Consider the following 118,828-nt stretch of genomic DNA (forward strand, 5'->3'; position numbering starts at 1 on the left):
GTTACCCTTGTAGGCATTACCGGCTTGATGCGAGGTGAGGTGCTGGTAAAATATGTGACAGGGCAAATGATCTGTTGCTATGGTACAATGTGCGAGAAAAAGATGATCAAGTGAATTTTCTGTGCGTTATGAGTGATGGCATGCTGAGCATTTCCATCAGAGGTGAAACACTTTTGATATTGAAGTAGGACGAGAAGATTAACTGAGCTCCTTCATTCTTCTTTTAATGGAACATTCAGAGTGCTTTGTGCACACTGTTGTAACTGTGGTATGCAAGGCTTGGGTGTGCATTGTTCTAATGATGCATTGCATTTTCTATCTCTCTTCATAGGAGGACACACCCGAAAAAGCTTACTTGAGAGCAAGGGCTGCATGGTTTTCTGCAATGCATGCTAAGTCAAGAAAAAGCATAAAAAGGCTGCAGCAAACAAGGCGGAGACTGCAAAAGAAAAATGCGGAACTAAAATCTGTTCTGTCAGCTTTAACTACGGAGAATATCCTCCTGACAGAGCAAGTGTCTGTTTTAGATGGCCTGGGTAAAGTAAATAAGCACCTACTTGAAAGACAAGTCGGAAAGCATGGTGGAATTGGCACTCCAAAGCAGTACTCCCCTGAACTGAGAACTTTTGCCTTAACTTTAAATTTCTATTCCCCACGAGCCTATCAGTATGTCAGGAAAGTTTTTGACACGTGCCTCCCACATCCCAGAACTCTGCGAAAATGGTATGAGGCTGTTGATGGCCAGGCAGGACTTTCAGCAGAAGCTTTCAATGCACTAAAAATGAAGTGTGCTGAAACAGCAAGCAAGGGGCACCGAACAGTTTGCAGCCTCATGGTTGATGAAATGGCTCTTCGGCAAAACATCCAGTGGAACAAACGCAACTTTGAAGGGTTTGTTGACTTTGGCAGTGGCATTGACAGCGACTCTTTGCCACAAGCAAAGGCTGCATTCGTTATAATGGCTGTGGCTATTAATGGGCGATGGAAGTTGCCCCTTGGGTACTTCCTAGTTGATGGCCTAATTGGAACACAGAGGGCTAACCTTGTCACCCAGTGCCTTCATAAGGCACATGATGCTGGAGCTATGGTTGCTTCACTCACTTGTGACGAGGCGCCCGCAAATCTGGCTATGTTGCAAGAGCTTGGGTGTGATTTCCAACATGTGGGAGACCTAAAAACAACCTTTCGACACCCAGCTACCCAGGAACCAGTGGCAGCTTTTTTGGATCCCTGCCATATGCTAAAACTTGTGAGAAATGCACTGGCACACAAGAGGTACTTTATTGACCACCAAGGAAGGACAGTGTCATGGGAGCATATTGAGCGGCTGCATACTGTGCAGCAGAAAGAAGGCCTACATTTGGCTAACAAGTTGCGCAGAGCTCATATTGAGTGGCAGCGGCAGCCCATGAAAGTTAGACTTGCTGCCCAAGTAATGAGCACTTCTATTGCGACAGCACTAGCCGAGTGCAGGGAACTTGACCTGGAAGGTTTTTCTGGCACACAGGCAACAGAGAATTTTTTGTTGAAAATTAATGAGACATTTGATGCCCTAAATTCTAGAAGCCCATATCAGAAAGGTTGGAAGAAACCTATAAATGAAAAGAACATTGAAGCTTTCGAAGGCATGTTCAAAACCACAACCCATTACCTCTCTTCCTTGAAGGAGTCTGCAAATGGAAGACGAATGATTGAAACAAACCGAAAGACAGGTTTCTTAGGTTTTATCATCTGCATGCAAAGCCTGATTAGTCTTTTTCATTTTCTTGTCACTGAAAAACGAGTGCTGAAGTACATTCCGGCCCACAAAATTTGCCAGGACCATTTGGAACTGTTTTTTGGCCTGATTCGAGCACATGGCGGGCATAATGACAACCCTACTACACAGCAGTTTCGTGCTGCCTTCAAAAATGTGATTGTTCAAAGTGAACTGGCTGATGTATCAACAGGCAACTGTCTGAGCCTGGACAGCATCTCCATATTGTCATGCAGCAGTGCAACAGTTATTTCTTCTCAGGTCTTGAATATATCTGCACCAAGGAGGCAACTTCTAGACAGTGATGCTCTTCAGCAGTCTCAGGTAACAGCTGCAGACCATGACTACATCATAGCTCCAGGCTACATCAGTGAATGTGGAGGCCGAATTGTGGCTTACATGGCAGGTTATGTAGCTCATAAATTGGCTGCAAAGCTGACTTGTGAGCACTGCACAAGTGCACTACTCACAACAGAACGAGGAAACATTTACTCACTAATTAAGAGGAAAAGCAGAGGAGGGCTGAAATACCCATCAGAAAGTGTACTGAAGATCTGTCAAAAATCGGAGGCGGTGATCAGGACGGCAGTGCGCCTGAACAAATTGGCATCAAGAACACTACTCACTGATCTTCTCCACGAGGTTCTTTACGCATTCCACGGTAGAGAGCTCTTCAATGAACTTCATGAGCACATGTTCGACAACTCTCCACTCGACAATCATTACATACACCTTGTCAGAAGTGTTGCAGAAAATTACATCAACATGCGCTTGTTTCATGTTGGCAAGCAGGCAACCGAGAGCCTGCACACTGCTCAGGTCCGGCAGATGTTTAAAAAAATAACTCAATTCAAGGGGCAGTGACTGATGCGACAGTGAGAATTCAAAAATCAGACTTGGTTTTCGTCAGCACATGTCTTAATTTACCGTAGAGTATGAATGCAACCAGCCCAAAGGGGTCCCATGCTTCATGTTGACACTGCAGCTTGCTGCCGCAATATGAGCTGAATAAGAATCTTACATGTAACAGACTTTCATGTCTGACTTTGTCAGAATAAAATTCTATTCAAACGGCCGCTAGGCTCATGCTTGATGGCAGTCACTGTCAGTTTTTTCAGGAGTAATCAGGGTTTTGATTTAGCTTGATTGCTACTGAATCAACCAGAAATTACCTGCTTCCTAAAATCAGATTTTCGTCTTTTGTGGTAAATGAACAATACGCACATTTTAAAAAAGAAGTCAGTTACGTAAAATCAGTACATGTCCAGAGCGCAAATGCTAGTTCTTGTTCATGAATCTATATGCTGTAGATTCACAGATGGACATGTACTATTGGTCACTGATGTTCAAGAATAGGGGCTGCAGTTAGCAGTCTCCCAGAGCTTTCCTTACAGCGTGCCTGCACTACTGTCCTTTAGGGTACAGGGTGACTGAAGTATCTCGTATTTTGTAAAAAGTATGGAGTGCATGTTTTTCATACTATACAAGCCAGAATAATCAAGAGAGTAATTAGTGTACCATACTTACAATTTTAGTTCTAGATATTCAACACAACTGAAGGTGATTTTGGCCTTTCAAAGTAATAGTGTCAAAAGGGGGTGATCATCCCACTGCACGCAGCAACAGAGTAAGCACTAGCATATAAGTTTTGCAACAAATTCATGTTCTTAAATGATGAAAACACTTTTCCACATGCACTTGGTACATTCATGCATACAGAGGACAACCTTATCATTCTACCAGCCGCAATTTGTACATTATATTAAACATTCTTTAGCTGTCATCATGCCTTAGTTGTGCACAGCTCAAATGCCCGACTTATGTGCAGACTATGTTGGTTGGCTCGTGGTTTTGACAAATATAAAACAGCATGTGCACACAAGTACCACATAGTACACAACAAACAGAACAGAAAATTGGACAGAAAACTATGCTATTTCTATACTGTTTCAGGCTAGGCAGATAAGAGTCAAATACAACAATGCAACAATAGAAACAGTGTCAGCAGGGTGCTCTCTTTCTTTACATATATTACAGAAAGGAATACATGAAGCAGAAGGGAGGAAAATGATTCACTTTTTCCACTAGCTGCAACAACTGTTACCAATTTTTCAAGTCACTTTCATGCAGTGCTCCAATTACTTTGCATTTGCATCGCTTAAATTTTATCAACTTTGTGATGCAGAAACAACTACCGAGAAATGAAAGCTTTCACACAATTTGGCAAGATTGGTCCACAAATATTTTTCTGTCTCAAAGCCCCCATTTACTGCCTTCCTATATGTTTTACTCTCTCTGTTCGAATGGTTCATGGTTGCAAAGTGATCTAATTCAGTTGTGCATTTCTTCTTCTGGTCTTTTTTGTTGAATCCTTTTTATGTGTGTTCTCCTTTATTTATTTATTTCAGAGGTACTGCAAGCCTTCGCAGAAGGCCTTTGGCAGGAGTGAGCATACATGGTGAAGAAAGTACAAAAAAGCGCTACAAGATATGATAATGATAACAGTGGTGTCATCCGCCTGCTTGAGCAGATTAACACCGAGAAGAAAAGAAAAAAGAAAAAATAAGAAAGAAAAATGCTTTGTACAAGCTCGCGCTGTTCAGGCATATAGAAACAACACTGGCACATAACACAAGAACACTGGCATCAATAGCACGCTTTAGTAAATAAACACTAACGGTAGACATACGCTGATCCATCAGCAATGACAATAATCACAACCACAAAGCAATATCAATAGCGGGAACCAAAAACGCTTAAGCTGAGTTAACTTATGCACTTCAATTTTGATAAGAAAGATTCGACAGTCGGGCATTCCACAGCGTCACAAGGCAAAGCGTTCCACTGACGGACGGTTCTTGGAAAAAAGGAATTTTGAAAGGTATCTGTTCGGCACATATATTCTTTTAATTTTTTGGAATGGTTTGATCGTGTACATCGCCGTATAACATGTTCGATATAAATGCTACTATCTATACCTAGCTTACTATTGTAGAGTAGATGCATGTATTTCATTCGTTCAAAATATCGTCGCAATTGTAATGGTTCTAAATTAGGTTTTTCCACAAGTGCAGTTGCTGAGGTACGCCAACTATACGAGTTATAGATGAATCGAGCTGCCTTTTTTTGGATGCTTTCGAGTTTGGCAATGTTTAATTGAGTGCACGGATCCCAGACTACAGAAGCGTATTCAGGAACGGGTCTGATAAAAGTTTTGAAGGCAAGGAGTTTTATCTCTTGTGTAGAATTGCGCCGGGTTCTTCTCATGTAACCTAGTTTCTGCATAGCCTTTTTTGTAATGTATGAAACATGTTCATTCCATCTGAGATCTGAGGTGAGGATTACACCTAAGTATTTACAGCTTTTAACGGAAGATAAAGGGTGTCCATTGACGGAATAGGGAAATAGGAGGGGTTTTCTTTTGCGTGTTACTGTCATTGTTACCGTTTTCTTCCTGTGTATTTTCATTTGCCACGTTGAGCACCAGTTTTCTATTTGAGCTAGCGAAAAATTTAGTTGAGATTGGTCATTCGAGTTTTTAATTTCTTGATAAATAATACAATCATCAGCAAAAAGTTTTATTTTCACGGGTACCACACTAACAATATCATTAATAAAAACTAGGAAGAAAAGGGGCCCAAGAACAGATCCCTGTGTTATCACTTTTGTTAAAAGATTTTGCTTGCTTCAGGTAGCAAGCTATGTTTTGTAATAAGTGTTATGCTGTATCAAACCTTTTTAAAGCTCATATTTTGATTGTCCAATAAAATACAAATTTTGGACTTCATTAATCCGTTTAATCAGCTGAATGCAAGAAAGTGCCACTCGGCGAGGTGGTCGCGAGGGTCGACTCGGCATCTCGGTAAACGGTAAGTTGCGAGGTACACTCAATCTTACAGAGGCATGGCCTTACACTTCACCACCCTTAAGCGCAAATGTTTTAAACCTAACACTGCGCCTCCTAAACCCGGCTATGTGTCCTTACGCTCGCACAACAGCACTCGATCGAGACAGCAGCGCGGGTCGGTCGATCCACTGGGTCCATATCGGAGAAAACTTGCACGCAGTTGACATATTGCTCGCACAGCATACAGTAAACATATGGTACGCTTCAGACTGCTTCGCGTATCGCTTTGCTGACGGATACCATCGCATGCGGCGCGGCTTCCTTGGCACTGCACGCATCGGTGAGCACACCGCGGCCCACGCATATCGGTCGCCACCAGTTGTGACCGTCATGCATAGGGGAATGTAGACGCAACGGGTATGCTTACAAGGACACGGTCTGGACGAGTTTGTATTTATTCGTGGTTAAAACAGCGCGGGAAAAATACACAAAAATGAAGGAACACGCAGAACACGTATTCACACACAAAACAATTAAGCGCCGGCTCGCACTTTTTCTTCCCGCGCTGCTGTAACCATAAACCAGCGTGTCACCGTCGTCTATCGCTTTATGAGCCGTCGGCACTGTCAATTTCTCCTTGGAACAAGGCTAGCAGCATTGAGGGACGCAACCGCACAAAGCCGAAAGAGAATAGCGCCAAGCCAAGCCTTTTCAGAGAAAGCTGTCGCGGGCTTCCAAAACAACCGCTTTCGTCAAGACGGCATCCTGAATGAACTAAGCGCACAGCAATGAAGACCAGCACTGACTACAGGCCTCTGGAACTTTGTGCCTCCCGCGGACCACAACGATTGAATAAAAATGCGAATTTCCAACTCTACTCGACCGGTCTGCCGACATGGGTGATGCGTGAAGCAGACGACGCCGCTGCGCCCAACGCTGCTATTGGCTGCGCCATCGGCCAACAAATCCCAGTAGGCCTTGCAAAACCACGTGACTTCCTGCACGTTTTTTGTCATGCGGCTTGGATAGCGAGGGTATGGTGACTAGAAGCTGGGAGGTGAGAGCTTTGCGGCCAGCGGCGCGCGCGGCGCAGGCAGCAGTAGTTCATGACGGCACCAGGTGGCGCGCAAGTTCTCTCTTAGATGCATGCTCTCCCGCGGCGTGGGCTGGCGAAGGCGTGGAGCCCGGTCGGTGGTCTTGTTTTGCTGCTTCTCATCTCGTTCGTCGGACTGCAAACTGTGTTTGTTTCACCCGCCTGTCTTGTGAATAGGTCGTGTGCTGTAATGACTGCAGATGGCTGCGAATTCAAAGCGCCAGACTCATTGTTTTGCCCCTGGGTGCACGACGGGATATGTTTCCGCAAGAAAGAAGGGAAACAAAGTCTCCGTTTTTTCAGTGCCAAATGACGAGGAGAAGTTTCGAGCGTGGCAGAAAGTGATTCCTCGCGCGAACAAGCCCGTGGAGAAATCGTCGGTGCTCTGCGAACTGCATTTCGATGAAAGATTCATCGTACGGGATTACACCCACATTGTGAATGGAGAGGTGGTGAAGATTCCTCGTGGCCGGCCTTGCCTCAGTGACGACGCTGTACCCACGTTGTTTCCCAACACACCATCTTATTTGTCCAAACGACTACCACCGAAAAGAAAGTCTAAGACATCCAGCGGAGAAATTCTGGGGAAGAAAAGGAAAGTAAGTGACGATTCGCCACAGGAGGCAACTTCGTTCGACGACGCGAGTACTGGCGAAACAGCGGTTCACGACACATGTAACCTACGAGAGCTGGAGCATCTTAGCGGAGACAACCTACCGACCGAGTACTGGTCGAAAAGCCTTATTGCCGGAATGCCGGAAACAGTCGCATTTAGCGTTTGCGCGCCAGACAACGATAGCTTGTGCTTCAGAAAACTCTTGTTGTGTTCCGCGCACGGAGATCGCTACCACTGTTCAGTGTTTGTTCAGGGTGTATCTGTAAAGAAAGTGGACGTTTTTGACGCTGTAAGTGTGGAAGGCCTCCTTCGCTCTGTAAACGAAATGAATTCCTGCGCGGGATTGGAGAAGGATTTGGCGGAAGAAAAATTTCCCAGGACTGGCCAGGTCAAGTATAGGAGGTATTCACTGAGGCCGCGCTACCAGACGGCGCGAGCGTCGCCGCGGCAAACGCGCCATGTTTGTAGTCGTTTCACGAAAGCTCGCGCAGTGTCACGGTACGCCGTGAGGTATCCGGCCTGTATTGTTAGTGATCCGTAACATCTTTGCACGTTGTTAAATGCGACAACGTCCACTTTTCTTTGTGGAACGCTTATTGTCCATCAAGTTTGCAGCAGAATTCTGTGCCGTAATTTAACCGAGCTGCGTTGCCGCAACTCGGCAGCAAAACTGGCCGGCTGCATTGCACGCAACAATGTACACGACTTGCAGCTTTTAATATCAGTTCATAACTGTCAGCTACTCATACAGGACACATCGTGGATAACACAGCACATGATTAATTACACATATTCCCAAACTGACGCTGCAGAAACTCATATTTCCAGCGGCTGTAGTCCGCGAACTGCCGAAGCCTCATTGTTTCAGCAAAAAGACTTATTGTGTCATAGCTGCTTTGTTTACGTGACAAAATGGTCGAACAAATACTGTCATGCACTCGCAGCACGAATGGCAGACAGCAAGAATGTTTTGCAGGTTTGATGGTAGAAACGTAGCGTTGCTTCCAGTGCACAAGACCTGGAATCTGTAGGCCGGTTCGCAGCAAAGCGATGTGCAGCAATTCCGCTACATTCAGTAGTAACACGTCACTTTCAGCAGACAGAGATGACAAGTTAAGCTAACTAAACGAACAGACACGTTTAACTACTCACCTAGATGAAAAACGGCACTTGGCCGTCGGCACCCTCAGCACGGATGTTCGGCCCGACCGCTTGTCAAGCAATTGCACCCTCTCATATATTTGCATGCTTTAATTCCTCGGCCTGTCGGCAAACTTACGCCGTGCACAAGTCGGACCTCAATATCGGTGAATTCAACGCACGGCAGCCGTCTTGTAGTACGTCGCACACCACGCCGGCGCCTGCACATTCCTACGGGTCGACGTTTTCACAAAATGTAACATTTTCAGCGTGCCCGCTCTTTCTGCATCGCGCAGTTCACGGCGTATCCACTCAGTCACACGGTGTTACGGGTCGGACAGAAATGATCTGCGGCGAGTCGCTAAATACACTCACATTTCACACATCACAAGCGAGGTAAATGCTGCGGCTGCCGCGCGCGCAACCACCAACATGGCGAATGCCGCGCCGGCCACTAGCGCCCCTTGCGGATGACGTCATGTGAATACCTCCTATAGATTTCATGGAGCCAGGCTGCACAGTGCGAAATGCTTCGGCGCATCACAGAATGAAGGACCGTGCCTTCAGTGCAGATACCTCCGTAAACTTCTCCTAAATCAAGCCTCCTATCGAAGGATGAGGGCAAAAAATAATCGTTTGACTGTGTTCAAAAAGCTGGTGACACGTAACATGCAGCTTCGTCATGAAAGGAAGAAGGTGCGAAAACTGGCATGCTCTTTGAAAACTATGAAGGAAGAGAATGCATCCATTTCACATTCGAACCTTCAGGAAAGCATTTCTGCTTTACCCTTAAAGCAACAGCAGCAGGTGAAGGTATGCTTCGATGCTTCCAGGAGGAAAGGCACTCAGGGGATGAAGTACAATGAAGAGTGGCTTCTTGAATGTATTGTAATGAGAATGAAGAGCCCCAAGTTGTATGAACACATTCGTAAACATAAAGTAATGGTTCTGCCAAGTAAAAGCTGCCTCCTAATATACACAAAGAATTACAAAAGCAGCTTTGGTTTCAATGAAAACATATTCAGTGCAATTGCGGAAAAGACTAAAGGCATGGATGAGTATCACCGGCATGGAGGCATCTTAATAGATGAAATGAAACTGTCTGAAAACTTAAAGGTAACCAGCACAGGAATTATTGAAGGGTTTGTTGACCTTGGTGCATACTCTTCACAAACCCAGAGCCAAGAGACCTGCGATCATGGTTTGGTAGTGCTTTTCCAGCCGTTTTCTGGAGATTTCCAGCAAATCCTTGGAGTATTTGGCTCACACAGTAACGTGAAGGCAGATCTGCTTTCAAGGATTGTTGTTGATGCCACGCCAGCTGCAGAGAGGTCCGGCCTTTTCGTGGACTTTGTCACCGCAGACGGTGCCTCGTGGAATAGAAGCATGTGGCATGCACTTGGGTGAAAGGGTCAGCAAAGCGGACTGTATGCAAGGTGCAGCACCCTGCAGATGCTGGGAGAAGTTTACACTTTCTCTCTGATTTCCCGCATCTACTGAAGTGCGTCCGCAACTCTGTTGTTTCAAAAGGCCTTGAAACACCAGAAGGGAGGGTGAGAATGGTTGTCATCAAGGAGGCATGGAAGTGTCACAACAGAGACGTTGTGAGGCTCAGAGCAATGCCACATGTTACACGGGCGGTGATTGAGCCAAATGGCTTTGAAAAAAGGTAAATTTTGCTTGTGCTCTTTTCAGCGACGAAGTTCTGAAGGGCCTTTATACATATAAAGAACAAGTGGAAAGCATGTGCGGCACTGGGTCAACTACTGCTACTGTAGCTTTTACAAGAAGAATGCACAAACTCGTTGCTGCGATGACATCCAGGTGCAGCAAGGATGCTATGCGTCCAAATTCTGGAAGCCTGTCGACTGTCAAAGACTTCCTGGTATACATAGATACTTGGGAAGCAAAAGTCGGCAAACTGGGCTTTCTTAGTGGTCCAACCGCAGAGGGTCTTCGAGTAACCCTTGCCAGTACTATATCCCTCCTTGACTATGCTACTGGCAAGCTTGGTTACAAATACCTGATGACTGCTCGTTTAAGTCAAGACCCTTTAGAAAATATGTTTGGAATCCTGCGACAAATGTCTGGATGCAATGATCACCCAACACCAACACAATTTTTGCTTTCCGTAAACTGCCTCGCATTTTGCAGCTTGGCGAAGGCACCTGCAGGCGGAAATGTCTCTCCAGGCATGATCAAGAGCTTGCTGTCTGCCGACGCCGGTGCGTCAAACAACATAAATAACAAGCTCGATGAGCTCATGGACATTGGGTGCCTTAACGAAGTGCACGATGTGCTTAAAAGCACCAACAATTTGCCCGACCACACTTGTCTTGTTTCAATCAAGAGTGATGCCCGCATCACATATTATGTGGCTGGATATGTTGCCCGCAAGATGTTAAAGAAGACAAAGTGTGAGGATTGTGCCAAATCATTGCTTTGCTCAGCCACTAGATCTGACCGTCCGAATGAAGCCTGCTTAACTATGGAGGTGGACAGAGGAGGGTTGCTGTATCCTTCCAAGGAGCTTGAAACCGTCATCTTGAAGATGGAGGATTCATTTACCCATTGTTTCACCTTTAACAAGCTCAAAGCAAACAGCATTATGGATCTTGTATCATGCTTGGCAAAAAATCAGCTGAACTTTGTTGGCTGTCCTGAACACAACAAAGAGGTGACGAATTCTGTAATCAAATTTTATGCCATTACAAGATTGCATTTCCTTGTTCAGGCTGAGAACAAAAACAGAAGGAAAAAGAGAGAAGGCGCGGCTGCTAAAACTACGACGTGTTACATAGTTTGCTTTGTTGCCTGTACATATATTGTTCAATTTCTGTGATCTACAAATGCCTCAATGTAAATAAAAGTTCTGTGATCTGCAAATGCCTCAATGTAAATAAAGGTTTCTTTTTCTGACCGTTGCTTGTACTACTGTAGTCTCCCGCGGCGCTATGCATTTATTTTCAGTAGGCTACAAGTGTCTTGATAAGTAGACTCCATAAACGGATGCACTGATCCATGACCAGTTAAAAAAAGTTATAGGCAACAAAAATAAAATACAAGCAATCTTTTAAGTCCACAAGTGACCTTCATATCCTTTAGCTGATCAGGTTCTGTCCGTTGCTTCAGCTCTGCGCTTCACGCGTCCAGGTTATGTCCGTAATTTTATTTCCCAGTATAGTTTGCACAGAGAACATAAATCTGCAAAAAAAAGCTTATACAGCATGCAAAAACAATAACTGAGGCGCAGTCTAAGCGCGTGCATAAAATGCCGCGATGAGGGCTGACCGATCGCGCCTCTGCATACCTCTGCGCATCTTGCCTGCGAGGCGTAGGGTGCCTGGATGCGCGCCTCGCCCCCGCTCCGTTCAGGGTGGGGACATTCTTTGAAGGACCTGTTGCTGCCTCGACCGGTTTTCGTAGCCGCTGTCCGCCATTGCCTAGCCCACTCTCTGCGGAGCCAGCACGTGTGAACATCGCGCGTCCGCCTGGCCGTGGTTTTCGGCACGGAATGCCTGGCTGCTGTGTGCCGTTGTGCACCAACCATTCTAGAAATGGCTGGAAGATGTATCACTTTCCGACAGAGCCGAAGAGAAGACTTCTGTGGATCGCAAAAGTCAAGCGTGACAAGTGGCAGCCGACGAAGGGATCATGCGTGTGCAATGTGAGTATTATGAGCTTCGCTTTTGTATTTAAAACTTACTGCCGTGCACGTAATAACCGTGCTCGGAGTCCATCATTTTGTAGTGTGCAAAAGTGTGCTCAGAAGCAGTAGAAATACTGCCATGTGACACGAGCCAGTGTTCCGTGCCTGCATCATCAAACTGTACGATGCCAGCATTTTTATATGGTTCTAAAACACATTAGACGTGAGCCCAGCGCTGAAAGAATTATGCGTTGATGCTCCCGGTTTCGCTACTTTATAAAGGTATTACAAGCTTCACACTTTTTTTTGTGGTTCTGACATTGCCTGCAGGCCCACTTTGAAGAGAACAACTTCGAGCAAAATCGTGCCGATGGCTGGAAAAAGCTGAAACCAAATGCTGTACCAACTGTGTTTCCCTTTCGCGGTAAGTACCGCCAATAATTCGTATCATCGTTGCATGCACCAAATACTCGCCTCTGCATTATTTTGAAGAACTTCACCGGCACTAATGCATTCGAGCTTGCAATCGCTTGCATAGATCTAATTACGACAACGGCCATTCTTGTTTGTACCACCAACTTATTTTGTTTTGTTATTGCAGCTTTGCCCCAGAAAAGGAAGCCACCAAAAGAAAGGATGGGACCTCCGGTGCCATCTGGGGCATGTGAAGGAGAAAGCGTGCCGCCGTGCGAAGATGATGCTTCTGTAACAGCTGGAGTCTCATGGGATAAAAGCAAGGATCCAGCCTCGGGGTTACTGACCAGCAACATCGATCTGCCTCTAGAACAGGACTGCTGCCCAGAAGCAGGCAGCCTCAGCCATTCGCCAAGTGATGGAAGCAATGCGCAACGAATGCAAGGTTGGTCCCCTGCTGCACTGTCTGGAGAAGATGATCTACAATCTGCTAATATCTCGCACGCAGAGCTAAATAAGCAACTCGCAGATATGAAGAGGAAGTACAATCAACTCCGTGACGCGCACAGCAAGGCAAATGCAACAATTCAATGCCTTAAAAAAAAGGTGCAAAAGCTAGAGCGTAATTTAGAAAATCTTGAAAAGCACGTGAAATTCTTGAACAAAGATCAAGTGGAAGCACTTTCTCGAAATAGCAACCAAGGCAACACATGGTCACCAAAAACAATCCAGCAAGCGCTGCAGATAAAATTCTCATGCAGAACCTCGGGTTACGAAACAATCAGGAAACTCGGATATCCACTTCCATTCAATAGGACTCTTGCGCGTCGCCTCCAAGGCCTGAGTTTTACGCCGGGGATCCTAACTGAGGTGGTTGAATTGCTAAAGATGAAAGCAGAAGGCATGCAGGATGTCGAGAAAGACTGTGCCTTATTCCTCGATGAAATGGAGATCGCTCAAGGATATGAGCTCGATCGGGCTGGAGACGCTGTGTATGGGGGGAAAACCTTGCCTCTAAAGCCAGATGAGCCTGCTCGCCATGCCCTGGTATTCATGGTGGGCGGCCTAACTCAGAGATGGAAGCAAGTAATTGCATACCATTTCACTGGTAGTCACGTAGATGGTCCGACCCTCAAGGAGTGCGTTCTGCAGATTGTTGAACTTTGTGCCGACATTTCTCTGAGAATCCGCATCGTGACTTCGGACATGGGAGCTTCAAACCGGGCGATGTGGCGAGATCTTGGATTTACGAGTCACAGAAATTCTCGAACACTTTGCTCAATACCACATCCTTTCCTTGAAGGTAAAGAGCTATTTTTTACTGCGGACGCAGCACACGTGCTGAAGAATATCAGGGGCCAGCTTCTGAATTCATCTGTTTTTACTCTTAGTGATGCAACTGTATGTCAACATGGCTTGTCATCTAACGAAGTAAGAATGGGTCATGTACGCGCTGTAGTAGAGTACGACAGTGACAAAGAGAAGAGCTAAAAGTCGCGCCAAAGCTCTCAGAGGCGCATGTTACTGGGGGTCACTTCACCAAAATGAAAGTGGGAGTAGCTGTGCAGTTCTTCAGGGAGGCTCCTGCCGCAATCCGACATTTGGTGAGGCATCAAATTCTGAGTCCAGAAGCGGAGACTACCGCATGCTTCCTCGAACTGGTATCTAAGTGGTACACAATTATGTCTTCACGACACCCATCAACCGCTCTAAGCCTTGAAAACATGGAGAAATACCATTCAGCCATCGGCACACTTATGTTGGCGCTTGAAACCTTTCAAGGTATGAAAGCAGGTAGCACGCCTCAGTGGAAACCGTCTCAAGCAGGCCTCGTAATATCAACAACAGTCGTTGTTCGACTTCACGATACTCTCCTAAAAAGCGAAGGCTATAAGTTTTTTTTAACTAGCAGGATTCTGCAGGACTGCCTCGAAAACCTATTTTCTGTCGTACGCATAAGGAAGCCGGTTCCGAATGCGTATGATATGAAGTGTGCGTTGAAGCTTATTTGCGTGAGTCAGTTTTTGCACTCACCAACGACAACAAACTATGAAGTCGACGATGGCCAATACCTTGTTGACATGCTGTCGAAAGGCCTGAAGGAGCACACCGAAGCCGAAGTGGAAGACATTGACGACGCGGAAATACCTTTCATTGAGGCGCTATCATCAGCTGATTGTGCCATCCTGTTTCACATTGGTGGCTTTCTGGTAAAAAGCATCATCAAAGCGGTTAACTCGTGTGGCCAGTGCAAGGCCGCAGTCTTGGGGTCCAGCAGCAGCGAGCATGCATATTTAACTGCGCTCAAGGAATATATTTGCGATGGCAACAACCTTCACTATCCGAGCAGTGCAGTCATGAGCACTCTACAGTCTTGTGAGGAGCTAAGAACGAAACCCACGCAAAGGACGATACACAGGGAAGAAGTAGACAGAACGAGCGTGGACTTGCAACTGTTTATTGAAACACATCTTCCTTCCATCACCAACCCTACGCATGCGCAACAAGCAAACTCTATCTTATCGAGTTCAAGAACTTCAGCTCCTTCTTGTACAGATAGACCGAAGCCTCGCTTACACACTTCTCGGGCCCATATCTATCAATCTGCCAGGCTTCAATGACCTCACGTGTTTTCTGGTCTTTGGCCCTTCCGATTATCTTTGTACGCTCAAAGAGTGGCGTGCATTTATTGTCACAAAAAAGACAGTGTTTGGGCAAATGCATGCCGCTGTGAGAGCCCAACGAATTTTTGTGTTCTTGTAGGCGCTTATTAATGCAGCGTCCCGTTTGTCCCACGTAAACTGAGCCGCAACTAAGCGGGATTTCATACACTACTCCCATTCGACAGACACAAACTTGATTTTGTGGTTTACACCACAGCCTGCTTTTGTTCTCGTTTCATTGTTAGTTAGCGCGCACAAACGGGACAGCTCACAAGGCGCCGAAAAGAAGATTTCCACACCGAATTTTCTTGCCACCCTCTTCAGGCCATGCGAGGTCTTATGTATATAGGGCAGTACTTCAAATTTCCGCCTCTCACGAATGCCAGATTCTCGAGCACTAGAAGTTGGGATGACGGTTCTCAACAGAGACCCGGCAGCGGCCTGCAGAAGCGACGAGGGAAACCCAGCACAACTTAGGCGTGCGACTTGAGCGGAAAAGCCGAGTGAAACCTTGTGAAAACAGGACTTCAGTAATGATGACCTCAAGCAGGATGAAGCAATTCCTCTCTTAATAAGCTTAGAATAACAGGAGTCATAGGGTAAAAGGGCCTTTTTTGTTCTAGGCATGTACATCCAACACAAGTGGTCCGGTTCACTGAAAAACAATCTCAAGTCCAAGAACTGTAAGCAAGAATTCTCAGGCAATTCTACGGTAAAATTCAAACTGGGAGCCTTAAATTTAAAAGACGTTAAAACTTCATTAGTGACCTCTTGTGGGTTGTCATTGGGATTCATTTTTAAGAGTATTAAAAAGTCGTCTACGTATCGGGAAAACTCGCGCGATGCGGTCGTCAGTTAGCGCCCGTGAGAGTGAACAGTCAACTTCCGCTAAATATATTTCAGTGAGAACAGGTGCAACACTCGACCCTATACAAATGCCTCGTTTTTGCACATAGAATTTATCCTGAAAACTCACTAGCGTTGAGGAGAGGTACACATTCAACAGTTCCATGAAACCTTCTATCGAAATGCCACAGGCATTTTGGAACCCCACAACCCCCAAACGCTCTATACAGTTGCTGACCGCCATGAGCAGTTCGTTGTGAGGAACCGAATAAAACAGCTCTTCAATGTCAACCGAGAAGCCATAATTAACACCTGGCATGCTCTCTTTGAAAATTTTCACAATGCCGTCCGAGCTGGTGGTCTTGTAGGGGTCTTCAGGCGACAGACTCTTCAGGTGTCTTTGAAGGTATCGGCTAACAACTGCCTGCCAGGTTCCTCTCTCCGTTACGATTGCTCTAAAGGGGCATTCCAACTTATGACTCTTTGCACTAAAAAACACAGCGAGCACATGTACCTTGTTACTCATCACTTCATTCTTCATCCGCTCAAGCTTCAAATCATCTAAATACGCAACCGCTTTGGCCTTCGCCTTCGTCGGCTTCACATCCGCAACTCGGAAGTTCTTGTTGATCGCTGTTAGTGCCTTCTCCCCGAATAGTTTCCGCGGTAGGACCACGAAGCCGCCTTTTTTGTCGGATAAAAGAACCCGTAGCCCAGAATCACAAATTGAGCCAGCCACTCTTCTCAGCAGGGAAGTGCAGTCCTTCTTTTTCTGATAGGTGTTGCTCACTGAATCAACTCCTTCTGAAAGGCAGCACCCTTTCTCTTCAGGGGAATCACCACTTGGACGGATAACGTGCTCACCATGAAATCGCCAGTGCAGGTCGTAACTGCATATCTGAACAAAATGTTGGGACCCAATCTCGAAACTTGCGAGCAGCACAAGGAAGCCGTCCAGATGCTGATCTCAAGCTACGCACGGCTGCGGCTGCGCATACACCTTCGTAAGGTTGGAGCAAGAACAGTCAGTGGAAACGCAAGTAAGACATGTGCAGGAGCAAGCCTGCCGTGAACTCTGAAAATGCCCTGCAGTGCCCTGTACATCGCCGCAACATATCCCCTTTCATATTACCTTAGTAACAGTGGTATTTTTTTTTGCTCCTTTCTTCAATACCATCTCGACCTGCATTTTTAATTGTTTTCTGTAGTGTATTACCTTGTATTTTTACGCTGCAGAGCTCATTTTCCCCTTCATACTAAAACAGCATCCGAATAAAATCCTTCAAAAGTTTGCTCGGTGTGTTCAATGTGTCTGTTTTAAACTGTGTATTCGAAGCTAGTGTGAAATTCGCTGCTTAAATTTATTCCCCAAGTCTTTCGCCAGAGTTTTCGTTCATTAGGTTACTTCCATTCATTCTTTCAGCAATTGAAGTTCATATCTTAATTAATGTCCCATAATGACAATTTAGCAAAAAATCAAACTTTGTCAGCCCGCCTTGCCTTGGGAAGGTGCAACACCTAGAGCTCACATAGGCTAAAGGGAAGCTCACACCACGCCAGTAAAAATCAGTGAACTACAGCATCTGCCATACCGCGAGAACAGAGCGATTCACGTCGCATACTTTCTAAGCGAACAACTACTGCACTGTGTTTCGAAGCAAAACACGCTGCATTCGTGAACGATATCATGTCGCAGCATGGGTTGAGCAAAACTGTACCATGAAAAAGTTAGCTTCCTTGGTCTATTGTTTTGTCCTGCCCCCTCTTCAAGTAATTTTATCAGCACGAAACGTGCACGCGGGCGAGAAACTAGGGGCATAGTCGTATGCTTGCAGCGCGCTCCCTGAGAGAGGGCTATGCAATGGCGGACGCCGTAGCAGACGACGCGGTTGTCCTCACCCTGAACTACAGTGTACTAGAAGGGGGCAGTGGGCTTACTCGCCGGCAGGTGCTATGCGAAGCGGTGGCTCCGCGAACGTCGACGATATGTGCTTCTCCGAGAGGCCGAGCGGCGGCGCTAGTGTCGGCTTCAATGTAGCAGCAGCGGCCCGCGCGCGCATTTGCCTCTCAGCGGAGCTGCGTTTGTTTGCTGTGGACGTCGTCGCGTGTGTTTTTTCGTGCAGTGTTTTTGTCACGCACAGCATGAAGACATAAGTGTGCTTTTACTGGGACTGAGATATGCCGCGACATCGGCAAAACCACTGTTACGCGCCCGGGTGCCAAACGGGCTACGTGTATGTGAAGGGTGGACAGAAGTTGTCTCTGTTTGGCGTCCCGAAGGACGAAAACAGGCGGAAAGAATGGGAAAAGAACCTCCACAGAGCTGACAAGCCCTTGGACGACACGAGCGCAGTGTGCGAGCTCCATTTCGAGCCGCGTTATGTGCTCAGGGATTATGTGCACGTAATCCAAGGCAAAGAGGTGAGGATAGCTCGTGGGAAGCCGATTCTCCGCGCCGATGCCGTGCCAACCATACTACCCAATTTGCCGACCTACCTAACTAAGAAGCCGACACAAGAGACGACCGCTCGAAAGAGGAAAAGGTCAGAAACGTCCGACGGACAACCAAAGCCCGCTTTCTGCCCGTTCGATAATGCTGTGGCCGTGCCGTGGTCCTGCCGGTACCTGAAGCGAGCTTTGCTCACACGGCGATCCCGAGTCCAGCGTAAGACCACTAAGGCACGCCACAGCGTTGCTCATAAACTGAAAACTGCAGTAAGAAAGAACAAGAGACTTTCCACTCGTCTTGCTGATACAAGAGAAAGCCTTGTGAAAATACAAGAGCAAGTTGCAGCAAAAAAAGAAGATGTTCTTCAAGAGCAAATTGAGAGCCTTACACCCCGGCAGCAAGAAGCTGTTAAACACTGCTTTGCAGCAGCTAAAGTCAAACCAAATGGCCTTCGGTACAGCAAAAGCTGGCTACTTGACTGCATCATAATGAAGATGAAGAGTCCCCGCTTATATGAGCACTTGAGAAAAAACAAAATCCTTGCCCTGCCAAGCAAATCAACACTGAAACGTTATGTATCCATTTACCGTACACTTTTTGGCTTCAATGAGAAAATCCTGAAGAAACTGGAATCTTTATGTATCCATTTACCGTACACTTTTTGGCTTCAATGAGAAAATCCTGAAGAAACTGGAATCTAAGACAGCGGAGCTCGACATCAGCAAGAGGCATGGAGGATTGCTCATTGATGAGCTCAAACTTTCTGAGAATTTGTCCGTGAGGAGCACTGGTGCAATTGAAGGCTTCGTAGACTTGGGGCCGTTTACCACACAAAAGGACAAGAGCACACCATCTGATCATGGCATGGTAGTCCTTTTTGTACCATTTCAAGGAAAATGGAGTCAAGTCATTGGCTGCTTCGCGACGAACGGCAACATGAAAGCAGACATCCTCGCCAAAGTCATAATAGAAGCCACAATACTGGCAGAAAAAAGTGGACTCTTTGTCGATTTTATTACAACTGACGGTGCAAGCTGGAACCGGAAAATGTGGAGGATGATGGGAATACGTGCAACGGCCACTTCAGTTAACTGCAAGGTCCAGCACCCCTCTGACCCAACGCGAAACTTGTTCTTCATTTCAGATTTCCCGCATCTTATTAAATGCCTTCGAAACTACCTGTTGAAGAATGGTTTCAACACCCCAGCTGGCCATGTAAGTTGCCCACTATGTGTACTATGTACTTTCTATTCTCAAATTGCAGCACATTACACCTAGTTTCTTAGTGTTGAACTCTTAATTTTACTGTGCAGCACAGTATGTTTTATTCAACTATTTCGAATATGTCATGCATGAGGGACTATAGGACTAAATTTGTCTAAAGGGCAGCTGCTTTTCTGCTGTTGGTCTATCGTCTTAGGGTTTACGTGGAACATAGGACTTGATTTAGTTGGAGAACATTTAACTGGACGGCATCTGACTTAGCTGAATGATTTCCATCCTTGCTACAACCAGCATGCACTGCTCTAAATGACCTGTTTTGTCTTGGAATTATTCTGCAGGTCACCATGCGGCCGGTAAGGGAAGCCCACAAAATTGATGCTAATAATGTGACACTCAAAGCCATGCCTGGAATCACAGAGTGTCATCTGAACCCAAATGGCTTTGAAAAAATGCGAGTGAGCTACGCTTTTCAACTGTTTGGCCCGAAAGTCCTCCGAGCTTTCCACCTCTACAGGAACGAGCTGGACACGATATTTGGAACCATAAGCGCCACTTGGGAATTCTTCAGGTAACCATACTACCACAAGTTTTTCAGTAGGCATTCCTTAAAGCGAGGATTTATTAATTTTACCATTTTGAAGTTTTTGCCTAGCTACATAGCCTTGGCTGCAATTTGAAAGGCCATGTCAACAATACTTAAAGCAATATTGTTTTATGCTCTTTTTTTTTCAGCAAGCTTTTTCAGCAAGATCAGCCAGCTGATATCAGTCATGACGTCACGGTATGCTGCTGAAGCTCTTGGGCCAGACTCCCTGAAGACAAGAACTCTCAAGGAATTCCTATCTTACCTTGACCAGTGGGAAAAACACGTCAAAGGAACAGGAGGGTTTTTAAGTGACTCCACAGCAGTTGGCCTGCGTGTGACTATTTCAAGTACTCTTGAATTGCTTGCGTATTTAACAACTAAAGTTGGGTACAGGTTTATGATGACGTCAAGGACCAGCCAGGACCCGCTCGAGAATTTCTTTGAAATTGTGAGGCAGGCTTCGGGCAACAATGACCACCCAACTCCAACACAGTTCCTGATCACTGTAAATTGCCTTTCTTTTTACGGTCTAGTTAGGTCAGTCAGTGAAGGAAACTGCGAGGAAGGTACACTGGCCTCCTTACTGGAAGCTGATTCTCTTGAAGCATCAGGCGACAGAAATGAGTGCAGCCAAAGTGTAGCTAGCACTACAGCCACAGAGGCCACAAACGCAGTGCCGCAGCATGGCACGGACCTGCAGCTTTCAAACGACCACAACCAGCACGTGGTTAGAAGCGACTCAAGGCTTACTTACCACATTGCGGGCTATGTTGCGCGGAAGTGTGCTGTCAATGCAAGTACAAAATGCCAAGAATGTATCAAGCTGCTCACTATGACTCCACCAGGCGAAAGTTTCCAACTTGCCCGACTGACGAACTACTGTGACCGAGGAGGTCTCCTCCATCCCTCCAGTCATTTGTACGGGTTTGTGAAGAAGCTGGAGGATCTCTTCACCGAATGTTTCAGTCAGAGCGAACTACATTCTGATAGCATAATGGATATGCTGGCAGTTGTTCAGAACAGACTTTCGCTCGAAGTCGGTTGCAGTGCACATGCTCCTTCCCTCACAGCAAAAATAATTAGTTTTTATGTTGTCACACGTCTGCATTTCTATGTGAAAGGCATTAACAGCGACAAGGCAGGAAAGCGGCAGAGGGCCAAACAGCTCAAGTTGAGCCGTTGCACATAAGATGCTGCGTGACTCATTGGCTGGGTGTTGAACTTTACTTATTTGAAATAAAAGCTTTGTGTAAGCAACAAACAGCCTTATCTTTATTTTATTTACTCTTATATTGCTGTAGACAAGCATGGCACGATTGTTACTGCATGGTGGGTAACATTCTACTGTCACACGTGAAACAACCAACCTAGGTGAAAAAAGAAAATATTTAAGCCATATATGCAATTTCATTTTGGCAAAGCAATTGCAGAAACCTCATAGCATGCCTGCTTTTTTTTTAGCTTGGCTAGGAGGTATGGGCGCACTGTTTTCTAATTCACGCGGGGATTACCAGACAATCTTCATAAAAATCATTTTGGGTTAGTGCAACACCATATGAAACGGTATATTTGGTCCCCGACACTGTAATTCAAGATTTTTTACTATATATATCTTTTAACGGTTGCTTGATAATTTGGAACATTTTAAGCCCTTTCTGCATAGGCAAAATCCGTTGTCAACGACTTATTTGGTTAAAATGCCTCGCGGTTAGGATAAGTAGCAAGTTGCTGGAGTTGCCCTCGCCTTTTACTCAATATACTATGGTGGGAAATATCATGTGACCTAAAAAAAAACACGCCGATTGCTAAAGAAATGTAAAGACTGTCAAGTGTTTTAAAATTAAAGCCAATAAGTCTGTCGACGGCGTCGAAATGAAATAAACAGAACCGCCAGGAAATGAAAGCTCCAGGCAAAGTTTACATGGATGGATGGATGGATACGGCTGAACCCTTTACATCGGGCGGTGGCTCAAGCCACCTAGCCATGCCTTGTGAAATTTTACTCCTGTCTTGCTTTTAGCCACCAATCAGATAACCTTCGCTTGGTTACTTCTAACCTCTTAAAATCCACTTTCCCTTCACTATCCCTAAACCCCAATGCCTTGGGTAAGTCAGCCCCGCTGCCTTCCACTGTAGGGTGAAGCCCTTTACAGAAAAGTATCAACGTGTTCAGCCGTTTCCTCCTCCTCTCCGCACGCAATGCACAAAGTGTCTATCTCCTGGTACCTGACTCTATACTTCTTAGTCCGCAAAACTCCAGTCCTGGCCTCAAACAACAAAGAACTTCCCCTACAATTATCATAGATATTTTCTTTGACAATTTCCTGTTTAAAGGTCCGGTATGTTTCTAGTGCCGATTTCGTCAGCATCCCTGTTTTCCACAAAGCTCTCTCTGTTCCTTTAACCTTTTTCTTAACCGATAATTGCTGATTTGCCCCCTTACTGCTGTCCAGATATTTGCTTGTCAATTTTCTAGTTCGCTTTCTCCATTTCGTGTCAACATTCTTTATATACAGGTATCTGAAAACTTTCCTAGCCCACCGCTTTTCCTCCATCCTTCTCAATCGTTCCTCAAATGCTATCTTACTGCTAGCCTCTCTGCTCTCGAAAGACGCCCATCCCATATCACCCTGTACCCCCTGATTTGGTGTATTGCCATGTGCTCCCAAAGCTAACCTCCCTACTCCCCGTTGCCTAATTTCCAGCCTTGCTTGAACATCTGGCCTCATACACAGGACCGCATTCCCGAAGGTCAGGCTAGGGACCATCACCCCTTTCCAGATCCCTCTTACCACCTCATACCTATTGTAATTCCACAGTGCCCTATTTTTCATGACAGCTGCATTCCTACTAGCTTTATTCATTACATATTTTTCATGCTCTGTCAGATACTCAGCACTGTTATTTATCCACACCCCAAGATACTTGTACTCATTCACTACCTTTAGCACGAACTCCTGTATTCTATGCTCGCCGCCCTCTTCATTAAATGTCATGACTGCAGATTTTTCCTTACTATACTTGAAGCCTAATCTATCTCCCTCTGTACTGCATATGTCTAACAACTTCTGCAGGTCTTCCTTGTTGTCAGCCATTATCACTATATCGTCCGCATATATTAGTCCCGGTAATGTCTGTTTAATCAATTCCCCTTGCTTGAAAAAAGATAGGTTGAAACCTAGTCCACTCCCCTCTAGCTTGGCCTCCAAACCTTGCAGGTACAACATGAACAACAAAGGGGACAGAGGACATCCTTGTCTAAGCCCCCGCTGTATCTCTACAGGCCCTGATACATTTTTTTCCCATTTTATGAGCACTCTGTTACCTCTATATATATCTTTTAAAAGATTAATTGAAGTTGCCTGTGGCGCCACCTCTCGGATGCGACGCGGACTGCGTCAGAGGAGCGGGGGAGTAAGCCCACTGCCCCCTTCTAGTACACTGTACCTGAACGGAGCGGGGGCGAGGGCGCGCATCCAGGCACCCTAGCGAGGCGATCTAACTGCCGACAGCAGCGCCGCCGCTGCGTCCTGAATGCCTGCTTCAACTCGCCCGCGCCGAAGCCAAGGCGGATTGCCGAAGCTGCCGCCTCCCCCTCCAGTCACCATAGCGAGGGCCTCTCCTATGGTTTCCTTCCTCCGTGGTGGCTCGCAAACTGGATAGCCATCGTCATCACCACCATCGCGTTCATGCAGGAAGGAGAGAACTTCCTCGCATTCTTTCTTCTTTTCAAAACAAAGAGACGCCGACCAGTAAAACGAAAAAATTGTATTGACGTTTCGGCGCCCAGAACGGGGGCCTTGGGCGCCGAAACGTCAATACAATTTTTTCGTTTTACTGGTCGGCGTCTCTTTGTTTTGAAATGTATCCCCCCGGCCAGACGGGATTCCGTCACACTCTCGACTTCATTCTTTCTTCTGTTCTCTGTTGTGTTTGCCCGTTTGAAATGGTGCGTTTGGTGTGGTCATAGCCGAGCTTCTTAGGCCTGTTGTTTTGCCGGCGGCGTTGTGATTTCCTCGGTGTGCAGCGTTGTTGCTGCGGGTGTCGTTGTAAGATGTCCGGCAAGAAGTACTTTCAAGTGTTATACCAAGTTATTCGACGGATTTTCCGTGCATTCAGAAATCTCGCAAGAGTGAAAATATGTTTTCTGCACTGTCTGCCGCTGTGATCTGAACATTGCGCACGCCGGTCGTCGGGGCATCCTCCTGCACCTCGGAACAAAGAAGCACAAGGACTCGGCGCAGATCGTTGACACCAACGAGAAGCTCGGTGGATATTTTAGCTCTTCGGTGGACCAAGGCACTATTCGAGCGGAATGCCTTTTCACAGCTTTCCTCATCGAACACAACGTGCCATTCACTGCTGCAGACCATGCGGGAGACCTCTTCAGGAAAATGTTTCCGAACTCCAAAGAGGCAGTGGCCTATGCTTGGGCTCGTACAAAAACGGCTGCAATCGCCAAGGAAATGGCCAATCAACAGGTCAGTAGTGTTGTAAGCTGTCTTCAATCCGGACCGTTTTCGGTCGCTACCGACGGGAGCAACGACGCTGGCAATGATGCAAAGCTCTACCCGATTGTTGTCACATTCGTCGACGGCATTGTTCGTACTGCTTTGCTAGCAGTGCCTACACTCGAGGGAGACTCAACTGGACGGAACATTGGTGCACTTGTTGTAGACACGCTGAAGGCCAACAACGTGCCTGTACGGAACTGCGTCGGCATGGCGTGCGATAACGCGCCAGTGATGATCGGATCCAAGAATGGGGTTGCTGCTGTTCTCAAAGAAAACCATGAAAACATTGCCATCCTTCGACGTTGTTGCCGTTTAATCAATTTGGCAGCTCAGAAGGGTTCGGCCTGCCTTCCTGTAAGTGTGGACGAGGTGCTGATTGATGTCTACTACTACCTGGAGAAGAGTTCAAAAAGGAAAGACAAGCTGAGAGCTTTTCAATGCTTGCATGATGTAGAGTCAAAAAAAATCCTGAAACATGTCAACACTCGTTGGTTATCTCTTGGTAGGAGCTTGAAACGGCTTGTTGAGCAGTGGCAGCCACTGCTCAGCTTCTTTCACAGTGAAGTGAAGCCATCGAAGAAACCCTTGGAATCACCAAGTGAACAACGAAATCCAGAGATGGACTCTCCGAAGTCGACGCGGACAGCAAAAATCGCACATCAGAACAAGCGACCAAGGCTGGACATCGACTCAGCTCCTTTGCAGCAAGCTCTGAATCAGCAAGTGGCCAAGGTCTTAAATAGGCAAGAAAGACTGTTCATGTTCCTTTCATCAGATGTCAACAAGGCATACTGCGCCTTCTTGCTGTCAGTCATACCAGAATTTGAAAAGACAAACACCTTTTTGCAGTCTGGAGCTCCCCCAAGTACATGTGCTTCTGGAAGTTTTGAACAGCCTGCTCAGGGAGATTTTACTGCGGTTTGTGAAGCCATCTGTTATTAAGAGTAGTTGCGAGCTGACAGATATTGATTACAAGTCTTCTGGCAACCAGAGGGATGATGATGACCTTGTAATCGGCAGCCAAACTCTACAAATCTTAGAAAGGCTGAAGATTGCTGACAAGCAACAGTTTCTTACACGAGTAAGAAGATTTTTTGTGGTGGTAAGCGATTACATCATCCTGAAATTCCCCTTGAAGTCAGAGATTCTGAAGAAAGCAGAAGTGGCAAGGCTTTCCAGCATTGTGACAGCAAAGTTTGCTGATGTCAGGTACTTCACCAATCGCTTTCCAGTTCTCTTGCCAGTTTCTGAGGGGCAGGATGATGACTCGGACCTGGATGACATCCAAGCCCAATTAAGCCGCCTTCAGCTCGAAGAACTTCCAGTACAAGTAACTACACAGGTGCGGATAGACGAGCAGTGGCATGCTATTGCCAGTATTCAGGACATTGACCGTACTTTTAAGTATGGTAAGATCTCAAAAGTTATGTTAGAAATTCTGACTCTCCCACACACAGTAACGCAGACTGTGAAAGAGTGTTCAGCAAAGTGAAGAAGACTTGCACTCAGTTTCGCTCATCCATGTCAGAAAAGAGCCTAGAACAGCTGTTAGTTGTGAAATGTAAGGAGTCTGTAGTCTGTCACAATCAGGTGTTCGACAAGGACTTTCTGAGGAAGGCAAAAGCAGCAACATCCTCAGTGTTGTCCCAACCTTCCACTTCGAAGACATCTTTCTGAAGTTGTTTGCGTGATGTATTGAAACACCAGTTGAAGTTGCTATGTTTTCATAGCCAAAAAAAAGTTTGATGTACTAAAACATAATTTTAGTATTTTTCACCGAATTTTAGTATTTCTTGGCATCCTCTATAGTAGATTTAGCATCGTCGGGTTGGCAGGTCTGCTTATATATCATACCATACCAGCGCAGGCGCATCAGGGTATCAGCAGCGTAACAAAAGAACAACCCAAAATCAGAAAAAAAACCAAGGGCGTGGCTCACCTAAACATACTATCAAGAAAACGTGCCTCCCTATTGTAAAGTATGACTGATGTGTCACTGATGCATGCTTGTCCCTTCTTTTTTATATAATATGACTCAAGAAGTTCACGTGCTTTTTCATTACTGCACTTGCGCAGGATCTTAACTTGGTGGAGCAGGGGCCTGCATTTATGTTCTAAGCAGTGCATGGGTAAATGACGTTGCTCCTGGTTTGTAATTGATCTTTCGTGTTCTCGGATTCGCACGTTCAAACATCGGCCCGTCTGGCCTATGTAGGTTTTGCCGCATGTCAGGGGAATCTGATAAACAACGCCAACTTGGCAATCTAAATAGCGGTTCTTGTGTTTCATGCCGCAGCCACCTTGCTTCATTCTGGCGTGAAGTCTCCCAATGCGGGCGCCTGCGCTGGTATGGTATGATATACAAGTGTTTTTTCTGAAATAAACCTCAGTTGTTAGTTTGCGCCTGTCCTGTCTTCTTACATGTGATTGTCTAGAAAGCGCAACCAATGTTTCCTATTGCCATCTGGAGCCTGCATCAAGCGAATCTGATCTCTGCATTGGACGCTGCTCAAAATTCACACTACATGTGGCAGCTCAGCTGAATACCATTGATGACCTCGTGCAGCAGCGGCGTAAAGCATGCAGCCTGAAAGTATGAGCAACCCCTGCAGCATCTGCCCTAGCAAATTACTTTTATCCTACTTATCTGCTTTTTCAAGCAACACCTTTGAAACCTCCTCCTTGGTAGCATCCCCAGGCCAGCGACAACTAACTCCTACCTACGTGTCGCGCACAATGCTCATCGTTCAGTGCTTCCAATATTCCAAAATTTGCTTTAATTCACGAAATATTGACCTTGCAAAGAAAAAATTTGTTTACAGTAGTCAGATGGCAAGGCATGCACTTTGTTCAAGTCACGGAAAAGAGTGTGTATGGTGTCTATTTGACAGCAAAAAAGCAAAGGTTCAAAAAGTTATTCTATGGAAGACAATTGATCAGAAATTTCTCAAAATCCTATTTTAAATGTTTCTTTTCCCTGACAAGTAACTTTTATAGAGTAGAACCCCGCTATTACATTCTCGGGTGCTGCGTTTTCATAAGCCAGTCCTGTCCAAGCTCCTATAGAAACCCATACAACACGAACTCGGCTGTTAAGTTGCAACTGTGTCAGCTTTCACGCATGTTAGGTAGCGAAAGTCACTTCGCAATAACGGTTCACCTCGTGTCGCCATATGACAGCATGGAATGGCGACGGGACCATAGCGGAACTCTTAGATCCCAGCGGCACTTGGCTGCCAGTGTCCAGCGGCTTTTGGTGTGTTGCATCCCCACACCAAGCACATTTATAGGCAGCATGAATCTTGCTGTGGCTGCCATTGCAGTTTCATCACCGTTGCAGTTGATTTAAAAACAGGCTTTTGTAGCACAACACCTCAACACACAAAAGGAGACGGGACAGTGCCTGTCACATCTTTTGTGTTCATGTTTGAAGTGTTGCACTACAAAATCCCGTTTTTAAATCATGAGCCGACAAGGCCCCAAACAGACGCTGAGATGCAATTGCTTGAGTTGGCTCTGAGGCATGTTCCTGTCATCCGCGTTTTACCTGTTGCCTGTTAAAAAAATGCAATTTCTAGGTTCCAATTGAAGAGGATTGCGCAAGATTAAAGCGGCAGGATTAAAGGGTGGGGGACCCTCCCCGACATCCTGCCCACGTTTGATGTATAAAAGTCCTCAGCGACAGTGCAATGGCCTATTACTTGCAGGCTGTCCTGGTCATCTCCAGATATCTGTTGCAGAAACATCGTTAAGAAAACTCGAGCAAGTGTGTGCTTGTCCGCCCTCTCAACAACAGAAAAAACTGGCAGTGATTCTCCATATGCACACAGACTCTTATAATCTGAAGCAAATTGCAAAATGGATAAAGGTAGCAGTTGTTTTTTTAGCCACTGGAAAGTTAAGACAGACTATGCAAGTTAAACAGACGTGACTGTACCGTGCCTAATGAACACAAAGAAGCATACAATTTTGTTTGTCAAATGCAAACGAGGTGTTGTGTACTGAATTCCACTCTTGTTTGGGCAACACTACGTTGGCCAAATCAGTAGTCTTCGAGAGCATAATCGCAATGTAAAAAACAAGAGCGAACAAGATGGAGAGCTTGCTAAACATTGCAACATGTGTAATGAGTGCAGGCCACTCCTAGACAAGGGTTTTTAAGTCCCGAAGAGTAAGGACAAGCACACACAAGAAATTATTGAGGCGGAAAAATACTCAGGTTAGGATGTACTTGATTACCTTCATTCCTGCTGATTGCGGCAATGCAGGCATAAATAGTTGCACATTTTTCCAATAAAATTGTTGGCAGTTAGTGCTGTCTGTGACTAGTTCAGTCACCATTCCTCATCTTCTGATGCATTACAACACGGAAATGTGAACCAACAAGCCTAAGTCGCGATGTTAGTAATTTCATCAGTGCTGTCACATATATTAAGGAGCCTAAATTAAATTTTAAAGGAAAAAGGTGTGAAGAAGACGACGCCGAATTAACCGAAGAATAAAGAAGAGGAAGAAGAAGCATTCGGTGAGGTGGAGGGAGATGATTGGTGGAGAAGCATTCGATGAGGTGGAGAGAGATGATTGGTGGAGAAGAGAAGACGACGACGACAAGGCATACGTGGACTAACACCGAGGCTATAAAAGGGCGAGTGAGAGCGAGGCACTGGGGGGAACAGCAGAGAAGCTGAGGCTCCGGCAGGTCAGGGACACATCGGCTGGAAGAGAGCGACGCCGGCTACTGCTCTGGTGAGCTCGCGTTCTACGACATCGCATCGTGGACTTCCTGCCGTGCCTGAGCCTGTTCCGGGGAGTCAACAGAGGACGCTACCACCTGCTACGGCTAGGGGTATCTCCAGCGCTGTTGCCACCCATCCGGGTGGTGCCCCCAAAGCCAACAACACCGGCATCACCTCCACGGGTGCTTGGACCTGGAGCTTGTACGACGCAGCCAGCGACGCCAGCCCTAGCGCGTCGAACGCCGCCAGCGACGCCAGTCCAAGCACGACGAACGCCGCCTCGTCGCCGCCTACTGGAACCATACAACGCCGCAGCCACACCGAACCAACCGTGAGCACGAACGCCGACCGCTAATAGTAGAACACCAGTAGTAGCAGAAAGAGTATAAACTGCGCGAACAAGACGGGACGAGAGGCACACAAATCGACAGACAAAGCGCAGTCTTCCAACTGATTTTATTTGTGAAAAACACATTGTTAATAAGGCCAGAGAACATAAGAAAAAATAAGAAAAACACTATCACCAAAGGGTTCAACGATAGAAACATCAGCAGAAATTTACAGGTTAATCAGATCCGATGTGAACACGAACGTGCCCTTCTAAAAACTCTAGCTCTGGTGTCGATAGCGACAGCGAGGGCGAGCTGACGCAGTCGTCACCCCTTTTGGCTATCAGGAAAGCTTCGATAACCTCCCTTTCAGTTTTGCTGCGTGCATAGGAGAGGAAAGCAGTTTTGTCTAGGAAGGGAACGCAGTTGTGGCTGTCACAGTTTTTGCAGTGTAATGGCAGATTGCTGCCTGTGCCGGTGTGCATCGATCGTCTATGTTCAAGGGCTCGCTAATTGAAGCACCGGCCAGTTTGGCCGATGTAAACCCGCCCGCAAGATAGAGGTATCTGGTAGATAACCTCGGAGGCACACCTGGTGAACTTGGTCTGATGATTCTTCTTGCATGACCTGCGTTCCGATCTTGTTTCTTTTTTCTCTTCCCAGAGCATGGGACATACTTTTTTCAACTTACAAGGCGCTGAAAACACTACTTTTATTCCATATTTGCCTGCCACCTTCTTGATGCTGTGGAAACGGCAGTGAAAATATGGCATGACGAAGGGAGGGGTCCTGTCTGCACTTGGATCTTTCCTTATTGCTTTTTTCATCCTCCGAAGGACCGAAAGCACGACAGAACTAAGGTTCATTTTCTTAGTTCTGTCGCGCTTTCAGTCTCAAAAGCTGAGTGGGTCTCTTTGGAGGTTTTTCACCGGCAAAACACACAAGATGGATTGCCCACTTCGCGCTATTATTTCGGAGAGAGGCAGCTGGCAACACATTGTGGGATCCTTTCTAAAACCACACCTGGACAAACTTGCAGGCGGTGATCCTTACCTCATCCGCAGCTCGAAGGACCTGGTAAAAGTCCTGGAAGACGGAATTCCGTTATCTTCTGCGGCCTTTTCCATCGACTTAGAAGATTTGTTTTACTCCGTGCCTCATGATGGTTTATTCAAAGCAATCAGAGACATACTGACGAACATGGTGAAATTGACTTCCAGAATACTGCTGGCATTAGCACAGAGCAGTTCCTAGAACTTTTGCAGTGTTATCTTAACTCTACCGCTAGCTTTCATGACGGGCAATTTTATGTTCAAAAGTCTGGCATTTGTATGGGTTCTTCTGTAGCTCCTGTTTTGTGCGACATATTTTTGGCTTCCTTTGACAGGCGCCTGAAACTAGAGCTTTCAAAGCATCCGGTGTTCCATGTGTTTCGTTATGTTGACGACTATCTTGTGATATTAGATTACAGTACTTATCTTGACCTTGACAATACGGTTGCTAGCATTCTCGCCACCTTCTCCTCTGAAAGGCAAGGGCTCCGTTTTACTCATGAAGTAACAAGGGACAACCGCATTCAGTATCTAGATTTAAAATTGCATTTTTCTGATGTTCATGTCTGCTGGGCTTGCAGTCCCAGGTCCAACAAAAGCCTCCTACCTTATAAAAGTGCTCATTCGAAGTTAGTGAATCGTAGCATTATCATGTCGTGTTGTTTGTCTGCCCTTCATAAGTCATGTGTTCACTCTCTTTCATCTAGTTTCCATGATCAAGTCAAGCGACTTGAATCCGCGGGCTACCCTCAGGAAGTAATTCGCAGCTTATGTGAGTGCCTTCTTCAGAGGATGAAAAAAGCAATAAGGAAAGATCCAAGTGCAGACAGGACCCCTCCCTTCGTCATGCCATATTTTCACTGCCTTTCCCACGGCATCAAGAAGGTGGCAGGCAAATATGGAATAAAAGTAGTGTTTTCAGCGCCTTGTAAGTTGAAAAAAGTTTGTCCCATGCTCTCGGAAGAGAAAAAAGAAACAAGATTGGAACGCAGGTCATGCAAGAAGAATCATCAGACCAAGTTCACCAGGTGTGCCTCCGAGGTTATCTACCAGATACCTCTATCTTGCGGACGGGTTTACATCGGCCAAACTGGCCGGTGCTTCAATGAGCGAGCCCTTGAACATAGACGATCGATGCACACCGGCACAGGCAGCAATCTGCCATTACACTGCAAAAACTGTGACAGCTGCAACTGCGTTCCCTTCCTGGACAAAACTGATTTCCTCTCCTATGCACGCAGCAAAACTGAAAGGGAGGTTATTGAAGCTTTCCTGATAGCCAAAAGGGGTGACGACTGCGTCAGCTCGCCCTCGCTGTCGCTATCGACACCAGAGCTAGAGTTTTTAGAAGGGCACGTTCGTGTTCACATCGGATCTGATTAACCTGTAAATTTCTGCTGATGTTTCTATCATTGAACCCTTTGGTGATAGTGTTTTTCTTATTTTTTCTTATGCTCTCTGGCCTTATTAACAATGTGTTTTTCACAAATAAAATCAGTTGGAAGACTGCGCTTTGTCTGTCGATTTGTGTGCCTCTCGTCCCGTCTTGTTTGCGCAGTTTATACCCTTTCTGTTCATCATGAACCAACTAGCCCGCCAGAACATCCTTCTTCACTAGTAGTAGACGCTAGTAGCAGTGTGCCCGGGTCGTGTGTATTTATAGTCTTTGTGTTAGTTTTGTTTGTTTTGTGTTCTAGCGTGTGTGCCACGTAGGGTGTATTAAATGTGCGTTTGTGTGGGTACACCCGTCGCCTAGTCTATTCTTTCGGTCCGAGTGTTCTCTGGAGAGATCCGTGACAAGCGCGCAGAGGAGAGCATCAAGGTGCACAACAACACAGTAGCCGACTCAGAATCCATGTTTTCAGCCCTAACACTAGCCAGGGACTCCCGCGCTGGATGAAGTGCCCTTTATGAAACTCGGGTAATACTGAGAAACTCTATGCGTCCTGCATCCCATGCAGGACCTCAATGGCAAAATGGACAAGAGTAGGTGCGCGTGCACAGTGTGTCTGCCAGTTGCCGTGTCGTCTGCTCGGCTGTTCTGCTCACGTGACACTAAATAATACTTGCTGGGGGGGGGCTGGTTGGTGCATATTTTCGTAAAAACAGATAGCGCCAAAACAGACAGGACTGCAGATGCGCTTGCTCCACCTCTCTTACTGTGTGCTGTCTGTTTTCGCATCGTCTTTTTACGAACTTATGTGACACAACCCCCACTGCTTGTCTGCTCACATACTCTCGTCCGTTTCGCCACTGCGGTCTCACATGGGCCACTGAACAACTATCTGGTTGATGCTCCCGTGACATTACTAAAAAATTGGAGAGCTGTAAGCTCCTCAAACCTCAGAGAAATACCTGACGTAACATGCGGCACACTTACACGACAGCTGCATAACAAAAAGAGTGCAAAGAGCAGGGCTGACAGGAACTGTGCTGTTCCTCTCCTGAGCACTGCTTTCCATCTCTGTTAAGATCCAAATGATGCTGCAGATTGTATTTCAATGCACCAACATCGTGGCCAACAAGGTTTCAGGCAGAGTTGCCACTTGGGAGGGCAGTGGCCTCTTCCAGAGCTCGAACACTCGCCAGGGTGGCCTCCAGCTGCTTCCGCACACATTCCTGTTGGGCAAGCTCGGCTTCCAACGCCCGCTGCCGTGCGCCTTCCTGAGCAGAGACACCACATCCCCACACTTGCTTGGGCCACTAGGGCAGAGTGGACACGACTATGTGTCACCTAGGAAGAAGACCCGAATGCTGACGCACATGATTCAATTCTCTCAAAGGTTACAGGGTCGATGGATGGATATAAATGCCATCGCATTTAGCTTGGCGCCTCGCAAAAAATTTCTGCCTTCTCTGTCATGAAATTTTGACTGGTCAGGTCGAGAGATGTTGCGTCACCTTGTGACGTCATTGCAACCTGCCCACCACCGTTGCAGGTGCCGACCTGGCCATTGCATTGTGGGCAACCTGTCTGAAGGTACTCAAACATTCTAAATAGGTGATGGCTTATGCATAGCATATAGGAGCAATGAAACTGGTTCCAGCTGGAGTTTTGGCAGGAAAATCGCAAGAACAACGCTAGAAACTCATCATAGACACCATAACCGGCAACCTAAACACTATCGGGTCATTTAGCGTGAAACATCCCACACTTCAAAAGTGACTATCACAAATCCTTGTGAAAAAATTGGGCTATAGTTGAAATCCAACTTAAGACTGCAGTGAAGCTCCGCCCACATTCAGGACCACCATAAAGAATTCCTCCACAAAAAAAAAGTAGCCCGTTGTTAAAACTTTTATAATTGCCTAAACTATCTGTGGACCATGGTCCAGTGTTAACAACTGCTGTTTATTTAAGTTTTATCCTACTATAGTTGTCGAATGTGTGAGTGAAGTTTCAATGAAGTATTCTTTGTAACAAAAAAAATTTTTCCTCATGTGAACGCTCTTTGAAGTTTCTGCGAAGAGGAAAAAGGTGATTAGAGTTAAACTTTTAAATCAAATGTGAAACAGTACAATGGTAAATTATATTTCAGAATATTTCACTTGCATTGTGCTTTCATCTGACTTCATTAATGAAGCCATGCAAGAATTTTGCATCTTTCCTTGGTTCAGTAAAAAGGCAAAAAAAATGTGCTGCTTTAATAACTTTTCACATCATCACCATAAGCCTGACTGTGCCCATTGCAGGGCAAAGGCCTCTCCATATCTCTCTAATTAACCCTGTCCTATGCCAGCCACTGCCACCCTATCTCCGCAAACTTCTTACTCTCACTAAGGGGCAGTCTGGGCATGTTAGTGATTCATGATGGAAATGTACAGCATACAGGAAATGCACAGAAATGTCTTCCTTGTGTTCTCATCTTTCTTTGTGCTGTACATTTCCTTCTTAATCTCACCCGCTCCAGCTACGCTTGCCTTCTCTTGGAATCCACTCCGTTCCCCTTAAGGACCAGCTGTTATCTTGCCTTCGCATCACATGCCCAGCCCAAGCCCATTTCTTCCTCTTGATTTCGACTAGGATGTCATTAATCCGCATTTGTTCCCTCACCCACTGTGCCCGCTTCCTGTCTCTCAACGTTGCACCTATCATTTACCTTTCCATAGCTCACTGCTTTGTCTTCATTTTAAGCTTAACCCTTTTCGTTAGCCTCCACATTTCTGCCCCACAGGTTAGTACCAGTAATACAGCTGTTGTACACTTTTCTCGTGAGGGATATCGGTAAACTGCCATTCATGATGTGGGAGAACCTACCATATGCGCTCCACCCCATTCTTATCCTTCTAGTCATTTCGCTCTTGTAATTCGGATCTGCGGTCACTGCCTGCCCTTACCACTTTGAGCAACTCACTACCAATTGTGAACTGTTGTTCCCTTCCTAGACTGTTGAACATTACCTTTGTTTCCTGTATGTTAATTTTTACACCCAGCGTTCTGCCCTGCCTGTGCAACTCAGTGATCATGATTTGCAGTTCACCTCCTGAGTGACTCAGCAAGACAATGTCATCAGCGAATTGCAGATTATTTAGGTATTCTCCATTAACTCTTATCCCCAACTGTTCACAATCCAGGCCTCTGAATACCTCCTGTAAACAGGCTGTGAATAGCATTGGCGCGATTGTGTCTGCCTGATCATTTGGTTGATAGAAGCCTAAGGTTGCCCTGACTCTATTAGCGATTAGCTTAGTAGATACCTTGTAGGCAACGGATAGTAAGCTGATCGGTCTGTAATTTTTGAATTCCTTGATGTCTCCTTTATTATGAATTAAGATAGTGCAAGTTCTTCCAAGCTTCTGGTACAGTTGGGGTCATAAGGCATTGTGTAACAGGGTGGCTAGTTTCTCTAGCACAATCTCCCCTCCGTCCTTCAATAGATTTGCTGTTACCTGAGCAGGTGCTTTCCACCTCGTTTTTTTACATAAAGGCCGATATTGCCCCAGCCCCAGTAATTTTTTTCTGCTTTCACCTGTTGCTATAATTCATGCTAGATGTAATTTAAAATTGTAAAACACAGTACTTTTTCAGAAAATTACTTCCAAGGTTTGCAAAAAGTAAATTTTTACCGAGATTCAGGCATAAATTAAGGATTAAGGCCCTCCAAATAAAATTCCTAGCATGACTCATAATACACACCAACTTCATTGCTTGTAACCTAGAAATTCTAATTTAAGTGAGAAAAAAATCTTGGTCCATAATCAGCTCCCTTGGTAATACTGCCAAACTGTGTCTTCACTGCAGAACATGCCTGCAGTGCTTACGATGTATTTATACTGACGTCAAGCGGCACAGCACATAATCACTTGGCAGGGAGCCACAGTCCATATATTTGTCAGAAATATAGGCGACACGTTCCGAAAAACGCAGTAACATCAACGTGTTCACTTTGAAGCGACAGGCTCCGCTTCAGAGAGCGCCGCCATGTTGGCTGTCCTTGAGCATCTGCTTCTAGAGGAGTGCACGCTATGTGTCTGATGTCACTGTCCGATTTCTTCTACCCTTTTCGCTGCACCCGAACCACCACATCCGCTTCCAGCGTTTCGACCAATCAGGTGTAGCCGCTGTGGCAGATTATGACGCTTTTTATTATGACACAAACTCGGAATACGGGCCCTGGTGCGTTACAATGCATTTGACAGGCGCGATTTCGGTACACAAATGCCCCAGCTTTGAGCATGGTTTTCACTTCTTACTGTCCAGAAATAGCCACATCTATATGCCACCTGTGCCGCGAGACTAAATGCTGCGCCAACCAGCGGGCGAAGAGCAGTCGGAACGTCGCCTGTGCGTGTCGTCTGCTAGCCATGAAATGCTCAAGTGGAATCGTACTTATCGTTCAGCGTATGCCAACCTGTTTCTTTTCTAAGGTAACGCTGCTTTTGCTTTGATGAAGCACCAGATGTACCATCAGTGTCAAAGAAAATGCGAAAAAGACAGTTGAAACACAAACTCCAAATGAAATGATCTTAGCCGTGAGCGCAGGTTAATTTCACTTAGAAGGCACAAAGACTGCCCTTCAGAACAGTTAGAAGAATGTCGCTTCTGGGTGTCACCTGTGTATACACGTGAACATGACTCAACAGGGGGCACACGGAAGACAAGTCAGCCCATGAGATGGCCAGTACGCAGATGGCATAGCCAACGTGAGAGGCACATATTATGCAGCGTTATTTAAATACTGGTGCTGCGTACCTGAATATGGCAAAGAAAAGTTGTTCGCCCAGCATAGCCAACGTGAGAGGCACATATTGTGCAATGTTATTTAAATACTGGTGCTGCGTACCTGAATATGGCAAAGGAAAGTTGTTCGCCCAGCAGCAAGGTGCTGTTCTGCCACCGATACAACATCTACCAAATTGTGTTATCAAACTTTCTTAAATACGCACAGTGTGTGGGTGTTGTGCGATGCCAGCGCACATTAAAGAACCCCAGGTAGCCAAAATTATTTTAGAGCCCGTCAGCAGATGCCGGTTAAAGCTGGCATACCTTACTAATACTGACTACCAAGCTGCCCACAGAACGCAAGAGAAAAGATTGAAGATGCGAAACATGTCTGCACGCGTATATAGGAGTCAGCGCGACGCAGCAGGCGAGCTGTATGAAGAAGGCAACCGTGACACATGCAACGATGCATATCATGATGCGCACGTGTGCTTGCAGAATGAGGGTGAAGAAGTGTTTGCACCATGGAATTGCCAGAGCGCCAGCGCAGAGGGGGTGCTGTGCCAATGCCATGGCCCACCAAGCTTTCTCCAATGTAGCAAAAGTGATACCCTCTTATCAGCGGAGTCAGTGCTCCTATCTTACTCCGTGGTTTTGACCAAACTGTGATGGCACGAATACTGGAAGAAAAAACACTGTGTTTGTGTTGATTGGCTAGACTGCTGACCGACTATAAGTGGCAGCTTGGATCCTCATTTGTCTGAAATGACCAAAACAGTAATGCTACTGTAAAATGTAATTTGGAGCAATTTTTGGAGCACTATGGAGTTGTGGCCGCAGTTGTGGCCGAGGGGCTTGGGCGTCCGCCTCAGCTGCAGAAGGTGGCTGGTTCGAAACACACCGCCGGCAACCTACCGGTAAAAATGGGTACAAGCATCCCTCGGCCCGGCGTCCGGCTTCCTCAGGGGTGTACGCTTGGAAGAAGCTCCACAAACCCCGCTGCACCCTCCGCGGCAAAACCAGTTTCGAACACAATCAGCCTGCAAAGGTGGTTCGTGAATAAGTTGAGAGGTCGCAACGAGTGTTGCGAGTTAGGTGAAGTCTAAATGTGTCCGCTCTGCGAGAGTTAAGCACATAAAAAAAAGGGCCACAAATGGGCTTCTACCGCACGAGGCAAATTTAACGTTGTTGACGGCGGAACTTATCGCTGATCCGTCAGTGCAACTGTGGTCAAGACCCCTTTCCCAAGCATCTCACCCAGAAGAGCCGAGCACCAGGCCGGGGGAAATCTTGTACCCATTAAAAACCGGTGGGTACACGGCGGCACTAGGGATCGAACCTAGCACCTCCCGAATGCAAGGCGGATGTTCTACCACAAGGCCACGCTTCGGTCTTCTAACCACGTTGGCCGAAGGGGTACCACGGTTCGCAGCTGGGCGAGCACTCGGCCCGCGAGGAGCGCAGCGGGGTTTACGGAGCTTCTCCCAAGCGAACACCCCCTAAAGGAAGCTGAGCGCCAGGCCGGGGGCCTATTGTACCCATTTTTACCGGTGGGTGTCTGGCGGTGGGTTTTCGAACCAACCACCTCCCGCAGCTGTGACGGGCGCCCAACCAAAAATGTCAATTCAGGAGCAGTCTGGAGCACTTTGGAGTAACACGACATTGATTTAGAAACACTCTGGACCATGTAGCTCTTAGTTTCCAACTCTCTTAGGTTATCAAACAAAGCTGGAAAATATCTGTGTGATGTAAAGATGTGCAGATGTGCTACACCATTAAGATTGTTATTATTTGCATAGAGTTACACCTGACAGGCATTCAATTCTGTTTTATACTGTAAATTGAAGAGGAGTCATTTTTGCGAAATACATCACATAACGTTTATACTAGAAGAGCACATATTTTGTATGTGCTCATGAGCATGGTAGCTCAAATGCGCTGATAAATGGCTCAATTTTTTTTATTACAAAACTTAAAATGGCTTTATTAAATTTCCTCTGAATTAAAACCACTGCGGTTTATTATTTTTGTCAGCCGGTTCAGTCTTGTTCTCTTGCACACTTGTGCTTGCCTTACTCGGAAGTAATTAATCAGACTCGGTCGCTTCCATGTCCTTGTGAGCCAGGCCAGTCGTGATCAGTCCATATGCTGGCGGAAGCATCAAATTCGATAAATCTGCTTGGAGGACGCATGTATAGCACTTCATTTTTTAAAACGAATGGCGGAGCACCAAGGCCACCATGTGGCACAGTTGAAATGAATGACGAAGTGTAAACATACCTACTCTGCGAGTTGCTCCGATTAATAATCAACACGGATCTAGTACGAATAAAGTCAATGCGGATGTTACAATATGCATTTTGGCTAAGGCCTTGAGTCTCGGACAGTAGCATGTCCCGAAAAGCGGTGCTCGGTTGCAACAAAGATGCAGGCACCAGATGCCCGCAAGCAGGAGTATGCCACATGAACGCGTTCTTCATTGTTAACGTAGGCAGGCGTCACAGAACGTCCACGCACAGTGCAAAAATAATTCACGCTGCACGCTTGCAACAGAAACCTGGGAAAAAATCTTCCACGCGAGCCCGGAATTGCCCTCTCTTGCACACTCGGAGCTCATTCCAAGGCTACCCAAGTTAGGTACAAATGGCGCAGGACGGATGCAGAGTGTGAGCAAGACCATAGAGTTTGTTACTGTACACTAAAGGGAGAGCTGGCGGCTTTTCACTTCATCCACCATGAACGCCCAAGGCATGCTGGGAAGACAGCAAACCGGATTGATACCAAGTGACTTGTTGACTGCGCTACGGATTGAATTTGTTCACTTTCGTTTTCACCACTAATTTTCACTGATGCTTTGTGGGCTTTGTGGTTGTGTACTGTAGCTACGCATGCAGTTCATTTGAGATCCGAAGCATCTGAAGGCACTTGACTCGAAGTGAGCTGAGCACAGTGTCTGGTGCCTGCTAGGCCTACATTCGGTTTGCCGTCTCACTGGAAGCCATTTATGCAGCAAGCTGGCTTTGTCCAGCAGAAGTCTATGCCGCCTGTGCATTGAAAAATGAAAGAAGGAATCAATATTTTTGTCAATTTAAAACTCCACAGTCTGCTAGTGTGACCACTCTCCACATTTCTCGTACAAGTCTCGGAGACAGTTATCTTTTGAAATAATATGTGAGGCCTCCCACATTAGCAGGGAAGGCTACAACTATGCCAGCATGCCTTCTCTTGCCTTGTCACAAAAAGAAAAGCTATGTCTGACAAACAGTTTGCCACGTGTGGAATAATGATTTTTGTTGCTTGCACACATGTGCCATGAAACTGTATTTGTGTACCTTCTGCCAAAGTAAAATTTCAGTTGATGTTTATTGCTTATCCAGTCGTTTTCTTCATCGCAGTCCTGTGCAGCAGTCTCTTTAATTAATCATGAACAACCAACTGGCCCAGCTTTCTGCCTTGACAGCCTTTTGAAAGCGCAAGTGCAACACATGTTAACCGTACTCGCCGAGGTTTGCATTTGCTTCATTTCAAAGCCTGGGGGTGCCAGTGCACTGCATGTGAGAACGACTTCCACTTGATGAATTAATTCATGCAAATACCCGCATGTTGCACTTGCCAGCATGAACACGGCCGTCACTTATGGGTAGGACAGGCTTTCACTTGGCAAAATTTGTGACCACAGCAGCTTTTGCCGAAAGCCGGCACTTAGCATGTGTTTCTTATAGAAAAGCGAGGGTTCAGGCAAGTTTCTCGGGGCATGAAACATAGCAGCCTATGCACGAAAATGAGGCACAGAAGCAGGCAATGAAACGTTGGTTTTTCACACTGCGAAAACGGAAGCTTCTATGGTGTACTATTTTAAGCGCTAACAATTTTTCTGAAAGAATATTCGCTCTGAAAAGTGTGTCTGTTAAACGCACAAAGTTATTTTCCACGGTTAGCTATATTTGGCGGCACAAAGAGAAAGCCCTCTCTCACCATGGGCAAATTTGATGCCTATCTGCTTTTCTGCCCATTTATTGCAATGCACGAATTTTATTACAGGACATATGACTGTAAAACAACGTTTCCTTGCAACATATGTTTGTGAAAACTTGGATTTCTGCAGTCGCAATTATGCTTTAGGGCTAACACTAGCCAAGCCAAGTACGATACGCTGTCTTCCCGGCATTCCCACGGTGGATTACACGCCCTGTAAGAAACTCGCATAGACGGTGGTACCAGCCTTCCCTCTAAGTAGTGTTCAGAGAGTTTATGAGCAAAACACTATACACAAATTAGCATTAGCACAGAGCGATTCGCTACCATGGTCCACTTTCTCTAGGATCCAGCTGCAGGTGGATCCCCTTGACCCCATCTGCACATGTCCAGGAACCTGCTCACAGCAGCAGATCGCGTTATGCCTTACTAGTACATAGTCAATGCTTCTTGTCCTTTCATAGTCCCCCCCCACCTCCCTCAAAGAAAGAAATGTGTGTTTTATTCAACAGCAGGCAATAACCATCAGTTCGCGCCTCAACTAAATCATGAGAAGCAACGTGATGCCATTCTGCATTGAAACACATTCATTGGCACCGCTAGTCTTTGCACAAGCTGGACGAACCAATCACGAATTTATTCCTATTCAAATGAAGCGTTACATATGAACAGGTACAGCGCAAAATAGACAGGACTAAAAGAGCGGACAGACACAAATGCTGACCTACGACTGATGATTTTATTGCCATGATGGCGCAATAAATAGAACCTAAGCACAATCAACACGTGGCATTGCATCGCTGGTTGAGTACGTCAACAAAAGGAAAGAAGAAAACAAGTAGAGCCACTACTCGTCACTTAGCCACTTAGAAATTTCTTTTTGAGTGAGTGCAAGAGATGGTTTGCTCATGCGCTTGTCTTGCTCTTGATGAATCGGGAACGCTTCACAAATATTTCTTGCGTGCATTGGTCTTTATGCTTGTATCAAATAGTTTTCCTGCTGAAAGCTGGGGTGCATTTGCACTCAAGCCAATGTAAAGCAAGATTAGTTTTGGGGGTGGTTCCAAGGAGAGTTCATGACCTCTTCAGCGGTCATTCATGCATCTCCCTGTTTCTCCGATGTAGCATAGTCCACAGGATAGCTCAATTTTGTACACTACACTTTTTTTCGGCATGGCACATAAGGGAATTCATGGCTCTTCTCCCATTAGGCAGGTGACAGTCTTTCACACTTGGCTCTCTTGCAAAGACTCAACGATTCATCACAAGCAATACGAGTGAGTGAGCGAACTATTTCTTGCGCTCACTCAAAAAGAAATTTATTGTCTCAGCAGCTGAGTGACAAGTGGTGGTTCTACCTCTATCCTTTTGCTGACGTACTCAATCAGCGATGCAATGCCACGTGTCGATTGTGCTTAGGTTCCCCTATTTATTGCGCCATCATGGCAATAAAATCATAAGTCGTAACTCAGAGCTTGTCTCTGTCCATTCCATTAGTCCTGTCCATTTTGTGCTGTACCATTTCATGTGAAATGTACCGACTAGCTCAGACCTTTTTGCGAAGCATTACACAGCTTGAAAAAGCTGCCGCCAAAGCTGGAGAACTGCATGGCTCTTAGCCTAAAAAGGATCGGAGTACGGGGGTGGATTACACCCATTTCCATCGCTGGCCATGCTGTCAGATTTTCACAAAGATTTTACATGAGCAAGTCGTTTGACTGCACAGAGTTGAACACTGTATCCACATCGCCGAAAGCGCTTCACGGTGTGGGCTTCTCCCACAAGCTGTCACTCATCAGCGCTCAGCACAGGCAATATTCTGGCAGATGTCATCAGCATCAGCCTTACTACACCCATGGCAGGGCAAAGGCCTCTACCATGTAATTAACCGTGCCCTTTGCCAGCTGCGGTTACCCTTTGCCTGCAAACTTCTTAATCTCATCCGCCCATCCAACCTTCTGTCGCACCCTGCTACGCTTAATTTCTCTTGGAATCCACACCGTTACCCTTAAGGACCAGCGGTTATCTTGCCTTCGCATTACATGCCCTGCCCCAGCCAATTTCTTCCTCTTGATTTCGACTAGGATGTCATTAACCCGTGTTTGTTCCCTCACCCACTCTGCCCGCTTCCAGTCTCTTAACGTTACACCTATCATTTTCCTTTCCATGGCTCGCTGTGTTGTCCTTAACTTAAGCTGAACTCTTTTCGTTAGCCTCCACGTTTCTGCCCCATAGGTGAGTACCGGTAAGAGAAAGCTGTTGTACACTTTTCTCTTGAGGGAAATTGGCAAACTGCCACTCATGATCTGCGAGAACTTGCCATATGCGCTCCATCCCATTCTTATCCTTCTAGTTATCTCCCTCTCATGATCTAGATCAGCTGTCGCTACCTGCCCTAAGTAGACGTATTCCGTCACAACTTCCAGGCTCTCGCTACCAATTGTGAACTGTTGTTCCTTTGCTAGGCTGTTGAACATTACCTTCGTTTTCTGCATGTTAATTTTTAGACCCATCGTTCTGCTCTGCCTGTCTAACTCATTGATCATGATTTGCAGTTCACCTCCCGAGTGACTTAGCAAGGCAATGTCATCAGCGAATCGCAGATTACAGTTAAAACTCGATTTAACGAAGTTGAGGGGAGCCGTGAATTATTTCGTTAAATCGAGAACTTCGTTAAATTGAATGAGGCATTTCTTGGGCACATAATTCAGTACATTCGATTACAGTAAAACCTCGTTAAAACGTACCCGCTTAAACAGTACTTTCGTTTTAAAAGTAGTAAAGTCAAGTCCCCGACTGAGCACCCATTGAACATAATGCATTTTGCATCCGCATAAACCGTACCAGCTTATCGCGGTCGTATCGGTTAGCACGTACCATTTTCACTTTTCGTCGCACTCGCGCGTGACGAATTCACGCCGGTAGCACCGACCCAAAGGACGGTTCGGCTAGCGGCGCAACAATCTTCCCTAAATACCGCCGACGGGACGGCAAGCCACACAGCTAATGACAAATTGGCGCCAAAGTTGGTAATCATACAACTAGCGCAATCTTTGGGGGTCCGTATGGTCATCGTCATGACCCCCCGTGCTACTTTCGAGTGGGTAGCGTCAACACCACGACCGGCGCCACTAGCGCGTATGAAAAAAAACAACAAAAATTCTTACTCGACAAGAAAGGCCCAAGGGGACTACAAATTTATTTTCCGCCAAAGAAGTCGGTGATCTTTGCCTGCGTGCGCTTTGTGAGCAACGGCCGCACCGATTTCTCGTAGGTCTGAAGTGCGTCCAGGAGTCTTCCGTCCCCTCGTGTGCGCCGGCAAAATGTCGCAGCAGATCGAGAGCATCCATCACCTGACCTGGTGTCGGCACGGGAGCTTCGGCACCTGCAGGGTCGTCGGCAGCGTCTTCAGCCGTCACTCCCTCCACGCTTCCTACAAGCCGCAACATATCGGCATCAGTCAAAACTTCCGTTGTGACTGCGTTTGCGTCGGCGTTCACGTAGTCTGAAAAACTTATGCCTGTGGGCACTTCATCCACTGAGCGAAGGTGTTCCCAGGCATCTTCATCCTCGTGCATGGCGCTCGCGCAGTCCGGACCAGCTTCGGCAGTTTCAGGGCCTAGTGTACCGAAACCGGCAGTCCTGAAGCAGTTGACAATTATCGACGGCTAGACTGATGGAGGCCTAACAAGCTGAGCTTGACAAAGACGTGCGTTCAAAGGCACGGGGAAATCCGCACAAGAGCGAACACAGAGCACAACACACGAACACACACAAAAAAAAACACGCGAACTGCAACAGCGCCATCTATGAAATGTGGCACAAAACTTTTTTACTGCTGGCGCCATCTCGTGAGCTCAACTCAAAATTAAAACTCGTTTTGCGCCGCGCATTTTGAAAAAAAGCGACGGGATGAAGATGCTCCGCGCTGTTACCGCTGACTCGCAATCAATAAATTTTGGGGTGCTGTCTACAAAATAGACCAAAAATTAACACTTTTTCACCTTTATTTCTCGAAAAAAGGTTCGTTAAATCGGGACAGATCACGGAATCGGTTTTGTTATTTCGGGTTAGTCAAAGCATTGAACCCTATGGGCGTCTGAGGGGGAATTAGGATACCTTCGTTAAATCGAGATTTTCGTTAAATCGGGTTTCGTTAAATCGAGTTTTGACTGTATTTAGTTATTCTGCATTTATTCTTATTCCCAACTGTTCCCAATTCAGGCCTCAGAATACCTCCTGTAAACGTGCTGTGAACAGCATTGGCGAGATCGTGTGTCTCCTTGCCTGACGCCCTTCCTTATTGGAATTTTATTGCTGGCTTTATGGAGGACTATACTAGCTATGCAGTTGCTATATATATCTTCCAGTATTTTGACATAAGGCTCTTCTACCCCCTGATTACGCAATGCCTGTATGACTGCTGCTGAGGTTTCCACTGAGTCGAATGCTTTCTCGTAATCAATGAAAGCTATATATAGAGGTTGGTTATATTCAGCGCATTTCTCCATCACCTGATTGATAGTGTGAATATGATCTATTGTGGAATATCCTTTACGAAAGCCTCCCTGATCATTTGGTTGATTAAACTCCGGACAGGCCGGCACTGGAATCTAAACCTGACAACGTTTAACGTTAGAACTTTATCTAGTGAGGTTAGCCTAGCAGTGCTGTTCGAGGAACTAGCAGGAATTAAATGGGATGTGACAGGGCTTAGCAAAGTTAGGAGGACAGGTGAGCCATATACAGTACTAAAGGACGGACACATACTTTGGTATCGCGGTTTAGAGGATAGACGAGAACTAGGTGTGGGATTCCTCATTAATAAGGATGTAGCTGGCAACGTAGAGGAGTTCTATAGTATTAACGAGAGGGTAGCAGCTATAGCAATTAGGCTGAATAGGAGGTACAAGCTGAAAGTGGTGCAGGCCTATGCACCCACATCCAGCCATGATGACCAGACCGTTGAATGTTTCTATGACGTAGATTCGGCAATGAATAAAGTAAAATCAAAGCACACTGTACTGATGGGCGACTTCAATGCGAAGGTGGGCAAGAAACAGGTTGACGACCACGCGGTAGGTGACTATGGGATAGGTTCTAGGAATAGCAGGGGAGAGTTATTAGTCAAATTCGCAGATAGAAATAATTTACGGATCATGAATACCTTCTTCCGCAAACGGAGAAAACAGGAAGTGGACCTGGAAGAGGCCCAATGGTGAAACTAAAAATGAAATCGACTTCATACTATGCGGTAAACCTGGCATTGTTCAGGATGTGGCCGTCCTCGGAAAGGTGCGTTGTCGCGACCACAGAATGGTAAGGTCTCGAATTAGCTTAAGACTTGAAGAGGGAACGGAAGAAGCTAGTGAAGAGAAAGACCATTAACGTGTTAGCCGCAAGAGGGAAAGCACAGGAGTTTATGATAGCGCTGCAAAACAGATATTCAGCTTTAACTGAGGAAGACGATCTTGATGTTCATACAATGCACGATAATCTGACATCAATAATTACGGAGTGCGCAGTAGAAGTAGGCAGTAGGACAGTTCGACAGGATACCGGAAAGCTATCTCAGGTGACGAAAGATATGATTTAGAAGCGCCAAAGCATGACGGCATCTAACCCTACCGACAGAATAGAACTAACAGAGCTATCAAAGCTAATAAATAAGCGCAAGGTAGCCGACATAAGGAAGTTTAATATGGAGAGAATCGAGCATGCTCTAAAGAACGGAGGTAGCCTAAAAGAAGTGAAGAGGAAACTAGGCATAGGTAAAAACCAGATGTATGCATTAAGAGACAAGCAGGGCAATGTCGTTAGGAATATGGATAAGATAGTTAACGTAGCCGAAAAGTTCTACAAAGACCTGTACAGTAGCCAATTTAATCAGAGCATTAATGAGAAAGACAGCGGTGCACAGCAATGCGTCATCCCGCCAGTAACAAAAGATGAAGTAAAGAAAGCCTTAGAAGCAATGAAAAGGGGAAAAGCAGCTGGGGAGGATCAGGTAACAGCAGATCTGTTGAAGGATGGAGGGGACATCGTGCTAGAAAAACTAGCCATCCTGTATACGCAATGCCTTATGACCTCGACTGTACCAGAAGCTTGGAAGAATGCAAACATTGTCTTAATTCATAGGAAGGGAGATGCCAAGGACTTGAAAAGTTACAGGCCGATCAGCTTACTATCTGTTGCCTACAAAGCATTAACTAAGGTAATCGCTAATAGAGTCAGGGCAACGTTAGACTTTAATCTGGCAGATGTGATGCACTGTATACGCAGAAATCGGGTATTTACATTTGTGAATTATCCCATCAAATGACATTTGCATCCTAATTAAACATAAATTTGAATCGTTCGACTCACAATAGGCATAATCAACTGGCCAGTCGGAATCATGTCGACAAAAGGCAGGGTCTAAAACACATGATCCTGGGGACTTTGATCGGCCTCCATCTCGATGTGTGTGCACGAGCAGCAGCTCGAAAACGCATGCAAAAACTTCACACAACTGCGGGTAGCTCGCACATATTGTTACGGGGTTAGTTCAGCAGCAGGAACGATGGGCCGTACACAAAAGAAACACCAGAAACCAGCACTAGCACTAGCTGCAGCATCCTTCTCGTCCTCTACAGTCCAGGACAAACCAACTTCCTCTTCGCTTCGCGCCTGTGTACCATAACACTACCCCCCCGCTCCGCCCCGCTGGAGAAGGCACAGCCCCGAGGCGCCCTAGGGGGTTGGGTGCGAGTGGAAGGGTTTAAGACGGGCGACGTGCACAAACTGTGTGGAGGGGCCCACGAAGGAGAGTGGGGGTGTAGCGGCGTGAGTTCGTAGGTCACATCGCTCAGCTGCCTCAAGACACGGTAAGGACCGATGTAATGAGGCAGGAGCTTCTCGCACAGTCCCACACGGCGTGCAGGGAGCCAGAGGAGTACCAGGGAGCCGGGAGGGTAATGGACGTTACGATGATGAAGGTCGTAACGACGTTTTTGAGCGGTCTGAGAAGCGTGGAGACGATCCCTAGCGATTTGGCGGGCGGCGTCAGCACGGGCAATGGCGTCACAAGCATAACTGCTAGTATAAGGGTCAGAAGGCAGTAAGCTCTCAAAGGGTAGCAACGGGTCGCAGCCAAAGAGCAGGTAGAAGGAGGAGTATCTCGTGGTATCATGGCGTGAGGAATTGTAGGCGAACATCACGAAGGGTAAACTGAGGTCCCGGTCACGATGGTGGACGGAGACATACATGGACAGCACGTCCGTCAGGGTGCGGTTAAGGCACTCAGTAAGGCCGTTTGTTTGGGGATGGTAGGCCGTCGTGAAGTTGTGACGGGTGGAGCAGGAGCGGAGAAGGTCGTGGACCACTCTAGAAAGAAAGCAGGGGCCTCGATCTGTAAGCAGATGACGAGGAGCGCCATGAAGCAGGACGTCATGAAGAAGAAAGTCGGCGACATCGGAGGCACAGCTGGTCGGGATAGTGCATGTGATAGCGTACCGGGTAGTGTAATCGGTGGCAACGGCAATCCACTTGTTCCCGGAAGTTGATAAGGGAAAAGGCCCGAGCAGGTCGAGACCAACACGGAAAAATGGGTCAGTCGGAACGTCGATGGGCTGAAGCGGGCCACTAGGCTGGAGCGGGGGCGTTTTCCGGCGCTGACATTGTAATGTACAAAATGCGCATTACAGAATGTAATGCACAAAATGTAATGTAAAGTAAGGAAGACAAAGGACAAGAGAGGAGAGGTCCATATTGTGATGTTCGTCCATTTACTGCAAACATAAGGAATGACTGTAGCGTAACAATCATGCTCGTTTTAATTGGGCTTAACACACTGAAAGGGCAGCGACAACTAAGGTTATTTCTGCCTGTACAGCTGGCACACGGCGTTGCCCATAATGATAGTGAGTTTGGAGCGCTTTGGCACAAGGGTAGCGTCACTGCCAAAAACAAGCTAGAAATTCTGTCCTTCAGCAAACGCAGAGTGAATGTTGACGAGCATGCAAACTGTGAAGTCACACATGCAAGATTGCCCATAAAATTGAGGCTTCATAGTGGAAAATACAAAAATTAATTTGCGCTGCAACGAAATGCTATCCAGCTGCGACATTTGGCACAAAAGATCACAAGACTGTGTAGAGTGCACAGCAAAAGTTGCAGCAAAATGGAAGAAAACCAAGGACAACTCCATTAAATTTTTGTTCTTAGTAAAAAAAAACCTGGTGGTAGTGGCCTTCTTAACCACATCTTTAAAGATGAAAATGCGATAGCATTTAGGTCACCTGCTGTGCTGTGACATTTAGGTCACGTGAGTGTCTGATGTTCTAGTGTTTTTCCCGCCAAACCTCCAGCTGGAACCGGTCTCACTGCCCTTGTATGGTATTCATGAGTCACCACCATCTAAAAAGTTCCACTACTTTCCACTGGATTATTGTAAGGAATAATACTAATCTGACCACATAATCGAACTTAGTCCACCCACTAATCCAGATTAGTCAATTTTCTGGGGTAAGCCTACCTCCAAAATCTTGGGGGGTCCTCTGAAATTTTGAGGGTTCAGCAAACTTCCAGACTTAGGGGGCCCTCAGATTCTTCAAATTAGGTAGTGCCCTATGACTGACCCACAAGTGGTCACTTGGTGTTGACGTCACGACTCTTTAGACCAATCAGGAAATTTCGTGACAGAGAAGACGGGAATTTTTTTTGCGAGATGACAACCTAAATGACACTGCATTAAAATCAATTCCAGGTGGTTCTGATGTTGGTCAAGCAGCAAAAGACGCATTCATTGCTGAGAATTGAATTTAAAAATTAAATGTATCTTTCCCGCCACTTCACTCAAGCTCGTTGTGTCCAAATCGAAATGGACGCCAGGGTCGCCATTTCAAATTAAGTAGCCTCAGTATCAGTGTATAAGGATTCACTCTTGATACACCACAGTTTGCTATAAAATTACCACTTTCGGCGAGAACGGTGTCATAGTCATTAGAAGGTCAAGCTCAGTTTGTCTTCAGTGTCCCTTTGTCAAAGTCAAAGCATTCTTTACTTCTAAAACAGAATACACAGAAAATATTTAGACAGACAGCCGTGCGGCTGGTAAAACGGTCCAGTACAACATAAAATACATCAGGCAGCCATATTAAGCACAGTAGAGAGAAAGAGGAATGAAAAAATGCTTGGAGCACTTCAGTCGATAATTAGCCATTCAAAGAAAGAAACCATGATAAGGAAAAGCACAGAATAAAGAATTCCAGGGGTGCACTTGAGGCTGCTTAGGTGGAGTAATGCAAAAGCATTTCTCTTACTGCTGCCGATTATGTTGCTGCGTGTTCGTTTCTTTATGCCTTCGCCGTTTTTAAGTTGCACTTTCACTCTAACTTCGATTCTACCACATCCGAAGATGTGGGTCCTACTGCTAGAGCGTCTAGTAAGCACCCCAAAGTACTAATTCATTGTAATCGATTGATTAAGCAATTAATTGCTAGTTTAATCAATCAATTAAATTAACTGACTAACTCATTCAGTAATTAAGTAATTATTCAATTAGACTAAATTGTTGATGCATATATGAAATAATTCACTAATTAGGCTAATTCAGTATTCCAGTTAATTATCCTAATAATTAACATTTATTCAACCTGACTAATGTACTTTAATTGAATTGTTTGTTTATTTACCTTAGTTTCTAATTTATCACCTAATTAAATTACCGATTAATTATTGAAGTAATTGACTAACTCAACTAATTGCTTACTTTGCCCAATCGATTAACTGTCCAGTGAATGAATCATTTTAGTGACTTAATTACTAATTCATGCTGTCACGCAGACAGGCTCTGATGACATGTCCTGTATATGCCACCCATGAGACATACTCTTGCATTGATATTTACAAAAGGTGATCAACCGTAAAAAATAAAGGGGGGCAAGGCTTTTCCTGGCTGCTAATAAAGAAAAGCTTGCAATTGAACTTGAAGTTATTTGCAAGTTTCACATTAATAAAACTGTGTTCTACACCTTGCGCCGGATAATTGAACTAAACGCTGCTCGTATACATTGCAGCAGGCAGGCAATTTGAATTTTTACTTAATACAAGTCTTGTGTTACAGTATGATAATAAGAAAAGACTAAATCGTAGAGGAGTATTAGTATTGTAGCGAACCATGACAGCCGCGCCTGATGCCACCTAGGAAGATGACCGAGAAGGATCGCTTCAGTTGGCTTTTGTGTTGGCCGCCGTTTTGCGTCACCCGCCATGAATTCCATCGCCTGTTTTATTTGTGCACAAACCCCCTTTCAGTATTATTCCATGACTACAGCGCAACAAATGGGACGAAGAAGAAGGACACAGGCAGAAGGACACAACACAGCACTGACTCACAACTGAAATCTTTATCAGCTGCCAACGGGAATAAGTACCCAACTGGCAGCCAGAAATGGAAAGCAATGCACACAAGTCACAAATATAAAACAACTCAAAATAAAGCACACGCGTGTCAACATTCGCAGTCGAGGTAGCGTTTTTCTTTTTCTGACAGCGATACAGAGGGTGCGCTTATACATTCTTCCAGGAGCCTTGCTATCATGTGTGCTTCTATAATTTCGCTTGTCAGCGAGTCACAGTTCCTACCTATCACAACGCATTCATTGCACAATAGCTTGCAGGCATTGATGTCATCTTCGTCATCATCATCATCACTTTTGCAGTTTCAGAGGAAGAATGTATAAGCGCACCCTCTGTATCGCTGCCAGAAAAATAAAAACGCTACCTCGACTGCAAATGTTGACACGCGTGTGCTTTATTTCGAGTTTTTTTTTTTTATATTTGTGACTTGTGTGCATTGCTTTCCATTTCTGGCTGCCAGTTGGTTACTTATTCCCACTGGCAGCTGATAAAGATTTCAGTTGTGAGTCAGCGTCCCGTTTGTTGCGCTGTAGTCATGGAATATCAAAACTAACTCGCCCAACAACTTACCTTGTCGAACTTTCAATATTAACAATATTATTGACCACTGCACACAGTTTGTAATTAAGCATGGATTAAAATGGCAGTACTTTGTGCCCCTGACACAGATTATTATTGCTATAATTTGACCACGCATGGCCTATTACCAGCAGTGCTCTCTCCTGTGAGTCCCTGTAAGGAAACTAAATAGGTTCTGTATGTTTGGTGCCACGATTCACAGCAGCAGCTAATGTCATAGCAAAAAGTGCAAGGAACACAGTACATTATGCAGAAAGTGCTGCCTTGCCTTAATGAGTACATAGCAGCTGAAAGCTATCTTTGTACACATCTTTTCAATCTCTTTTTGCCAATGCATGTGTTGGTCAGAAACAATGCCAAGGTGTTTGAAAGAAGAACCTCCCGAAACTTAGTTGTTTAGTGATGTGAGAATCATATCAGTGTCGATGTGTCACCTGTGGACACCTGTATGACCAGTCTTGACATCGCGAATTTGAGTCGAGTGCTGAGAAAATTTGTAGGTCTAAATCCCTCATCAATAAACACATCTTCTGCTACTGGACACACACGAGCATAGGCAGAGATAAAGAGAGGCAGATTTGATTCCAAACAAGGCCCTTCAATAGGCTGCTCACCTCAGCCAGGCGTCTGCGTGCTGATTCCAGCTGCAGCTTGAGAGAGGCCAGTGCCTGGCTGGAGGGATTCCGATGCACCTCGTCCTCAGGAAGGAGCACGTGCGGCGGAATGTGCATTATGTCCTGCCTGAGGAAGTCCTGCGCCATGGGGGTAAAAATACAGCACAAACCCAAGTCTTTCTAAAGCATTATATGGCTCATCAGCAAGGAAAAGTGGTCCCCGATGATGTCACTGTGGCATCACAGAAAAATAAAACATGTGAAGGTGCGGGGGAGCTGAACCCAGGACTTCCAGATAGCGAGGCAAGCACACAACCCATAGGCCACAAAACTACTTTTCTTTATTGCAGGGAATAGCGCCAAAAAGGAAAATCTGAGTACGCTTATGCACAAACCACCAGGCTGTGTAATATGAGCCCACCGCATCCCCTCCTTCCCAAACAAGGAGGCACCCACATGCATCTAGATAGCAAAGCCAGCTTTTCCACAGGGCAGCATATACTCCCAACACCACTGCTCAAGAACAAAGATTTCCATGACCACGGTGACTAAATAGTCCTATCAACATAAATAGATCACATGGAGTTTTTCTCCACATGCAAAAAACGAACACTGTGGGGTGTGATTTCAATGTCCTTCTTAAGTGTTCGCTACATTAGGTCCCAGAAGAACAGAGCATCACTGCACCAGTACTCACCTACGGGGCAGAAATGTGGAGGCTAACGAAAAGGATTCAGCTCAAGTTAAGCACAATGCAGCGAGCTATGGAAAAAAAAATAATAGGTTTAAGAGACCGGAAGCAGGCAGAGTGGGTAAAGGAACAAACGTGGGTTAATGATATCCTAGTCAAAATCAAGAGGAAGAAATGGGCTTGGGCAGGGCATGTAATGCGCTGGTCCTTAAGGGTAACGGAGTGGACCCCAAGAGAAGGCAAGCATAGCAAGGGGTTGGCAAAAAGTTAGGTGGGCGGATTAAGAAGTTAACAGGCATACTGTGTCCGCAGCTGGCAAAGGACGGTTAATTGGAGAGACATGGAAGGTGCCTTTGCTCTGCAGTGGGCGTAGTCAGGCTGATGATGATGATGGTCTCTGGAAGATTGTACAGCAGGCAATGCACCATGCATGACACATACAACTCCTTAGCATGAAGCCATGCTTTGACAGGCAGCATCGATGTGTGCAGTTTAAAGAAGAACGCTTTTGCACCAGAAGAAATGCACATTTGCTACACACATTTTAGAACACTGGTGTCAACGAACCCAAGAAAAGGTTGCCGATACAATGGTACACGAAACAAATACTCTGCAAGTGCCCGAGTCATCTGCCTTCTGGAAAGGCTATAGAGGTAGCCTAAAGAAAAGTGCACAGTGAGTAAACTGAAGGAGTCAGCCACTTCCTTAAGGAATCCCCATAAAGGCCCCTCACGAGTGTGTCCAGTCGTAGCGAATAGGGAAGGCAAATGAGCACTAAGACGCCTGATAGGCACAGTTACTAATTTTTCAGAGCATTACTGAAACCAAATTAGAATCATTTAAAGTAGAAATAATGGCACAAAACTGGTTGCCGGTCCTTGAAATAAACACTGCAAATGATGCATACAATGCATTCATTACACAGTTTGCATCCATTTACTTACAGCACTTTCCATTCAAAGCAACGAAATGTATGAAAAAAATAAGAAACCCCTGGGTGAACTATGAACATATCAGAATGATAGAGGCTATAAATCGTCTTTACCACATTTTCTTGCACACACGCTGCGAGAAAACATTGCGGCAGTTTAGAAAGGCAAGAAATCACTTAAATGCAGTTAAGAAGAGCCAAGGTTTCTTATTATGAACAGCTTTTCGACAACATTATAAAACAGTGTCCTGACATAGCCTGGAAAGTCCCCAATAATTTACTTGGTCGAGGTAGCAATAGCCCGGTTCCACTGATCACTGTAAATGGTCGTGAGCTCTCGGGTAAAGAGCTGGCAAATCACTTTAATAATCACTTTACTACTGTAGCTACTCCTGATAACGGTTGTGCAGCGACAGAAGTCCCACAAGCAAACGCTCTTCATAGCATATTTTTGAAGCCAGCAGACGATCGAGAAGTCTATGTCCCTAAAAAACAGTAAATCGTTAGACACTGATAATCTGCAAATAAAGCCAGTTAAATATGTCTTACCTGTCGTCTCACCAATACTGGCCCATATTTTCAACCTATGTTTGCAAACAAGAGTTTTTCCCGACCGCATGAATTAAGCAAGAATTTCGGCAATCTATAAAAGCGGTGACAAAAACTTGCCAATAAACTACAGGCCTATATCGGTACTTCCAGTGTTTTCATAAGGATATGAGAAAATTATTGCATGTCACATAACAAACTTCTTTTATATGTCAAATGTTATAACAAATCACCAATTTGGTGTCCGAAAAAAATAGGTCGACTGAAAGCACTGTATTAGAACTTAAAGAAAAAAAATTTTACAAAGCATTCAAAACAATCTGTACACTGTGGGAACATTCCTAGACTTTAGCAAAGCATTTGGTTGTCTTGATCATAATATCCTCATATGTAAGCTGCAATCCTATGGTATTCATGACCACCATTGCATTGCTGAAATCCTACCTTGCTAATAGACAACTTCAGTAAAATGCAGAGTACCTCAAGGTAGCATATTAGGTCCCCTCTTATTTGTTAAATATATATTATGCATAGTAAAGATTCCTCAATTCACTTTGTTATATATGGAGATGACAGTACACTGCTCATGTCTGGTTCAAATATTGACCAGTTATCAGTGAAATGTAATGAAGTACTGTGGATGTTGTCATCTTGGTGAAAAATAAATCCTGCCAAGACAAAAGTGATCGTATTTTGAGCCAGAAATAAACTCGTACAAATGACTGGTACTCTGAGCCTGGGATGCGACCAGATACAAATTGTAAATGAACATTAGATACTTGGGGGCGCACTTCTCTTCTCACTTAAATTGAGACACTCAGGTTTATTATCTGTGTAAAAAAACTTTCATCAGTAATTGGCATTTTATCTTGGTGCTGGTCCTTCCTGCCCTTGAAAGCAAATATGCAAATATATTTCACTCTTTTCATTTCTCAGTTAATATATTGTAACTTAGGCTGGGCTACCACCGCCAAGAGTAACATAAACAGTATTCTTGTCTTACAGAAGTAAATGGTCCTTGAACGCACGTCAACAACTCAGAATGCATTTATGTCGTATGCCTTCATTAGAACAGATCATCTGTACGAGTTCCGTCTATTGCACACATTGTATTTTTCATCCCCTGAAATTTGCAGAGTTTCAAAATCTCTTGCATCACTGGAACAGCACAGCACCAATGTGCAGGTACGAAACATCGATATATGGACAGTACCACGCTTTCGCACGAACTACAAGCTACAATCATTAGCCCATAACGTCCCCGCCACTTTGAATAAATATAAAAACACCGTCAAGCATATTTCAAAACAACTGCGAAACTATTTTTGTAAAATTACAATAACCTTGCTATGGTCTACATAAATTAATTTCAACCTGCCTCATTAAAAATTATTGGATATTTGCTTTGTACTTGTTATTTACAATGTGTTGTGTATGTTTTCGTATGAACATATGTGCTTTGCGTATTTTCTTCACCACGAAATGTTTGCTCTATTTTGTTTTTTCTTTTCTTTTGCTGCAATCAGTTCCATCTGCTGCCATGTAAACGGTTCCTGGGCTTTTGTCAAGCCTTATATCTAGTCTTTTAGGCCAGGGATCCATCCAGCGACTGATTACTGGAAAATAAAACCAGATTCTGATTCTGAAAAAGAAGAAACACGAAACAAACTGATGCACAAATAAGTGAACAAATAGGCTGTCACGACACATGGGTTCCCACTGGGAGCGTCATACGAAGGCAGCGAATGTTCTGTGCATCACCTGCACTTTCTTCCTCGCGCAGTGGAGAACGTAGCCGCATTACTTCTGGGAAAACAAAGGTTAACCTAGAACTGTATGCTAACGAGTAGATGGGTCACTGAAAGGAAGACAAAATTATAAAAAGAAAAATAAATAAAAACGATACTTTCGCATTAAAAGCACAAAAGTAGTCCTAGGTGCCCTCCGTAATTTCTCCTTTTGTGCATGGGTGCCGCACCTTGCTCATCGTGGTCCACTTTTCCTTCAAGCTCACTTGTTCACGCTCGGCACTAGTGCAAAATATACGTGTTCCACATTTATCAGTCTGGGTTGTAGAAAATTCTCCTGCTACAATTACTGGCCTATTTCAACTCAACCACAAGGTAGTTTATTATCGTCTACGTTTCTTTATAAGTAATTTAACATCAGAACTTACCTGGATTTTCCAAAATTTGCGAGAAACTGCGGTTGGTTCAGGCGGAACTTTCGTTGAGGTGAGTGAGGCAGCTGGTCTAACAGGCTACGCCATCTGGCGAACTGCGAGACCCACCATCGTTCCGAGCAGGGACATTGGTAGGCTCATAGTTTGCCAGATGGCGCAGCCTGTCAAATAGGCTTACAATCAGGTGCTTACAATGCAATGCCATGAAATACCACGAGTGGGCGAATACAGATATCTCGGGGAATGGGTATACAAAGGACAGATATAAACGGACAAGCACGAACGGTCTCTCATAGCAAAAGGGCGAGGATATGCCAGGATAATGAAACATAGGGCATTGTGGGAATTCTCTCCAAGACGTTGGAGACGTTTTGGAGATAGCTTCGGCGGAAACTTATTTAAAGTTGGTATTCCATCGTAACTCTGCTGTAAATGTTATGCCCAGGTATTTATATTGATCAACTCATTCAATTACACACCCACTAATTTGGCAATCAAATTTAAGAAAACTTTTTTTCTAGTTACCGACATGAACACAGACTTTTTGAAGTTTAACTACATCTGCGAGTCGTCACACCACTTTGCTATTTTTTGGAGGTTAAAATTCAATTTGATTTCATATCACTTGTATTTATTTTACTGTGCAGCACACAGTAGTCAGCAAAAAGTCTCAATGGAATATGAATACTGTGAAAATATAGTGGGGGACAAAGCCTTCCGCCCTCCCGCACTCCCATTCCGTGGATGCAGCATTCCCGCTCGCTTGAGGGAAACAGAGGGGACGACAAAGCGTTAACACTCATATGCTATTTATTACACTTTCAATTAATACACAGAGCGGGCCAGCTAGCTACCAGACATCAACGAGGCATTCCTCGGAAATAGAAGGCTACGTAAGAGGGACTTCCGACTTACCGGCTGGGGCAGGGGCGCGACTTCGGAGGTATCGGCGGCGAACGTTTGTATGTGCCGATAATGGCGGCCGGGTTTTCCGTGTGCGCCGCATTCTTGGGGCAAGGCCAATCCCCGAGCATTTGCCGGGGAAGGTGCCGAGAGCGCGCGTTTGCGGCGCCCACTTCGCTGCCTGCAGTCAGAAGTCCAGCGGCAAGGTACAACGGATCTCCGTGCGCCTGCTGCGGAATGTGACAAGAGCGTGCGGTGCAACCGCTCACGACGCTTGCCGGATCCCGAAGAGACCCTGTCCGGTCCCGTAGAATTCCGCACAACCTACGAGGTGGCGCTCCCGTCACCGTTCCCTTTCCCCCACAAGGAAGACTTCCCTCCTCGCCCAGCCGGTGCTGTACTGACGCATACCAATGGAGATAGTCGGCCGCGTCGAAATGGAGGGGGAAACCAGGTTTCCACACCTCTCCCTCCTTAAATGTTGGCCCACGGTTGAACTCATCCATGGATGCCAACGAGGAAGTGTCCACGAGCGTTGCGGTGACAACTGCAAAACAGCTTGTACAGGCGGGGTGCCGGGGTCATCCAACGAGCAGCAAGGTCACCGGGCACCTGCCCTTGTCCCGCGGCAGGCATCCAAAATTAGCATGCCGGGAGGGTGTTGTGCGCGCCGACGCACCTTTGTTGGAAGGTAGGTGGGCTGGACCCCCGCTCTCGTAGCCGCTGCAAACTGCTCGCCTGAGACTCCGCAGCTTGATGACTCACGGCCGCAAGGCAGCAGGCAGGGACCCATACAATGGACAGCAGGGCGGGAGCAGCTTCTCTCGAACTCTGCATATCACTCCTATGATCTCTAAAAGTTTGAAACAAAGGAAATGGAGAAGTTTGAAACAAAGGCAATGGAGACCGCGCAAACTGACCATTTGGCAAAATGCGAAGCAATGCGAGTGCCAAACAATCCTATCCGGCACCGCCCAAGCGCTCGGTTCATTTGAACGTAGCTGGCTCTCTTCGGTGGGAGCACATTCGCGGTTCACTTTCCAGCATGGTGGTGTTAAGCTCACTTGAACTACATTAGCGTCTCTGGTTCCACAAAGTTATAAATTCGCTTTGCAGCCCAAAAAAAATACCAAGTTCGTTCGAACAAAGTCAGCTTTCTGTAGTTGAGCAAGACCTCTCGGCTCTAGAGAGCTTAAATATAAAACAAGCAAACCCATTTGCGCGTGCTTGTGCCACGGTACGACTATGCCCTCCCAAAAGCGACAGGCAGCTCCCGAAAAGCCTTAAGCCTACTAGCTCTGACACTTGCGGGTGCCAACAAAGGGCCAAGGACAATAGCTAGAACACAACGCCACGAGGAGCTACGTTTCTGCCAAGGTGACCCTAATGCGAACGGCATCCACCACTTCTCGCAGTGTCGCAGCACCCTGGCACTTTTCCTGCAATCACAACTGAAATCCAAATCAGATGATTACGGCACCCGGCTGCCAGAGCCAAAGAGACAGAACAGAGAATATCTACAACTATCTACAATTATGTACAAGAAAAATCGGGCCACCCTTCAGGCTTCCGCATTCACTTGCTTCTGGCTTGTTCTCCGTGGATGCCTCGGTCTCGTGTGCAGACCTCAAGGTTCACCTTCCAAAGGTGTATCGATGAAGTGCTCATCAAAAGCGTAGCATGCACGGCAATTCTCCCATGCTGCTATTACGCTTATCTCGCTGTCAAGAAAGCATCTTAGCCGTGGTAGCAACTCCGAATTCGGGCCAGGTCTAACGCTGTTCCAAACCCGGGCAGGCATTCCACGAACCGAACTGACTGTCGTCCCTTGTCCCACGAGCTTGCCCAACGTTGGGCGCCATTGTGGATATTGTGGCACCGCACTCTATAGAAAACTGACTTTGTTCGAACGAAATTGGTATTTTTTTTTAGGGGCTGAGAAGCGAATTCATAATTTCGCGGAACCAGAGACGCAAATGTAGTTCAAGTGAGCTTAGCACCACCATGCCGGAAAGAGAACTGCGAATATGCTTCGACCGAAGAGAGCCAGCTGCGTTCAAATGAACCGAGGGTTTGGGTGGTGCCGGATAGAATTGTTTGGCACTCGCATTGCTCTGCATTTTACCAAATGGTCAGTTTGCGCGGCCTCCATTGTTTTTGGTTCAAACTTTTGGAGATCCTAGGAGCGATATGCAGAGTTCAAGAGAAGCTGCCCCAGCCTGCTGTCCATTGTATGGGTCCCTGCCTGCTGCCTTGTGGCCGTGAGTCATCAAGCTGCGGAGTCTCAGGCGAGCAGTTTGCAGCGGCTACGAAAGTGGGGGTCCAGCCCCCCTACCTTCCAACAAATGCACGTTGGCGCGAGCAACACCGTACCGGCACGCTAATTTTGGATGCCTGCCGTGGGACAAGGACGGGTGTCCGGTCACCTTGCTGCTCGTCGGATGACCCCAGCACCCCGCCTGTACGAGCTGTCTTGCAGTCGTATCCGCAACGCTCGCGGACACTTCCTCGTTGGCATCCATGGATGAGTTCAACCGTAGGCCAACATTTAAGGAGGGAGAGACGTGGAAACCTGTTTCCCCCCTCCGTTTCGACATAAAGCTGAATGGCACAAGAGAATGAACACAGGAAGACACAGAGACAGAAAGAGCGCCTACTACAAACAGAGTTTATTGCGGAAAAACACCACCTTTATATGCCAGTACATTATCACCACCAGTGCGTTATCATAGCCAGGACAAGCTGACAAGAAAAAATATATGTACAGAAAAAATTATATTTATGCATAAAAGCCAGAGAACTGCTACTCATAGAACAAGGCATGAAAAATTTACGAACATGATAGCAAGATTAAATGAGAAGATCTATACATGACCATCTAAAAAATCCAGTTCCTGCCCGCTGAGTTTGACCGACGAAGTGCCTATGCACGTGGGCCCACCTTTCTGCATGTGAAATGCTTCTATAACTTCCCTTTCAACTCGCTCTCTGCCTCTGCCGATAAACTTTGCCTCTTCCAGCACCGGTCCGCAATCTTAGCAACCTCTGCAGTGATCAGGAAGGTTTCCCCTTTCATTGTTTTTTATTGTCCGTTTATGCTCAATCGCTCTCTCATTGAAACAACGGCCGGTCTGCCCAATGCAGACCCACCCACTCTTGAGCGGTATCTTATAGATGACTTTAGACCTGCAATCAGTATAACGCTGCCTATGCTTATAAAGGCGGTGTTTTCCGCAATAAACTCAGTTGGTAGTAGGTGCTCTTTCTGTCTCTGTGTCTTCTTGTGTTTGTTCCCTTGCGCCATTCAACTTTCTGAACCAACTAGCCCAACAGCAAGTACTTCTCCATTTCGACGCGGCCGACCATCTCCATCGTCGGCCGTCAGGACAGCGCCAGTTGGGCGAGGAGGGAAGTCTCCCTCATGGGGAAGTGGAAACAGCGACGTGAGCGCCACCTTGTAGGTGACACGGAATACTGCGGAACCGGACAGGGTCTCTTCGGGATCCGGCCAGCGTCGTGAGCGGTTGCAGCCGCAGGCTCTCATCACCTTCCGCGGCAGAAGCACGGGAATTCGTTGTGCCTTGCAGCTGGACTTCTGGTTCCAGGCAGCGAAACGAGCGCAGGAAACGCGCGCTCTGGTCGCCTTTCCCAGCAAATGCTAGGGAATGGCTTTGCCCCAAGAATGCGGCACGCACGGGAAAACCCGGCCGCCATTGTCGGCGCCTACAAATGTTCGCCGCCAATACTTCCGAAGTCGCGCCCCTGCCCCAGCCGGTAAGTCGGAAGTCCTTCTTACCTTCTCTTTCCAAGAAATGCCTCCATGTTTTGTAGCTAGCTGGCCCGCTCTGTGTATTAATTGCAAATATAATAAATAGCATAGGAGTGTTCACGCGTTGCCATCCCTTCCCTTTGTCCCTCGAGCACGAACCCCTCCGCAGTTAGCGAGCAGGAACGCTGCATCCGCAGAGTGGGAGTGCAGGGGGGGAGGCTTTGTCCCCCCCTTATTTTCACATACTATTTTGTAGATCATTAATAAAAATAAAAAACACGTGTGGTCCCAAGACTACCTCGCGGCATCCCAGAAGAGATGGGAAGAATTTTAGACTGACAACTTCTAACCATTACATATTCTTCACGAGAGTGTATATACAAGAGAAGCCATTTTGTGAGGGTTTGATTTTTAAACACAGCATTAACCTTGTTCAAACATTTTTGGTGCGACACTTTATCAAATGCTTTTGCAAAGTCGAGGTACACGATGTCTGTTTGACTACTGGATTTTATTGTTTCTGCGAGGCCATGAACTACTTCTACAGTAGCCATGCTCACGGATTATGCTGATCGAGATAGCTGAGTAGGTACTTGGATATGATGTGTTCAAGTAATTTCGAAGCTGTACTAGTGAGGGAAATGGGGCAATAATTTTTAACAGAAGTATCTCAGCTTTTATGGGCCAGTATAACTTTTGATCTCTTCCATTCAGAGGGAAAAAAACCGCAACTAACAGATGACTGAAAAATTTTCGTCAGACATTTGGAGGCCCATTCAGCATACTTATACAAAAACTCACTTGGGATACGATCTGGGCCATAGCTTTTCTTGGTATCAGTATGTAACAGCAGATTTAAAACACCTTGTTCGTCAATTTGTATATCAGGAATAGGATGCCTTTGAGTTTCATCTTCAAAAGGAGGCAGCATACCATTATCCTGAATGTAAACAGATGAAAAATACAAATTAAGATCATCGAAGTTCTTTGTTTCAGCAGCACGGTGCTTAGCAGCAGTTGGTGGGTTGATATAATGCCATAATTTACCAGGCGGCTCACGAAGAAATTTTGCAAGTGTTGCATTATAAAATCTCTGTTTTGAATCCTTAACAAGCGCCTTTAAATCCCGACTCATCTGGCTAACACAAAGTTTATTTTCAGGATTAGGGTTGACTGAAAATGTCTTTCATTCATGTTTAACCTTCTTTTGACATGAAGTATTTGCCTAGTTGTCCAAGGACTTCTTCTGTTAGTGTGCTTTCTTTTTTAGGAACAAAGCAATTAAAGCACCGAGCTATCAGTTCAGAAAAGAACTTCCATAATCAACGCAGTCCAACACAGCAACATCATCAACGGCATGAAAATTAAAGAACGTTTGTTCGGAGAACGTATTTATGACACCTGGTGAAGCTTTTAACGTCAAAACCATCCTATGATCCAACAAACCCTCAACAACTTCACCAATTGCAGACGGATGCTTGTATGCATTGAGAAACAAAAATCAAATCCAAAATGGATGATGTTGTAGGGCATATCATTGTGTAATCAGATACAACTTGAACCAAATTATAAGAGGAAGTCAGATCAAGCAACTGTTCACAACTATGGACATCTCGTGTGCCAGATAATTGTGAACACCAATCAATGCCAGAAAGGTTAAAATCCCCAAGTAATAGGGTTTTGCTATTGGGAAGTAGGCAGGAATCCATGAAACTTCATAGCTTAACTAGCACGTCCACTGGGACATTAGGGGTTCTGTAAACCCCCAACGAAGACTGGTCATCTAATTGGGTCATAACCCATAGTGTTTCAACGCCATTCACATCTAGAAGAATAGAAAATGATATGTCGTCCTTAATAATTACGGCAACTCCCCCACCTCTGTCTTCATGATTCTTTTTTTACTATTTTATAGTTACAAGGGAGTAACTTCAGCGTCTGGTATATCCTAATGCAGCCAGGTTTCGGCGACTACTATTACATGAGTTCGAGCAAGAAAATTTTTCACAACCTGAACCAATAAATACGGAACACAGAGTATTGAGCGTGCTTGCCCAAGTTCATGCTTCCTTGTCCACACAATGTTTTACACTGCAGATTGTTGGCCTGTCTACTTGGCTGTTATGCTTTTTGACTGCTATATTTCTCAATCTGTTCACAGTGCATTTTTATTTCGTCTGAGCTTGCAAGTGTACTGACCGCCCACCTTATGAGCTCTCATACTGAGACTAGCAGTGTTATAGATACAACGCTAGCAACTGTCTCGCACTGATCTGCTTCAATCTGTGTCCTAAAAGGGTACATCCCGTAGACTCGGTACAAGCAGCATCACATTTCCAGAAGGAGGGAACTGGACACGTTCTCTTCATACTGCAAGGAATGCCTACTCATCACATCTCTCTACAAGCAGCCACCCCTGCGAGCTCACCGACTGCAAAATCCACTCCACTGCAAATGCCCGCCTTTTCAGGTGTGCGACAACATGCTTCAAAAAATGTTCCCCTTTTTTGGACCCTGTTTTTGGTATGACATCATCCTCTAAAACAAAAGGCAGAGGTTGCCATACACAATACAGGCAACTGTGCCTTTGCTAATGCAAGGCTCGCAAACTAACTAGAGCGTGACTGTGGTAACACCGTTGCCATGTCACAAACCTGGGAAGGGGATAGCAATACATTACCTTTGAATATGCCGTACAGGCTGTCACAACTCCCAAATTATAACAAAACATGTGTGAGACAAGAAAGAGCAGACAACACTGTCTTCAATGTCCCTGTGGAATTGGTAACAAGTGCATAATTTAATCAATGCATTTATAAGACACCTGATCTCAGTTGCCTGTTTCCTTTCAAATGATGTGTTAGACATTCGAATACATGAATCACCGCGTGGTATTCACCTGTGACCACTAATTTATAATTGAATTTCTTCTCTCAAGCTGTTTCTGTTTTGGTTTCATAACCCGAACAATGGCCGTGATGTGTACAATTTGGATACAACTAAAGAATGAAGTGGCGAATTTCCCTCCAAGAACCCCCTTCTAAGCAATGGTGTCACGGCCGACCACATTGCACCTACGAGTAGCACTTGGCACGCCCGCTTCGAGTGCGTCCGCTCTCTCAAATAGTTCCTAAAGACGCTGATATTTCCGCAAGAAAAATGTTTGGTGACCGCATTATGTGCCCAAAAGACTTCAACACGAAAATGACTCATTTTCTAACAGGATTAGCGTGCTAAGAAAGAGAAAGCACACAATGTTGCAGCAGTTCAGCATAACGCGAACAGCCAGAGGCTAAGGCACAATATATTAAAAGAAAGGTATTTTATCGCTGGTAAAGTTGGTAACTGGCATGCATGTAATGCGTAGAATCACTGACACCTGACAGTGGACAGAACAGCGTAGGAGAGCTCCGAGCCGTGCACTTTTGCAACATCGGCTCACTCGACATATCCAAAATCTTCACCGCTGCGTCCAGTTTCGGGGAAGGTCTGCGCAGAGTGGCGTGCTTCAAGTATTCATAGAGAAGGCCGGCCACTTGCATTACCCTCGAACTCGTGACTGCATATAGCGACAGCCTCGTCTTCACTACTACATCTTTGCGGCATGCACTGCAGCCATGATGACCAACGCAGTTTATTACAGATCACTGAGGCCTGCATTGATGCTCAATCATCTGTGCTTGTATCAATTTCCGTGCTCAGGTTGCAATACCCTAAGCTACTGCCGTCCATACTGAGATTGTAATTACTGCTGCATTCGCGCACTGCGGTCTGTGCACGCATTCTTTGGAACACTACTGTGAGTTCTATGCGTCGCCGTTTCATGCTGCGTTGCTATTCGATGCGACCTCCTACCCCTTCTCCTGTGCCTATAGAAAGGCCTTGAAGGTAGCGTTTGGGCAGTTGTACTGTCCGACCCAAGCATCAGTGATGTGTCAGTGCCTGCTGTCTCTGTCGACTGTAAAGCCTTTTCTGCAAGCCAACGTCTTCTCTGTGGATGCAACAATTACCACTAATTAAAATGCTCCTGCTTGCAGTCCCGGTAAACTCTTGCGATATTTGGTATTGCATTGAAGAAGCATAGCTTGTGGAGCCAGTTGGTGCATGGTTACAAAAAGAAACCAGCAGGAAAGGACGCGTTCACAAGAAGGAATAGAGAGGCTGCATACACAACTGAATTTTAATCGGCGAAAATTGCGACAACAAAGCCAGCACTGATAAGAATCTGTACCGTCGCCTTCACCTCGAATCATTATTCATCACACCCTCAATTGCAACGTTGCAAATCTAACCCGTGTGTACGCACTCTCCATGCGCCCTCTTTTCAAACGTATTTAATCCCGATTCATTACCTAATTCTTCTCATTGTGAACAAGGCTCCCGTACGATAGCCGAAACGTCGTTTTGTTGTTTTTACTTTTGGTCGGCGTCCCCCTTTTTATGTTTTATTATAACTGTCCCCGACCAGACGAGTTTTCGTCCAACTCGCGAGTTCACAAAAAAAAACTCAACATCCACAAAAAAATTCATGCCAATTTTGATTTTGCACCTGCATGAAAACTATAAGGCAATGAACACTGAGTTAAATAACTTTTTGCTGTAACGGGGGCTTAGGTCAGCGCTCAGGCAGCGAAGCAGTCTCTGGTCTGTCCAAGTCAGAAGGCTCTCGCTCTCAGCTATGGCAGTGCGGCTAGGATAATGCCCTTTTTCTTCTTCACCTTGCCAATGTTTGAAATGTGCTTTTGTAAAAGCTTTGTTAATAAAAACTCAACAACTCTAAAAAAAAAGTAGCCTAACCAATAAATTGGAACATGAAAATTTCAGCAGAATTCGGCCCACTTGGGAAGCAAATTATAGACAAAAAAAAAACATTCCATTTGGTTCTGAAGGTGCAGACATCTGCAGGGTTGACTGGGTGGGAGCAAGAGATGCACATCTAATTTTCTTTTGGTCCACTGCTACTGTTGTGGGAAAGTGGGTTGCTACTATGGGAACAGCCACATGAAAGTCCGCCCTCCACTGCTCCACGAACATGCATTGTTTGCATCCCAACTCATGCCACCCCCTTTCCAGGAATGGTGTCAGTGGTCCAAAATAAGGTTAAAAAAATTACTGTTGATTAGTGTAGTTTCACCAAATGCAAATTAAGTCCGTTAACACTATGTGGCCATTGTTTCACATTGTTATGCATGACATTGCTATGTGATTAAAGTGGTATATCAACTGTGCATGTGTTTTCATGGCAAGAATGAAGAGCAGTATATTCATGACACAATGTTTACTACAAAACACCTTTTTGGGGCTAGTTGGTGAAGCATGGTTTCTTGAAGTTTTTTTCAGCGCTACAAAAACGAGGACACAGAAAGAAAGAAGTACACAGGACGGACGCTGTCCGGTATACAGCTTTCTTTCTGTGTTCTCGTTTTTGTAGCGCTGAAAAAAAACTTCAAGAAACAATGTTTACTACAGCTGATCTATGCATACATATCAGTCACAGTTACACTTAAAGGTCTTAGATAAAGGTTACACTTAAGGGAAGACGCAGGTGTTGAAATACATATAGTTTCAGCATTTCTCACTTAGTTCTCATATTATGAGAGAACAACTGAAGCCTAAATAGTTAAATTCTTACAGGTTGTTAAGACACTTTCTATATTTTTTTGGCTTGAATTGAAGTGGGGCTGTAGCCAAAGACCTGCCATCTGGAGCTATGATTATCATTTTGTTGAAGTACATACAGCAATCGCATGGAGGTAGAGCATGTGCCTCGCGTGCAAGAGGACTGGGGTTCGAATCCTGGTGCCGGGCAATTCTCCATCAGGTTAAAAAAAAAAATTCGCGTGTCAATGGAATTGCATTACCAGGCCTGGGGTGCGGCCTGATCTCGGTGACCAGTACCAACAACGCACTCCCTCATAAGAAAAGGATTTCGCCACCCTAGTGTAGTACTTGGCCACAACCTTCTATGTACAAACCAATTAACCCTTGGCCATCAGTCCCCAGCGGCTGCGGAGCAACTGACCACGGCGGCGGTCAGACCTGTGACACAGCGGAGGGTGCTAAGAATTTCTGCCTCCGGACGGGCCGCCATTAGATTCTGAACCTGGCAACGTTCAACGCTAGAACCTCATCTAGTGAGGCTAGCCTAGCACTGCTGTTCGAGGAACTAGCGGGCATTAAATAGGTTGTCATCGGGCTCAGTGAAGTTAGGAGGACAGGTGAGGTGCATACAGTACTAAAGGACGGACGGACACATACTGTGCTATCGTGGATTAGCGGATAGACGAAAACTAGGTGTGGGGTTCCTCATTAATCAGGTTATAGCTGGTAACGTAGAGGAGTTCTATAGTATTAACGAGAGGAAGGCAGCTATCGTAATTAGGTTTAATAGGAGGTACAAGCTGAAAGTGTTGCAGGCCTACGCGCCTACATCCAGCCATGATGACCAGATTGTAGAAAGCTTCTATAAAAACGTGGAATAATGAATAAAGTAAAATCACAGTACACTGCACTGATGGGCGACTTCAATGCGAAGGTGGGCAAGAAGCAGGCTGATGACCACGCGGTAGGCGACTATGAGATAGGTTCTAGAAATAGCAGTGAAGAGTTATTAGTAGAATTCGCAGATAGAAACAATTTATGGGTCATAAATACCTTCTTCCACAAACGAGACAACAGGAAGTGGACCTGGAAGAGCACCAATGGTGAGACTAAAAATGAAATCGACTTCATCCTATGCGCTCAACCTGGCATCGTTCAGGATGTGGCCGTCCTCGGAAAGGTGCGCTGTAGCGACCACACAGAACGGTAAGGTTTTGAATTAGCTTAGACTTGAAGAGGGAACAGAAGAAGCTAGTGAACAGGAAGTCTATTAATGAGTTAGCCGTAACAGGGAAAGTACAGGAATTCAGGATATCGCTGAGGCACAGATATTCAGCTTTAACTGAATAAGACGATCATGATGTTCATACAATGAACGATAACCTGACAGCTATCATTACGGAGTGCGCAGTAGAAGTAGGCGGTCGGACGGTTCGGCAGGATACCAGGAAGCTATCTCAAGGGACGAAAGATCTGATAAAAAAACGCCAAAGCATGAGGCCGTCTAACCCTACCGACAGAATAGAACTGGCAGAGCTATCGAAGTTAATAAATAAGTGCAAGGTAGCCGACACAAGGAAGTTTAATATGGAGAGAATCAAGCATGCTCTAAAGAACAGAGGTAGCCTAGAAGCGGCAAAGAGGAAACTAGGCATAGGCAAAAAACCAAGATGTATGCGCTTAAAGACAAGAAGGGCAATGTCATTAGCAATATGAATAAGATATTTCAAAGTGGCCAAAGAGTTCTACACAAATCTATACAGTAGCCAATGTAATCAGAATGTTAATGAGAAAGACAGTAGCGCACAGCAATGCGTCATCATGCCAGTAACGAAAGAGGAAGTAAAGAAAGCCTTAGGAGCAATGGAAAGGGGAAAAGCAGCTGGGGAGGATCAGGTAACAGCAGATCTGTTGAAAGACGGAGGGGAGATTCTGCTAGAAAAACTAGCCGCCCTGTATACGCAATGCCTTATGACTTCGACCGTACCAGAAGCTTGGAAGAATGAAAATATTAACTTAATTCATAAGAAAGGAGACGCCAAGGACTTGAAAAATTACAGACCGATCAGCTTCCTACCTGTTGCCTACAAGGTATTTACTAAGGCAATCGCTAATAGAGTCAGGGCAACCTTAGATTTTTATCAACCCAATTATCAGGCAAGCTTTCATAAAGGATATTCCACAATAGATCATATTCACACTATCAATCAGGTGATAGAGAAATGCGCAAAATATAACCAACCTCTATATATAGCCTTCATTGATTACGAGAAAGCTTTCGACTCAGTGGAAACCTCAGCAGCAGTCATACAGGCATTGCGTAATCAGGGGTAGAAGAGCCTTATGTCAAAATACTGGAGGATATATATATCAACTGCACAGCTACCATAGTCCTCCATAAACTCAGCAATAAAATGCGAATAAGGAAGGGCGTCAGGCAAGGGGACAAGATCTCGCCAATGCTATTCACTGCCTGTTTACAGGAGGTATTCCGTGGCCTAAATTGGGAACAGTTGGGAATAAGAGTAAATGGAGAATACTTAAATAATCTGCGATTCGCTGATGACATTGCCTTGATAAGTCACTCAAGAGGTGATCTGCAAATCATGATCAATGAGTTAGACAGGCAGAGCAGAACGCTGGGTCTAGAAAATTAACATGCAGAACACCAAGGTAATGTTCAACAGTCTAGCAAAGGAACAGTACTTCACAATTGGCAGTGAGAGCCTGGAAGTTGTAAAGGAATACGTCTAGTCAGGGCAGGTAGTGACAGCTGATTCGGATCATGAGAGGGAGATAACAAGAAGGATAAGAATGGGGTGGAGCACATATGCCAGGTTCTCTCAGATCATGAATGGCAGTTTACCAATATCCCTCAAGAGAAAGGTAAAGAACAGCTGTATCTTACCGGTACTCACCTACGGGGTGGAAATGTGGAGGCTAACGAAAAGGGTTCAGCTTAAGTTAAGGACAAAGCACCGAGCCATAGAAAGGAAAATGATAGATGTAACGTTAAAAGAGCGGAAGCGGGCCGAGTGGGTGAGGGAACAAAAGTGGGTTAATGTCATCCTGGTCGAAATCAAGAGGAAGAAATGGGCTTGTGCAGAGCATGTAATGCGAAGGAAAGATAACCGCTGGTCCTTAAGGGTAGCGGAGTGGATCCCAAGAGAAGTCAAGCGTAGCAGGAACGGCAGCAAGTTAGGCGGGCAGATGAGATTAAGAAGTTTGCTGGCAAAGGGTGGGCGCAGCTGACAAAGGACAGGGTTATTTGGAGAGACATGGGAGAGGCCTTTGCCCTGCAGTCGGTGTAGTCAGGCTGATGATAATGATGATGAAATCATCATATAAAATTGTTAAATTTTGTCTACGCATCATAACTATGAAGTATAGTTAGGTGACATTATGGTTTACAAAATTTGAAATGTTTGACTCAGCCAAATAAAAACAGCATAGCTCCACAATTTAAACCAAGATGGCGGCCATTGGAGACGTGGTCGTTGGAAGCGACGGGCGCAAAATCCTGCTGCATTTTGCTCCGAAGTCGCCATTTCCAGGCTTTGAAATATATAGATATTTTAGTAGTTGAAGGTCGAATTTAGACCTTTAAATTTTTTAGGCAGGAACTTTTGAGTGTATTGATCACGAATATGCCATTTTTTGCAAATCGAACTTTTTCATTTTTTTCATAATTTCAAGGCCCACGTCTCCGCTTAAGACTGTATTGTGATCAGTAGAGTAATTATACGCACCTGTAACATTGGAGATAACGGAGTCTGAAACACTAAGTCTATGCAACTTTTCCACTACGCAGTAACCAGATTCAAATGACACATGACTATCTCTATATATGTATACACATAGCTGCTTCCCGGAGGGCCAGAAGAACAAATGGCTTTTCGTGAATGTGCACTTCAGTGCTCTTGTAGTGGCCTACCACATGCTCCACTGGTCCAGCCAAAGAAAAAGACGACTTGTGCCGGCTTACGCGCAGTGCGTGGGCAGAAGAGATTGTGCGCAGTCTACGCACAGTCTGGTTTACGCCTGGCTGAGTCGGCCAGGTAAAATATAATTGTGGACACCAGGCAATGATCTCTGTCTCCTATGCCACACTCTCCCACCCAGTCAACCCAGTCAGCACCAAAACACCGGTTCTCTCATGAGACTCTGATCAGAGTGTCGCAGTCTTTTCTCTCTCACATACATCCCAAAATGCAGTTGTCACAAGAATCCTGAATAACATTTCTGTTGGGCCTAGTTGATACATGATATTAATACGAATGATCGGTGTGTGCAAAACATTAGACAAACCACGTACCCGAGAGAAACACAAGGACAGGTGCAACACTAACAAGTACTTTATTTTTCTCAAACCAATGCATATATATACCTCTAGCCACACCTGCGCAAGCGACCAAAAAAACTCAAGTCATGTGAGATTACAGGCAACGATGCGAGCACAGAAACTTCAACTCAGCTGAGTAAAGTGAGAGGGAAATATCGCTGATGCATCCTTCAGCTTTTTTCTTAATATAAATGCATCGAGAGCCAGCCACGCGTGTTCATTTCTGCTCCTGTCCAGGTCGTGGTGCACAAAGCTCGTGCGTGAAAAGCTTCTTTCTGAAATGGACCTTGAGCAACCCAGCGAGGCCATAGCACGCGCGCATCGACTGGGTAAATTTTCGAATGACAAATGCCGTCCTGTCATAGTCAAGTTTACGAATTTTAAGATCCGAGAAGCCGTGTTTACTGAACGAAGCAAAATGAAAAATGCTGGGATAAAGGTTACGGAAGATTTCTGCTTGTCAACTCGCAACGCACGTAAAAAACTTTTTGACTTTGGACAAGCAAGTGGAGAGAAGTACGCTATTCGTCAGAACAAATTGTTCGTAAAGAATAAGTGTTACATCTACATTTCGGCATCAGATAGCATCTGTGAATATCATATCAATAACCAAGCATCCCCACGCAACCCTGATAGTAGTGCCTTGCCTGCCGATCTTTCTACCGCGTAGCTACCTGCTCGTGGTCATGAGCTTCCAAATGACATATGTGTTTTGTTCTCTAATATTCGTAGTGTTGTTAACAAGCGTGATGATCTGTGTACTATCATCGACACGTGCGATGCAGACATCCTGGTCCTGACCGAAACCTGGCTGAATTCAAAGATTTCTAATGATGAAATACTAAACTGCGAAAAGGATTTCATTACTTATCGATGTGACCCTGGAGACAGAATAGGAGGCGGTGTTCTGATAGCGGTCGCTGATCATCTGCATTCTTCACACGTGTCACTTGTTTCTTCACTAGAAATTGTATGTGCCTCTATACGCATTAATCATTGAGACGTAATCTTCTGCGCCCTCCAAATGCTCCATCGTCTTTCTGTAGTGAACTTCATGATGTGCTCTATCGCATTTTAGTTAGGTTTCCTTCTTCGCCAATCTTTTTACTTGGCGATTTCAACATGCCAAAAATAATTTGGTCTGGCGCGTTCCCTTCCACTCTGGATTCGTCACCTGACACGATTGGCTTCATAAATCTGTGCACTGACTTCAATTTTTCTCAGCTCATTACCCAGCCAACCCGTATCACCACTACTAGCGCTAACATTCTTGATCTTGTTCTAACTACGCTTCCTGAGCTAGTTCATTCATTGGCATTTCTACCAGGCCTCAGTGACCACTCCTTCATCCAGTTTGACCTTAAAGATACTAGCACACGTGTGCGACCCAATCCCAAATATATCAGAGTTTATTCAAAGGCGAATTTTCCGTCGATTAACGCTGAACTCGAAATCTTCTTAGGAGAGTGCATGCCAAACTTTTATAACCGTACTGTGGAAACGAACTGGCGCCTTTTTAAAGAAAAAGTTCATTTTCTCGTCCAAAAACACATACCTTTACACGTCATATCAGGCAAGCAGCGTTCCCCGTGGTTCACTGCCGCATTAAAACGCCTTTTAAGTAAAAAAAAACCAGTTTATCGTAGAGCGAAAACCACCGGTTGCCCTGATCACTGGGATGTGTATCGTGCCATAACATCTGAGTATCGAAAAGCCTTAAGAAACGCCAAGCAGGTTTTCTTCCAGAGTACGCTTCCGTTTTTGTTGATTGATAATGCCAAAAAATTTTGGAACATCATTTCTGGTCCCAAGCATAAAGCAATAGCTCTGAACGATAGAAGCGGCGCAGCCATTCCTTCATCAGAATGCCCTCAAGTGCTAAACGACGCCTTCTCAAATACTTTTTTACAGCAATCATCTGTTTCTCTGCCCTCTTTTCAGCCTGTGCAGAATCCATTAATGGACCCAATTGTGTTTGACAGTCTTGGTATAGAAAGACTAATTAATAATCTCAAAATTTCTTCGTCTTCGGGAATCGACGACATAAATTCTAAATTTTTAAAGAAAACAAGTGTTTATTCTTCCATTTACTTGTGTGCACTGTTTTCGCAATCTTTGAATTCAGGAAAGCTACCCGGGGACTGGAAGGTGGGTAAGGTGGTACCAATATTCAAGTCTGGTGATGCTCATTGTGCTCTTAATTACAGACCCATATCATTAACGAGTGTCCCGTGTAAACTGTTTGAACATGTCATTTATTCTAATCTGGTTAAATTTCTAGAAAATCATTCGTTTTTTTTCCCTCATAAGCATGGCTTTCGTCAATCATTTTCTTGTGAAACGCAACTCATTTCCTTCACCCATGATTTATTTGATGCATTAGACAAGGAATTTTTCATTGACTGTGTATTTTTAGATTTTCAGAAAGCATTCGATCTTGTTAATCACCAACTACTTTGTTTTAAGCTCGGCAAACTAAACATCGACCCAAACATTCTTTCATGGATTGAGAGTTTTTTGCTTAACAGAACTCAATTCGTCACTGCAAATAACGCTGATTCCTCACCATGCTCTGTTACCTCCGGCGTGCCTCAAGGTTCCGTGCTCGGGCCGCTATTGTTTCTAATATACATTAACGATCTACCAATTTCTATTAACTCCACAATTAGGCTTTTCGCAGATGATTGCGTTATTTATCGAGTAATCAAATCCGCTTCAGACTCATCCTTACTTCAAAGTGACCTAAATAAGGTATCTAGTTGGTGTAATATTTGGCTCATGAGACTGAATACTAACAAGTGTAAGGTCATGTGTATTTCACACCGGTCTGCTAACGAAAATCTTATTCCCTACAATATTTCAGGTTCTCTCCTTGAGCAAGTTACCACATATAAATATTTAGGGGTTCATATAACTGCTAACCTTTCATGGCAGGCACATGTTGATTATATTGTTAACAATGCTAACCGCATACTTGGCTACTTGCGTCGTAATTTTTCCATGGCTCCATCTTCTTTAAAACTGCTACTCTATAAAACCTTAGTTAGATCGAAATTAGAATATGCGTGCTCTGTGTGGGACCCGGGACTTGAAACTCTTACTAATCAGTTAGAGTCAGTACAGAATCGTAGCGCCCGATTTATTTTGTCTAATTTTTCCCGCACTGCTAGTGTAACTACAATGAAAAATACTTTGAACCTTCCTAGCCTTTCCCTTCGTAGAAAACTCGCGCGAATACTAACTTTCACAAGATTTACTACCACAATCATCAGCTAAAACGGGATCTTCTATTTGAACCATCGTTCATATCACCTCACACGGATCATCGCCACAAGGTACGCATTCCATACTGCCGAAGCAATGCATATTTTAACTCGTTTATACCCAAGACGGTGAGCGATTGGAACCACCTGCCCACCTTGGTTGCCGACATTTCTGACACCTGTTTATTCAAAAATGCCGCGGAAAACTATGTGTTTGACTAGGCTGTTTTCTTTTCTTATGTAATTTGATTTGTATTTTGTTCAAGCTTACGTTTTTTCATTCCTTGCTGTATTACATTACATTTTCCATTTACTTTTTGTTTTCATTTTGCTGCATTGTTTTTACTTTTTTATCCACTCCCTTCTGTAACGCCCCACTGGGGCCCTGAAGGTATTGTAATAAATAAATAAATAAATAAATAAATAAATAAATTGCTGCAGCCAATAATGTGCGACACAAGATGTGCACCTTTGCCAATTTTATTCCTTACATTTAGCACATGCTCCCTGAGTCGCTCATTTATGCAGCGCCCCGTTTACCCGATGTACGTCTTTCCACACGAGAGTGGGAAAGCATACACAACTCCGGTGGTGCAAGGGACGAAGGTTGTCCCATGGCTGATTTGGCAGCCATGCCTTCCATCACCGCACGTGCGGGAGCACAGCTTGGAAAGCTTGTTCGGAGCAGAAAACGCCAGAGGGACTCCATGCCTGCTAGCCACTCTCTTGAGTTGGTGGGAGACCTTATGAAGACAATCCATCACCACTGGCCTGTATGTTTCATATTCGGCCACCCTCTTTTTTTGGCGGTCTGGTCTTTTTTGCTTACGGATCAGGGCCTCAGCCACAGCTGTCAAAAGTGACACAGGCTAACCTGCTGCCTAAAGCCGGCACACCAGACTGTCAAAACTTGCTTGCAATTTACACACACCAGAATTTCTGAGGTCTGATTCTATACATGAAGATGCTATGCCCCTTTTCACAATCTTTGAGTGAAAAGCGGCATAGCGTCTTTATAAAGAATAATGCCTAATGCGTCACTGGAAAGAAAAAACGTGCAAGTGAAAATTTGATGTCTATAGTCTTTTAATAAGATTCAATGCTAAATGTGATTTACTTTATGGATGTTTATGTATACAAGTGGTATTTTGGAACTATCTGTCTCTGCAGATGTAGCTAAAACTGTTATAACAACAAAAAACAGAAGTCAAAGGCACTGATTTTTTTTATGCAAACGGCAGTCTCCAACAGGCTGTGGTTGAAAAAGTTATCAATAACGCTCCAGTTACCTCAAGGGACTGGAAAGAGCATCCGAATTATCCGATAGTTGAATCACTGGATGGCTACAAAAAAACTTTCAAAAAACCGTTTTGCACTGAAGCAAATAAACCGATGAAAAAAAATTGACAGCGGTCGTCTACAGTTGAGTGAAAACTGCACAGCAATGACAATTTTTTGCAATTCCGGCGTGCGCACAGTCGGGAATAACAAAGCAAAAGTGTGTTCTTTTCTTAGTGGTCTGATGGACATGAGTGGAAAGTGCGGCAAACAAACTTTCTAATGTAGGCACTCATTCTGTGTTCGGTTTCTTGCCTGTTCTGCAGCCATGTCTTGAAAACAGCATTCATAGGCGCGCGCAGACCTGTCTCATAAAAAGAACTCATTTTCTTCTCTTCTACTGCACACATAACAACCAACCGTGGTGAGAAATATTTTAAGATCAGAAATCCAAAACAACACAACTCTAAAAACTTTTTGAGAAAAAAAATGACGATTTTAGCCCCGCATCCCCCCCTCTGTGACAGCCTTTAGGTTGCCTGCTCTGGTGTCTACAATGAGTATTGTAAGGATTCTGGCGACAGCCCGTCTGGTTTAGCTGCGTAGTCGGCCCGGGACACCTGCAGCCGGGGCCCCTGCACAGCGATAGGGATCTTGGTTCCCACAGCCTGTCCCCGCTTGGGTTATTGGAATCGAGACGGAGGACTCTGCCGCTGTTTGTAAACAACATTGTTCCCGGAAGATCAACCCATGCGGTACGGAGGCAGTTAGCGACCGCCAACCCGAGCAGGGGTGGCTCACCCATTCTACTGTGCCGGCTCACCGGCGCCTCGCCCATTCGGACTTCCCGGAAGACGTGTCCGGCTTGACAGCGTGAGAACTCTCGTTCAGACGCGAAGTCAACGCTCTCTCTGAGGGGGCGATGGTCCCAGCGGCACCCTCTCTCTCTCCTGCGAGACATGCGACGAGGGCGTGTCCCTATGTGAAGTGGTGTGTGTATGTGTACGACAGGGCAAGTTAGGCCACGCCCAACCTGGCGAAGACCTCCTCGAACCTGGGGAATCCTAGGGACCGGACCCTTTTAAAACCAGACGACGAGTGCGGTGAGGAGGAATCCTCGATCATCCTCAGATCTTCTCAGATCCTCCGACCTTCCCCCATCACCCTCCAGTGGGTTCCTAAATCTTGTAATTAATGTAAATAAACCCCCTGTACAGTTTCCTTCATAACCAAGTCCGGCAACGTCATTCGTAGAAGGGACCTGGGCGCTGAAAGAGTCAGCTCACTCAAGGACCCCTCATCTCTAACAGTATCTTAAGCTCTTACAATTTTTCCAACCAAACCTCTGGTTGCAACCAGTTCCACTGCCCTTGTATGGCATGCTTAAGTCATCACCTTCTATAATGTTCCAGTACCTTCTATTGGAATACTATATGGGATTATACTAATCCTACCAACTAATCCACTTTAATCCATTTTCTAGGGTGGGCCTACTTGCAAAATTTTGCGGGTCCCTTGGAATTTTTGATTTTGAGGGTCCTTACATTTTCAGATTCCCTATGATTCGTCCACTGGCAGTCACGTGGTGTTGATGACATCACGAACCTCTCGAGCAATCAGGGAGTTCTGTGGCAAAGAAGCTGTAAATCTCTTCTAAGCTGACAACCTAAATGCTATCGCATTATAATAGAGTGAGGGTAGAAAACACAAAAGCTGCTCTGAACAACTGCAACCAACTCATCGGCCACTTCTATTGGCCTGACTCACCTTTTCTTCCTAGCAGATGAAATAAAAAAAGACTGATAAACATACGCCCAATTTAGTCCTTGCAATTCAGTTTTAACCAAAAACGGTCAGTATTTTTGGCATGCAAGGCTTAGCTAGCTGACTGCTGAGTACGCATTACACTCAGTCAAAGTTGAAAATGAACTAAATTAGGAAGCTAGGGCCGTGAGGAGACAGTGGTATTGTAGAATAAGCTGCGCAGCTATACGATTTGAGGCTTGTTCCCCATCATCACCAGCTTGGAGAAGTTAGTCGCTTAAGCAGGTTTATCCCCTGCATTAAGGACAGTGACACAAAACCATGCATGGTCATCATGAAAAGTATCAGGCTACCACGACGAGTGAGCCCCAGTTCCATCGCTGTCATCAATACTCAGACCACGTGATGCCTTGCCCTCTCGCTCAGCCCAGCGCGACAATCCGAAGAAAAACCTAGTTCTTAGGGGTTTCAGTTGCGTTTTTGTCTGCACACTGCCTTATTAAACTTGCATCACTTTTTTAAAGACGATGGCAATTACTTCTACAAGCACACCTCCAAGTGCAAAATTACCAGTAAATTATGTTAATTACTGGCAAACAAACTGTTCATGCTGACAAAAATGCCAGGAAAGACTAAGTGACTTTTGACCACACAGAAGTACCACATTAAATCACTGAAAAAAAAGTCAGCAATTCATTTGCCAAAAATAATATCCGGCAAGAAAAAAAAATAGCAACTTGCATTCTGAAATGAACACCGAAAAAAGTCCACTGAATTAAAATAAAATAAAAACTGAGAAGTCCAACTATATTCAACCCGAAGCACACACTGAGGAGATTACACACACCAGTTTCTGCATCTCCTCATCCACGTCCTAGCCTCACTTGCAAGGCCGCTCACCTCCAACTTGCTGGCTTCACTGTTCATTCCAGGAATCATGGCCTGAAAGATGGCTTCTTCTGTAGACTCCAGGACATCAGGTGGGACTTGAGTGAGTGCCTTGGACAGAAAGGCAAGATAAAAATAGCGCAAAGCCATTAAGATAGAAATGGGCGGCATAGCAGCACACGACACTGGCACAGTGATTGACTCAGCTGTGCTGATTAGGTTTCTGATGCAGGTCTCCTCGATTTGGCTGCACTTTCTGCACCAGTTCAGTTTGTCAGTGCAGCTAGTGCCACCTGCGCTTCGGCACTAGATCTGCCTTCATACCACATGATTTCTTCTGCACTAGCCTCCCGGCGAATTCTCTTCTCGTACAAATAGTGCAAGGTATTTGGCACACTCCATAGCAGACAAGTAGCAGACGGCCATGCTTTTTTTGGCGACTGGCGCAAGGTGGCCGTGCTAGACGCAGCACCTGAGCACCAAATAGCTCAAATGACAAGGTGCGTGTGTGTGCGTGTGCCTGTGTATGCATGTGCAAGCAACTGTCTGGCAGGCAAACTGAATATGGGTCCAGCCTCACACATTGCTTTTCATAATTCCGCTCTTGCATCAAAATATTATTACACACAGCATGGTAGAGCATTTGTACATAATGAGATGTTTTTGAATAGATTGGTGATCGCAACGTTTGTGATGACTCGCAACATCATCTGTGCCTCCCCTTACAGTAGCAACTGGCTTTGAGGTTGCCTGCCAGTGATAGTCACTCTGCTGACACCATCCACCAATAATGAAAGCAGGTTGTGGAGTCCAATTATCAGGCAACTCTCTTCTGCTGAAATGGTGGACACCTGCAGACAGAATGCCTACAAACTGTCAAAGGCCGTCTCGACTGAGAGTCTGAAGAACCTTTTGAATTCAAAGTATTTCGTTTGTGTTTGTTCTTCAAAGTGCCGTTAACTTCCGTGACACTTTGCCCAATGCAACGAAAAGGGCCCTACTCCTTCCCCAGTGGCCCTCATCCCCGTGGGAAGGCATCCTGTCCTGCACAGCCCTGGATGACCAGTGTGACTTGATTGCCTGGGGCCACCATGGCAATGCAACCTTTGCTCATAAAAAAGTATTTTCTCTATGTTTTAAATTCTTCACCGCTGTTGTCATGTCACACCAAATCACCTGTGTGGGAGCTTGGCCAGTACCACAGGGAGGTCACAAGTGAACAGAGGCCCTTGAACAAACATCTCTCGCAGCTGGCAGCACATCTTGGACGTGCTTCGATGCTCGTTTTGTCGTTGCAGGTATTTGTGTTAGGCTGCCTCATGCCCCATCTTTAATCAAACAGCCTATCCACTGCTTTGTGGATTCACAGTGGTCATGTATGATGCAAATTGCACTCACTGTCAACAAGATATGCCTGGTCATGGAATGTTGCAGCTGTTCACTGAAATTTCACTTGGGTACTTGCATGTTCGGGTATTGCTGAGACAACCTCCCAAACAAACGAGACAAGTGGCGGTGCCACTCTGGCCGTTTGGCATCGGCCTCTGCAGGTTCTCAGGTCTATTAAAGAGGGCCCTGTTGACTCCATTTCACTGACTCATGCACAACTCGATGAGCTGCTTGCTCAGAAACCGGAATAGCAAAGCTGAAAACAACCATAGGCGATGTGCGGCCGTTTGTGCAATTCCTGTCTGGCAAGTACGACACTCTTGTAGGAATGTGCCTCATCTTGAGCTGCAACTGCATTTCAGATGGACAAGCGTGTCTTCTCAGGCAGAAGTCATTCAAACAGTGAAGACTGATGTGATGAGTCAGAGCAGCAGAGCCGTTCTAAAAAAATTAGCGAACAGTTTAGCATGGCTAAGTGCGGAATATCATGCAGCAGCACTTGAGGTCCTTACGTGCTAAATGTATTTGGCCTAAGGGCCTTTACCCTGAAGACATTTACCTTGAAGGCCTTCACACAGGTGAAGGTCTGCCAGGTGTCGCAGGTTGCCCACAACCTGGTGGGCAGCCTGCCAAAAAGCAGGCTTCAGGGACTTGAGTACGCACATATGCCCGAAATCGGAAAATGCACCTAGAAGTGCTACTGCTCTAAAGCATGGAAATTCATGAGCTCCCTGCAAAACCAAATGAAGACCTAGCAGCAGTTGTGAGTGACCTCACTCGGAGACTGAAGGTTGACTCATTTGTGTCAAGCCACATAACTGCTATTCACAAGTTGCCAGTGAATGTCAAGCCAGCACCTACCTGGATCAAATTCCCCTCTGCTGCTATTCACAAGTACTAAACAAGGAAAACTTGAGACCCGTTCAGAGACAAGTATTTTTTGTGGTAAACCTGACCAGGGAAAACAGAGAGCTCTTTTGGGCTGTGCATTCAACGGCCAAAGAAAAGGGTTTCTGTGGGTGAAAAATGGCTAGGTCTGCAAGACAGAAGGAAATCCAGCTATCCAGGTTTCTGAGTTGTTCTTTCTGCTCGAACTCAGTTCAGCTCAGTTTTACTTCATGGCGTCTAGGGTTGTGATATTTCCCTTCTCTCCATGACGTGCTTGCTGCACGTAAGGATGGCTTCACCATAGTGCATGGAATGTGAGAAAGCAATGATTTTAGTTGTAAAGAGCTGTATAATAAGGTTGATGTTTCTGTTCTCAGAGATAAATATCTCGAGCGAGCTATTCTCTGGACAGCTATCATGTGCATGATTTCATATGTCAGGTGGTACACGGTGCGACAAAAGTTCCCAGGCCAAAGGGTCTGCTTTTTAGCAGTATGTTCTTGCACACCAGATGCATACGAAGCTACAATGCACCTGAGCAAAGAATGACACTTACCCTACCCTCTCAGAAGATTTTGAGGTTCCGGGATGTCGTAGATGCCCCGTTACACGGCTCAGATCCAGGCCACGTGACCTGGGAACTTTTGACGTATGCTATACATAAAAAAACAGCTGGCTTTCATCTCCAGCTGATCTTGCTTTTGCTGCAGCAGAGCCTGTTGCTGCACATGTTCATCCTTCAGCATTTTTTTACTAGCTGTCTATCATCCACCAGATCCAAGGGCCAGTGATGTTAATGAACGAACAGTTTCCTTTCCCTCAGGCCATGTGTGCATTACAGATGATATTAATATCGATCTGTTGAAAAACCACAAGCCAGTAATAGTAGTGGATTACTTAAACACACTTGCCGACAATGGTACCGAATCTGCGGTACCACTTCCATCGAATTTCTATGTGGCACTCTCGTGTCTTCATGTCTTGACCACGTAAACGTTGGTCTGGAGCAATGCGATGTGTGCTCATTTGTAGCAGTGCGAAAGATGTCTAACCATTTTTTTGTTGGCTGTTGTCTAGTGATCAATAATATCCTGCATAAGAGTAGCACAAAGAAAAACAAAAATACTGAACTCATCGATAAAATACATTTAGACACATTACTTGGTTGCTACGACCGGGATATGTTTCTGGCTGGTGTACCTCGCAATACAGTTTACGACTACTTTAGTGCCATTTTTTCGGAAAGTAAAAACCAGTAGCCTTGACTGAGAGATGTCGAAATCGATGGAGCCACCTCTCGGATTCTTAGAGGTCTACTCAAGTGTACCTCCGGGATCAGTTTTGGGTCCAGTACTCTTCGATATCTATATAAGCGACCTCACAGAAGCTCTCGAACCCTCTGTGTCCATAAAGCTGTTTGCGGATGATTGTATTATGTTATTTAATACTATCAAATCTGTGTCTGACCGGCTTACTTTGAACGCAAATCTACAATTATTAGAAAAACGGTGTAACGAATGGGAAATGGTCATTAATTTTGACAGAAGTTTCTCTGTGCATCAGTAAAAAGACTACGCAACTTAATTTTACATACAACATAAATAACAATGCCATCAGAGATGTAAAAGTATATAAGTATCTAGGTGTCACAATAACGTCCCGTCTCAAATGGACGAAACACAACGATAATATATGTTCCTCAGCACGCCAAATGTTAGGACTTCTCAGGTTCAGTATGGGCGGTTGCCCTAGTGCCCCAAGACTGAAGGAATATAAATCGATTGTAAGGCCAATTCTCGAATATGCCTGCATTGTATGGGACCCCTACACTACACAAAAGCCCAAAAACTAGAAAAAATGCAACGTCTGGCAGCTCGCTTTATTTTCAACCGTTACAGGTGCCTCGACTCTCCTTCCGCCATGCTGAAACTTGCAGACTTAGAACCACTTGCAGATAGAAGAAAGAAAGCCCGTCTCAATTTCCTTCATTCATTATACTTTTCTCGACTTTGAATTCGACACGAAAATCACATCGCTAGTGATTCTAGACGAGTCCTCGCACCACAAGCATACCCAAAGCCTGGAACCTATTTTTGCATGCACAAATACATACAAGTTTTCTTTTTTCCAAGAACAGTTTCTGAATGGAATGCTCTACCGCAGAACTCTCCGTTGCTTTCCGATCATTCTTGATATCTTCACTGCTGGCTTAGCAGCTGCACTGTAACCGCATTTTCAATTGTGTTTTTGCATTTTTTATTTTGTGGCATCTATATTGTTCAGTACTATCGTACTTGCTTTGCTTTTCCGCTGTATGTATTTCCCTGTCCTGCTTGGACATACAGCATGTCCGCAGTATTCAATAAATAAATAAAAATAAACAGGGTGCCCTTGGCTAACTTCATCCATTCATTCCGCAATCGCTGAAGGACAATTAGCCTAAACGCACTGTTGTCACTCCCCCAAAAACGACCAACTGCACACAGCTTGCAAGACAGCTCATAATCGCACCTCTGCATTGCTTTGTGCCGAAAAGCGTGGGTATTATCAGAAGCGGTTCACGATATCCTGAGCCAACCCTTCCCCGAGAGATACCAAATCTGGTCCCTTCTAAAATCTGATTTTTTTTTAGAGAGAGATTTTTGCGATTTGATCCCTGCATCTCCCTTAAACCTTTATGACCAGCGAGAGGCTGTTTCTGGCCAGGATTCTGCGTATAGGTACTCAATTAGAACTTGTTGCTGGGCTAGTTGGTACTATCATGAGCAATATGAGCAGGAACACGTGAGCGCATGGCAAATAGCCTCAAACCCTCCTTGTGGCAACACACGGCGACTGCTTTCAACAAATAAGTGGAAAGGGTTCACCCGTTGGGCATTCTGCCTGCACCCCCTGCCGCGCGCGTCTTTCTGCAAACGGGGAGCATTACGTGTGCACCTGAACGTGACAACGCTTAATCATCGTAGGGTTTGGCAATGCACCTTACCCAGTTATGAAGGAAGGTGCCTTTTCGCATCGTCATTTCTGCTTTTGCTTGCTGTGACTGATTGGGATACTTGTGGCCATCCGTTTTTCTCAGACGACAAGCTACTATTTATGCTTCAGCGACAGATGGAAAGCTCCTCTTTCTATTCCAAGGCCAACGATGGCTAGGGTGCCTATCAGCGAGCAGAAGACAATTGTAGAAATGCCTTTAAAAGGCCATTGTCAGCGATGTTTCTTCTGTGGCAGGACGGCGGTTCTGCACAGTAAACAGGATCGTCCAAGCATATCAAACCGAAGGACGGCTGGAAGATGCACCGAACGGTGTGCGACCACGCTGCACCACACAAGTCGAAAGATCTCGGCATTATTGGCGCTGCTAGCGACATCCATTTCAGACTATGAAGGACATCCGCAGTGCTCTTGACCTCGGCCATGTGAGTGGCACAACAGTGCGACGAAGACTCGGAGAAGCCGGACTGCGAAGTTGTACTGCCGACCACAAACCACTGCTCATGACAGCTAACAAAACACATCGGCTCAAGTTCGCCATGGACCACCGTGGCTGGACGGTAAACGAGTGGAAGAAGATGCTGTTTTCTGATGAATCAACATTTTCAGCTGCTGGGATCAGCAACAGAGAGCATGGCGCACATAGTGTACGCGTTTTAGCTCGCAAAACATCAAGGAAGTTGCATCCAGCGGACGCACAGCAGTGAATGTGTGGGGTGCGCTTTCATGCGATGGCCTTGGGCCCTTGGTGAGAATTGGTAGAAAATTCTCCAGCGCCGCTTACTGCACAATATTAGACCAAGCGATGATTCCGTATGTGCTGAACTGATAGTACCTGGATGGCGACTACCTGTTCCAACAGGATCTATCACCTGTGCACACAGCCAAGGTTGTGGCAAACCTTTTGGAGGAGCGAGGCATTATGTGCCTCGCATGGTGCCCAAAAGGTGCCGACCTAAACATTATCGAACATATTTGGGGCCGTATGAAAGTAAGCCTTTCCAAGCAATCCTCGGACTCGGCCACAATAGCTCAACTATGGGAAGTGACACAAGAGGAATGGCGGCGCCTTCAGCAGGACACAACTTTCGTTGAATCTCTATGCTTCTCTGCCTTCGAGAATCGAGTGCGTCATTCAGGCCGCCGGTGTCATGACGCGCTACTAAGACAAACGGCAAGGAAGCACATGTAAATATACTGACAGGAGTGCTTTTTTGCACTGTTTTTATGACGTTTTCTTGCATTGACATCCATCAATAAAATAGTTTTCAGCTCACTGCGCCATGTGGCTTCATTTCGTTTCAAACGCTGATAGCAGTACCGCGAAAAAGGAGCCACTTCCAGTGCTTTCATTTATCGTCGACCGCTTGAGAAGTAAACTTCCTTTCAAGCGCGGCCTACCTGCAGCGATTGTTGCACGCGAAATCAAGCCGCGTGTGAAAGGCCCGCGGCCAAGCCTCGGAACTTGCGCTGTCATGGCCATTCATCGCGCCCGCATCTTGCGGCCGTGTTCTGCGGTCGCATGCGGGCACAATTATGAATCACTGCGTAAGGCGCATTGCCAAACCCTACGATGATTAAGCGTTATCACGATCAGGTGCAGACGTAATGTTCCACGTTTTCAGAAAAATGCGCGCAGCAGGGGGTGCAGGCAGAATGCCCAACGGGCGAACTCTCTCCACTTGTTTGCTGAAAGCGGCCGCTGTTTGTCGCCACAAGGAGGGTTCGAGGCTATCTGTCACGCGCTCCCACGTTCTTACTCATAATGCTCATGACAGTACATGTTTAGGGCATAAGAAGGTGCAACATAAAACAAACACGAGAAATGTGGACAGGACGATGTGGTGCTGTACAACTGTAGCATTGAGGCAAAAATTCTAACCGTGACATAAAATGACACAGAAGTCTTCGTGACGTAGTCAGGAGCGATTGGGCACTGATAAACTCAATGACTTGCTCTGTGGCTCAGTGTTGCAAATCCAAGCCTGCATATAGACTCGGCTGAAACCTGGCCTGCTTCACCAGCAGGGATGCGACGCTTGAAAGATAATGCATAACGAAGGCTGTTCTCACCTTGTCTCGGATCGATACCTTGAGGGCATCCAGACACCTCTCCGTGTAGTCGAACCAGATGTTGTACACTGCAACATGCAAGAGGGGGATCATTTTCTGCCCCTCTGCGTCATTTTTACACCAAACTTGGCAGTTCCATATTGTGCACATATTGTACAGCACCAGGAAAGACCAATTTAAACTCTCACACCACGTAACACACGACGACAGGTCACGCTCTTCAACATGTTTTGAAAATTTCACAGATAATTACTGATCTTCCTATGTCGGTGTTTCCATAGTGTGACGGATAGATGGAGCATGTACCGCTTCATCCGCCAATACGTTCGCACCTGCCCAGAATACCAACGTCAAAAAATCCCTCCTCGCTGTTCCACCGCTCCGCTGCAGCCCTTAACAGGCCTGCCCCGCGTGCCCATTCGACCACGTCGGCATCGATCTCTACGGTCCTCTTTCCATCACCCCAGCTGGCCATCGCTGAGTCATCGTGGCGGTAGATCACCTCACCCGCTACGTCGAAACCTCATCCTTGCCATCTGCGTCTGCACAAGACGTTGCGTCTTTCATCCTGCATCACCTTGTTCTGCGCCATGGCTCCCCTAAGGAACTTCTGAGAAAAAAGGGCCATGCCTTCCTGTCAGACCCCATCGAAGCAGTCCTTTGACAATGCCGCATCGTTCACCACTCTACAACGGCCTACCACCCGCAAACAAATGGCATGACTGAACGTTTCAGCCGCACAACGAGCAATATGTTGGCCATGTATGTTGCCTCTAACCAATGAATTGGTACTGCGTTCTCCCCTTTGTCACATCCGCTTACAATACTGCCACAAATAGCACAACTGGCTTCTTTCCCTTCTTCCTTCTTCATGGCCGCGAGCTCACCTGCACAATGGATACCGTGCTTCCGTATCGCTTTGACGTGTTGAAGTTCGTGACCCTTTCTCAAGCAGCCACATATGCTGAAGAGTGCCGCCAGCTTGCCCGATTTCTTACCGCTGACGACCAGAATCACCATAAGAATCCTTGTGCCCCCACCAGTCCTCTTTAGTCGTGTACTTAAGACTCCCTCGTGTGGCTTTGGGTTCCGTCAAGCGGTCCCAGTCTCTCCACGAAACTCCTTTCCAAGTACCAAGACCCGTACCGTGTCGTCTATCAGACTTCTCCAGTGAACTATGTTACTGCACTACTTTCGCCGCCAATGGATGCACGCCATTGTAGCCGTGAAACAGTGCACGTTGGCCGCCTAAAACCGTGTTAAGATCCACCTATCAAGCATGTTCCGTAAGACAGCAGGATGCCTCCTTTTCCGCCCGGAGGTGATTGCAGCACGGCAGCTACGCTCAGTTTCGGTGGTGAAAGAAGACGACACAAAAGTCTAAAGCTCGCTTGCTGATCGAACGCTTGGCTCGACTGTTGTCGAACGCTGCAAGTGGCCCAGATTCAACTGAGCCACAGCCCCCTTTACATTAAATATTTTCAACAAACACATGTATTTCTTACTTTATATATCGAATGCAGTTTTCCATAAAACGAATAAATCGAACTGCCAAGTGCCAAGCTGTGCCCGCTCGGATGGCAGGTGGCAGGCTTTGCCTCACTACATGAATGACTAGTGGTGGAGTGGCAAGCGTAGGGCCACAGTTCACGCTTTGTCTCTTTTTTTGCCACAGCACCAGAAAAAAATAGCGGCAAGAACAGCCAGCAGCCAGATGGTCAGAACCCGTTTGCGCCTCTTGCATCTGTAGATAGTGCCTCGAAACCAGCAGCAGGACAGTTGTTGCTTTACAGCGGCCATGTCGACTGTCACCGAGCGGAGGTGGTGATATCAGCAACAGCTTTCGCCCTCGTGTCTGATATTTTACACAGTACTGCTGTGATGCGAGGAAGCCACCCTAGCTAACGTTTGACCTGCCACCATAGCACACTGCAGTGCCTTGCAGGGAAGCCAACCAAGCTGTCATTTGCTCCTGTTTCTTTTGCAGCCTCTGCAATTGCCACAGGCAGCTTCGAAACAGTGCTACAACTATGGAAAATGTCTCTTCCATTTGCTGCTCTTTCGCTTACTAAATTTAGCTTCATCAGCATGAGTTTCCGGAGAAATTTTACAATAAAGGCTTTGGCTATATAGAACCATTTTAGTTTTTGCCTATTTATTATAAGGAGGTACCACTGTGTGAACTTTTGTAATTTTCATTTGAGTAGATCATCACAAATGGTAGGGTGGATATACTTTGTTTCTGCATTTTTTTCTTTAAAAACATTTAGCTCGAACTATTAATGTCGAAAAGTACATTTAGCATGCTATATTTTGATACCTTGCATAGTTCTTTGAAAATTTCTCACTCGGTGTGGAAATTTCATATGATACACACTTTGAAAATAGTCTTTTTTTCGTGTAGTGTCAGAAAATATTTCTACTTCAAAAGAATTTGGAGCTAAAAATTCAAGCTTTCAGAGGCTAGTTGGTAAATAAATTGGAAACATTTTGCACATTCCAGAATGTTTTTAACATTTTTGCTTCAAGACGCATTGTCTTGTTAATAAAATTTTTTTTTCTAAATTTTTGATGTTCTTGTGTGTTCGCCAATTTTTTTACTACTATTCACACAAGAGTATTTGTGTTGAAATAAGTGTCCTCAGAAAGCACATTCTACTGCATCATTTTCATGTAAATTTCAATCACACTATCAATCAGGTGATACAGAAATGTGCAGAACATAATCAACCCCTATATATAGCCTTCATTGATTACGAGAAGGAATTTTACTCAGTGGAAACATCAGCAGTCATGGAGGCATTGCGGAATCAGGGTGTAGAAGAGCCTTATGTGAAAATATTGGAAGATATATATAGGAACTGCACAGCTACCATAGTCCTCCATAAAGACAGCAATATAATTCCAATAAGGAAAGGCGTCAGGCAGGAGACACAATCTCACCACTGCTATTCACTGCCTGTTTACAGGAGGTTTTCCAAAGCTTGGATTGGGGACAGTAGGGGATTAGAGGTAATGGAGAGTACCTAAGTAATCTGCGATTTGCTCATGACATTGCCTTGTTAAGCCACTCAGGAGATGAACTGCAAATCATGATCAATGAGTTAGACAGGCAGTGCAGAACGGTGAGTCTAAAATTAATGTGCAGAAAACCAAAGTAATGTTCAACAGTCTCGAAAGGCAACAGCAGTTCACAATTGGCAGCAAGATGCTGGAAGTGGTAAAGGAATATGTCTACTTAGGGTAAGGTAGTGGCCGCTGATCCGGATCATGAGCGGGAAATAACTAGAAGGATAAGGATGGGGTGGAGTGCATATCGCAAATTCTCTCTGATCGTGAATGGCAGTTTACCAGTATCCCTCAAGAGAAAAGAACAAAACAGCTGTATCTTAACGGTAGTGACCTATGGGGAAGAAACGTGAAGGCTAACGAAAAGGGTTCAGATTAAGTTAAGGACAACGCAGCGAGCCATGAAAAGGAAAATGATAGGTGTAACGCTAAGAGACCGGAAGCAGGCAGAGTGGGTGAGGGAATGAACGCAGGTTAACTACGTCCTAGTCAAGATCAGAACTCGAGGGTAAGATTGATCACAGCAAAGCCAGACCATTTCCAAAGGGCTTGAAATGTTTACCTGCGAACAATGTAACGAGCAATCTGTGGCTATTAGGACTCCCCCACCTCGCATGTCTTTGCGATCTGATCGGAAAATATCGAAGTTAGGAAGAGAGAGTAATATTTCGACGTCGTAAATAGCAGATGTAAACCAAGTTTCGGTTAATAAAAGAACATTAGCGGAACATTATTCAACTAAACTGCATAAAGCGTCACGTTTGGGAACAACACTGCGGATATTAGTAAAGAGGAAAGATAATTGAAAACGGGAGCATGTTTTGAACTGTCTTTCTGATGAAGTGATTGCTAGGTACGCTGTTCAACTACGGTGTTACTGACGTGATCGAAAGTGTACGTTTTTTTTCCGGATGTCATTCTGTCATGTCTTACTTTAAAAGTGAGTCCCTGACTTTTACCATAATCATAAAGGCGCTTCCGTGCAAGACGGGTATTAGGTGAATAGTCCTCAAACACACTGTAACCAGTATCTTTAAATTTGCTGTATACGGACAATGATAGGACGGTTTTTACCAGAACAAAATGAGCCAAGGCGATGGGCGCGCTCAATAGATAGGTTCAATAGATAGATTTAGATACTGGTTGCAGTGATCGATAATTTTTTTTTTGGAATCTTGCCAGGACTCATTACTTGCATCTTTCAGACCGTAAAAAACTAGGTTTTTTCGTCCTCGATCTTCCGCACTGTCCAACCGGGAAGTCATTTTTGCAATTTCAGCCTTGAATTCGACTGTTGTGGACTTAAAATCTTCTTCCAATTTTATCGAAGAGCAATCTGCTTCGATTTTCGAGAGGTGGTTGTTCACTTCAGTGAAGGCTTTCTCATGGTCAGATAGTGATACTTTTACAGATTTCAGCTCTGCAAGCAAGTTTGACTGTCCGGTCTAGACTTCTTTAATAGCTTTCAGTAGATCGGATGCCAAGGGCTCAACGTGATTAGGCCCTAGATTGGCCTTAATATCGCCAGCTTTTAAAAGCAAGTTGAAAATCACACAAGATATTCAGATACAATGTCACATGCGCACCGTGGGCTCGGCAGCACGAATAGAAAGCTATTGCCTGTGCGTTTAGCATATAGAGAGTGGCAATTGCTCACCCGCACAAGCAAGACAGGAAAATTCCACCGGTAAGTGTGGCCCATCGTTTCGGTGCCGCCGAGCCCACTGAAGGGCGCATTGCTGGAAAGGGGCTTTATGACGGCGTTCTGAGAAGGTGATAACATGGTCACGAGGCAGGTTTCCCGGTTTCGTGTTGGTAGCCAGGGCGATCCATCGAGGCAGAGGGGGCGTAACTGCGCACGCGGGGATGCGCGTTCGGCAGATATGTTGGGTGCGAGGCAACAGCGGTCCTCCTAGGAGCGCACCGATGTCCTACACTGATGATTCAGGGCTGGTAGATCGGCACAGCAGCAGAGTACGAAGAAGGGCGTTTAGCAGGGTGTTTATCCAAGAAGTCTTGAGATGCATGTGCCAACTATATGTTCGAGCATTTTGCAAGAAGAGGATAACATAGAAATAGGTCATAGTTATGGACAGAAAAGGGGTCATAGGAAAGCATTTGGTATTCCGCCTGGACCGGGCGAAGATTTAAAGCTTAAGGAGCATGTTAACAACTGCTTCGTTTGCAATAATGAAATAAGTTGAGAAAGTAAGGAGGTTCTTGACATTTGGACGAGGAGTCGAAGGAGAGAAAACGCTGTGAAAGTGAGAATTAAAGTGATGCGAAACTTACCTTGGATTGTTTAAGAACACACCGTCGTGAAAAATTTGATTTAATGACTTTTTTTGTCTTTTAAAAAGTTCCGAAACTTTTGAGGGTCGTTCTTGATAAAATTGTTAGGGGCATGCCTAACAAGAACACTGCTGGGGGGAGGGGAGGTGTTGAGCACTATTTCGAGGGGGGGGGGGGCCTGGATGCCAACCATCATAATGGCACTTCTGAGCTGCCTTTGGTGCATAAAGTCTAACAAACAACCTTGCACACTGTGTCCGTGAAGGCAGCTGTGACAAGTGCCCAGGTGATATGGCGGTTAGGCAAGACAGAAAAATAAATAGATGAGTGAAGGCAACATTTAAAAAAAAAAAGCGTCAAGGCCTAATCACATCATTAACGTCAGCGCACCAACAAAATGTAGGTCCTGTATTCAGCGCCTGTATGTCCGAAATTTCCTTGTTTTGGCCTTTGCGCCGTTATTCTGACAGTTTATTTGACAGAAACAACTCGTCTAAACCAACTTTGATATGTGCCAGCTTGGGTGAACATGTATTCGCAAAGTGACAGCTACTGCTGAGGAAATATTTCTGGCCGATGTAAAATCGTGCAAGCGTGCATTACTGGGGCTTTTCAGCAAAAGGGCAACGCGACTCAGAAATGGTCATTTTGCCCAAACGTTGATCGGCCAATTTACCACACAAAATTACGCTTCATAACAGCCTTCCGAAGAAAGGACGCTAACCAAGGTTTGGTTTTATGGGGCTTAACATCCCAAAGCAACTCAGGCCATGAGGGACGCCGTACTGGAGGGCTCCGGATAATTTCGACCACCTGAAATGCGACCGCCGCGGCCGGCTAACCAAGGGTTGGTCCAAGAGGGAATTTGCGTTTTTGTATGGACGGAACTGTAATACCAGTAAACGCTGCATTTGACCGGAACTCTAGCAGCAGGCACGTCGTTACGTCTGGACGAAATGCTAGACACTCCGTTTATTCCATACGAGCTTGGTAGGGCCTGAAACGAATATGTACAACAAACCTTTTCTGTTACATTCATTAAGCCGTACTCGAACAGCTCCAAAACGATCACAAATCCGTATTTTTCGTGCAACGTCACCGAACCCGCTCGCACCTTCATTCTGCATTCGCACAGTGGTTACTGTGCTGTCAAACCCTGGGCTAGCGCACAAACTAGGCTAGCAGAGGGGAACGTCGTCTGGAACATCGTTTCCGCGTTTATACGAATGCCTTACTGGAGTCCGCGACGCTCCTGGGTGAGATGCCAAAATGCTGCACCATGTAGGAGTCGTCTTCCATCGCCAATTAAGAACTTGCCACAAATACACAAACTCGTGCCAAGGTAGATCTCGTGCTGCGCGCGCGCGCAACGTGTTTGGCTGACGTTCTAACTTGACTTTTTGAAACATTTGAGCTTTGTTTCACTTCCGGCTTTCTATCATCTAGACTGGCCCTGTAATTTTCTCTCAAAAGGATAAGCAAAACGCGGATTTATTGATACAAATTTTGAGCAGCGAATTAATTGCTTTGAGCAAGCCGGTTTTTAATCATCCTGCAAACCTTTCACCCACTATTGTCCACTAGGGGGCTGGATGCCGCAGCGGGCGTCCGAAAGTGAAGCTGAAGCAACCGAAAGTTGGGCAGCATCATGGAGGAAGAAAAACTAGGAGGGAGCGTGACGTCATAACCTTGAAGCCTAGTCATAAAAAATATAATGGGAAGAATCATGGGAAATAGGCCCTCACGTGACAAGGCAGCGGTAGTTCTTAGTCGGATTTCGGTTTCAGTTTCGTTCTCTCGCTGTGTTGCGTCAGACGATCAACACGACTGCGCTCGAAATTTGAGAAGCGCACACAGGTCATGGAGCTTGGAGAATTGTATGTGCCGAGAGGCCAGTGCCTCAGTGCGCCCGTGTGTTTCATGAAGTGCGGCTAGGTCGTCTGAGCTGCTCAATGAAATGCTGCGCGCCGGGATGCCGGAGCGCACGGAAGAATGCCGTCCTGTGGTTTCGTTCCATCGGTGAGTAAATACGCTTCGCTCATTCCTTGAAAAACGAAACTATTGCCAACTAGGGCATGCCCATATGTAATATTGAATACGAAAATCGTTTTAGTGGGACTTAGGACAAAAATTACGTTACTTAATCTGAATGCCGGTTCAATTTCACATATCTTGATACGTGCTGCACCTTTCACAACAGGTTTCCAAAAGATCCTAAACTGAAAACTTTTTGGAGAGAAGCGCTGGAACGCGACGTAACTTGGACGCCATCGAAATGGAGCTGTGTCTGCTCTATTCACTTCAAATCTGAGGATTTTATGGTTTCAGGTCGGCTGAAACAAAGAGCCGTGCCGTCAATTTCACAGGTTTGTGGAATGTACGTTATCGTTTTCGTCTTCACTTGTGCCCACGATTATTTGCTTCAACTAGTGCTTCGCCAGGCGACGTCAAAGCTAGGCGCACGTAGGGCGCATTTTTGTTGCTTTACGCATATGTATCGAGGTCACGTTTGACTTTTAAGGTGGTGGTTTTCGAGGGAGTAAAAGTGCGCGCAGTCTCAGGTTCCACGTCTCGGCTGAGCACATACACTCCGATCCTCTGCTTTTTGCTGGACTAGCTGTTTGCCTTTGCGTGCTAGAGTAGCTCCATTCTGAGAGATAAACAAGTCTGTGAAATATGAAGATAACACGTCAAACAGCCATCGGAAACGAAATTACCAAGCTGGCTGAGTAACGTGGCGGAGTTCAAAGCGGGAACCATTGCACTTGCAACTCGACAAGGATGGCGTTTGTAACATATATCTTTTTCGAAAAATGCCGTTATTTACTGCCGCTTGAGCATCTGTACTCCTAATGCCCTGGAATATACACACTGGTTTTATTCGTGCGCGAGATAAAACAAAAAGGTCATCCTCTGTGTTGTAAGACTGCAAGTATACTTTGCTGTGCACTTGGTTTAATTTTCCTAATTGCATTCAAGAATAACCAGATGCAAAAGAGTTTATTATTATTATTATTATTTGCAATGGTAAGGCTGAGAGGCAGCCGCTGATTTGTGACGGCATTTTTTTAAAAATAAAAATGCGATTTTAATATATAATATTAAGTGACCGTTTCTATTGGCTTTTCTTGATGACAAACGCACGCATTGTACATTTATTCTTAGGCAAGCGCTGAAAATTAGAACAGCTTTCTTACTCCTCCTATTGAAACTGAGCAACAGAATGTCTTCCCCTTTAGGCTAGAAGAAAAGATATTTGATATTTGATCCCAGTGTTCTCTGGGAGAAAGCACTGAGCCATTGACGGCAGAAGCCATGAGCACCTTTCATCGAGAGATGCAAACGCCTCAAGATGATACAGTATATATGTTGAATTTTTTTCAATCTCTCACTAGGCAGTCCTGTTAAAAAAAAAAAAACACCTGCAGTGGACAGGATTCATTTCTTGCGTGCACCGTTAAAGGCAGCTTCTCAAGTGGCCTCAGAAGATATGGACATTTCGTATGAGTCTGTTACTGTGGACGTGTTAAGTAACTTGTCAGCATCGCAAGATATGTTGGTAAGTCAAGCACCTGCAATAATTTTACATAGAATGTAGCAGCAGTATGTGCATGTTCATATCCTGCAAATGTCAAGATGTTTGCGTGACCTATTTGCGGTTTATTAAGGTTAAAACTTATGCATAGTGCTCAAGTCATAGGTCTTAGGTCTGAGGCTTAAGGGTTGCTATTACATTATGTCAATGTGGTGGGCTTACCCTTAGGGTACGTCTATGTCTTCTACTATGACTTTTGTGTATTTGCATGCTCTACTTGTTTATATAATATATTTGGTGAATATAACAACATAGTTTATGTTGTTGATAGTTATATGTGCAGCTGCATTCTGGAAGGGCTGCAAAACTGCAGATGCTGAAAATAGGTGCAGGCCATAGTTTGTAGTGGCACTGGTTGTACACAAATGGCCTTTACAATGTTCTTAGAGGGCATACTTATCTGCAAATTGTAGTGGTGGTCAAATGTTGCAAGACGGTCCTTTTGAAAACAGTGAAATACCTTAATCAGTGAAGGCACAATTTATTAGGTATCATTAAGTGATTTCGCACATGTATATGTTGAGAAATACCTTTACGGCTCTCTTTAAAAGTTTGTTTTGCTTACTTGCATCCCAAACTGTGCTGCCAGGAAATCACAATTTGTTTAATTTAGAAATGATTTTACAACGTATTATGACAATGCCGTATTTATGATGCCGTCAGTGTGCCATGACATGCCAAAAGTGACATCCTATTCGACCATAAACACAAAGCAGTGAAGGTAGGCTCAAGTTTTACGAGCATCGCAAGCTCACTTTATTTGAAAAAAGAGGTATCATCTAATTTTATTCTCTGCACTTCATGGTTTGAGTGTTCTTTTTTTCTGTATTTGCACCAGTTATAGTGAGAACCTTAAGTTGACTGCTTTAACAGAACAAACTTCGTTGCTTACATAGGGCTTTCAAGACTGTAATTAAGCATTGGAGACGGAATCTTTGTTGAAGAACCCAAGCTCTGAAAGTTTCAATTAAATAGTGTTCTAACCAATTTATGTCTGTTCAGCTAATTAGTTGAAACAAGATGAAACAATAATGCAGGTGAAAAAATGGCGCAAAAGTGTGACCCCCTCTATTATTTGATGAGTGGGTCCTTCAGTTATATACTGTGAATGAGGCAACTTTCGATACACAAGGATAAGGATGATTTAATACAGACGGATCAATAGCCTGCACAGAACACATTTTTTGAGGCACAGCGAAATATTGTCACGTGTTTCTTAAAGTGCATTGAACCTTGCTGTGAATGACGTATCTTCAAAGATTTGCAAATAGCTGCGTGGACCAAGCTCACTTTGGGATTTATGATGGTTCCACTGCTTGGATAGACGTACTCATATGTTACCTTGGCAAGCTTTTGTCCCATCGTACCTTGTGAATGCTTTGATTGTGTTGGCAGATTACTAATATTGTTGGCAGCTGTGTAGACGAGTTCTGTTGATGCTAACCTGACTGTTAATTTGGATGAACATTCACGTGTTGGCTTCGATAAATCATGTCTTCCTGCTCCTTATGAACATTTTGTGCCATATGATTTGTTCTTGCCCTTTTGCCGTTATGTTACGGGGTATGACTCATGTATGATGACCCGGTTGTGTGTATAAATATTTTCATACATATCGCGATTGTTCGCATATGTGTCCACTTTGTGAATATTTTGTACCATATGATCTGTTTGCGCCGTTGTGCAGTTATGCTACTACTAGTGGCTCATGTATGATGACCTGCTTGCTTGGATAAATGTTTTCATATATATGCATTTTCCAAACATAAACTGCCTCGCCACAATCACAAACAGAAAGCTTGCTACTGTGACTAATGGCAGCGCCTGTCAGGTTGCAGTAACGAAAGCTGCATTATTCTATAGGACGGTATCTGCCGTCGTCTTCCGACAAGGACAGCCAGTTCTCGAGCAATTGCGTGAGCCCACAGCACCGCGTCAACTCCGAGCATCGGCTCCGAAACCGACGAACAAACTAGCGCCGAGGGCCGGGAGACCCTGCGCAGGGGCAGACAGGCAGGCGTAAAGCCGTCGGCGCTTTCTCTCGACAGCGAGAGAGAGAAATGCTTTACTGCTGCATTTCACGTCGGATCCGCGTATGTGCGCGAGCGTATACGGCGCGACTTGCGCCCCGAAGGTAGCGGAGAACGGCGGGCCCATGGTCGGGCCGAAGTCCGCCTGTCCGAGAAATAGAATCTTGCGCAGCGCGCCGGAGCGCTCGTTAAACACGTACGTCCGCCGTGAGCGCTCTGGAAGCCACTGCTTCCTTTTTTAGAGGCCCTTTTCCTTCGCTTATTATCCGCTTATAGCATGCGCTGAAACAAACGCTCCGCATGAGTGTATAACGATGAATGGAATTGCTTTCCATTCTCTTTATGAACCACAGTTGAGCAGTGACCAGTTCGCGGCTGCACGCCGCTGGGAAAAATTCTGAATTCTAGCGACATTCAAAGCGGGCATGCATGTGCAATTTTTATTTCTAGCAAGACCATGAAAACGCCTCTTCACGTCGGTACTGAAGTACGGTACACGTATAGCGTACAGCGACGTTAGTTCAAATGCGCAGTGCCCCCGACGAACCCATTGATGAAAAGTTCACCTGCAGTTTTCTACAGAGCACCAAAAAACTCAAGAGCGCAATCAACAGAAGTGTTGAGACGCGGAGCCTTCACACAACCTCGGTACGCATTCCGCCAAAGCTGCAAGACAGGCGCTGCGCTACATCGGAGCACGGACGTTCACTAAAAAGCACCACAATCCAAGCTGCTTGGCAGTCTGGTAACTGTGGAGGGCCTATTTCCCAAGAGTCAGTGCGCGAAAGGGCCCTCGGCAGCGGTACAGTGCTCTAGAGCACTGTAGCAGCGGCGTCAGAGGAGGATGGCTTGCAGAGGCTGAGGCTTTAAACATTGTTAAAGCCGCAGTTGACAGCAAGGATGCAAGGCTTAACACGACATTTATTTTTGCAATATTTCAAACTATAAACTCGTTAATATAAGCGTGACAAAAATAAGAAAAGAGCTTTCTTGAGTTTTAATTGAAGCGACAAGAAAATAGCCAAGTTCGAGCCAAGCAGTTTTCTCCCAGATGGCGCCACGTCCAGCGCTGCATCTCTTAGCAGTGACGTAAACGCTTGGCGAGGAGGTCATGCGGGGGCCTTGTAAAGTTATCTATAATTATAGGTGGTATTGATCTGTCTCATTTATCTTTGGACACCTGAACCGCGCCGTAAGGGAAGGGAAGGAAACGCGTTTTCCGCCCTGGACGCGGCCCTCTTCCTAGCCAACAGAACCAACAGGGCAACCAACAAAGCAAGTTCTGCCAAATTTAGCAGACTAATAACAGGCAGTTTTGAAACGACCATTTTGCAAAAAATGCACGCAAAGTTGTGCCTCATTTTGTGAAATGAGTATAAAATAAAAATTAAATACTTTACAAAAATGCAGTGCCAGTCTTTTGTCGATCTCGAAATTGGCAGGGCAGCAGCATCGTGATTGCCACGAAGTCAGATGGGCAACTGCTTGACACATAGGAACTCGGTGCTGCGTGAAGTTGTCTAAATTAATTCGATTCCGTCTTTATTTTTTCAAAGGTATTCAATATGTAAGTTAGTGAAACGCTTACGCATACCACGCTTTGACCCTCGGCAACTGGAATCAGCGAGTCGAGCTACGTAGGCTCGATGTGCCCCACACAGCGCTGTTCAAAGAATACCGTCACCGCAAGAGCTGGCCAGAACGAAGCGTAGTTCTTCGCTTCGAACGATATGTGAGTGTCATCGCCGGAACGCCGCGACAGCTTTCATAAACCTCAAACCGCAGTTCATGACCAACTTGGGTGCTCTCGTCCGGTGACAACGCTGCGGCAATAACCCAACCAGCGAAAAGGTAAGCTATCAGAAAACCCAAAACATTAGCGTGTGGAAATCTAAAGTATTAAATTTCCTGCAAACTGGGAAGCGTCTCTTACAACGTTAAAAACTTAAACATATGGTGTCTCTTCAACAATGGGTGCCAACTAAGTGTGACAGTCATAACTTGCACGTCAGAAATAAGATGTTGATCGTTTGGTCGCGGATGGGATGGAAACGAAAGGATGCAAGCACTGGCCTTAAATGAATTAATTAAGAGCTTGAGATGTTCGGCTCCCATACAGGAGCTTTGTTAACAATGATACAGCGACACGGCACAAGCGTGCGGAATGGCGTCGTTGCTTGCTACTGTGAATGTGCTAAAAAAAATTATAAGTCAGTTTTCTTTTCGTAGCTTTGGCTTCAAAAGGGAGCAGGTGATCGGTCTCCACGGTGCATACGAACACGGCTTTTAAAGGCCTGCTGCCTCTCGGTGCTTTCCTGTCGACAATTTTGTTCATTACATCCTTCATAGCAACTCCAATTCACAGGGAATCAATTTTAGGCAACCGCAACTACACAGAGGCAGTGTACTGCTTTAAAAGTATGCACCTGTGGAAGAAACAGTGGTAATTTCTTGTGACCGACATTGCCAGAAAAAAAAAAGCTTATTCCTTCAGTTTCATGCGTTTCACGGCAACCTTATCGTGTCGCAGTTGTTTGGTACGGATGTTTTACACTTGCAGTCCATTCTCATCTCAAACAAAAACCCGTCTCTTTGTTCCCATCGCAATTACAAAAATGTGAAGTGAATGGCAATAATTTTACATTTACATTTTCATTCCTTACAAGGAATGGGCAAAATGCCTGCATAACCTACTAATGTGGTTTTGAGAACTGGCATGGGGTCACTCGATCATAAGGTGCCATACATATCTGGTACTAGTCAAAAAAGCAATATTATTATTGTCATTATTCTGCCCCATGAAACTTTAAATATTCTTCAGCAGCCGTTCGGAACAATAAGTTATATTGCCTCCTCTATTACCACTTGCTTGACCAACATACGCTGCTGATAGACTAGCAGTTGCTGTGCCTAGTATAACGCCAGCATGCTCTAAATAAAATTCAGTGCTCCTTGTGAACATGCCGCAAAAAATAAAAGAAAAGCGATTTGATACACATCTCTACGGCAATTCAGCTCAAGCCTATAATGTTGACCAACTGACCTTTAAGTAGTTTATTACCTCTGATAGTGATTTACTGCTGCTTATCTATCCGCTAAATTTCTCACAAAAGGTATTCCCTGTTCAGATGTACTCTTTAGCAGCAGCACTATCACTGCCTCGTCCGCCATGCCATACTGCCGCTGCACCTCCTGTAGAAGGTGCAATGACCGAATACTGAACTTTGACATCACAGTCATTGATCACCTGTTGAAGCTGAAAATGAAATAGTGTAAAAGCAGAAATAGGATTGTAAATTATTCAGCAGTTGTACGCAAATACCACATGGCAATTCATGTATATTATTGTCTTATGTATTATTACAAAGAAGAGAACATGCAACCAGGATTTGGTGTCTATAGTCATTGAACTTCTGCACAGGCGTAATTGATGGCTCATTGCCCTAAAGCATAGATGTAAGCCAGCGACTTGCTGTACATGAGGCGCAGTCACGTGCTACTTGATGGGAGGGCTACTCTCCAATTACGCAAGGCATGTTTGCTTTTCTTGTGACTTGTCGTGTTAGCTTTCATGTCTTGTGCATACTGCATATGCAGTTTTCTCAAGGGGGAGGGGGGGGGGGGGGGATGAGCCAACAACTTATCTTTTTGGGAGACCAGCTGGGTGGTGCTTAAAGGGACCCTGAAATGATTTCAATGGTCATATTCTAGTGCAGCAGATCTGCAGAGGTGGTCTTTGTGGGTATTCGAGTCAAATTTGAAAGCTCTGCGTAGACCCTACTATTTAGAAATCATTTTAAAAAATCACTACTCGCAGTAGCTTGCAAACCGATTAGGGTGACATATCAACCCGCGCATGTCCCCTACCCCTATTTATTACATCAGTGGGCAGTCAGGGCTAGCTGGTTTGCCCACACTGTGAATGATTGTTTCAAGGTGAGTGACCCTTTGTTGGCACTGCATGATTCTGCCATTTGCACTCGCAGGCACACTCACACTGACGCAGCAGTCCACAGTCACTTTGCAGCTGGGACGTTGTTCTCCACACTGCAGCACAGCGAGTGACTGCGCTTGGCCTTCTTTGATGGCCTGCCTGGGGGGACACGTTTTGAACCTTTGTTCAGGCCAGGTCGTCTCCTTGAGATGCTTGTTGGCTGCACACTTATCTTGCCTCAGCACCTTGAAACCCTGCAGACTGCAGCTGACATGTTTATCATTGCCGTGACAAAACTTTGCTTGCTTGGAAGGCTTTTCAGTTTTTTTGCCAGTCTGGCTGTATGCTTCATGCATGTCGGGTCATTTCCAACTTCAGCCTTCAGGTGTTGAGAGGCTTCTATAACCCTGTCTACATGAACCCGACAGGACCGGGTAGAGTCAGCGTCGGGCTAGGTGACTCGCCTCTGACTCGCCCCGATTGGTGTCCACATGAACTCTATTCAAGCGCGTAAGTATCGCAGCGGCGCCTAGCGTCGAGGTTCGCAGTTATCGTGCAAATTTCCGGTTCCTGTTTTTGGCCCGTGGGTTCCCGCAGTGCGCTCATGTGGTCATACCACTTCCAAGCCGACGGTGCAGCTCCACTTCTCTCTTGCTCCAACCGTTCCTGTCACACAAGACAGAATTGTGCTGCGACGTCGTATCATTCCGTATGGGTGTCGAAATTCGGGGGAGGGAATGTTTATACTCACGGCCGTGAATCGTTTCTTCAAATTCTTCCAGCACTTCCGCAACTGCTGCCACGTCCAGTGGTAGCCGAGATTGGTCATTTCGGCCTGCAGATCTTTGAACAGATCTTGGTTGCGCTGCCGTCTGCTGTCCAGCACCTCGCTCACTTTTTTTTCATTTATTAGCCCCAGAAAACATTCCACTTCCCGGTCGGTCCAAGAAGCTCGGGTGGAAACAGCGCGGGGACCGACGGCGGCTGCCATTTTGGTCGACTGATCACATGAGCGAAATCTTTCCCAGAGTTCCCTGTTACCCGACTCCCTGACCCGACTGCGTATACATGATTTTTGGAAAGGCGGGTCAGGCGAGTTAACCTACCGCCTGCAGGCGAGTTAACTCGACTCGCTCTGCCGCTTATTTTACTCGACCCAACAGAGTCTACATGAACCCGGCAACTGGTTTTTTACCCGACAAGCAAACTCTACCCGACTCTATTGGGTTCATGTAGACAGGGCTTACGAGGGCTTCGAAAGGGTCCTCCGCCAGTTCCTAAAACAAGCACACACACAAAAAAATTCTTTGCTTAAATGCTGCTGTTGGCCTACCGATGGGCTGCTTGTCTTAATCTGTTCTATGCGAAGAGAAAACTGAGCTCTATGAACCTCATGCTCGTCAAAGGTACAGCACGGCAGGCTTCGTTAAACTTCCTCCCATTGAAAGTGAGCCAAGTTCTTTGATGCACATGTGGCTAAAATGTAAGAAGGAAAAGTGAGGAGAAGCACCATGTATCCCAGACGTATTTCGAAAAAAGTGGCAGAACTAACATATTATTCATAAGCCTACTTTACGCTTCAGAATCATGGTTGCTAAGAGGCAGCATGCCACTCGGCATGTGCAGGCTGTTGCTGCTGTGGGCAACAGAGAGGCATGATTCAGTAAAACGAGCTCTTGGGCGTGTTGGTTACTTGTCTTAGGCACAGTAGCAGCGCAAAAAAACACACAAAAGAAGAACTAGACACGCAGCGTCTGTGCGTGTCTCTCGGTGTCTAGTTCTTCTTTTGTGTGTGTTTTTCTTGCGCTGCTACTGTGCCTAAGAGAGGAATGAGAGGAGGATGATGCGTCATGCATATGGGGGGAGGGCATTGTCTGATCGTGGGGCGGCTCCTCTGCTCTCCTCTATATTTAAATTTACTTCCTCCATGGTTCAAAATATGCATGAACCGTTGTTAGGTCTTCTTGCTTTTGGGGGAAAATTGCATCATTAAGCATTTCTGCAGAATTCTTGTTGGGAACGACAATTTCGTTTTTTGTTATTACAGACACCAATCAGAGTGTGAGAGTAATAAAAATGGGACTGGTTTGTTTTGAATTCTCATAAAAGTCAGCATATTGTTACACAGTTTTGTTGATGCCTTGATATGCTTAACCTCTCCATCTATATAAGCAAGTGAACGTCTCGAGCTTGGCGGCTGCAGTAACAGTGCATTCACATTCTTTCGGAGGAAAAGCCACGATACTGTCATATTTTGAAGGGAGCATTAATGGTAGTGACGAAGTTTCTAGTTTTGAGTAACACTCAGCATCCAATCATGGGTTCTTATCTTTTATGGTACCAGGCTGTCCAAGAATGAATGAGTGACAGTCCGATGCCAGACTAATATATGGCTTTGTCCGGCGTGCATGCATGGCCACGACAGCAGGTGCAGGATTATGCACCATGGCACTGGGAGGCATTGTCTTACCAGCACCTTCCTTCAAGTGAAGGGAATACCAAGTATTACCTGATGCTGAACTGCAACCAGCACATGCTGCTTTACTGAAGGTACATTTGGAGTATGCACGGTGTCTCAGAAATAAGCATGTATTTATTTTATGTGCGTTATGGTTTCTGCAAAATGTTGCATTATTTTCTTTATGAATTCGAGCATTTTAAATTCTCCACCACAGAAAATAATGGGCCTTAGTCATCATAGGGTGCCTATTGTCACTGACTATGGTTTATAATGACTGCAGCCAACATAGAGTTGCTGTAATTCATCTTGCTAATGTATAGCACCATAACTTACCTGGTTCATTAGTTGAGCAGTGGAAGTTTCCCTACTTTCTGGAGGACTGTACTGGGTCGGAGCTGTTGAAGTGGAGGGAGTATCCCAACAGTCTAGAGCATCGGTGGGAGCCTTGCTGCACGCAGCATTTTGCAGCACTTGTGTCTCGTGGAGGCCTTCAAAGAAATCAATGCCAGGACAGTTGTCTCCGAGCGCAAGCTTTCCAAGGTTGTAGCGAGCTTCTGTAGTCAGCAGAGGTGCATTTGGGAAGATCCCACCAAACAATTTGTGCACGAGTGCCTGGTGTTTACGAAATGCGCCCTGCTGACCAGAGCGGCAGGTGCACAGGCCGATGTCAGAGTACACAGTGTAAAACGTGCTATCTGGACTGCTGCCACTTGGGACGACATAATGCCCATCTCCGTTACACTTAATGTTTTTTTCGGTGTCTTTTGGCAGCTTCTTTAAAAGCCTCTCATAGAGGAGCATGTGCCCAGTCATACGTGAGTGTGCATGGTCTAGTAGTCTGTGGGAAAAATATTTCTCCCACATAACAGAGAGGAATTCAGCTAGGGCCACAACATTAAACGCTTTTGTCCTGTGCAAGATTATGTCTTTTAGGACCCTAATCGAGGCCTCTGAATAATTATTTGTGTTGTGACCTCATGTCTTCGCTGACAGTTGGAAGAGAAGCACCTATTCTTCTTCTCTCTCCAGTAGAGTGTTGACGTGGGTGATGAAGCCCTTGTGCTGTTGGGAGTAAAGGTCTTGCTTGGCGGCCTCCAGTGTGTCTTTGCTATCAGCGTACATGATCTGCAAAGTTTCCAGCAAAAAAAAAAAAGAATAGCTCCAAGCAGAAGCATTTAAACACTAGTGCAATATGTAAAAAAACTAAATGTTTCATTTCTGAACCACGTTATATGAAGTACATTCCAAAAATTTACATGTAGTCTGAGAGCTTAGCTTTGAATTAGTCAGTGTCCAATATTTTTAGCACTGGTGCTGCCATCTCAAGAGCATCTGCTGTCTTGAAGTGCAGCAGCAGGTGGAAACACTAGTATAGCTTCAACGGCATTGTAAATATCCTCACTTAATTATGAGCTAGAACAAAGTTGCTACTACGATTTATACATAGGTTGAGTTCGTCAATTCGGTCTACAGATCCCTGGAAGAATGAGCAGGTGCATTAATTTTGGGTGCACATTGGGAAAAGTTTCATGAAGGCCTTGGCAGTGATTAAGCAAGCATTCACGCAGGTTTGCAAGGCCTGTATGAAATGCTGCTACCAAAATTAAACTTCTTGAATTGGTTACAGACACGACAGCAGGTTTAACTCTTGTTGTGCATCATTTTATTGCCGTATTTGTGGTTGAGATCCTGACCACTCTTCGGAACGAGGAGTGTATTGACACCTGCATGGAGCTACATAGGATTGTCGTAAATGTGCGAACATTTTGTTCCAGGTCACTGTTGCGGTACCTGGTGTTACAATTATGACTCTGAAAGAAAGCAACCATCTTCCCAGGGAAGAGCCTGCACTTGTGATGAATGGTGAGACAAGTGTAAAGCCGGGTGCATGTTCAGGACTATCCTTGGCATCCATGGCATTGTGCAAGAAAAGCGGACACCAGAACGACAAAGGAGTCAATTCCATCTGCTACTGTACCATCTTGCAGCACCTGGAGACGTCCCCTTAATCGGCCTACAGAATGATTTCAAGGCTCCCTTTTCCAAATTTGCTGCTTTTGTTAAAAAAGAGGTGGAGCTACCATCAGAAAAATGTATCAGGGCTATGACATTGCATCTCACATAAAGCGAACAACCTTGGCTATATCACTCTGTTACAACTAATGAGGAAGCGCTGTAAGCTCACTCCCACAGTCTCCTAGCTACTGTGATCCCCGTAAAGAAAATGTAGCTACCCCCTCCCCCGAAATAAATAAATTAAAGTGGATTTGAAGCTTTAACTGCTGGCCAGGTTTGCTCCAACAGGCTACAAGGTCAGGTGGCGCTTGCGTGTGTGCCAGCCAGGTAAAGCGTCTAAAGTGGAAGCAGAAGCACGGTAAGCACTAGACAGGTGCAGCGTTGGAAGTGAACTGCTGCACACGGCCGGTGCTCAGCCAATGGCAGGAATTTGAAAAGCTTGAAAGCCAGTCACGAGGTATGCCTTGCAGCGTGAACAGCAAAACCGCAAAACAGGACGGGACTGAGGCAGGCGACAACACAGGGCGGTGCCTCGCAGGCCCACATGGTCACGTGATGCGTCACCTGTCCAATCTGATCTCTGCCCTCTGTGTGACTGCCGTGTCCAAGAAACTCGTAAACAGCAGATTTCCTGTGTCACCCATGTTTAGAGCGCTCGAACAGTGTGCACCAATCACTGAAATCTGAAATCATGTAGTAGCCATTGTTTTTTCGCAAAAAGTTATTTCCCACCTGGTTTATAGGCCTATTCGACTATTCCTGTGGAAAGGTTGTTCAAGAGCCTAATGGTCATGGCAAGGTATAACTTTATTTGAAACTCTATGCATTACTTGAGAGCTTTACAGAAGGGTCATGCATACTGTACGTTATGAGTGCACTTGTGCTGCAGTAGCTTTGCACCCTGACAACTTTGTTGAGGATTGAAGGCGAGGATAGCGACTTTCACCGGTTGCCATGAGCACCTCATTCACGAGGGTATTATGTCCCTGAAACGCTGAGGTCTTGGCCAGGAGCACATGACCATTCTAGAGAGCTTGGAAAGCAGTTTGATAGGGTCCGCTTTGAAGAAACAGGCACACACAGCCGACCTTTTGAACAAATAACTGCCACTTTTCCCTGACTATTTTTCGGCTGTAATAGGGCAAGTCCAGTGACTACAAACTTTAGATACAACGAACCTAATCCGTGTGACCGTCAAGTTTATTATAAGTCGGCTCGACTGTTTAACCTTGTCCATGATCACGAGGTTGTGTACAGCTCTTTATCTGAACAGTATTGTCTCATTCCACAGTTGCAAATGGTTCCTTGTTATGCCTGCTTGCCGCTGACACCTGTGCTGCCCCTGCTGTGCTGCATAAGTAGTCCCACAATCTTTGTGATGATGAATTGAGAGGTGAAAACTCTTCTATGCTAGGCTGTACTTTTTACAATTATGTGTGTATGGTGCCTACAAACTGAAACACGGGTGGTCAGTGCTTTGGCTGCATCATCATGTACCAGACATGCTATAGTAGCACCCATTCTTCAGCCAAATACCATAGGCCTGCACAGCACGCATACAATCTATGACTTGTGAGACATTGTCTTGTGACATAGTATCAACAGCATAATACCTGGCCTTTCCACTGCAGTGGCTCAGTGCTTATGGCGCTTGGCTGCTGACCCGAAAGACGCGGGTTCAATCCCAACCACAGCGGTCTCATTTTGATGGAAGCGAGATGCTAGAGGCCTGTGTGCTGTGCGATGTCAGTGCATGTAGAGCCCCATGGGGCCGACATTATCCGGATACCTTCACTACGGCATCTCTCATAGCCTGAGTAGCTTTGGGTGATTAAACACCCATAAAACATCAAAACTCTTTTTTCTGAATCGGTCGCTCATTGCTGTTTCTGCATGCATTCAGATTTTTATATCGCTGATAATGCATAAATTCTATACCTTTTGAAAAATGGCCATCAGTGACTTCCTTTCACTTAGGCTGACACCATGCTTGGCAAGTGTCAGCCACCGCCACTCAGCCTGCGCTACATGAAAGTGGCATAGCAGCTGCCTGGCTTCTGGCCAATGTTCAAGAATTGCTGCTTTCTCAGCAGCACTGTTATCAGTCATAAAAGTCTCTGGTGCCTGCAACAAGAAAAGGCCACATATTGACAGCTATGGAACAGCTGAGTTATTCCCATGACAGACATTTACGGGTGCAGGGTAACATGATTAGAACGAACCTTGGGAGGCAGTAGTTTAGCTGCATTGTATGTCAGTTCAGCTGACCTTGCTACATTACCCTGTGTTGCTATGAGGGTATTTTTCACTTCGGCTTTGATAGCATTACTTAAAGGATCCTAACACTATGCAAATATAATTTCTATCCTTGCCAAACATTGCTTGATATTTCAATGTAGAGGTGACATTTACACAGCATAGTTCAGCGTGTCAGGGAGGCTATACCAAAGAAAGCTTAACCTAACCACTTCAATTCTATAGCTTGTTCATTTGTGGTTGAAGTCTTATATATGACAGGCTGGGCATGACAGGCTGACATGACAGGCTGACATGACAGGCTGGGCAAGCAGGAATTTAGGAAGCATTGGGATAGGCTTTATCAGAGTGCAAAGTCTTATATTTTAAAATTCGCAGATTGTCACACCGCCTCTTGCAGCAAACTGTTGCAGCTTAGAAGTTGCAGGCATGGCCTGTGGCCAATGCTGGTATCGTTAAGCAGTGGCTCTGTCTCTGCTGCTTTCAAAAAGTACAGGCTGGCGCAGATCCATATTCTGAATTAATGTTGCCTAACTCATGTATTCTAGCATTACCTGGCATTTCTTCAAACAACATGCAGTATAATTTACAATTTACATGTGCCCACCTCACAGCCTTCAAAGGAAAAGGGGTAGTTGTGCTTCAAGAGCTCGAAGCCTGCTGAGTAGCCCTCAGTAGTCTGACTGCTATGGGTATGGCACCAGCTGATGTTGCTGTCAGCATAATTGTCACGCTGCTCCTCGTTGAGTCACATGACGCCGTGGAATCAACGAAGATGACTTCGGAGGATGATTCCAGCTGCTGGGCACGCCTCATGATTGGAGTTACCAGGAGCACTGCCCAGCTGCCTGCCCCTCCCTCTGAGTGCACCTTCACATCAACTCCTGCATAAAAAGGTTTTCATGTTTCAGTATGGCATAACATGAAAGCATAGTTTGTGTGGCAACACAGATTATCTTATGAGGCACTGAGAACAAACTGGTTCCTACATCGATTCCTACTCTTATATGGACGAAGAGCACAGTTTCACTGAAAAGAATTTTTATATGGTAGGAAGGACATTGACTTTTTTTATCTTTGTATTGATCATTGCATTGCATTGCATCATTGCATTGTGCGTTTGGTGTTTTTTTTTGTTGAGGCAGTGGAGGTGGCACCTCCAAACTTTGTGACACACCATTCTGCAAAGGACACATGTTCATTCTATAAAACACCACTTTCTTCAATTTTCTAATCTGCACATTGATATACTTCAAACTAATGTTAGGTGTGCATATTTCGCTACCATTGTTAAAAACTTCTATAAAACACCATTTCAATTTTCTAATCTGTACATTGATATACTTCAGACAAACTAATGTTAGGTGTGCATATTTCGCTACCATTGTTAAAAACTCCATTGTGCAAACTGCTGGCCTATTTTTGCATGTATCCTGCCACACTGCTCACCACAACCTTAAAATATAGTAAACAAAACTATTTACCAGAATATAACTACAAATCATTACTCATGTGCAAAGTCCAGCCTGCAACAAATTTATGCTAACGGCAGTGTTATAATTCATTTGTTTCTGAAGCAGCACTTTCGTTCCAGATAAGGTAGCTTTTCCGCATCGCATGTTAACCGTGATTTCGTGTCGCGAGAATTTTTAACAAAAACTAATTAATTTATGTAATGCAGCACTTGAGATGCTATTCGATGGAGATGGGGAAATATTGTGGGAAAGGTAGCTTGTGGTTGTGCACTGCTGCTGTTTAGACCATATTTCGCGACGTGAAGCTTGCTTTCCTACAAAGCTAAGGCTCGTCCACAAATGAAACTACCTTGCAGTTCAATTCCCCCTTCCCGGGTGTGGTAATTAAAGTGCGTGACAATTTTTTACCTTGAAGGATTTTCATGAACTGCTAACGAGAAAATTTTTTTAATGCGTTTGCGGGCGACCCGGATCATAATCGCACAATAATGTATGTGCCGAAAGCGCGGAGTAAACAATTCAGACCTACTTTTGACATTTGCCCTCCTTTTGGGCGCTGCAGATGATCCATGATGTATTCGTAGGAGCGCTGTAACGTTTCACCCACTCCGAGGCCCCTTCTTCACTGGGAATGTCGCTTCGTAAAACGACAGTATGTGCTGCCGAAGCAGCAACATCCCGGAGGCACTGCCAACCGAAGCCAAGGCCCTCCTCGGGAGGAGCAAGCATGGTTTCGTTGTTGGACTTTTTTCCAGACTGAACTTGAATCAACGTCAGCGAGCTCCCGCAACTTGGAAGGAAATCGAGCACGGCGAAACCGCGCACGTATGCAGACGAAAAAGACAGCCACTGAAAATACAGTGAGGAGGGTGGAAAGCAGAAATTCTCTATTCTTTCTCCAAGCACGCGCCAGAAGCTGGGTCGTCCATTTCTCGGGAAAGGTCGTCTCCGTGGGAAGTAGTGATTTAATGAGAGGCGTGACGCCCGCGCTTAGGGTGCCTCGATGCCAGCTACCCGCGCTAATCCTTCCGGCGCCGACTCATTCCCTGCTGACCGGCCGTACACGAGGGGTAGAACAGTGACAGTGCATCGCGCGTTACGGACGCTGCCCAAAGCCGTGGGAAAATTGGGGAAGAACCCCGAACTGCCTTGTCGGAGCCGACGACCTTTTCTCGCTGAAGAAATTCTTTTTGCTGTCAGCGGAGACGGCAAAGCCTATGCGTGGAAGCTTCTATGGGGCATCAATGGAATGCACATGCAGCGAGCTGCGTACGCGGAACCACGCGCCCGGCACGTTCCAGGAGGTGTGGGGTCCACAGTGTTCAGGCCGGTGAGCCCTGGGCTCCGTCCACTTGTACATACGGTGCCATTGCACTGCTATTAGTTCAAAATTGGGCGATAGCTGGTTTAGTAAAGCTCTGCCCAATTATCGAATGGGTTAAAACCCGCTGCAAACAAAGACTTAGGAGGAGCGCGCCGAGTCTCAGTCTCGACCGCTTTTAAACAGCCTTTTCGTTAAACTGCATTATTCTCACTGCCTTGTATTTCAATCCCGTCTTAAATAAGTTTTGTCTTGAGAAGTTGGAATTGCTTCCCCAACCGTCAACGTGCCGCCAGACGAGCGGGCGAAGGCCTGAAGGCTCTTCGTACTGCTAACCGCCGTGTATATTCGATCACCGGCCAGCGTGCCGCCATCATTCACCGCTCGCGACGTGCAACCGATCGACCAGCCCAATCCGGCCATCCCATCAAAGAAGGATTCGGAAAGTTTAACTGGTGCCGTGACCAGGATTGATTGGAACTTCTCAACTCATCCCATACGTGAAAAGCGTGACATGGCCGCTTGATGCAAAGCGCGATTTTCTTTGCATCAAGCGGTCGTCTAACCCGCGCAGGAGGCTTCTTCTCGAGTCGTGGCGCATCCAACAGACACGGAAGAATGTGAATCGCTCCCTGGGGACACTTCCCTCTTCCTAAATCCATGGTTTGCGGCCGCTGACCCGAGGTCTTCCACACAAGCGCAAAGACGGGTTCGATCCCGGCCGCGGCGGTCGAATTTCGATGGAGGCGAAATTCTAGAGGCCCGTGTGCTGTGCGATGTCAGTGCACGTTAAAGAACCCCAGGTGGTCGAAATTATTCCGGAGCCCTCCACTGCGGCGTCCCTCATAGCCGGAGTCGCTTTGGGACGCTAAACCCCCGTAAACCATAACCTTTTCAGGCTCATTTCTGCCTAAAAAGAAAAATTTCGTCTTCATTGTGTATGTGTAGGAATCCAGCGGTTGGCTTATTGCAACCCAAAACGCATAGGTCATTTATGCTAAATTTCAGTTATGGTTGGAGAGAAAGAGAAAGACAGAAAGGTTAACTAGGCAGCGCCCAGTGTGCTACCCTACACGTGGGAAGGGGAACGGAGGGAGAGGGGGATGGTTGGAAATTCTCATCTGTCAGGTGGGCTCTACCTGAGGGATCAGGGAATCTCATTAACGCGTAAATGTAGATATTATGGGCAATGAGCCTGCAGCCTTCACGAGTGCATCGAAAACGTGCTACAAGGTACGTAATGCTTTCGAAAATGGAAGCACATGAGAGTGAAAATATGAAACGTTATTTTCATTGACATTTACTTTTAAAAACAGCGATACCTGGCACTCAGCTTTGGCCGGGGCTACCGGGCGGCGCGTTTAAACAAAAATTGCCGGAAAATTTTTCTCGTTTTAAACCGTAACTATCCAGACAGTCGTTCGTTAACAGTTGGCAAGTGCATTAGAGAAAAAAATTACAAAGTATGCTGCGTCATTTCGACGCTAACGCTTTTAAAACGTCACAATAAATGTGTGTTGCGAATGCGGGCATGCTCCCGACAGGCGCTCCAACAGCAGGGTGTCGCACCAAGTTCTCGAGGAGTCCGATGTGCTGCAGCGTGTACTACGTTTACTTGTTAATGTTAGCAATAGTTCAAATTAGTTAACACACCCATACGTGAAAAGTTCAGAAACTGCGCGACCGAAAGCGAAACGCACTCGACAGCGTAGAGAACTCTATAACGCCCCGTATGTTTGTAACACTGGTTTCTTGCTGTTTTCACCTTTGTTCTGAAAAAAAAGTGCCCTAGCAATAGTAAAAGTAGCTTATTTGTCAACAGAAAGCGCCAATAATGCAGACGTGCACACGCGGCACAAGCAAAAGCGGTAGATGGCGCGTTATGCGCAGCCGATGTAGGCGGCGGATTGCTGTTGAGAAGTTTTAATGCAGCAGTCCATTTCATTAACAGTGCATTTCAGTTTGTGCAATATGTGGTATGCTCGAACAAACGTAAACGGCGTAATCGTTTTGTTTTGCTTGTGTTTAGTGACGTCACCGGAACTTCCGCTGTTGCATTTTCGGGTCTTTGGAAACACGCTTACCCGCCGCGGTGGCTCAGTGGTTAGGGCGCTCGACTACTGAGCCGGAGCTCCCGGGTTCGAACCCGACCGCGGCGGCTGCGTTTTTATGGAGGAAAAACGCTAAGGCGCCCGTGTGCTGTGCGATGTCAGTGCACGTTAAAGATCCCCAGGTGGTCGAAATTATTCCGGAGCCCTCCACTACGGCACCTATTTCTTCCTTTCTTCTTTCACTCCCTCCCTTATCCCTTCCCATACGGCGTGGTTCAGGTGTCCAACGATATATGAGACAGATACTGCGCCATTTCCTTTCCCCCAAAAAACCAATTATTATTAAACACGCTTCTAGCACAGTTTCCGCCCTCGCCGTTAGATGACGTTCTACGTCACTCTTGCGGTATTACAGGATGTGCTACGTCCACCGCTATGGACGAGGGTGGCGCTGGTGAACACTCTCAAGGTTCGCTTACACGCTAAACATAAATACCCACGAAAGCAGCAGATCGGACAGCCGTCGCCGTAGCTCAGTTGGTAAGAGCACCGGACGCGATATTCGGAGGTCGTGGGTTCGGATCCCACCGGCGGCATGGTTGTTTTTTTCTGCTGTTTGATAAGTAATTTTCTTTAAAAACTAATTGATTGGCACTAGATGTTAAAAAAAAATAGAAACATTCCCCTATGCACCTTGGTTTCGGTGACTGTTGGCTTCCTTAATATGTTTGTCAAACGAGCCCCTCACTTCATTTGTCTTGTCTGCTAATATATATATATATATATATATATATATATATATATATATATATATATATTGTAGGGGTGTGTTTATTCGGTGAACCCAGATGATTCCAGCCGCTCAGGGGAGACTCGCAGCGAAGCGTCAGGCGTGGCGAAAGAGCAAGGCAGCGAACAACTTCTTCGTCCTTGAGAGCGGCAGCACGCGACGCATGTCAGTGGTTATATCGATGAAGATTACCACACTACAGTTTCCCCCCCGGGCAGAGAAGGAGCCATCCTGGCGACTCATGGTGCCGAAAGGACAGACGGATCGTAGTAGGGCTTGATTCGGTCCACATGAACTATTTCGCGTCCACGGCGACGCAAGTCCGCAGATGGCGTAACGGGCTCAACTACGTAGTTCACAGGAGATGTTTGTTGAAGCACTCGGTATGGACCGTGATACCGAGCAAGAAGCTTCTTTGACAGGCCGGCGGTTGTGGCAGGAACCCAGAGCCACACCAGGGAGTTGGGCGCATATGAAGGCGCCTCACCAGTGTCACGATGGTGTTTTTGTTGCCATTGATTTTCCTTTGTGAGCGAACGAGCGAGCTGACGGCATTCTTCTGCATACTGGGCGGCGTCCGAGAGTGGCGTCGATTCAGAAACATCAGGGCGGTAGGGAAAAAGCGCGTCCATTGTGCAGGTTGGCTCGCGCCCGTAAAGAAGAAAAAAGGGAGAGAATCCAGTGGTGGTCTGTATCGCAGTGTTGTACGCGTAGGTTACGAAGGGAAGAACGTGGTCCCAGTTGGAATGAGCGTCGTTGACGTACATGGCCAGCATGTCACTCAGAGTACGGTTGAAGCGTTCTGTCAGGCCATTCGTCTGAGGGTGGTAAGAAGTAGCGGTGCGGTGAATGATGCGACATTCTTTCAGTAGGGCCTCGAGAGCGTCGCACAAGAAAACGCGTCCGCGGTCACTGAGCAGTTCCTTCGGAGTCCCGTGGCGAAGAATCAAGTTGTTGAGAATGAACAAAGCAACGTCTCTTGCAGAGGCAGAGGGTAACGTGCGGCTTCTTAGTTCCAGGGTGGACGGGAACGTACCCAGCACCTGCACCAATTGTAGGGGTGTGTTTATTCGGTGAACCCAGATGATTCCAGCCGCTCAGGGGAGACTCGCAGCGAAGCGTCAGGCGTGGCGAAAGAGCAAGGCAGCGAACAACTTCTTCGTCCTTGAGAGCGGCAGCACGCGACGCATGTCAGTGGTTATATCGATGAAGATTACCACACTACAATATATATATATATATATATATATATATGCAAAGGTTCTTCAATTGCACCCCGCTCGGTATAGTGCCTAGAATATACTGGCTAGTGTGCCGACCGTGGCCTTCCTGGTGGCACCGCGAGCGATGAATGCCGACGGCCGCCGCATGGAGCGCTGCAAGCCGGGAGGCTTGCAGGTTTGCGGGAGGCTTGCAAGTTGAGCTTCAGAAGAAAAAGCAATGTAGGACTGAATCAAGATAAACAATCAGGGGGAAATTTTTACTCAGAAAAGCAATTGGAAGTAGCAGCCAAACAAATCGAGAAAGTAATTTTTGAGGATAGTGAAACAGAATGGACTTATACCAAATTAACTCGATTACTGGAGCTAGAGCTAGCTAAGGTGGGAGTAAAGCTAAAAGGCAAAAGATGCAAACCCAAGAGTTGGTGGGATGAGGAGGTCAAGAGGGCAATAGAAAAGCGCAAGGAAGCATCCAGGGAACACAGATATTCCAAGAAGAGGGGGTAACCAAAACCCGAAGTAGACAGAAAATGGGATACCTTCATAAAGTGTAGAAGGGACGCATCCTATTTGATTAATGAGAAAATTAGAAGAAAGGGTGCCCAATGGATGTCAAAAGTAAATAAAAAGGATAGAAAAGCAGCCCAAAAATTCTGGAAACATCTAAATGCAATGAGTAATAAAACTAGGCTAGAACAAAGGTTTATTGTTACAGATGAGGGTATTCGACTAGAAGGGGATGAAGCAATAAAACACATAGGAACAAGGATGACGGAAAAATTTTCAGCAAAGCACGTGGTACATAATTTATCGAAGGAGGATAGACCGGTTACAGCAATAGCTTCACTTGAGCAAGGAGAGTGGGAAAGGGCAGAGAAGAAGGTTCCTAGTGGCACATCAACAGGACCAGATGGTATCCCGATTATGTTGATAAAGAAGTTAGGACCAAAATCCAAGCAAACATTAATACAGGTAGTGAACAAAATGATAGTGGATGAGAAAGTCCGCGATGAATGGCGATTAAGTAGAATGAACATGATATATAAGGGAAAGGGGGACAAAGCAGACGTAACTATCGCCCCATAACAGTGACGTCTGTGGTTTACAGGGTGGTGATGCAAATTATAAAGGATAGACTGCAGGCTTGGGTGGAGAACGAGGGGGTGCTAGGGGAACTACAGAATGGGTTCTGGAAACAAAGGAGGTTGGAGGACAATCTATTTTCATTGACACAGTGTATAGAAATTGCGGAAAAGGAACATAGGCCCTTATTGCTAGCATTTCTGGATATTAGGGGAGCCTATGACAACGTTACTCAGGAGCATTTGTGGGACATATTGGGCACTTTGGATGTGGAAAATGGAGTAATTAATCTTTTAAAAGATATATATAGAGGTAACAGAGTGCTCATAAAATGGGAAAAAAATGTATCAGGGCCTGTAGAGATACAGCGGGGGCTTAGACAAGGATGTCCTCTGTCCCCTTTGTTGTTCATGTTGTACCTGCAAGGTTTGGAGGCCAAGCTAGAGGGGAGCGGACTAGGTTTCAACCTATCTTTTTTCAAGCAAGGGGAATTGATTAAACAGACATTACCGGGACTAATATATGCGGACGATATAGTGATAATGGCTGACAACAAGGAAGACCTGCAGAAGTTGTTAGACATATGCAGTACAGAGGGAGATAGATTAGGCTTCAAGTATAGTGAGGAAAAATCTGCAGTCATGACATTTAATGAAGAGGGCGGCGAGCATAGAATACAGGAGTTCGTGCTAAAGGTAGTGAATGAGTACAAGTATCTTGGGGTGTGGATAAATAACAGTGTTGAGTATCTGACAGCATGAAAAATATGTAATGAATAAAGCTAGTAGGAATGCAGCTGTCATGAAAAATAAGGCACTGTGGAATTACAATAGGTATGAGGTGGTAAGAGGGATCTGGAAAGGGGTGATGGTCCCTAGCCTGACCTTCGGGAATGCGGTCCTGTGTATGAGGCCGGATGTTCAAGCAAGGCTCGAAATTAGGCAACGGGGAGTAGGGAGGTTAGCTTTGGGAGCACATGGCAATACACCAAATCAGGGGGTACAGGGTGATATGGGATGGGCGTCTTTCGAGAGCAGAGAGGCTAGCAGTAAGATAGCATTTGAGGAACGATTGAGAAGGATGGAGGAAAAGCGGTGGGCTAGGAAAGTTTTCAGATACCTGTATATAAAGAATGTTGACACGAAATGGAGAAAGCGAACTAGAAAATTGACAAGCAAATATCTGGACAGCAGTAAGGGGGCAAATCAGCAATTATCGGTTAAGAAAAAGGTTAAAGGAACAGAGAGAGCTTTGTGGAAAACAGGGATGCTGACGAAATCGGCACTAGAAACATACCGGACCTTTAAACAGGAAATTGTCAAAGAAAATATCTATGATAATTGTAGGGGAAGTTCTTTGTTGTTTGAGGCCAGGACTGGAGTTTTGCGGACTAAGACGTATAGAGTCAGGTACCAGGAGATAGACACTTTGTGCATTGCGTGCGGAGAGGAGGAGGAAACGGCTGAACACTTGATACTTTTCTGTAAAGGGCTTCACCCTACAGTGGAAGGCAGCGGGGCTGACTTACCCAAGGCATTGGGGTTTAGGGATAGTGAAGGGAAAGTGGATTTTAAGAGGTTAGAAGTAACCAAGCGAAGGTTATCTGATTGGTGGCTAAAAGCAAGACAGGAGTAAAATTTCACAAGACATGGCTAGGTGGCTTGAGCCACCGCCCGATGTAAAGGGTTCAGCCGTATCCATCCATCCATCCATCCATCCATCCATCCATCCATCCATCCATCCATCCAGTCACTCTTCCTGAGGCCTTAGGGTTTAGAGATAACAATAGTCATGTAAATAAATCTGCGGTGGAAAATTGCAAAAAGCGATTGGAGGATTGGTGGCACAAAAGCAGAGAGGCGACATAAGTTTTAAAGTGTAGGAAAACGTTTTTTAAAGAAAATTGCGAATTTTTTTAACAACTTGCAGCAGAGTTAAACAAAAATAAACGGGAAAAAACTGAGCATAGTGGCAACAACGCTCCTACCTTCCATCCATCCAGGCGCCCAGCCGCAACGCTCTCGCAACATCGGCAAGAGGACTAGTGCATTTTTGCTTTCGTTCAGCAGTAATCGACCAAAGCTGTCATGGAGGCAGCTGACTATAGGTTTCAGGGTTTGTTTTGAGTCTCTGTAGAGGAGCTGCACATTTAGCACTTGTCGCTTGCGCGAAAGCTGCTGTGAAATTCAGCACAACTTCGTGTTTCTAAACACGAAACTGGTGCTGTACATAGATATCTTTTATATATATATATATGAAGTACTTTTTCGGTAACATTTTCTCTAATAAAGTAGGCGAAACGCTTCGGGTAATTTTATTTTATTATATTTAGGTGTTCTCGCTGTGTACGTACTACATTTGCGAACGAATAAACACATGCAATGTGGATAACGCAGGAAACAGTCGTGCAACACTCGTTTTGATTCCCGTGCAATATCAATCGCGGACATGTTACAGAAGTACAGCAAGCAAGGCCCATATGTGCACATGAGAAGCATTTATTGTCAGCGACGCAGTTTTAGAAACTTATGCCGCTGCCTTTGCGCTTCCCTCTCTTTGTTGAGGCCCTTGACAAAAAAACGAAACCTTAAGAGAACATAAAACTTTACAACGGTAGATAATAATAGTAATAATAATTGGTTTTTGGGAAAGGAAATGGCGTAGTATCTGTCTCATATATCTTTGGACACCTGAACCGCGCCGTAAGGGAAGGGATAAAGGAGGGAGTGAAAGAAGAAAGGAAGTATAGGTGCCGTAGTGGAGGGCTCCGGAATAATTTCGACCACCTGGGGATCTTTAACGTGCACTGACATCGCACAGCACACGGGCGCCTTATGCTGTGCGATGTCAGTGCACGTTAAAGATCCCCAGGTGGTCGAAAAACTGCCTTTTCATGCTCTGAGCAGCCAAGTTGAGGAAAAGACAGTGTCTGTAGCTGACTCGAAAATTCAACTAAACTCATTTCATGGAGCTTGTTTTTACTAAAAAACACAGTAAAGGCATCTTCCATGGCCTTTACAGCAGTTGACAAGCTCTGGCTGGGGTACACTAGGCCCCCATTGTCAAAATGGCTAGTAAAGTACG

At 45.5% G+C, this 118,828-nt stretch overlaps 3 protein-coding genes, 2 long non-coding RNA genes and 1 pseudogene across 8 annotated transcripts in view; 4 read left to right on the forward strand and 2 right to left on the reverse strand.

Moving 5' to 3' along the window:
• The first annotated feature begins 6,896 nt into the window (after window positions 1-6,896).
• Window positions 6,897-7,854, forward strand: LOC144132290 (uncharacterized). The gene has a single exon (XM_077664600.1). The coding sequence runs from the start codon at window positions 6,897-6,899 to the stop codon at window positions 7,851-7,853; it is 957 nt and encodes a 318-aa protein (XP_077520726.1). The 3' UTR covers window position 7,854.
• A 10,348-nt stretch (window positions 7,855-18,202) lies between these two features.
• Window positions 18,203-19,147, forward strand: LOC144132291 (uncharacterized). Its single transcript, XM_077664601.1, has one exon. It carries the CDS (start codon window positions 18,203-18,205, stop codon window positions 19,145-19,147), a length of 945 nt encoding a protein of 314 aa, XP_077520727.1.
• A 4,953-nt stretch (window positions 19,148-24,100) lies between these two features.
• Window positions 24,101-27,196, forward strand: LOC144132293 (uncharacterized; annotated as a pseudogene).
• Window positions 27,197-33,393: 6,197 nt separating this feature from the next.
• On the reverse strand, window positions 33,394-93,041 carry LOC144132294 (protein MIS12 homolog). Of its 3 annotated transcripts, none has more exons than XM_077664603.1 (5): window positions 92,748-92,979; window positions 86,152-86,219; window positions 78,820-78,918; window positions 52,647-52,784; window positions 33,394-33,578 (listed from the first exon to the last, which is right to left on the reverse strand). In XM_077664603.1, exons 1-5 carry the CDS (start codon window positions 92,809-92,811, stop codon window positions 33,444-33,446), a joined length of 504 nt encoding a protein of 167 aa, XP_077520729.1. In that variant the 5' UTR covers window positions 92,812-92,979; the 3' UTR covers window positions 33,394-33,443. The 3 variants fall into 3 exon arrangements, with proteins under 3 accessions (XP_077520729.1, XP_077520730.1, XP_077520731.1); XM_077664604.1 differs by lacking the exon at window positions 33,394-33,578 and adding an exon at window positions 37,974-38,117 and having other exon boundaries at window positions 92,748-93,041; XM_077664605.1 differs by lacking the exon at window positions 33,394-33,578 and adding an exon at window positions 44,269-44,485 and having other exon boundaries at window positions 92,748-93,007.
• A 5,524-nt stretch (window positions 93,042-98,565) lies between these two features.
• LOC144132295 (uncharacterized) lies at window positions 98,566-107,501 on the forward strand. The gene is made up of 3 exons (XR_013314761.1): window positions 98,566-98,988; window positions 103,497-103,621; window positions 105,308-107,501. It is a non-coding gene; the product is annotated as an uncharacterized LOC144132295 (long non-coding RNA).
• An 11,115-nt stretch (window positions 107,502-118,616) lies between these two features.
• LOC144132296 (uncharacterized) overlaps window positions 118,617-118,828 on the reverse strand; it is a 4,920-nt gene continuing 4,708 nt past the window's right edge. For both annotated transcript variants that reach the window (XR_013314763.1, XR_013314762.1), the window contains one exon: window positions 118,617-118,828. This exon is cut by the window's right edge and continues 1,074 nt beyond it. This is a non-coding gene — a long non-coding RNA (uncharacterized LOC144132296).

The sequence above is a fragment of the Amblyomma americanum genome, chromosome 5 (genome assembly GCF_052857255.1).
Source record: "Amblyomma americanum isolate KBUSLIRL-KWMA chromosome 5, ASM5285725v1, whole genome shotgun sequence".
Classification (NCBI taxonomy): domain Eukaryota; kingdom Metazoa; phylum Arthropoda; class Arachnida; order Ixodida; family Ixodidae; genus Amblyomma; species Amblyomma americanum.

Bases quoted from the DNA above. Each gene is read 5' to 3' on its own strand.
- LOC144132290 (XM_077664600.1), top strand. From the start codon at position 6,897: ATGGCTGCGAATTCAAAGCGCCAGACTCATTGTTTTGCCCCTGGGTGC.
- LOC144132291 (XM_077664601.1), top strand. From the start codon at position 18,203: ATGCCGCGACATCGGCAAAACCACTGTTACGCGCCCGGGTGCCAAACG.
- LOC144132294 (XM_077664603.1), bottom strand. From the start codon at position 92,811: ATGGAAGACGACTCCTACATGGTGCAGCATTTTGGCATCTCACCCAGG. The intron at 52,785-78,819 runs GTGAGCGGCCTT...CCCATGGCGCAG, and splicing joins GTGAAGCCAGCAAGTTGGAG to GACTTCCTCAGGCAGGACAT. The intron at 33,579-52,646 runs GTGAGCAGCCTA...GTCTCTGCTCAG, and splicing joins CACGCAGACGCCTGGCTGAG to GAAGGCGCACGGCAGCGGGC.